The sequence below is a fragment of the Lepidochelys kempii genome, chromosome 2 (genome assembly GCF_965140285.1).
Source record: "Lepidochelys kempii isolate rLepKem1 chromosome 2, rLepKem1.hap1, whole genome shotgun sequence".
Lineage (NCBI taxonomy): Eukaryota > Metazoa > Chordata > Testudines > Cheloniidae > Lepidochelys > Lepidochelys kempii.
In genome coordinates, this window is record NC_136381.1 from 240,161,768 (window position 1) to 240,305,946 (window position 144,179).

Below are 144,179 nucleotides of genomic sequence, written 5' to 3' on the forward strand. Positions count from 1 at the left end.
TGGATCCACTCCATTCAGTTCATGTTTTCAAGCTTTTCTTTGTAATCATGAGGTCTAGAAACATTTTTAAAAAGGAAAGCTGAGATGTTTGCTAACTTGTAGCACCCTAAGATGCATCCGGGGAGCCACTTACAAATCCTCTGGGAGGATATGACTTTTCCACCCAACCCCTCTGCTGTGGCGATAAAGAGTCTTGGTGATTTCCTAATGTGCTTGGTTCTTTGCAGGTAGAATGCCAGGGCACACTGGACATGGAGAGAGTGAAGTCTCTTGTCTTCAGAGGAAGTGTGGGGTTTTTGATGTGGAACTAAGAAACAATCCTAAGGGAAACCTAGGGTATAATCAAAGATTAACCTTTCTTTGTGAAACGCTGTATAAGGAGGGTCCATCATGATGGCTCCGAGCTCACTGACCCTGGTGATAGCTATTAAGAATGCCACCTTTGTGGACAGGTGGGCCCTGGTACAAGTCAACATGGGTTCAAAATATGGACTAGTGAGCTTGGAGAGGATGAGGTTAATGTCCCCTTGAGGAGTAGGTTTAAGCGCTGGTGGGAAGGTCCTGATCAGGCCTTTCATGAATTGTACTGGGTAAGTTAAGACAGAGCGTCTTTCCATCGCAGGGAGGAAGATACTAATCACTGCTGTTGTAGTCCTCCTAGTGAACTAATAGAGAGACCTGATGTATTCAGGGACAGGAGATAGTCTAGAACAACCAGGATGCTTATGGTATCTGGAGAATGTTGGTGTAGTTGTGCCCAGGCCAAAAAGTGTCTCCATTTGGCTTGATAGCAAGTTCTAGTAGATTCTTTTCTACTGTGATTAAGATCACCTGAGGGGAGGCTGAATATTTTCTTTGTAACTAATTCTGACTATTATGCCTCATTACTTGTAATCACTTAAAAACTATATTTCTATAGTTAATAAACGTGTTTTATTGTTTTATCTAAACCTGTATTGATTGCATTGAAGTGTTTGGGGAACTTCCTTTGAGATAACAAGGTTTGTGCATATTAATGAAATGACAGACCGTCTATGAGCTTGTATTGTCTTGGACGGTCCTGGGCAGTGCAAGACACACATTTCCGGGGGGAAGTCTGGGACTGGGAGTTTGCTGGTGTTCCCTGTAATGTAATTCATGCCTGGCTGGCTATAGCACTCACACAATATAGCTGGGAGTGATTTACATGCTCGAGGCTGCGCATGAGCAGGCCAGGAGTGGTTGCTCTCACAGCAAAGCAGTGTAAGAGGCACTCCAGGTTGGAGAATTGAGGGACACAGCTGGCCATCTGTCCAGATTGTACTGTGGGGAATGTCGCACACTATAGGATTGCCTCTGTTGTTTCCTCCTGGGGGCCAGAGTATAAATCCTCAGGGAACACAGAGTCGATCTTGAGTCTTAGTGAACGTAGGAACTTGCCCGTTTTCTCTCTGAAAAGATTTGGCTCATGAGAAGAGAGGTCCTGGGTGGCGTTTTGGACCTCCCTAGGAAAACCCGATGAAAGCCATCAGCAATCCCTCCTCTCAGCTAATTTACAACAGCCAAATTTCTGGAAGCCCTGTCGATCAAGTCCACTGCAGCCTGGAGAGCTATTTTTTGCCACTAATTGAAAGAGACTGAAACTGGGCCCTGTCTTCTGTGGAAAGCTTGTCTGTGGAGTCTGCAAGCCTGGAATAGGCATTAAAATCATATTTTGCTAACACCGCTTGTTAGTTAGTGACACAAAATTGCAGGCCTGCAGAGAAGACCTTCCTCCCCAGGAGGTCCAGTCTCTTAGAACCTTTATCTGCTGGGGTGGCCCTTTGATAGTGCGACCAAGCCCTTTCAGCCGCTGTCTGAACCACCAGCGAGTTGGGGGTGGGATGGGAGAACAAGAATTCATCCTCTTTAGCAGAAACAAAATACTGTCTTTCTGCCCTTTTTGGTGTAGGGGCCCAGGTTGCTGGAGTGTGCCATACTGCTCTAGCCAGTTCTAGTATGGCCTCATTGATGGGCAGGGCCACTATTTCTTGGTCTCTGTGGCTGCAAGATGTCCGGAGCTGGTGTTGAGCGTCCTAGATCTCATCTAATGGGATCTATAGATCACTGACAACTCTTTGTAACAGCTTCTGGTATTGGCGGTGGTAATCCGGCAGAGAAAGCAAAGCTGGAGTGACCACCTCATCCAGGGATGATGAAAAGGAACCCATTGGTACTGTCAGTATCTATGGGTCTGGTTCCACCTCTATCTCCTCGTACACTGATGGAACTAGCTAGCGAGAGGGATATAAGCAGTACGACTTCAGAGAGGGGTCTGGATGCCTGCCATAAGGATCCTATGGACCCCAATAAGGTCAGAAAGAAGGATCAATTGGTACTAGCAGAAAGAGCATAATCTCTTGACTGTCTATAAGAGCGGTTCTCAACCAGGAGTCCACAGCCTCCTAGGGGTCCACGAGCCTACTTAGGGGTCCACGGGGCCCTGCGGCTAAAACGCAGTACCCCAAGCCCTGGTGACCCACGTGGGGCTTAAGCCCGGAGTCCCACTGCTCCCCTGTGGGGCTGAAGCTGGGAGTGGCACGGGGCTGAAACTGGCAAACCCCCCTCCCCACTGAAGCAGCCCGGGTGGAAGCTGTGAGCTGTGTGGGACTGAAGCCCCTGAGTCTCAGCTCTCCCAGAAGGTAGAAGTCCTGAGCCCATGGGCAGAGATGGGGGGGGCACAAAGGTGTCCCCCCCACACACACACACTGCAGCACCTTACCCAGAGTGGGGCAGTCCAGGGGAAGCTCCAAACCCCCACCACCCCTAGCCTCCCTCAGGCCCAGCTGCTCCTCTGGCTGGTGGTGCCATGGAGCGGGCAGCCTTGGCATTCCCCCATCTGCTGCTGGTGTCCGGGGTTGCGACTGCTCCTCAGCTTCCAGCCCCCTTTGTCTGCTCACGCAACCAGTAAGAGCCACCCAGGTCGGGGGACCCAGCTCTGGGTCCAGCAGAGCCCTTGGGGAGCAGCCACCATGGGGGGAGCCCTCCTGGCACACATCCCCTAGCTACCCACTCCCTGCACCCTGAACTACCCCCCTTCCCAAACACATCCCAAGCTACCACCTCTCTGAAACCTGAGCTATCCCCCTACCTGTGCACAGCCCCTAGCTATCCTCTGCCTACACCCTGAGCTACCCTCCTGCCCACACACAGCCCCTAGCTATCCCCTGCCTACACCCTGAACTACCCCCCCCCCACCTGCACACAGCCCCTAGCTTCCCCCTGCCTGCACCCTGAGTGGTTTTCAAACTTTTTGAGCTGCGTCCCCACTGTGAGTTATATTTTTTTGGTTGGGGCCCCCCACAGCCCAGAGGCTGGGTGGCCTGCTGAGGTGAATCAGGGTGAAGGTGGCGCTCCCTCCCTGGACCTCGCTGTGTGGAGTTGGCATGAGCCCTGCCAGCCCTTGCCCCCGCAAAATAGAAGTCAAACTATGCCTATGCCCAAGGGTTCCCCCCCCTCCTGCTGCCTGGACCACTGAGTCTGCCCCCCACACCTGCTGGGCCCTGGAGTTTTTATAGAATGTTGAGGGGGGACTCAGCAAGAACAAGGTTGAGAACCTCTGGTCTATCGGATCTCACCTGTTTCTGCAGAGATACAAGCGTGGCCATCTCTGTTTCATCCAAGTCCAGAAACTGTCCCACTGGTAGCAGCAGTGCTGTCAGCACTGGGACACTCCTGCCAGATGCTTCGAGGTGAGATGGCTTCTGGGACAGTGACGTAGACTCCTCCTCTGGAGTAGGGACATCCCTCAGAAAGGCCAGGCTGGTCAGCTCAGGTGCTTCTGCAGGCAAAGCTCCTGGGCTTCTCAAGTTCTAAGTAGGAAGGAGCCACAGACACTGCACTTTGCAGAGATATGTGCCTCATCCAGACAGTACAGGCAGTGTTGATTTTCATCACTGGTGGAGAAGGATCGAGGACAGACTTCTGTGAGGCATTTGACATGGTACTGCATGACATTTTGATTAAAAAATGAGAATGATATAAAATTAACATAAGACAAGGTGGGTGAGGTATTATCTTTTATTGGACCAACTTCTGTTAGTGAAAAAGACATGCTTTCAAGCTACACAGAGCTCTTCTTCAGGTCTGGGAAAGGTACTCAGAATGTCACAGCTAAATACTAGGTGGAACAGATTGTTCCATAAATTCCATAAATAGTTAACACATATTGTAAGAGGCCATTCAAGCTGGAGTGGCCAGTTAACGTCTCTGCAGTCACAGGGCAAAAAAGGGGGGTTAGTGGGTTACAGATTTTTGTAAAAATAAAGATACTGGATTTGTGGTTTAAGGCCATGATTTTCAGTATCTAGCAAAGTTATGACTTTAAACTCCCAGGCTTGTCTTTTGAAGGTGTTGTGCAGGTTTCCTTTGAGGACAAGGACTGAGAGATTAGATATAGAGTGATTGTTTGTGAAAAGTGTTTGCCCACGGGTGATATGATGTTCTTGTCTTGTATCTTTTTTCTGTGTGAGTTCATTAGAGACCACACAGATAGTCTGGTTCTACCCATATAGTTGTTATTGGGGCATTTAGTGCATTGGGTAACATGGCACACATTAAATGGATTAAAAAGTGGCTAACTGATAGGTCTCAAAATATAATTGTAAATGGAGAATCATCATTGTACATTTCCAGTGCGGTCCCACAGGGATCTGTTCTTGGCCCAAAGCAGTTTAACATTTTTATCAATGAACTGAAAGAAAACATAAAATCATAACTGATAAAAGTATGCAGATGACACAAAAATTGGGGAAATGGTAAGTAATGAAAAGGACAGGTCACTGGTATACAGCATTTGGTAAGGGCACAAACAAACAATATGCATTTTAATATGGTTAAACATAAACATATATCTAGAACAAAGAACGTAGGCCTTACTTACAGGATGGGGGACTCTATTCTGGGAAGCAGTGACTGTGAAAAAGATGCGGGAATGAGGGTGGATAATCAGCTGTACATGAGTTTCTAGCAAAACGCTATGGCCAAAAAAGTCTAATGAAATCCTGGGATGCATGAACAGGAGTATCTTGAATAGGAGTGAAACCATTACGGTAACTGTGGTTCTTCGAGATGTGATGCAGATGTATATTCCAAGTGGGTAGTGGAATACACATCTGCAGCTACTCAAAGAAGAAACAGAGATTATATTACCTCTATATTTGGCACTGATGTGACTGCTGCTGGAATACTGTTCCAGTTCTGGTGTCCATAATTCAAGAACGATGTTGAAAAATTGGACAGGATTCAGAGATGAGCCACAACAATGATTAAAGGATTAGAAAACATGACATAGCGATAGACTCAAAGTGCTCAATCTAGTTAGTTTAACAAGGAGAAGGTTAAGGAATGACTTGATTACAGTCTAGACATAGCTACATGGGGAGCAAATACTTGATAATGGGCTATTCAGTCTAGTGGAGAAAGGTATAAAATGATCCAATGCCTGGAAGTTGAAGCTAGCCAAATTCAGACTGGAAATAAGGTGTAAGTTTTTAAAAGGGTAATTAATCATTGGAACAATTTACCAAGTGTCATGGTCGATTCCCCTTCACTGCAGTTTTAAAACCATGATTAGATTTTTTCTACAAGATATGCTCTAGGAATTATTTTGGGTAAATAATTGGCCCGTATCACACAGGAGGTCAGACTAGACTATCACAATGGTCCCTTCTGGCCTTGAAATCTATCTATCTACAAGAGTGTCACCGGTAGCCAAAAGCTCCTCAGATCCTGAAGGAATTGCCCTTGGCTAACCCAGCAATAGCTCAGCCCCAGTGTACAAGACACTTAACTGGCGCCATTTTCTGCCCAACAGCGGAACTGCTAGTTCCCTTTGAACTCCCAGTGGCAGACTTCCTGTAGCACTCGCACAGCTGGAGCCAGCTGCTCCCTGGCAGGTAAGCACTCCTCTCAGCACTTCCACTTCCAGAAGAGGCGACTGCTTCACAAGTACTGAGGCAGCACCACCTGGACTCCTCTACACATGGAACAGACTGACTCAGGTCCTCCCCTTCAGCAGTGGGTACGTACATTACTCAAGGAAAACAAGAAGCATCTCTGTAACCTCTTGAATTCTAATTCCTGCCACTGACTCATGTACTCCTTCTGATATAATTACCTTACAGGCATCATTAGTGAATTCCATCTGCTATCATGTTGTCCAAAGTCTTTGCTAAACTTTGTAATTTTGTGCCATCTGCAATTGTCGCTATTTCACTGTTCAACCCTTCCTCCAGATTATAAATATATTAAATGCCAGTTCTAACACAGGTCTTTATGGCAGCCAACTATTAACCTCTTTTCCTATTGAAAATTAAGTATTTATTCTTACTCTTTTTTCCTCTCTTAATAAGTTAATGGTTCATAATAGAACCTCACCTCTCTTCACACAACTACTTAGTTTCCTGTAAAGTTCACTGGTTTCTCAGAAATTCCCCTTGTTCATTTGGTGTTGTAAACTCTTGCGCGGCACAGCTGTGTTCTGTAAATAGCTGATATGTTCCAGAGGTAGACTAATTCAGGAGTGAGTGAGAGATTCCATTATATTCCATTGACTTACACAGAACTACTCACAGTGCACAAAATGAATCAGGGCTATAGTGTGTAAAGTGCTCCAGGTTTCCAGTTCAGGAATGCAGCCCTAACTAGGACAGCACTTATATGTGCTTAACTTTCAATAAATAGGACTGAAAAAGAGTACACTAGTCACATGGTAATGTCTCCATCAGTACCCTACTGCATGAGTTGTGGTTTTGAGGCGTATCAGCCCTCTGCAGTCTATTAAAACTATATGTTTTTGAAACAATGTTAAATGCTCTACTAATAGAATTGTGTGCTCTAGTTGGATATTCTACCATCCAGTTAGTATTTTGGTACTTAGTATAGTGAGATATTAAAATTGGTAAGTTAAAAAATGGAAAGTGTTGCTTTTACTTTGTTTCTTAAAGCTTGGTACTTAGAAATAAATTTGGACAACTAATCACTTCAATTTGAAAGTCAACTAAGTACTGCTATTTGCTATCGTTTCTGAAAGTCTTTGGAAGGATTTGGATACATTTAAAGATTTATTAAAACATTGACTACTTTGCCTATTACAGAGATAGAGGATGATTGGTAGAAGGCTGTGAAGAACTGATACCAGAGAGTATTAAATCTAACCTTGATATCCTGAATGGCAGGTAACCTGAAAGGTGAATGACAAGCTACTTAAGACTTCATTATAACTGCAACATTCATATTTTTGACTTGATACCTCTGTCACTGTAAACTGCAGATTCAACTGCTTTGTAGACTTAACAGTGATTAAAATTCTAGCATCTATTTTCCACATCAAAGCTGTACTATCATATTAGGTCAGGAAAATATGCAAAAAACTCTGCATATAGAATAAATGACAATTCCAGATGACAAATTCATACTTGCTCTCTTTTCCTTCTCTTTCTAACAATGAGAACAGATCTTTTTAAATTTTCAAAAGCAAAACAATATTCCTCCAATTATAATAAAGACCATTTTGATTGTTCTTAATTGTATTGTAGACACTTTGTTAGAGCTGCAGAATTATGAAACTCTAAATCAGGCACAATCACAGAGCATTACTTTTATCTGGAGGAAGTGGTCTACACTCACATAGTTTGTAGGTATTAGAGAGGTTTTTTTTTTTTAGAGACTTCTTTATGCAGTACTCACAGTTCACTAACTTTTTATTTGGAATTGTACTCACTCCAGGATTCCTCAAAACATTGATTAGCTATTTTAGGCAGTAGCAGAAGATTTTGACCAAAGAAAAAACAACTATATTTTCTTTCTTTATATATTTATATTTTGAGTGAAGTAAACCTGAATTCTCATAACTTTATGAGCTAGAAAGCCTTAAACATTAGAAGATCTTTCCCATAACTTGTAACAGATCATCTTCAAAAGGACAAAACCCCATCCAATGCTGAGTAAACTAAACAGTAATACGCTTTAAAAAAACCCTTTAAATCTAGCTTGTGGATTTACCATCTTACTTTCCTTGTATGCAACTGCAAAAAGGGAATTATCTTTCACAGCTGACAGTGAGTATGCTGAGCCCAGGAGGCATATAGCTCAAGAGATGTGACAGCATGCTTGCACTGTGCCTGAAAAATGTGACTCATCTAAATGTTGCACAGAAAGAGAGAGAGAGAGAGAGAGAGAGAGAGGATGAGTTTAATTGCTTCTGACTATAGAAGTCAGATCTCAGTTTTCTCTAGAGATGTGCATTGCAGGAAACACTTCCTGAACCTGGATCTTTTTAAAAAGGCCTAATTTAATCATGCCTCAAGATCATTTTATAATGCAAAAATGTAGGACACTATTAGGAGATTTAATTATAATATTTTGTAATTAGTAAAAATTATGAAATGTTCATTATTAGAGGCCACAGAGAAAATTATTTGGGAGAACAACATTATGCAATGGCAAAACACGAAAGCAAAGTGCGTCCCTTTCTTCTTTTTAAAAATGTTCAAAACAGACAATTTATGAATAAATTATAGCTATTATGCTCAAAATGAAAACATGGGAGAAAAGTGCATTGAATAAAGTAAGTCTATTTACAATGAAGACTTAGAAACAAATTCTTCTTAGGCGACAGGTGACAAGAGTTCAGTGATCAAAATATTTTCTTGCTCAGTGGATAATGTTAAACATTTCAAAATGCAGACAATTAGATACAATTAGCATTTATTGCTCAAAAGAGCCCATAGAACTGCAAGCTAAGGAGCTTATATTATCCTCCCATTCTAGAGTTAGACAGGAAGCATAGTTCATTGTTGATATGAATTGGTATAGAAACACTATGAAATTTGTCCTGTACTCTTCTATCCAGCTACACATTGCAGATAGATACACTAAGGGCTTCAGGCTTCTAATGTTTTCAATCTCTCAAATTACATAAGCACCTAATTTATCAAAAAGAAATAAAGGGGCAAAAATCCATTCAGTGTTCAAATAGACAGACTGCCACCTGGACTGCTTCCTAACGTAAGCAATTCCCAGTGGTAAAGTTTAATACCAGATTTTTGTGCTGTACTAATATATTACTATCAGAAATTTTGTTTTGAGTCCTATATGTATTGTTAACCAGCCACCTTAATATGCTTTATAAGAAACTCAAACAATTCAATAATTAATCCAGTTTCCTGGAGGAACTCAGATGGCCATTGTTTGTTTCAGGTTTTGGAGCAGCCATAAATATATGGGTACTACAGTAAGCACAGCTTTACATCATTTAATGAGAAGTAAAGAAAAATAACTGTCCTGGAATACACTGTGTATAGTTTGGTATATACATTATTTTTACTAACACTGGGAGGTTTGAAAAATGCCACACATTTAATCCTTTTACAGTGGATATTTTTTCTTGATATAAACACCTGGGAAATTCTGCCCATGACAGTCATTAGAATACTAACCTGTGTAGAAATGGTAGTTTGTCTCCTGGTGTGCTGGCACCCCAACCGTTTGTCAGACTAACTGTCTCACAAGGTAAAAATAAAATGGTGCTTGAATTTAACAGAATGCAATCAATTTACAAAGCATGGGCTCTGGTTTGGTCTAGTCAGAAGAGATAAGAAGAGTGGACTGGAAGAGCATTATATAAAATAACACAGGAAATAAAGACTTTTCTTCCCTAGAATTCTGTTTCGTTCTCTCCAACTACACATATTGAAAAATCAAAATACAGATTAAAAGGAAGGCACCTCTGGGAAAAAAAAATCTTTTCTCCACTTCATAGTTTACTGCAGTGATGCAATTCATCTTATTTAATATGCCTAACTGAAATGGTCTTCTGGAGACTGCTACATTTAAAATATCTTCTCACAAACTTTGATTAACTTGACAGAAAAGATGGCAGATGACTTTTAATGGCAGGAAGGTGGATTTACTGGCAACAATGTCAGGGCTGCACTTAGCAAGAAATTGGCAGATAGTAGAAAATGATTTGGATGGGATTCAGACTCCAACAGATGCAAGAGCTAAGAATTTTGTAAAAGGATTTATTTTAATAGATAAATAGGGTAGAAAATATTTACTTTGGTTAAAAGTATAAGTGCTTTACATTAAAACATGTAGAAACTAACTTACAGTGAAAACAGATTGCACTGCTCCTGACATGGTCAGAAATGCTCCCAAGGAGAAACGTGTTACCTTTAGCCCTAATCAGGTCATTTATTGCTTCTTGCTTTCCTTGATCGGTTATATATTGAAGAGTCATATTAAAGGTGAAGCAGACCAACATTATTTAACATACAGTAACAACGTACTTCATTTTTATCCTAATTGGCTTAAATGACATTCAGGGCATTCATTATTCATGAAATGTGACAGGATGGGCAGCTCAGAGTTAGAAATTGCAGAAGAAGTACAGGTCAGTGGCAGCACAAGCTTCCTCACACAGGCATGCAACTATACACCAACTGTGCCTTGGAAAGACCACTGTTCAGGCCTTATTTTTACCCACTAGGGTAGGTTTTTTGCCAAAAATTTCTCACTGTTGCAGCTCCATCAGTTGTAGCCAGGGCAGTTTTGCCAACTCTTGTGGTTTTATTGCCAAATCTTGTGATGCTTAATATTTTTAATCACCCCAGGTCATAAAACATCAGACTATCTGCTTTCATTTTAAAAAAAGATTCTAGCTCTCATGGTTGCGAAGAAAACCTGAATGCTTAAAAACCAGAAAGCAAATAAAAGAGAACCCAAACTTTTATTAAAAAACTGTATATTTTAAGCCAATCTCGTGTTTTTGAGGGGCCTGACATGATTTTTGAGCAATTGGGGCTGGCACTACTGCAAAAGTGGGAGTGCTAATGTAGACAACGTTCCAGCGAATGCCAGCATTTAAATCACCATATCATATAGATCTGGTGGTAATCGCAGAACTAGACGATTCGGTGCTTAAAACCTCAGATGCTGCAATGGAGCCCTGACTACACTAGAACTGCCATGACTGGAGCTAAATTGGTGGTAATAACTTTGGATATGTTCACCAAGAAGTCGAGCATGGCCCACTCCCTCGTGCAAGTGGCTTACATACCTATTAAGGCCTAGACTAAAACTGCAAACAAGGGAGCCATTCATGATGTTCACTTTGGTGAGGCAGACATTTGATACTTAATAACTAAATATTTCCTGTAGGCCACAGAACAGGCAATGGGCCCTGTTTTAAAATTCTGTCAGGGTGGATCTGAACTACTTCATTGTACCCTCACATCTAGCTTCCGGAGACAGCTCTAGACAAATTTATGATTGTACAGTCCAGCCTGCTTTAAAGGTACACAAAAATTACAGGATACCAGTTAATTACCTCCTTCTGTCACAGCTACAGTTCATTTGTGACTCCTCAACTCGTGTTTCCAACTATTTCTCACTATTCTACCTCCCGGAGCCTTTCAAGGAGCTGTTTTCCCAATAATCTGATACACATAAAAGTAACATTTTACCTTGACAGCAAGAACTAAAAGGCATTTTCCTCAATAATAAGGGTAAAAATTACAGTTCTCAAAAACCTGTACCAATATTAAAGGCTAGATTGAATGAAGTGGGAGGGTTTAGTTGGAAGGTGCAGGGAACCTCCACAATCTCAGACCTGTGTACAATAGAACTAGTACAATTTATGCCAATCTTCACTCTGACTACTTTATTTCCATGTTCTTCCTCCTCTTATCAGCAATTTTTCACCTTTGATTCAGCACTTTGGAGCAATGACCATCTCTCTCTACATGTTTTTCTAGCACTAGCACGAGTCCCTAATCTGGATTGGCTGCTACCACAATACAAATATTAATCAGCACTCCCCTAAGAGAAAAACTGAGGGGGACCTGTCTTCTGCTACCAGAAGACTTAAGACTTAAATCTAGCACCAGATATGGAACTATTAGCTGAACACTGATCATGTGACTCTGGAGTGTGTATCTGGAAACCCTATCCACAGCCAAAGCGGCAGAGTGAAATGTCAGCCAGCAGTATTTGGTCTGATTTTCACTGCCCTGTTCATGCAGGGTAGATCACTCACACACCCCACACAGGAGAATTTTGTCCAAAGTAGTGTGGACCTGGAAATATTTACTAGAATTAATGTGTTATTTTCGCTATTTGTTTTTAAAACAGTGACAAGTAATTTATAGCAATTGAAGCAACTTGTAAGCTCTGTCATCCCAGTATAAACCTGGAGTATCTCCAAGGTAACTTCATGATAATTTCTCTGGATTTACCTCAGGTAAGAGAAATCACAATCGCAACCCATTATTTGTAGGAAAAGCCAAGTGACAACACCCACCTGGAGAAGTTGGCCAGAAAAGTAAATGTGTATAGTCAGCCTCTTTCATGCTAAAGTAAACAGCGCTACACCGTATCAATTTTCAGAGACAAAAGTCTAAACTAATAAAATTGCCACACAGGTAAAAAACGTGTATTATCGGTTCTTACTGCAAATTTGAAAACTAGTATCAGCAAACTATTAGCAGCTCACTTACGTTTCTGAAACGTCTCTTAGTTTAACCCCCAAAACCTTGCAATTTATACTTTGGAATCTAGCAGAAGAGTCAGCCATACCAGGCAGTCACATACGAAGGCCCCAGTCCTGCATGTTGCTCCACGCAGGCAGATGCTTGTGCAGAGTCTAATACTACGTGTCTCTATGCAGATGTGTGTGTGTAGGATGGTGAGGTCTGCCCATGAAGACCAGCTGGCAGGATCAGGCCCCATTCATTATTACTAACCAAGAAAAAATGAGAACATTTTAAGAAACAGAGGGGAAACCCCCCATAATGTGATGAATCAGCGGTAAAACTGCATTAAAACGGGAACAATCAACCGTTGCCACTCTTTTTAAGTCATCAGATATAATTTTCTCCTAGAGGTCATAATTTTTCTTGTGTCATATTCTGTGCACAGACATTTTCACGCTTCAGAGCTATGAGGAATTTGACAAGTAAGCCTATTAAAGTTATAGCATTTTAATCTTTATGCTTGATAAACACAAACCAAAGTTGTACAGGTTTGATAATGGTAAAATGCTGAATTTATAGTTATAAATAAAAAGAAAAGGAGTACTTGTGGCACCTTAGAGACTAACAAATTTATCTGAGCATAAGCTTTCGTGAGCTACAGCTCACTTCATCGGTTCATGAAGTTGATAGATTTCCACTCCATACGGCTAAATTCAGTGCCTTGCATGACAGGTTTCAGAGTAGCAGCCGTGTTAGTCTGTATTTGCAAAAAGAAAAGGAGTAAAGCTTATGCTCAAATAAATTTGTTAGTCTCTAAGGTGCCACAAGTCCTCTTTTTCTTTTTGAAAATACAGACTAACATGGCTGCTACTCTGAAAATAATTATAAATGTCCTTCCAAAACAAATGGATATATAGTGGATGTATTTTAGAAATATAATAAACTACATGGCTGGGCCTAGATAAGATGATGATTCTCAAACACCAGCACCATTTGCCTAAAGTTAAAACTTAAATCTACTCTCCTAAATTCCTATTCATCCTTCTTATGACACTTTTTCCAAAAAGCACAGTGAATGGTAGATAAAAAAAGTATCTACCAAGGCACCACAGTAGCTCCGATGGAGCCAAACAGCAGAGATCTAAATTCTAATAAATAAATGAAGTTTAGCAATTATTGCCAGCAATCATGTCAAGCAGGCCATAGGAAACTGTAGCAATGCAGCTGGAGAAGGGCAAGATTCTGCAAGCCAGAGAAGTCAATGGAACTCATCCAGCTCATCCAGATTATTTATGGCATGCTGACGAAGGAACAACCTTCCATACAAGGAACAGCTTCTAAGTTGAACAGTGAAGCTGAAACAGTTTTAGAAAGGAAGAAAAACAAACAAACAAACAAAAAAAACCAAAACCCAGAATACCAAAAAGTACAGCTACAAAAACAATGACATTCATTTCAATAATTTTAAAAATCATTTATGTGCAAAAACAGATGTTAGCTTGTCAAACTTGAGGTAAACAGCAAACTGTACTCATGACAACCACTTTGTTTAGCAGTAAATTTGCTCTATTTAATGGTGCTGTAAACAGGCTTCCACATGTTGCTTCCAAATATTATCATATTGAGTACAAATTCAAGCAGAAGCACATGGAAAGTAAAGTATATATCTGTAATTAATACTGAACTATTTTCAAATACCCAAAACTTTGTATTTCCTTGCACAGGCTATCATAATCATAAAACCCTGAAATGTATAAAATATGTATCAACCTTTTTGTTTTAGTGTCTGATTATAAGCACTCCAGAGGACACTGAGAAGTAGCTTAGAACCATGGTCTCATCTGCCTTTAAACCTATGAAATATGAGGACCTTTTATGCCTCTCTGGCTCTTTTACCCAGTGTCAAGGGGCTGAAGAGGGAGTGAGGATCTCATGGTTCGTGAAAGAATTCTAATTCTTACTTTAAAAGAAAAATCACCACAGATGCATATTATATACAAAGAAAATAAAAATCAGTGTTTGTTCTTGTTTGAACAAAATAAAAGGGTAAATGTGTGTGCCTGCCCTCCCATTTTGCTGGCTCTGTTGCAGCAGCATTTTGTCAAATATTTTCTTAGGGTTTTTCCAAGAACTGCTCTGACATCACTGATGCTACTCCTCAACACAAGAAAGAACAATAAAGCTGAGTCTATGTAAGCTCCTTTAAAAATACATTGGAAGGAAAGGGGAATTCTTTGTGGGGAAGGGGGGAATTAATATTTGCAAAAAAAACATGAGCAGAACAGAAATGAAGATTTTTTTATTTGCAAGGTTTTGGCTAGATCTTAAAACAAAGGGGGGACAAAAAAATTAAAACAAATGTCCTTTTAAATATGACATGGTTGTAACAACTTTAAAATATTATTTAATGAAAACAAAATGTGAGTTTTACACAATTTCCTTTGATGTGTTTTAACTACAAAACTAGAGGGATTATTCTTATATTCTAGAATTTAGTCTCAAAGACACCACTCTAAGCAGTTTGAATTTGACAATTAGCAAATGCTAATTCAGAAGTGTGCTTCTCAATGAAAACATGCTAATTCAAGAGAGACTACTTCTTAGGCCACGTCCACGCTACCCACCAGATCGGCGGGTAGTGATCAATCCCCGATCACTCTGCTGTCGACTCCGGAACTCCACCAGGGCGAGAGGCGGAAGCGGAGTCGACGGGGGAGCGGCGACCGTCGATCTCACGCCACGAGGACACGAAGTAAGTGATTATAAGTCGATCTAAGATACGTCGACTTCAGCTACGCTATTCTCATAGCTGAAGTTGCATATCTCAGATCGACACCCCCCCCCCAGTGTAGACCAGACTTCCTTAGTGTAAATACACTGTACTTAATGAAATATACTCCTTGTTTGAAAAGAAACATTCAACTTTAAAAAGTATTCCATTCTAAATGTTCTTCACATGCTTACTTCACCTATTCAGTAAGAGTACATGTGAAAGGTACAATATGAATACACATGTTAGCATCAGAGTATGAACAGTTTTTATATCTCCAGGCAGTAGAGATTTACGGGTCATCAAAAGAACCCACCAGAACATAAAATAAAGTATTTCAGAACTAGTTTGGCATATGAAAATAGTATCTTTCTGATAAAAGTTAAAGTAATGAAACAACCAAGCATTTGAATCAATGGGAATTTGGAGGGAAATTGTCAAATTCTACAGAGATTTTTTCCCCCTCCTCAAACAACTGCAGTTTCTGAGATTTTTCCTTTTTTTTTTTCTATTTTATTTGGCTCCAGTCTCATACTTAAACACCGAACAGCATTATAGGATAAGGAATGTCATTCAAACGTTATCGTCTTATCAAACTTTTACTGATGTTACAGAAAAATCATGTAATATCTTCCAGGATCCCACTATGAGAAACCAACATTTTTTAGGTCCTATCTTCCTATGTTCCCATAACCAGGCTAAAGTCTTGGACTTTTCAGAGTTTTAGCAAAGTCGTATGTGCCTACCGCAGACTTTCTATGGATAATTCTTCCATCACTGCACTACCACAGGTACAACTCGACAGATGGTAGAAATGGAGGAAGCAATAGGGTAAAAGGAGCACCAGCATTTTGATCATTGTGTCATCTTACGTCCTTCGAGCACTGTTAGACAACATAGCAGTGAGTACCTAAGCCATCTACATTAGTGTCCCCAAAAGAGTCTAGGTGTAGACAAAGTTTTAGCTCATAGTAGCATAAACACAACTTTTAGGCTGTGTGTACATTGGCTGGCCAAACAATTTGGGAACCCTATTTGGTCACAACAAACTTTAAACAAGGCTTAGAACCTTGATTGTTAGTGCAGAAGGAATCAAAGAGCCAGCAGTGTGAAGGTTATCTTTATAATCAGAATATCATTTTTTTTTTTAAGAAAACTTAAGTTCTGAAGACTTCTAAATAAATCCATAGGAGCTCCTTGGAGTTCATTAATATTTTTTCTTGTGGCTTTCTATTGTCCCAGTGTACAACTGTGCTCCATATTTATAAGCATAAAAAAGCATGTACATTAAATCTTAACATGCACCCAGAGAACTGTATGCATATATACATTTCCCATAAAATCTGGAGGCACTGTTAAGATTGAAAATTATATTTTCAGTCTGGTTTGTCATTCTGTACAAGAAGAGCATTTGTGTGCCATTACTTTACAAAGGGCACACATTAATGTATCTGAGTACAGCATAATATAATATCAGTTCCTCCCTTTTTCCTCTTAATTTCAACCTATTACATTCTGCATACTTGTTTCTGTGAAGGTCCTTGTGCATCAACCTTAGTATGGCATTATATAACAGGCTTGTGTGAGTCTCTGTGTATATATATATATATCTGAAAAGGCCTATGGTGAGAATTAACAGTTTTGTATTCAGCAAACAAACCTAAACTACACGTAAAACCACTGCAACTGATCACCAAAGAGAATGAGTGAATTAATTGTAAATTTTTGTGACATTGCAAATCAGACACAAATAAATCAGTAACCTTGGAAATGGAATACTTCTCGAGCTGAATTTTGCCAATGCTTCATTTTTCAGCATTATTAGAAAGTTCAGTAACTCCCTGTTTGGAGAATGAATTAAAAATAGTCCAAAGAAGAGAGGGGTCTTCACAGTTATGATGATTCTGCCAATGACTGAAAAGCTCCTCTTTTCTTCTAAATACCTGCTTGCATAAAATACAGTTATAATCAGCTTTACACCAAATTTGAATTTTTTTATTTTGTGTGACACAGCCAAAATTTTGCAACTCTTTTCCTGGTTCACTGTTACCTGACGGAATAAGCTCACTTTTGGTTAATATATCAAAATTATTTTGGTGAAGATATATTTTCCTTTTCAGTTTTGGAAAAGCATAAAACTCTTCCTCACAAGTGGCATGTTTGACTGGATTTCGTCTCTCTTTGTGCTGCTTCCAGAAATGAGCTGCATGTTTGATTAGTTCTTCCTGAGCGCCCTTGCCTCCCTGTAGAATTCCTTCTTTTATTCTTCCTTGGAGCTCCTCTCCATGAAAACACAACAAATGAAACTTCATCTCAGCAAAAGACTGTGCAGTAAACTGGCATCTGCCACAATTGATCTGCATTTTGACTTCTCCTTGACTCTGAAATAAATCTTCAAAATTGCATTTATTTCCCCTAAAATAGGAAGAAAAAAAAGGAATATGTACGCTACTTCAATACTAGCCGTGTTTGGAATTAGAATGGAAATTTCTAATCTTCTAAATTTTAAGAAGTAGAAAAGGAGGAGGAATTTATGAAACGTTATATTTACTTTATTAAAACCATGCATTTTTACTGCAATTAATAAAATATCTGAGTTATAAGGACTGAGAAGAAAAATAACGTGATAAAATAGTAGGCAGTATGGGGTGAACAAAACAAATTATATGAAATTATACACAAATTGAAGCTGTCAGGAAAATTATTGTCTCCAAAATCAGGTTTTGTTAAACTTTTACCAACCCCTAGATGAATTTCAATGAAATGTTAAAACACAACGATAACCATATGTGGGCAACCCAAATATTGCAGCACTGTGCTAGTAAGATGGAAGTGAAAATTACTAGACATTGACTTTCAAAAGAGAAATTCATTAGTCTATTTTCATTTATTGACATGAGAAAAATCTGAGTTCTTTTTTTAAAAGGCAGAAATAGGAAAAATAAAATGGAATATTAAAGTTTTTTCGATTTTAACAGTCTATTACTCCTGAAGGCATTCTGCACCAAAAAATTTAAAATTCTGCACCAAAAAAATTAAAATTCTGCACACAATATTTGTCAAATAAATGTGGAGGCTCCAGCATGGCATTGGGGAGAACAGGCCACTGGCTGCACAGAGGTGGGAGATCACTGTGCAGCTCCCCCCGCCCCGGGACACGAACTCAGCAGTGAGGCTGCACCCAACTCTAACACAGTGCAAGGTCCTGGCCTGCCCCAGAAACACCCCAGGGCTCTGCCTCTCTGTGTGGGCCAGCAGGCTCAGCAAGGCAGGATCCAAGTGTGGAGGAGCTTAATGTGGGGGGATCCAGGTGTGGGTTGAGAGGGTTCTTTGTGGGGCAATTTGGGTTCGGGTGACTCAGTGGGGATCCGAGTGCAATCTGGATGCACATGGGCTTGTTGGGGGTTCTGGGTGCAACAGTAATGGGACTCTGCAGGGGGTCCAGATATAGGTGGTTGAGGCTCAGTGGGGGGAGGGTCAGGTCGGTGTGTGGGGGGGTAGAGCTAGACAGGAGGGTCTGGGTGCTGGAGGCTCAGTAGGGGGTCCAGATGCTAGGGGAGTAGGGCTCAGTGGGCTGGGCATCCAGGTGTAGCTGGTTGGAGCTCCGTGGGGTGGGGATCCGGGTGCGGGTGGTTCGCCAGGGGTGGTCCACGTGCAGGGGAAATGGGGCTCATCGGGCGGAAGGGGGTTCTGAGTCTGCGAGGACAAGGCTTGGCAGGAGGGTCTGGGTATGAGGGGGTCTGGATGCCTGGGGCTTGGACACATGGGGGAGCAGCTCCCTGTACAGGGATCCCTCCCCCTGCAGCTGAGGAGCAATGGGTGCAGGAAACAGGGGAGTTTGCAGAGCTTCCTGCAGCCACAGGACAAATCTGTGGGTGGCTCTGACCCGGCCCCGGATGCCATGCAAGGGAAGTCCCGTCCCCCACAGCTCAGCTGTGACTAGCAGCCGAGCCTGGTGCAGGGTAGGAGCCACCAGCCAGGTCTTCATCAGTTCCGCCTCCTGGCCCACAGTGATTTTCCTCTCTCCAGCTGCTCTGGGCACCTGAAACATACTGCTGGGGAGGCTTGCATGACCGCACTTGCAGCTTCCCTTTGCTTCCCTGTCAGAAAGTCATTTTTATGCAGGGAAACAAGAAATCTGCAGGGTACATAAATTCTGTGCATGCGCAGTGGCGCAGAATTGCCCCAGGTGTAGTCTATGATACTGTTGATGATATAGGTAAAGATTTTAAAAATATATATAATTTATAACCAGACAGTAAATGCCCTTTTAATTTCTTTCTGTAACAGGATATCAAACATGAAAGATAAAGAAAACAGACGTACAGACAAACAACATCTCTTTGATTTGAATTAGGTTTCTGACAGGGCTCCACAGAATACTTTCCCATAGTAGCTAGAGAAATATGGGTTAGATGGAATTACTATATAGTGATACAAAACTGACAAAAAATTCAAACTAACAGGGTAATTATAAATGATTCATCATAAACTGAACAGTGAAAATTAATGAGGTATTGCAGTGTCCACTTGGGTCCAATACTATTAAAATTTTAATTAACATTTCAGAGGATAGAGAATTCACTGATCAAACTCACAATGGTATAAAGCAGAGAGGGGGTCAAATTAAAACACAGTATAGTATTGACACTGTAGAGAAACAAAATGAACTTAATAAACTACATTTTAATAAATACAAATTCATAGTAATACAAACTAGAAAGATAGCATTTATCCAACCATGGAAAGATTAGTTCACCACAAGATCATAAGGTAGGAGCAGGAGCATTTTCTATCTTCTATAATAGAGAGTAGAAAGCAGTAATCAAATGCATGAATATGGACTAGGTAGCAGTACTTTTGAGAAAGAACAGGGTAACAATACATAAGATGGTAAACAGAGTACAAGTAAACAATGCAACACCATTAGATGTCTTGAAATGTTGTGTTCAGTTTTGAATACCATTCTTTTTAAAAATACAAATGGGAAAGAATACAGATGAGAACAAGGCTAAAAAGTAAGACTAAATATTAGGAAATACTTTTTAACTGTAAGAAGTCAGGGAATGAAAAAAAAACCCAGCTCCACTATTGGTTGCGGTATTACTTTAACAGGAAATATTCAAGACTAGACTAGGCACAATCTGTCAATGATAATTTAGGATTAATAAATCCTGATCGACTATAGGAGGAAAGGGATGGACTAGATGACTGACTAGAGAGGTCTAACAAAATTTGCAAGCTGCTCTGAATCTCAACTTGGAAGAAAAAGTTAATAAAAATAAAAAACTTTTATAGTAATATAAATCCATAAATAGCACTAAAACAATGAAATCATTTTCTTATTGACATTTCACTTGTATATACACTCACCTTTCTATTATTTCTTCCGCTCCTTTTATATTTATGTCTCTATTCTTTAAAGCATCTTGCAGCTGCTGTTCACTTGTGGAGGGCTCGGTGCTGATAACAACCCTGTGTACTTCCTTCAGATGGCCAAAGTATACTCTTGCATGGCCAAATACTTTGGCACAAAACTCACAACACACAAGTTTCTTGAGTCTACCTTCATTGTGATGAAGCTTCATGTGAGTGCTTAGGCTTCCTGAATGAACATATGCTTTATGGCAAATTCGACAACTATAAGGCCGTCTATTTGTGTGTGAGTTCATGTGGTCCTGAAGATGGTGTTTAAATTGAAAGTTGTGGTTACAGACATGGCACTTATGCCATGGCTTAGGTACAGTAGAAAATACATTTCTACACAGATCACTTTGCTTAGCAGAAGTGCCATCACTCTGCTTATAACTTAAATATTTATTTGGAAGTGGATCATTTAAGAAAATGTCTTGTTCTATGCAGTCAGGAGTGTGAGTTTCTATTATAGCCACAGGAGAAGTCAGTGGAGCTAAAGCCTGCATAACAACTACAGGTTTTGGTCTGATACTACGGTATTTTGTCACTGACTCAGCCCTACAATCTTTTGATTCACGGGGATCAACTTTTATTCTCTCTTTACCCTCTCTAAATTTATTAATGATGCACTTTCTTCTTTTGGTCTGAAATGCCAATATATCATCTGGGGTTCTTCGTTTTCTGCCTCTTCTCTTAGAGGCTACACCATTCAATTTCTTTAGATTATCAACATCCAGTTTAGTGGCTGGACTGAAGGTATTTTCATAGGGGGCTTGTTTGGAGATTTGTGCAAAAGATATCGCTAGTAGTTTATCATAAACTCTGGTAGAAACATTAAAGGTTTTCACCAAAGGTGGTATTTTTTCACATTCAAGTCTTCGCCCAGGAGTAGATGCAGCCACAGTGTTAGAATTTTGTTTAGGTTTACAGAACATTGCATTTTTCATTCTTGAATATGGCAAGATAGGAATTTTTCCTTTTGGTGCGGAGTGATTCAATTGAACTTCATTGCCAAATATTGCCGGTGACTGGACAGTGACAGAATTTGCAGAATTCACCAGTTTTTCTTTAAGTTTCTCAGACAGTATGACTGAGCCTTTTGTGGCTTCAGTAGTTGGTTTCATGGAATGTAGATTTATTTTCACAGGATTTCTTGCATTCATTGGCTTGGACAAAGATTCCTTAATGACAGATGGTCCCGAAATACTATCTTCAGCAGTTTCTGTTTTGTTTAGTAAAGGAGATACAGATTCTATACAGTTGTTTTCACTGAGTAAAGTAGCAACTGTAATTTCATTAGAACCATGATCAATTAAAATAACTTGTTCAGATGAATCTGTAGTAGAATGAGCTTCAGGAAGGTCTCCAGTTGAAGTAGTCATTGCTGGTGTCTGTGATGAAATTTGTGCCTTGGTAGGAATCTTGTTATGTGCACTTGAAGAAGAGGTTTGAATTGTTTTTTTGTCAATCAACAATTTATTTTTTACAGATTGATACCTAGGAATAGGTAGTTTGAGGTTTTCAGGAGGGGACACATTTGATCGTTGGATTCGTTGTGCTGCCAGTGAAGGGGTAATATGTGGCAAAGCTACAAGAGAAAAAGTTCCCTCACGACCAGCAACTTGCATTAGAGTATAGTTTTGTGTTGGCATTATAAGTGATTTAGAGCTTGCAGATGAAATAGGATTTGTTTGTTCAGGAAGAACAGGTGGAAGACAAGACACCCCTGATGTTATAACTTTGGGTACCATCTTTGGTGCAATTGTCCTAAACTGACTTTTATTCTGAAAACCATTTCCACTTCTTATTATCCCAGAAGAGGATTTCCGTTTATCTGAAATAATGAAATAAAACACACAAACATGTAATATAATGTATAACAACTTTTTTGTTTAAATTACTTTATCAAAAAGGAACTTGTTTAGGAGCGATTCCATTGCACAAAAACTTACTATGTTGAGCATGCCTTTCTACCTGTCATGCTATCTTGCAATTCCTTTTTAACGCTTGTGGGTTTTTTAGATCTAGACAGAAGCTCATCTGATATTTCAAAAATTAATGCTACAAAATATGTAAACGTACCTTGGGATAAAATGTACTGCCAGCAAAACCTTATAATCACTCTTATTTCTGCCTGTGGAAATGATATGCACTTTGGCTGCATAGCACCAGAGATCCATTTAAAGCTATGGTTGTAGTTCTATTCCCTTGTAGGACTCTTTTTTTAAAAGCTTTCCTCAGACTTTTATAATGTTTTTACATGTTTTTACAATTAAATCACAGACATTTTAAAAGTGAGTCAACTCCTTTTTTAAAGTATTAACGGGGGAACAAAGAAAAACATGTTGATAAAGAATAAAGCTAATGAACAACAGAAGAAAGTTAAAATATACAAAAGGCAATGGACATGGATCAGCAGAGGCATAAGCCTACCTTTCAGGTAGAATGTGGAAAGACATTAAACATGTGTTACACTGCACCATTGCCATTTTCACATTACAGCCTCATTGCCTATCAATAAACAAACCCATTCTCTGACACCTCAAATTAGCACAGCCTGAGGTTATTGCAGAAAAACTCGTCTCACTTTCTAGGAAGGAGATGAACCAATGTTGCTCTAGATTTCCTGCTTGCTGATTTCAATCACTTTGGTTTAAATCAATCCATCCTGTAACTTGAGATACCTCTCATCCAGAACACTAGATGCTCAGGTTCCAGAAATACAATCTGGTCAGGTCCATCACCTGTACGGTCCTAGGCCTTCAAGTAATATTGGGAAAAGAGCAAGGTGTGGTATTAGGAAAATTCAGTCTTAAACAGAGGGCTGTCAAACAGACAATGTAAAAAATAAAGGAATATTGAAGGCTACAAGACACACCAAAAATTTTCACAGTGAATTACCATGAAGTTGTTTAGTAGAGAAGTTTCTGTAATACGTACAGCATTACAACTGTACAAAGACTGAGTGTACCATTCTTCTAATACTGCCAACTCTAACACTTTTATCCTTATATAGCATATACCAATTCATATTACAAGTTACATATATTATTTTTAAAAATACATTTTAATCTCACCCTAAAGGCCGTAATACAGAGGGGTTTTCACTAGAACCCACTGCTCTGCCAGAGTCCCTGGGCACAGAATCAAAGTAAAAAAACCTATTCTTAGCTCTTAATACACAAGCTCTCAACTGTTAATATTATTGGTAGTATTCAGGCTTTTTGCTTCTTACACACAATTGTTGTTTTTAAGGTAAGATTTTATGTGGGTTTTGAGAAGTACAACATGACTATGTGGATTAATGTAATCATTAGCCCAGGCACATAATTCTGAGCTGTAGGCTAGATTCTGAATTTGAAAGTTCAAAATGCCTATATTATTTAATGACAGGAGATTAAAGGACGACTATATTTTTCTTTTAGGGGACAGAATCTGCTCTTATTTACTATGTTACTTTCACCATGTATGGATGTCAAAGAGTTTCTACACAACAGGCAGGTTTTTAGTTTATTACAGTATTCCACAGGAGGTGGTTTCCATTCTCCTTTCAATTTTGGCTTTCTCTGTGGTCTCCGTCTTATTATCCCAAAGTCCCATTCAACAAAGTGAACATTCTGAGATGGATGACAATAGCTTTTTGTTTGAAGTGATGCTATAGCCTTTTTGATCCCAGGTTATTAGAGAGACAAGGTGGGCAAGGTGATATCTTTTATTGGACCAACTTCTGTTGGTGAAAGAGACAAGTTTTGAGCTTACACAGAACCCTACCAAATAAGTACTTTCTCTCTGACTAAAGAAGATGACATATCAGGGTCAATAATCCCAGTAACTCCTTGTGACAGACTGACAATATCCTGAACAAACCTTATTGAATTAAGTTAAACTTTACTAAATTAAGTTTAGCATCTTTGGAGCTCACTGTATTACAAATGCAAATATTTATGAACTATTGTGGGATTGCATGGAAGCTCTTTAGATTAAGGGGGTTTCTCTAGGAGGAGGGGATATATGCTAATATAATTCCTCTTTTTATCAACCCTTTGAAGACTCCCCCTGGGGAGAGAGAGAGACCCAGTGCACACTAATTATCTGCTTCCGGGAACTCCAGGTCAGAGATCTTTGATGTTTATAGTAGGGTGGACTAAACTTGTCATTTGAGTGTGCCTGTTCTGAGCTGAAGCTCTGATGAACTTATAACCACAAGGAAGCCCCTAAGGTGGGGTGCTGAAAGAATGTTCTGGCCAGAGCCCACGTGATAGCTGGGAATACTCTGGTAAGCTTATTAGGATGTGTGTACGTTTTTTAATATGTTTTCTCTGTAATGCTTTTTACCTTAAGAATAAAGTAGGCTTGCTTAGAAAACTCCAAGAGGTAACTTACAACTGTAGGAATCACTCTATTATCAGTCTCTGAAGGGAAAGCAAGCAGGTCCGTTTAGGCAGACTGCCTTTGTTGGGAAATACACAGTGAAGGCAGGGAATTGTGCAGCCTGGACACACCCTGGTCCGAAAGGAGTGAGATGTGGGTCTCCACCCAGAAAGGCAACGGCTGGAGATCTGGAAGCTGAGTTGGGTGCCCTTGCTGGATCACGGAGGGGAAATACAGGTGCAGTGGCCCTGAATACTCTATGACCCAGGAGCCCAGAAATGTCAGGCACCACAAGAACTATTAATTTTGGGGTCTGAGGCACCTTTTTTGGAAACTGCTGCATTAGTGGGTATTTTTACATATTGTCCTTTTGTGAAACTCATGAATTTTCTTTATTGCAAACTTAGAAGACAGCAAAATGGTATTTATTGAAAGGAATTCTCTATACAATTCATCACTCTGAAGTGACAGTCTCATGAAGTTCTTAGCCAATCGAATAATAATTCATGAAATGGCCTTTAAAATAATGGATTTTTTAAATCCATTTTTCATATTATGCAGTATATTGTAACGTTAAGCAATGATTTAGCTGAGTTTGAGACAGAGTTTCTATACAAACACTTTTTTCAACTGGTCATAATTTTATCATAAATATTCCTTCCAAGCTGAACCATCCCATGTTTGGTCTCAGTATTGAGTGCTGACTTTTTTGCCAAGCTTACAATAGTCTAGTGAAGAAGTGTGGGTTGTAATTTCTTTGGTATTGTAATGGATCACACACTTCTATCGCCTCCCAGTGGGAATGCCTTTCAGTCCAGTTCCCCACCCAAGGATGGGTTTAGCTTCAGCTCAGATTTGCAATGTCTTTGCCCCTTTTGTTATCAGAGTGGGAGTGGGATTGGAACTGGAACGACGCTTATGCCCCTCCTGCAGCAGGGCCAGTTGGTATGGGAGCCTGGGCCCTCTGATGCCAACAGACACTGATCGAAGACACTGCACCCTGGAGTTCCCTTGCAACCTTCCCTGGGTCACTTCCTATTATCTGTCCCTTCCCAGGGCTCCAAGTCCAAATCCCTTACCCAGGAGCCCTCAGGATGTGTCTGTCTTCCTCCCCAGCTTCCCCTTCAGAGCAGAGTTGCCCCCGTTTAAGCTTCCTCTCCAGGTCTGGAGGAGTAAGACTACCTGGGCCCAGTACTGTACCCCTTTGGGCCCAGTGTGGGATGTGCACAGATATGCAGAGGAGACTCAGCTTTATATTTCCCTCTCATCCAACAGCTAGTGTAATTAAGATTCTTATCTAATAATAGAGAGACTGGGGCATCAAATCCTGTCTCAGGTAGACACAGCAGCACATGGGACAGCAGGGGGAGCTAAGGGTAGCCTGTTAGAGAAGAGATGTGACCCACTGCCAGTGGAGCTGCTGCTTCTCTATGGCTTCCTGCCCCCCTTCCTCCCCAATCATGGGCCATTCTACCTCTTCCAGGTAAAAGGGGGAACGCTGGATGCTCGGTCTCCTCCCTTGGCTGCCTCCCCTTCTTCCTCCTTTTCCTTTAGTGCTGGTGGTGGCAGCGGTGGCGGCAACAGGAAGATGGAATGGCAAGGGGCTGGCCAGGAAGATATACAGGTGACACCAGTGGGAACTGTTCATAGGCAGTACTGTGGGTGGAGTTTGTGTGAATACCACCACTGATTATTTTTTGTAATTTAACCAAGGAGTACCTGAAACTTGCTATGTTACGTATGGCAGAAAGCTGCAAGAGGTCAAACACTGTTTAGTGATAAATGTTAATTTTTAATGGCAATAACTGTATTATGGGAGTATTATATAAGAGGTAGTATTATATAAGAGTAGGTATATGTAGATTGACAGGTAATGCAAAGAGTATAGCTCTCAATGTGCCAGGTGTGACAGTTTTTTTTAATTGCATTTAGTGATAAAGAAAGCATAGCAAGCACTGTGGCCACACAGAGAGGTTCCGAATGAGGGAGAAGTTCTGTGGAGAAAATAATACGTGATTGTGTAAAGGCTGTATCATAATGGATATGCAGTAGGGAGCTGAATTAAATTGTATAAGCAGCCTTAATTCTAGCAATTTCTAACTTTCATGTGCTTGACTTTGCAATCTAAATAACATTTTTAACTTTTAAATATATTTGTATTAATAGTTGTGCCTGAAGGTCCTAATCAGGATTGGGGCCTCATTGTACTAAGCACTATAGAAACACAAGAAAATACAGTCCTTGCATTGAATTGCTTATAGCTTTAAAAAAATGCCACATAACACACATAGATTCAATACATAACAGAAAATGGATTCAAAACTGTGTGACAGTATGCATGTTGGAGGAAACTATATCAGGTAAAAAGAAAAGGAGGACTCGTGGCACCTTAGAGACTAACAAATTTATTTGAGCATAAGCTTTTGTGAGCTACAGCTCGCTTCATCGGATGCATGTAGCTCACGAAAGCTTATGCTCAAATAAAGTTGTTAGTCTCTAAGGTGCCACAAGTCCTCCTTTTCTTTTTGCGGACACAGCCTAACACGGCTGCTACTCTGAAACCTGTCATTATATCAGGTAAGGTGCTACAGGGAGTCAGTATTGGAAACCATCATGTTGACTATTCTCATGAAGGAATTAGAGGTAGGATTAAAATCAATACAGAATACACTTGATCCACACCAAAAGCAGAGGCACAGCAAACACACAGGAGGACAGAGTAAAGTGCTAAAGTGATCTGGAGAGATTAGCACAATGGATACATGAGATTAAATAAGATTTAATGCTTATAAACATAATATCCATCTACTTGGAAAAAAGATGCAAACCGATACTAATTGGAAGCGAAGTCGTATAGATAGCAGGAAAAACAGAAGTAAGAAATTGCAAGGAATTGTCCTTGAAAAAATAAATCAACATTATATTTTATTCATATGAACTAAACAGACATATCTTGTATAAAATTAGGGAGGTGATAATGCTTCTATGGGTAGCTCTGTTACAAATTACCAATATCTAAAATACTGGGTGCTATTCTGGTCCTCAGAGTTTAAGGAGGATATTGAAAAGCTACAGAAAATACAGAGGAAAAACAAATATATAAGAGCTAGATATTATTATTATGTACATGTACAAAGATTAGAAGATAACATACAAGGAAAGAAATCAATTTATACAATATTTAAAAACCCAATGGGGACATGATTGCTGTATATAGACACACTAAAGGAAATAAGATGTGAAAAAAGAGATTATTCACAAAAAGGTAGTACAAGGAGGAAAGGTCTAAAATTAAAAAATAAACTTTTAGACTATCAATTGGCATGTTTTTTGTGAAGTTGGAGAAACTAGGCATTGGGACAGTTTTCTCAGGGTTCAATCATAAGCTCTCTTCCATATCCACACAGAAGAGGAAGGGGATTTAGGACTGCCCTTGCTCTTCTGTATGGGCTATACAGGAGGAGGAGAAAAGAGATCACCACTGTCACTGGGCTGCTTAGGTTCCAGCTCATGCAAATGGCATTTCCCCCATGAAACAAGGAGGAAGCACCAGACTGTAATTCTCAGAGTAAATCTGATCCATGACGTGTTACCTCTTACTACATTCGTAATAGAACAATCCTGTCCTGTACCTACCTAGCTACTAGGTAGGACATGAACGATAATAATGTAGGTCAACAGCCAGGATCTGCATGACTCAAGGTGGTCTTTTCTGGCCCTACTATCTATGAATTTTACAGAAGAATATGAGTTTTTGATGTCTGCATGAAATCAAGAAGGCAAAAATACCTCTAAACCACCATAGTCTTAGAAGACATTACAGACTGAGAATAATCAACCCTTATTTCCTTGGTAACTGTTGTCCACTTCAATTAATTCTTTGGAAAATAGTGAACAACAAAAAAAATCCCATCTCACAGTAACTACCTAACTGAGTGTATGAGTGGACCAATAACAGACAAACATGAAACAAGAGAACGATATTCTTGCTTCACATGAAAATTCAGACTTTAGATCAATAGGGCTTCATATAATTATTCTATTAAATGTGTCATGATATTCCCAGTTTTTTGTTGACTTCAAAAGAACTAATCATTTCTAAAGGGGAATACAAATGGTTGAAATATAGAAGAAAACTGTTATAACTGAGAGTCAATATTACATGTGTGTCAACACTAGCCAACTATTACATTTTACCAAATCTCCATACCCACTGTGAATACTGTCTTTCCAGCATAAGTTTCTTGTGTTTGATGACACAGCATAGTTTGTTGGACACAATGTTTCTCTTCAGGATTAGCATGCAAAAAACCACCAACTGCAAAAGTTCTTCAGTCACTTATAAACAGGTCCCACGACAAGAAATTCACCAAGGGAAGGTCATCCCTGACTAATCTAATCGCCTTTTATGATGAGATTACTGGTTCTGTGGATGAAGGGAAAGCAGTGGATGTATTGTTTCTTGACTTTAGCAAAGCTTTTGACACGGTCTCCCATAGTATTCTTGTCAGCAAGTTAAGGAAGTATGGGCTGGATGAATGCACTATAAGGTGGGTAGAAAGCTGGCTAAATTGTCGGGCTCAACGGGTAGTGATCAATGGCTCCATGTCTAGTTGGCAGCTGGTATCAAGTGGAGTGCCCCAAGGGTCGGTCCTGGGGCCGGTTTTATTCAATATCTTCATAAATGATCTGGAGGATGGTGTGGATTGCACTCTCAGCAAATTTGCGGATGATACTAAACTGGGAGGAGTGGTAGATACGCTGGAGGGGAGGGATAGGATACAGAAGGACCTAGACCAATTGGAAGATTGGGCCAAAAGGAATCTGATGGGGTTCAATAAGGATAAGTGCAGGGTCCTGCACTTAGGACGGAAGAACCCAATGCACAGCTACAGACTAGGGACCGAATGGCTAGGCAGCAGTTCTGCGGAAAAGGACCTAGGGGTGACAGTGGACGAGAAGCTGGATATGAGTCAGCAGTGTGCCCTTGTTGCCAAGAAGGCCAATGGCATTTTGGGATGTATAAGTAGGGGCATAGCGAGCAGATCGAGGGACGTGATCGTTCCCCTCTATTCGACATTGGTGAGGCCTCATCTGGAGTACTGTGTCCAGTTTTGGGCCCCACACTTCAAGAAGGATGTGGATAAATTGGAGAGAGTCCAGCGAAGGGCAACAAAAATGATTAGGGGACTGGAACACATGAGTTATGAGGAGAGGCTGAGGGAGCTGGGATTGTTTAGCCTGCAGAAGAGAAGAATGAGGGGGGATTTGATAGCTGCTTTCAACTACCTGAAAGGGGGTTCCAAAGAGGATGGCTCTAGACTGTTCTCAATGGTAGCAGATGACAGAACGAGGAGTAATGGTCTCAAGTTGCAGTGGGGGAGGTTTAGATTGGATATTAGGAAAAACTTTTTCACTAAGAGGGTGGTGAAACACTGGAATGCGTTACCTAGGGAGGTGGTAGAATCTCCTTCCTTAGAGGTTTTTAAGGTCAGGCTTGACAAAGCCCTGGCTGGGATGATTTAACTGGGAATTGGTCCTGCTTTGAGCAGGGGGTTGGACTAGATGACCTTCTGGGGTCCCTTCCAACCCTGATATTCTATGATTCTATGATTCTATGAAATACATTAAAGAGACAATATACAGCTTTATCTTCCAGTTAATGCATTAAAAAAGATACAGCTTCCTCCTCTTTGTCATTCTACCTCCACTCAAATAGCACTTTAAAAATTTATATATTAAATGCTAAAGACAAGGTGATAGTTTAATAAGTGACTAACGCTGGTTAATGTGATAGACAGGATGATTTAGTTTCAGTGTTATGGCATGCAGTCAACAATACCAAAACAAAAAAAAGCTCAAAGAAAATTGAAGTTCCAACAGCTCTTAAATACAGAGGGCTTGAAGGCAGTGCTGATTTACACTTCACACAAGCCCACTGACATCAGTGGGACTGCACAAGCTAAGTAAATTTAGCACAGAACATCTTGAAAACTGATTCTGATGCACACTATTATAGGTGAGGCTGATAGCAGTACCTATTAAGGTTGCCCAACAATGACCATTATAAAACCCTGTTTCCATACTTTAATTGTTTGGACGGAAGTTTTTCATGCTAGCTGTTTGACTCATACCGAATTTTTTTGGACATTTTCAGTTGAAATGGTTCAACTTTTTTCAAGAATGAGACTACAGGGAAAATATGTTGTTTTGTCCATGTAAAAACTCCTGGCAACCTTGTCTTTTAAAAAGCTGTATAAGACCCCATGTTCTGCAGCAGAGACTTGAAATTTGCAGTGAGGATGAGAGGCTGTTTGTACATGCTCAGTAGACTTCTTAGATTTTCAGTAGCTAAATTTCCTGGAGAATCCATCTGCACTGGGCATTCTTCAGCAAATGGCTAAGCATGACTTACCCTGCAATTGCACCTGCATGCTGTGAACCATGCCAGGTCCAGGCAACTGACCAGACAGCAAGGAGACTCTCTCTCTCCTGTGCAGAGATCCAAATGCAGATGGGACAAGAGCCAGACCTGCAGGAAGAGTCCACTGGGACAGGGAGCTAGGGGAGGGGAGGGTTGGGCAGAAATCATGACTGGAAGCTGGTTAGGATGGTGAGAGGGAAAATGAAACAAGTAGTTTGGGTGGACAAAGACTGCTATGGGAAGCCATTGTGGGGACTGGGACTGGCTGAGCAAAGAGATTACGAGCCAGGTATGGGGCTGGGATTGAAAAAAAGTTGGGTGGACAGAAAAAAAGAAGGGAGACCGATCTGATCGGGACTCAGGGTGAATAACTGGAATTAGCTAGGCAAAAAGGGTCGAGGAGCCAGGGGTGGAGACACTAAGATTTGACAAAGAGACTAAGACATAGATTGGGATTAGGAGCCAGTGGGGCAACTGGATGCCAGTGAGTGGGCGAGAGACAGATCGGGTGATGAGTCATGATGTGGGAGAGGCAACTGGGATTGACTGGGCAAGGAGACTGGGGACAAAGATCTGGGGAAAAACTAGGAATGCCTTAGCTAGGAGACTAAGACTGGACGTAAAGAGAGGTGAGACTAAGACTGATATGAAACACCTAAAGAGTGGAGATTGGGACTGGGTAGGCAAGGAGATGGACTAGGACAAGGTGTGGGAAAGAAACATGACTGGGACAAGGAGAGGTTACAGGGGACGAGGCAGAAGAATTTGTGCCCACCAGAGCAAACTCCCTTCTAAATCTTGAGTCTCACCATTCTTCTTCTGACAACAAACATCTGTGAAACCCAGTGGCTGATGACCCATGTTGATGACAACAGGATGCCATATAATCGAATTTCTGGTTGCTTTTTAAAAAACTTAGGAAATTACACACACAAAAAACTATGTTAAAACAACATTATTAAGGTTGCATTTCAAGCATTTAAAAGCTGGGAAATGCCAGAATTAAGGTGGCCTGTCCAAACTTAATTCAATCCCCTTGTGCATTATGATAGTCTATAATTACATGATCTTATTCTATTTATTTCATAGACCCCTAACTGTAGGATCCTTGCTTCATTTGATGGTAAATCTGTTGTGAATGAGCCAGGGAATTGCACAAGAAAAGGTAGTCTCAACCCGTGGTTCTGCCAGAATTCCTATGTGATTCTGGACAAAGTCACTTAAACCAGACTTTTCACAGGTTGTCATTAATTGTGCATTCTTCATTTTCTGGGTGCCTGACTTGAGAACCTGGGGTCTGATTTGAAGTGCTGAGCACTCTCAACTGCAACTGAGCTCAATGGGAGCTGTGCTTTGCATATATGAAGTGTTATACAGTGCTAAGTACTCTGAAAAATCAGATTCTAGGTATCTCAAATTGGGCACCCAAAATTAGTGGATATTTTTGACAGTAAAAAGATTTGAAAGTTGGAGAAAATGTCTTACAGGAGACTTAAAGAGCTTAATCTGTTTAGTTTATCAGAAAGAAGACTGAGAGAATACTTGATTACAATGCAGAAGTATCTTCAAGGGGAGAAAATACCAGGTACTAAAGGACCCTTCATTCTAGCACAAGAACCAACAGCTGGAAGATGAAGGAAGTCAAATTCAAATGAGAAATCAGTGGTAGATTCTGCTTCTCTTGATGTGTTTAAATCAAGACTGGATGCCTTTTTTGGATGATATGCTTTATACATATAAATTATGTTTTAGCAAAACACAGATGTTACTGGGTTTTATACAGAGATAACTAGATAAAATGAAATGGCATGTGATATACGGGCTAGAGTAGGGTACAAAATATGTAGGAATGACAGAGTAGGTCCTGGTGATGGGGGAGTGGCACTGTATGTGAAAGAAAGCATAGAGTCAAACATAGTAAAAATCTTAAATGAATCAAATTGTACCATAGAATCTCTATGGAGAGAAATTCCATGATTGAATAATAAGACTAGAGCAGTAGGAATATACAACTGACAACTAGACCAGGATAGTGATGGTGATTTTAAAATGCTCAGAGAGATCAGAGAGGCTAGAAAACTCAATAATAACGGAGGATTTAAACTATGCCCATATTGACTGAGTACATGTCACATCAGTATGGGATGCAGAGATAAACTTTCTAGACACCATTTGTGATAAATTAAGGGGGAGGAGAGGTAGCTCCCTTTTATGGACACCCAGCCAGACAGTTAACTATAAAATCCCTGTTAGTAGCTGTTCTCTACTTGCTTTACCTGTAAAGGGTTAAAAAGTCCATAGGTAAAAGGAAGGGAGTGGGTACCTGACCAAAAAATCCAATGGGAAGGCTAGAACTTTTTAACTTGGGAAAAAACTTTCCCTTTGTCTGTGTTGTTCTCCTGGAGAGCAGGGACAGGGCTGGAGCTATGCTGTAAAAGCTTGTGCCAGGTATGAAAATCATCAGATCATATCTAGAACTACTCATTTAAAATCCCAGATATGTAAGTAGATCAGGAAATGTCTAGGAAGATGCAATTAGGTTTATCTCTTTTATTTCTTTATGCCTTGGGGACTTCTCTGTGCTAATCCCAGGCGTTTTTGTTTTGGTTGTAACCTTTAAGATGAACCTCAAGAAGCTATCTTGATGCTTAATCCCTGTAATTGTTTTAAAAACCTAGCAAAAAGCCTAAATTCCAAATGTATTTCCTTTCTTTTTGTATTAAATAAAATTTACCTTTTTTTTCAGAATAGGGTTGGATTTTTATGTCCTAAGAGGTCTGTGCACATGTTCTTTAAGTAGCTGGTGGCAACAGCTGATTTCCTTTGTTCTCTCTGTGTGTGTGTGTGTGTGTGTGAGAGTGTGTGTGTGTGAGAGAGAGTGTGTGTGAGAGAGAGAGAGAGAGAGAGAGAGTGCGAGTGCGCGCGCGCTTGAGGGTACCCCACAGGAAGAAATTCCCAAGTGCGCCTTCCTTGGTTCTAAAAGAGTTTTTTTAAAATTGGGTGGTGGCGGCAACTATCCATCCAAGGTTAGAGAAAAGCTGTAACCTTGGGAGTTTAATACAAGCCTGGAGTGGCCAGTATTAATTTTTAGAATCCTGTGGGCCTCCACCTTCTGCACTCAAAGTGCCAGAGTGGGGAATCAGCCTTGACACCATTAATGACTGCTTTTTGGAGCAGATAGTCCTGGGAACCCACAAGGAGAGGGGCAATTTTTGATTTAGTCCTAAATCAGCATTTCAGCTGGAGCACAGGATCTGGTCCAAGAGGTGAATATACCTGAACTGCTTGGCAATACTAACCATAATACAATTAAATTTAACATCCTTGTGGGGGTGCAGGGGAAATACCAAAGAAGCTCACCACAATAGCATTTAAATTCAGAAAGGAAGACTACACAGAAATGAGAAAGTTGTTGCCAAAGGATATTGTGAAAGTCAAAGCCATAACAACGTTCTGAAATAAATTTGTTAGTCTCTAAGGTGCCACAAGGACACCTTGTTGTTTTTGTTGGAAGACAAGATACTAGTCTAGATGGACAATTAGTCTGACCCTGAATGGCTGTTCTTATGTTCTTAGATAATCTAATGGTCCCTTCTCACCTTGAACTCTAGAAAACCTTAATCTCTGGGCCTCAGCTCCCCTTCTCTAAATCGCTGCTAACACCACCTTCTCATCTTGTAGGTGTCAAGAATCAGGGCTTGCAGCAGCGCCAGTCCCTGGGGAAACCAAATGAGTGTAGCTAGTCTGTAATAGGCTGCCTGGTTGGCTATACCACCTAACTGGTGGAAAGAATCAGCAGTCCAGCTCTATTAAAATTTATCACATTGCCAGCAGCAATTCAGTGGCTGTGCAAAGCATTTGCTCACAGATGCATTTGCTCCTGTGCCTGCTTGTTCCCAGCCCTGCTCTTTGGCCCCAGCCTTGGCCTCGTCTTACCTCATTCCAGGTAACTCAGCTCTGCACCTTGGCTCTGACTTCTGGCCTCTGACCCCGACTCAGACTTCTGACTGTGACTCTGCATATGGCCTCTGTCCCTGGGCTCCTATTCCTGGCTACCAACTCCTGTCTAACCACTAGACACGACTGTCTACGTCCCAGTCTCTGACAATAGGAATGTTGTGTAAACAAATTCATTAATATTTGTGAAGCACTCATACTAAAGTGATGGAGGCCATAAAAAAGCCCATTTGGAAATTAGTCTGAAGTATGAATAGTCTTCAGTAAATAAGGCATGAGACCACACAAAGAACAATGAGGAAAGCTGCTCATTAAGTGAGCACCACCTATTCTGAGCACTGAATGAGGCAGCACTCCTGTGAGGAAAAAAAAATAGTAAAGCATACATCCTGCATATGTATGGAGTGAATTAAGATTGCTCAGGTAACCTTAGTTCTGGTATTTCCTAACTTATGAGTTCTTAACTTTGCAACCTTAATAATGTTCTTTTAACATAGGGGTTCTTTTTGTTTGTGTGTATGTAATTCAACAAAGGTTTGAAAAATAAACTGAGCACAACATTTAAACTATTGTTATAATACAGGGATAAAGAACAAAGATGTGTCATTAGCACAGAATCTCCAGGGTGCAGAAGTACACATATGTACAGAAAACAGCACACACTCAGGGTCATAGAGGGAACAAGCTTTAAATAATTTGTTAGAATTCTACAAGTCAAAATGAAAGTCCTTTTAGAGTTACACATTATCTCTGATTTAAGCATCAAGGTGCTCTCCAGGCTGAGGTATTTTTAAGCTGCTCAATATTTTTACCACTGAGAATAGCAAGGGCTGCCCCCAGTTTAAATCTTAATGAGGTAGCTTTTTTTCCCCCCCCATAAAGGAGTGGAGTGATAGTGACTTACAAGGAATGAGGTGACAGTGGCAAACTTCCTGGATCCCCTAAGTATTCATTTCCATACCTTTCTTCTTAATGGGTAGAACGTTGCAAAGAAAATGTATTTTTTATGTAGTAACTGGACTCCATTGAAACACACTTTCAACCTTAACTATTTTTATGGAAATGTTTAGGTTGGGAATAAATTAAATCTATTTTTGGCATAATCGATTTATGGAAGTCACTTTGGAGGGGTAACTCATAGTATCGTCCAGCACCACTTGAGTACTTTGGGCAAGTTTCTCCTATTTCCTGTCCAACCCAGTTCCTTTTCCATGACATATAGCCTCCTTGCATGCCAAGCAGATCTCAGCATATTACATGAGCCACAAAATTCATGCCCAAGTTAATTTACACATGAAAAGTATAAAAAAGGTGAATTCTCAATTAAGGCCAACCCTGCCTTTCTTGTTACCTTCCTCTTCTATTGGAGAGTGCCCAATGGATTCTGTTCCCTATTTGCAGTTTCTTTCTCCAGGCAAAGACTCCTTCTGACAATCCCAAGTTATCCAGCCCCCACAATCTCCAGAGCTTTGCTATCAGAGAAAGACTGGCCAAGGACAGAATCTTTTGCCAAAAGTTAACACATCAAGTGTGGATAAACATTCATAAGATCTTTCTGTCATATTGTTATAATCAAAAATAATGAACCCAAGCCATCATTCTGACTGTGTCCCTCGGAGAAACAAAGCCTCGCACTAGATTTTAAATGTCTAAATGCTTTGTATTTGATCTGAAAATTCATATCTGTGTATTGTTCAAACTCAAATCTTTTAAAAATACATTAAGTGCTACATCTTGGGGGACTTATTAATTGCCAACAGTTTGGATGAACATTTTGGGGGTCTGGCATAAAAAAATGAACATTAAAATATTGCACCACATATTAGCAAATCAAAATTTTAAAACACATTTTATACATATATAAAATAGGCAAATGAATTAGAGTAAAATTTGGTCATCTTAAAAAAAAGCTATCTTTGAGCTACTGTATAGAGAAGTCTGGAGTCCCTGACAAGAAAAATTAGTTCCTTCTCTAAAATACCTTTGCTTCTAAGAATGGAGGGATCCATTGCCTGGACTTCATTGCTGGGAGAGTGCTACTCATGTCACAGCAACAGAAAGAACGTGGAATGTACTTTTGGAGTGAGGGGACAGCAGAGTGGATTTCTTCCCCATCCCTACCGGATTACAACAACAGTCCTAAGCCCCACTGAAGATTTCCAAAGCTGAAAATTACATAAACTTAGTAGAAATGCTGATAACATTATAGATAACACGAGTAATAAAAAAGAAAGCTGTAACTTGTACAAACTTAATTTTACCAAAACCATTCTTATGTACAGGGAAAGCGTTCGGACAGCGATGTTACGTTATGATAAACTATAGAAAAATTAACTTATTTTTCTAATAGAAGTTCAAAAAGTAGAGGGCCTATAGAACCAGGTAAAAGTATCACTGGGAGTTTTAGTAGAGGTTTCTCTTGCCTGGTATCTTGATTATTTACCCAGAAGCCCAAATCTAGAAATTTGAGGTTGGGTTTTTAAACAACCATTTGCAGTGGATTAAAGAAAAGGTATAAGGCCCCAAATCCTCTTGTATCATTTGGTCATAGACAATTTTGAGATATAAAAAGAAAGAGTTCCCTTTTGTTGAAGGCTCCGCCTCTCACACTCTAAACTATTAATTTCAATCTCTAATGGTTAAAATAATTGAGAAGTTTTAGACGAAATTTAAATGCCTTCAAATCAACTGCTGAAAACCATGCGAGAGTGCAAGATACAAAATGCCTAATTATTAATATCATTGTCATCTGTATCAGCTTGGGAAATCAGTCTGTATGACCAATAAGATATCAACATACAGCAGTGGTTGCCAAACTTTAACAGCCCCAAAACCCCTTTCACAAAATTGTGAAATCTTGTGAACCCCCTCCTAAAAATGAATATTTCCAGGGACTGAAGTTTAAATTTCTTCCGCACTCCGCAGGGCTCCTGCTACTGGACCCTGTTGACCATCCTGGTCAATTGAGCTTGGGCTGCAGGTCCCGCTGACCGCCGGGGCTCGGGCTGCCAGCTCCAACTGCCCAGCCCCGATCTCCCTGGGGCTCGGGCTACCAGCCCCGCACAGTGCACTGGGATTCAGGCTGCTGGCTCCTCCACTCAAGGGAGGGGGGAGGGCTCGGGCTGCCAGCCCAAACTGCCCGGCCCCGCTCTCCCTGGGGCTCGGGCTACCAGCCCTGCACGGCGCACTGGGATTCAGGCTGCTGGCTCCTCCACTCATGGGAGGGCTCGGGCTGCCAGCCCAAACTGCCCGGCCCCGCTTTCCCTGGGACTTGGGCTGTCTACCCTGCAACTGGGTCCCACCTGCTGCCTCCAATGCCCGGGTTCCTCTGGCCGCCATTAGTGAAATTTTTCTGATGAACCCCCTGTAACATTCTGCGAACCCCAGTTTGGGTACCACTGACATACAGCTATTCTGCCCTTATTTTTCATACCACTCTGACGATAAGAGAGCCAGGAGAAAACTAGAAATGTTCAATTCAAATCATGAACTGGAGCTGGTGTCTATCTTCCACATCCAGAAATACTGATATCATAGGAAAAATATTGGCATTTTCCTGTTTAAAAACGAACAGTGTACCTGAGGGAGAAACTGTTTGGTGGACACATTATCAAAGATATATAGCTCAGCTTCCACATCCCTCTGCCAACCTTAAAGTTAGTCTTACCCTGAGAATATGCTGTTTCAATACATGGGCCCCAACTGTGCAGGAAGGGAATGATTGTGATAGCATTACAATTCAATTTTTTTTATCTTGAGTCCTCTTGCTTCTGTTCAGTTGTCACACGACGCAGAAGGTGATCCCTGGGGACTCGTGAAGTAAAGCTTCAATAGCAAAACTGCTTTGGAGGGACTATCAAAAGTTCTAATTGTTCAGAAGAACTAACTTAATGAATGGAGGTGCAGCACTGGCCATGGAATTCATACAAGCATGGCACCAACATGAATGTGAACGAGACACACTGGAAGATGGCTATTGAGCAGAACATTTGAAAGAAAAGGTTGAAACTGAATGTTAAAATTTTCTCTTCTGGAAGAGCTGCCAGTTGAGATTTCTTAAAATGAGTTCCAAGAGGGATAAGACCCCAACTAGCAGTTCATTCCTTGTGAAGCAGATGTAAAAAAAAAAAAAAAAAAAAAAAAAGGACGATCAAGGTAACATCAACTTGGACAACATTCTGGAAGTAGAAGATATACTGAATAATGTGGTAATTAATAGACAATGCTCCCCCTGAACTGCAGGAAATGATAGTGACCAGGTCTGAGGGATAAATTAAGGTAGAATTCTTGAAAACTGTGGAGCAAGAAAAGGTCAAGTGGCACCGTTTCATGAATAAGTCATGGAATGTTTTCTGTGCTGAATCTTGCTTCCCTTTAAAATAAGCTGAGGATAAAATTTTTTGTCTTTGTATTGACTAAAAAGACCCCCCAAAATACACACAGATGATACTTCAAGTGTAGTAGGGGGATAAGGTCTCTTAACTCCAAAATATATTTTTATCACAGAAGCACTGGAATAGACAATAGAATGAAGACAATTGGGAAAATATCTTGACATTTTATGAAGTACATCCTTTTATATGACATTTAAAACCCTTCTGTCTAAATTGGAACCAGTTCAGAGGAGAACAGAAAATGTTTAATTTACCAGTTAGGCTTAAAGCCTCCTGCAGCAGCAAATATACATTGTATGGTGTTATCTGAGTTGCTGAAAAAGTGTGTGTTGACTTCCATATTGCAAACCTGGAAAAATGCTTTCTGGTTCCAGATAAACAAGAGAGCTGTAAGACTGACTGTTGAGACTTGGCCTGAAAAATTTTGGTAATTTTCCTGTTGTTCTTGTACAGTGGTTCATCATCCCTGATGGAAGGACTAGACTCCAAAACAGACTGCTAAATCTGGATGATTTGGGGGAGAACCTTTTCTTAGGATTTTTGTAAATAAACTCATTTCCACTGAACATGGCCTAGGTGATTTAACTTCTGAATGTGGTAACTGCATCTAGGATTTTTATACTTCTCTTTGATCTATTCCCTTCCCCTTTCTTCTTTTATGATAAGCAATTTATTTACAGTAAAAACATATAGTTCTGGCTGAGATTATACAAGACACTGACACCTATAGCCAATTTGGCTGTGACACAAACAAACAAAGTTCAAAGAAGCTTCACTGTATTCTATATAGGCATGTCATTTTCCTTTCCAAAGACCTTCAGAGCATCTGCGCCATATATTAGAATTAAAATCTCTCTGGAATGATTGTGGTTCTGGTTAAGAGAAATCTGAAGTTTTCAGAACATATGAAAGTTCCCACTTTCTGTTGAATGTGAACTTGGCTGGGTCTCTCTGGCACATGTACTGAAGGACCCAGTAGAAAAGAAATCAGACTACAGCATCTCCATGTTTACCTCTTCCTACATGATTCCACCTATTTGGAAGGTTTGCTGACATTGGTAGACCAGTGGAAGTTGCCAGACCAACAGGCTGTGGCTGCTCTAGGATACACTTTGAGGAAGATGCATACATACTGTGGCGATAAGTGCTAATTTACCATACAACATATAAGATCTAGCTAAATCTACAGGAACCAGTAGGAATGCAGAGTCAGCCGGCAGCCTTGTCAAGCTGCCCTAAGCAGAGAGGTCAAACATTTATTTATTTTGAGTACCCAACAGTTTGTGACAGGATATTCTCTCACTCCCAGCACATTGTTTTGGACAGCAGTGAGTTTGAAGCTGATCTCTCTCAGACAAAGCAACTGAACTGTGGTCAGAATACTATGCTGCAGCAGTCCAGCAGGGGGAGTCTGAACTAAAATAAAGCTCCTATTTAAGCTCCCTTTGTTGGTGTGAAATGGGCAGTCCTAGCTCAGCAATGAAGTCCAGACCAATGCTCATTAATGAAAAGAATGGGTTTATAATCAATGTGCCATCTCAACTAAGTACAGCAGTGCAAGCGGACGATCCTACAATATGCCAGAAACAAGTGAAATTCTAAACTACAAGTCTAGTAACTTTGTAATGCTGTGTTTTTAGTGAGAAATATGATCTACCTTGAACAATTTATGACAAATCATACATTACTTTCAAACATTATTTTAATTAATTTATCTCTTTCAAAATGTTTGTTAATATTCGATCTTTGCATATTTGAAACTTTTCCAAAATCAATATATTTTGCATAACTTTGAGTGCATATATGAATATTTTAAAGCATGACAGTCAAACTTGCCTATTAAAAGTAAAAGTAATCTATTTTGCATCATTTTTAAATAAACTGGAATTATAGTGCTGAAGTGGGACATTTTTGTAGTGTTTATGGTTTTTGTGCCAATACACTTAATGTGAAAAACAATGTGCTTTGTTTTATGAAAAGCATTAGTATGTTTATATGGATTTCTATTCTTATTTGTGGTAGATATTTGAAAACAAAATAGAGCTGTCTGACCAACACTCAAGAAATCTTTGTCAAACTTTCCTGCTTTCATCATTGCTCAGCTCATCACACAAGCCATCTGCATAAATAAAGATGTAAGCATCTGTTATATGGCAAGTTGGTCTCAAGGGCAGATGTTTTTATCCTTGCATTCATGTCACTGGGCTTGGATACATTATTTGAACAGATGTACACAATCTGCAAGTGATGTGTCCCACAGTGAAACATCTCCAACTGCTTTCTCTCAAAGTACATAAATGCTATTTGCACCTGCATTTATACTAATGATATAAAGGCAGTGGGGGTTCTGAGAAAGTGCTATGAAATACATGTACATGGTTAATTGAAATTTGAGAGCTTCAAGCGCCAAATGACTGTACTGTCATTGATATACACGGAACTAAATTGTATAAATTATTTTTTTAACATGAATGAATTGATAAGGCCATGCCCAGCAGGAAACCTGTGATTCCAGTTTACCATTAGAAAGATTTTATTCATGGTATATTATAAAAATAATAGAAAAACATATGTTTTTCTGACCTGTTTCATGTTGTAAGACCAGTTCATATTAGCCTTGTTTGAGGACAAGATTTATAAATCACATATTTCCCATCTGAAGATTTGTTAGCCCTCCAACAGGCTGATAATCCACAATGGTAATTTGCATGGCTATTAAGCATTAGAAAAATCTCAGTTTCCAAAGTTAAGGGGACAAATAATACGCTTGCAAGTGAAATTCTGTGCATAATGTAAGATCAAAATATATTATGGTTTAACAATTTACTAGCCTATGATGTTTCAGTATGCTAGATTTATATTTTTTCCTCGAAAGTTTAAATATTTACCACAAAGACAATTCCTTTGTCACATGAGCAAACTCTCTTTGAAAAGTTCTGTTCATAAAAGAGTGTTTTCCTGACTAGTATATATGTGCCCGGCAGGAATACGTATCAAATGACAGTAGTAATACTGGTATTATATAACAAACGTAGGAGTGAGGGGTTTCAGTAGTCAGTCAAGGAACTTGTGCTAACAGTTACGGCTGTGACTTTCTACAGTTGAAAAATAATGGGCACTTTCAATGAGTAGATTTATAGGCTGATAAAACAATAGTATATTGTGTGTGTAATTGAGTGAGAGGTTCCACTTCCAATATCATTTGTTTTCTCACCACTTATTCAAAATAAATGTATCTGCTTATCATTGCACATAAATCATTATGAACTGTTAATGTAATCATAGAATTCTCACAGTGCAACAGCGTGTTTAAGAAACAAATCTGATATTTGACTAAAAAGGACAAAATGCTTTTGATGGCAAAATACAATATGTCACACCAAGACTAATAAATTTTTAGAATATTACAGTTTCACACTGATGTAACTTTAGTCAGAGTCCTGTCAGCATTTCCACCATAATCCTTCATTTCCGAGTTTTATACCTAGGCTGTTATAATTCACTCTGGGCTGAAACATGGCACACACCATAAGCCTGGGATGAATTTTTCTTTTAAAAACAATTTTAAAAAATGGTTCTGCAGTTTCCATGTATTAAAAAAATAGCAGCTTCACCAGTTTACCTTTTTTTCCTATTACTCAAAAATGTATTTAATATAAAACACTATATGGATTTGAGCATATTGGAAATCACTTTTTATTATTTTAAAAAAATATAGCAAAGACAGTTTAAGGACCAAGAGCACATGCAAAAGAGATGGATTTATTCAACAATAAAATATATCTCCAAAGGAATAATAGTTCCATCAGGCCTAGGATGTGCCAACGAAGAGGAATTTACAGGACAAATCATAATGGCTTCTTCACAACTTTTACAGCATTGCATAAAATATTCACTCTTTTAAAAATGTCAAAATACAAACATGACAGTAAGAGCTCTAGACTTCCAGTTAAGTAAGAAAAATATTTTTTTAAAAATTAGCATGAACAGTACAACGAATATTTAACAAGTCCCATCTAAATCATTGCAGATTTTTACGGCCTATGACACTTCTCTCAGGTTTTAATACTACTGTTAACAAGAATGAAATTCACAAGTTAAAAACAATCTTTAAATGTTAGTTTTATGACCATATTTACATAGAAAAGGAACTGACGTTTAAGATGAAAATGCATTCAAAATTCTCAGTATAGTGAAGATGCATTACAGCACATATAATATACCTACCAATATTGGGGGAGACAAAATGGACACATTTTTTAGCCCTACTAAAATACAAATTGACAAGAAAAGACTTTTGAAGGGACAAAGTAGAAATACAACAAAATAAATACAGGGACTGTTCCTCCTAAGTGCAACAATAGGCACACACAGTAACACCAAGCATTGATCTCAACATACTTGAATACAAGTTTACATTTTCTTGTTTGTACTAGTTATGTCTAGTAACTTTAAAATTACTATACTAGTTAATAGTGTGGAGAAGATTTTGTAAATTTTTTCTTTCCAAATTCCACTATAAAAGTTCAAAAAAAATATTGTAATAAGTGTAATAATCTTCAAATAATGTAGAACAAAAGATCAGAATTATTTTCATAGTACAGGAAAGTACAGTATTCAGCCTTGTGAACAAGCAGTTATTAGCTTCCATTTTCCATCATGGATAGTGAATGTATATAAAGTACATCTACCATTTCTCTTCAATAACAAAAAAATCTGAACTATTCCAGTTGTAATCATGATTCTAGTACATATGCACAAAATAAAGGTAGAAATAATCTAAATCTGAGCTCATTTTAGTGTAGTTCTACTAATTTTCCACCACATTCCAAATCACAAAACTATAGTTTCTCATAAACTTGTTTAGAACGTATACTGTACCTTCAGAAAGATTTAAAGGGTTCTGCATTGTGCCCTCTGACAGTCACAGTAACTTTCCTTAAGAGGAGAAACAAATACAGGTATTTAAAATTCTTGATGCCATTTCTCAGATTCTTTAAAAAAAAAAAAAAAAAAGCATCAGTACAACCCACTCAAATATAAGATTACGAACAGATTTACAAAAAGTTATTTGTTTTTAGGGGGACCACTTGTCTATCTTTCTTAAATTCTTGTTTATAAATGCAAGGATCAACAGAATTACCCAAAATGCAGGCTATTTAGTTCTGAATGTAAAAGTCAAGTTATTTTTTCTCCATACCCTTCATCTTACCAAACCTAACTACTTGTACAGGTAAGTAGATACATGAATGAGCTTTCACAGGATACCTTGCATCTTGAGAGCTATGAAAGCATTTTGTAAACACTGTAAAAACCAGCTGCCACTTTAAGCACAACTATCTTTAATGCCAATGAAGCTGACACTGTGTTCCAGAATGTAACAAAAAAGCCTCACTGTGATTTTTCTTGCTAGTAATTTTCCAAAAATTTCAAGGCTTAAGGAATCAAAGCACTACGCATCTACATAAAGAAGTAGCTATACAAAGCAAAATAAATCATCAGTAAATCATACCACAGTATACATTAAGGGCGTGACCCAAAGCCCATCGAAGCAAATTGAAAGCATTCCATTTTTTCAGAAGACTTTGGACCAGGCTCTAAAGAACTAATATAATATGATTTATACATTACTTTTACTGCTTATTTTTCTGTTAATATTTTAAATGGAGAGATTGCTATTTTAACTTAATTTGGTGCTTGCAAGAAGTGCCAGAGTAACAACTCTGGAAGCTGATGTCCTCTGTATAACAGTAACAACAGTGAGAGCTTCCTTACATTTCCCAGTCATTATGCCCCAATCTTGACCTGCAGGAGCTACCTCTAGAAATGATAGTTCAGTTGTTATGGCCCATTTAGTCACTTACTTCTCTAGTGAGACTTTCAACAAGGGTGCCAAGTGTAGTATTATACTTAATACTTATATAGCATGTAAACACCCGTGTATTAGGCAGAGATACCGTTAAAAATTTGCATAAGGCCACTGAACAGTACTCAAGAGTGTTGACCCCAGTCCTGATTTGTGTGTGACTGTCCAAGTTTCTGATGGGACTCTACTGAAAAGTTTTCATAGAATCATAGAATATCAGGGTTGGAAGGGACCTCAGCAGGTCATCTAGTCCAACCCACTGCTCAAAGCAGGACCAACACCCAACTAAATCATCCCAGCGAGGGCTTTGTCAAGCCTGACCTTAAAAACTTCTAAGGAAGGAGATTCCACCAACTCCCTAGGTAACGCATTCCAGTGTTTCACCACCCTCCTAATGAAAAAGTTTTTCCTAATATCCAACCTAAACCTCCCCCACTGCAACTTGAGACCATTACTCCTTGTTCTGTCATCTGCTACCACTGAGAATAGTCTAGATCCAACCTCTTTGGAACCCCCTTTCAGGTAGTTGAAAGCAGCTATCAAATCCCCCCTCATTCTTCTCTTCCGTAGACTAAACATCCCCAGTTCCCTCAGCCTCTCCTCATAAGTCATGTGTTCCAGTCCCCTAATCATTTTTGTTGCCCTTCGCTGGACGTTTTCCAGTTTTTCCACATCCTTCGTGAAGTGTGGGGCCCAAAACTGGACACAGTACTCCAGATGAGGCCTCACCAATGTCGAATAGAGGGGAAGGATCACGTCCCTCGATCTGCTGGCAATGCCCCTACTTATACAGCCCAAAATGCTGTGAGCCTTCTTGGCAACAAGGGCACATATCCAGCTCATATCCAGCTTCTCGTCCACTGTAACCCCTAGGTCCTTTACTGCAGAACTGCTGCCTAGCCATTCGGTCCCTAGTCTGTAGCGGTGCATTGGATTCTTCTGTCCTAAGTGCACTTGTCCTGGTTGAACCTCATCAGATTTCTTTTGGCCCAATCCTCCAATTTGTCTAGGTCCCTCTGTATCCTATCCCTACCCTCCAGCGTATCTACCTCTCCTCCCAGTTTAGTGTCATCTGCAAATTTGCTCAGGATGCAATCCACACCATCCTCCGGATCATTTATGAAGATATTGAACAAAACCGGCCCAAGGACCAACCCTCGGGACCCTCCACTTGATACAGGCTGCCAACTAGACATGGAACCATTGATCACTACCCGTTGAGCCCGACAATCTAGCCAGCTTTCTATCCACCTTATAGTTCATTCATCCAGCCCATACTTCTTTACTTGCTGGCAAGAATACTGTGGGAGACAGTGTCAAAAGCTTTGCTAAAGTCAAGGAACAACACGTTCACTGCTTTCCCTTCAACCACAGAACCAGTTATCTCATCATACAAGAAAATTAGATTAGTCAGGCATAACTTGCCCTTGGTGAATCCATGCTGACTGTTCCTGATCACTTTCCTCCCCTCTAAGTGCTTCAGAATTGATTCCTTGAGGACCTGCTCCAAGATTTTTCCAGGGACTGAGGTGAGGCTGACTGGCCTGTAGTTCCCAGGATCCTCCTCCTTCCCTTTTTTAAAGATGGGCACTACATTAGCCTTTTTCCAGACCTCCGGGACTTCCCGCGATCGCCATGAGTTTTCAAAGATAATGGCCAATGGCTCTGCGATCACATCCGCCAACTCCAACCAACTCACTGTCATACAATGGTGATATTGCATTACAATGCAAATGTAACTGCATCACAAAAATGCCAACAAGTTATGATGCCATATGTTTATCCTGAAGGATAAACACTTAACAGTATGCGAATCCTGCTTAGATGCTGGTCACTTTTGGTTATTAACTTCCTGTGGCCTACAGTAAGTGTAAAAAGCTTTGAATCTTGTTACCCTACTCATCCTCTGAGCTATCCAACTCCCCCAGCGACAACAAACTCTGTGGTTATGCATATATTCAGTCTTCAATTTTATTTTCAAAGTGCATTTGTATTGGTTAAGTCTTCATACATAGAACCAAGTTCGCATTCATGCTCTTAAGGTTTTTAATTTAGTAAAATACAAAGTGGCTCTTAGTCAAATTGTCAGGAGCACTCCTAGCGTGGGTAGTCAACGTTGTTGACCTCCTTCTCCTCTGCAACAGATGTTTCCAAGTGCACTTGGGAGACCGTTAGCACACAAAAGAGAGAAAACAATGATGTGCCCCCAAGGCTCTCTGCTGGCACTGACACTTTTCAATCTATACACTAACAAATTCCCACTTACCCAGTACTGTAAGTTCACGTACGCAGATGACATTTGCCTAAGCATTCAAGCACGGTCAACCCCAGAACTTGAAGACACCCTAAATGCTGACTTGACTAAAATGTCTGAATACTGTAATTGATAGCATTTACAACTAAGTGTAACCAAGACAGTTTTGAGTGTGTTCCATCTTAACACCAGAGCAGTCCAAGAACTGAGTATCTTTCTCAATGGACATCACTTGAAACACAAATCACACCCAGTCTATCTCACATATCTTAACCACCAGAGAAAAACTGAGGCTCAGGTGAGATTGTGTAACAACCTCCCAAGCAAATTTGCCAGCATTTAATGGGCAGCAAATGCTCAAATTCTCTGATCAGTCTCTCCTCTGATGTCGTCTATTATTCTGCAGGAGAATACTGTGCTCCATTTATCACGCATCAAGTTGGCTGACACACAACTACACTCACCCAACCTCATTGTAAATGGGACAGATCAGCCCACACCAGTACCATCACTTTCTATGTTAAGCAACATCATTCCTTCACACACTTGTTGTGAGGTTGCTACAGCCAGAATATTGAGAAGATCAGCGCAAACCCGAGCCTACCACTAAACACAGATCACTTTGACCACCCAAAAGTGTACCTATTGTGGCTGTGACAGTCTATACCTGGGGGAGCATCCTGGAAACCCCATATTTCTCATTTGTATATAGTCATGATCTTACCCATAAAGCATGCCTTGTAAGGTATCAGGGGAAAGGTTATGATCTGCTGAAAGTCATTTCTCTATCTATATATGTATATCATTACTGCATATGAAGTTATGAGAATTGTGTTATATGGTTGTCACTAAAACATGCTGTAAATTGAGGAATCAACCAGATATTAGCTCCAGAGGGGCAACAGCAAGGAAAGTAACCAACACCCAGGTGGGGTTTCAAACAACCCACCAACAACCATTGTCCAGCAAGGGACCTACAATTCAATGACTCACCTGCATGAGGCCACACCACAGGAATTGCTCAACCTTGCCTTGAGACTCAGCAATGCCCCCAGACATGCCTGGACTTGTGTTTTCCAAGCACATGGACTGAGGGTATAAAACAGACAGAGTGGACACATACGGGGCCCTTTTCCTGCTCCCACCTATGCTGCAAGCAACGAAGACACTGAGAAGACGACAAGATTCCAACAGAGGAGATTGGCCCAGGTTTAAGGAACAAACCTGTATACGTAGGACTACAATATCCAGTGGGGTGAGAAAACCACTTAATCTAGATGTTGCCCAGTCTAATAGGGTTGAGTGTTTAGACTGCGTGCTTATATTTCATTTCTTTTGGTACCTAACTCTGACTTTTTGCCTATCACTTAATATCACTTAAAATCTACTTTTATAGTCAATAAATTTGTTTAACTGTTTATCTTTACCAGTGAGTTTGTGTGAAGTATGGGGCAAATCTGCTCAGGTTTTGCAAAGACTGGTGTATGTCTTCTTTCCATTGTTGAAGCGGTGAACCAATTAATAAATTTGCACTGCCCATCTTGATCAGTGCAAGACAGTATATTCCTGAGGTACAGTGCTGGGAGGGATTTGGCTCTGGTGCCTTTCTCTGTGAGATTCATCAGTGGCTCTGGAAGCATGCATGCAATATAGCTGGGTGTGGGGCTCCACATGCTGTTGTGCTGAGCGATCACAGCTCCTAGAGGGGTTTGCTGCTGGTCACTAGCAGGGAATTGTGAGACACAGCCCAGGCTGGAGATAGTTAAGGGGGCACAGTGGTCCCACTGTTCCAGGCTGCACTCCGGGGGGATCCCATCACAGTGGCCCACTTGCCCAGCCCAGATTTCTCTGCAACGTTGAAGTGGTGTGAAGAATGGTCTGCAGCTGACATCAGAAACCAGTCTCTTATAACTGATCCAACCATGCATGCACCCAGCTTTGATTTGCCACACATCTCATGGACCCTTCTGAACTGATTTTTAAGCTGCTAGGGGTCAATGTGCAACTAGCCTTCACACCTGAGGCCAAAGAGAGGATTGCACATGCAGCTCTGGCCAAAAACAGACAATGTCACACGTTACTGACAACTGCGCTCTGACCACATTTGATGGTGGTCTGAAGGATCAGCACTTTGCTGATGAGGCTTGCAAATGGGCTTGGCAAACTCTGCATCTGACAAGAATGGCTTTGCCTAAGAGCCATAGAGGAGATACCTCAGAAGTACAAGGGAAGAGGTTTCTCCTCCCAATATTTCTGTATCCTGAAGAAGAAGGGTGGTTTTTGTCTTATCCTAAAGATGAGGAGACTGAGCAAATACTGTCTCATGTTCAGGATGGTAATGCTTGCCTCTATCATTCCATGTCTGCAGGCTCAAGACTTGTTCATGATTCTCAACTTCCAGGACACATACTTCCATATCACCATCCAGCTGGTCCACAGGAGGTACCTGAGATTCACCGTGGGACCAATCACTATCAGTATTGCCTGATGGTAACCTGTTAGTTACATTATAGTTAAGGATATGATTCTGTTATGGAGGCCACAAATTCCATAACTTTCTGGGACCTCTGGGATTTCTTCTGGGGCAGGGCTGGAGCAGCTGTCAGCCCCAGGGCCACTAGAGCAACGGCTGGGTTTGGCTCAGAATCCCTGGGCTTGGAGCAGCTGGTGGTGGTCAACGTAGGTGCTGCCGGAGCAGCGGCTAGTGGCCAGTCTCAGGGCTGCTGGAGCAGTGGTCAATGGCCCGTTGAGCAGCGGCTGCGGTTGGGTCAGCCTCCCTGGGGCTACCAGAGCAGCAGCGGCCAGCCCGTGCCACAGGAGCAGCAGCGGGACTGGAGCAGCTCCAAGCCCCTGGCAGCGCTCTGACTATTTGCCCTCTCCCTCCCTCTGGGTATTTTTAGTAAAAGCCAGAGACAGATCAGGGGTGTTCATGAATTTTTGTTTATTGCTCGCGACTTGTCCCTGACTTTTACTAAAAATACCCATGACAGAATCTTAACCTTAGTTATAGTAAAGGCATGTATTCAATATGTACATTGGGTAAGTGTAGAAAAAGTATTTGGTTTGCAAGAGTTTTCTAGCCTCTAAACGGTTAGAACTCTGCCACATAATATTCTTTTCAGTGCTAATCGATAATCTACAGTTAAATTCCAATTAAGCTTAGTTTCATTAGGATCACTTTTTAATTATTCCTAGAAGACTGACAGTGAATGTTTATTGGGTCAAACCACAACCTTCTACCACTGAAAAAGCTATCGTGTTTCAGAGATTCAAGTGCAGAGGGGACCATTGTGATCATCAAGTCTGACCTCCTGTGTAACACAGGCCATAGAACAAGGGTGGGCAAACTTTTTGGGTATGGAAATTGTATGGCGGGCCATGACTGTTCATGGGGTGTGGGGGTGAGGGCTCCAGCTGGGGGTACAGGCTCTAGGGATGAGGGGGTGGTGGTGCAGGAGGGTGCTCCAGGCTGGGGTGCAGGCTCTGGGCAGAGCTTACCTCAAGCAGCTCCCAGAAGCAGCAGCATGTCACCCCTCTGGCTCCTATGTGGACGTGCAGCCAGGCGGCTCTGTGCACTGCCTTGTCCGCAGGTGCCGCCCCTGCAGCTCCCACTGGCTGCAGTTCCCGGACAATAGGAGCTGCAGGGGCGGCACTTGGGGTGGGGACAACATGCGGAGCCCCTTGGCTGCCCCTACGTGTAGGAGCCGGAGGGGGGTGTGTGATGGGATACACATGCCACTACTTTTGGGAGCCGCGCAGAGCGGGGCAAGCCCCTGACCCTGCTCCCCGGTGGGAGCTCAAGGGCTGGATGCAGTCCACGGGCCATAATTTGCCCACCCCTTCCACAGAACTTCCCCAAAATAACTCCTAGCATAACTTTTAGAAAAATATCCAATCTTGACTTAAAAATGGTCAGTGATGGTCAATGCACTGTGACTCTTTGTAAATTGTTCCAATGGTTAATTACCCTTACTGTCAAAAAATTATACCTTATTTTCTATCTGAATTTATCTAGCTTCAACTTCCAGACAGACATTCGATCAGGTTATACCTTTCTCTGTTAAACTGAAGAGTCCATTATTAAATATTATTCTGCATGTAGGTACATATAGAATGTAATTAAGTCACCCCTTAACCTTCTTTTTCTTAGACTAAAAGAGTTCAATCTATTTAGCTTATCACTATAGATAGTGTTATTCTACTCTTATAATCATTCTTGTGGCTCTTCTCTGAACCCACTCTCCAATTTATCAACATCTTTATTGAAGCAGAGTTCTGTCCATTTAGCGGTTAAAGAGCTCTTGCAAACCAAGTATTGCCCTACAATGAGAGAAAGAGATCTGAGAATTTTTAATCTACACCATTGAAAGCACCACCAGGGTGCAAAGAGCTGTTCAGTATCAAAATGTTTCACAGACATACTTGGATTGATTTGAAATATTTAGGGACAGATACTGAGACACTTACTCAATGTAAGTCTTGAATACATGCCTTTACTATAATGTAACCAATAGGTAATTTTTTAGAGGCTTTGGCACAAAAAGCTGTAAGTACTTTATAAGATTAAAACAACAAAACTTTTCATTCTTGATATATTCTAAGGGTTATTGTAATGCTTAGTCTTTTTTATTCTGGGTTTTGCTTTACCATTATTATTCACTGATAATGCACTTTGTATTTTACTAAATTAAAAACCTTAAGAGCATGAATGTTAACTCAGTTGTATGTATGAAGAGACTTAACCAATACAAATTACACTTTAAGTCTCTCACACTAATGGATTTTCTCTAGTCCTGAAAACATTTTTGTGGCTCTTTTCTGCATCTCCAATTTTTCAACATCTTTTCTTAACATGTGGAAACTAGCACTGGACTCACTACTCCAATATCAGTCTCACCAATGCCATATACACAGGTAAAATCACTTCCCTACTCCTACTGACTACTCTCCTGTTTATATATCCAAGGCTCACATTAGACGTTTTGCCACAGTATTGCACTGTGAGCTCATGTTGTTTGCCCACTATAACCCCTAAATCCTTTTCAGAGTTGCTGCTTTCCAGGATGTAGGTATAACCTGCATTGCTTGTCCCTAGATGTATAATTTTGCATCTGGCCAAATTAAAACACATTTTCTTTGAATGGGCTCACTTCACCAAACATTCCATGGTTCCTTGTATGGCTGCCATGTCCTCTTCATTTAATTGCATCATACATAAATTTTATCAGCAGTGATTTTACATTTACTTCCAGCTCATGGATGAAAAAGTTGAATAGCATCAGGCCTGGTACCAGTTCCTGTGGAGCCACACTAGAAACTCACTACTAGATGATGATTTCCCACTGACTACTTTTTGAAATCTTTTAGTTAGCCAATTCCTAGTGCATTTAACATGTACTCTCATTAATATTGTATATTGTGCTAACTTCTTAATAAAACTATCATGTGGTAGTAAGTCAAATGCCCTACAAAAGTCTAAGTATATCACCTACATACAGTTACCTTTATCAACCAAACTTGTAGTCTCAAAGAATTAAAATAGGTTTGTTTCACAAGGCCTATTTTCCATTAAGCCATCTTGACTGGCATTGATTATGCTCGTATCCTCTAATTCTTTGTCAACTGATTCTTGTATCAGCTTTTTCCATTATCTTGTCCAGAACTGATGTCAAGCCAGGTCATCCCACTTGCCCTTTCTGAATATTGGCACATTAGCACTCTTCCAGTCTACTACACTTTCTCCAGTATTCCAAGATTTATTAAAAATGTACATCAGCAGGCCAGAGATCTCGCCAGCCAACTCTTTGAGGACTCTTGGGAGCAAGTTATCTGGGCTTGCTGACATAAAAATGTTTATCCCTAGTAGATTTTGTCCGACATCCTCCTCGGTTACTTATGGACTAGAAAGTATTTCTTCATCCTCATATTAGTCCACCATTCTGCTTCTCTTCAAACACAGAACAGAACATTTTTCTGCATCATTAAGTTTTATCACCACCATGTAATAAAGGGCAATACCATTGCTGAAGCTTTTAAAATTTGATACAGTCTTGACTCTATTTTCCTCATCTTTAAAAAAATAACATTAAATAAAAAGAATCAAGATCTGGGCCTCAAGCACTAAGGATGGCTCCACTGTAAGCTTATTATTGACTGGTTACAGAAAGAAAGAAGAAATCTATCATTAATAGTTCTACCAAACTGGAGTCAGCAATCTCTGAAAAGACTCTACTAGAAGAAAAATGTACATCAGTGTCACAGAACATGTTCCATCAATGGGTGTTGCTTTGTAGTTTCCACAAAAATGAAAACACAAATTGATTTCATAACTGAAAAAGAAACTAGATTAAACAAACTGAAAAAATCCTAAACTACCATAAATTAGTCTTTAAGAGGAAGTAGTCCCAAGGAGTAGAGTGTATTTCAAAGATAATTTAATGAAAAAAATACCAGCAACTCCTTTTCCAAGTATGAAATGGGTGTCTTGACAGACTCCCTAACATCTGAATATCAGGTGAACCCAATTAACCTAATTTTTTCTTGTCCATACTAAGTGGTTACTTTAGTAGTTACACTATTCCAAAAAATCCTTTAGGGTACTACACAGAAAACCATAAACAGGCTGTAAAGGTTATGACATTAATTTTGCTGTCATTCTCATGCCTTAAGTAGGCATCAAAACTCAAAACCTTGTCCTTTGGGAAGGAAGAAGAATCTGAAACTAATTATGGTACTTATTACCATAATATTATTAAATTAAGCCACTATGACCCTAACTGAATTTATTCTTGGCGCCTTTTGTTAAAAGAACAAAGCTTCTCAAATAAGATGGCTGTACCTTCTAACACAGAGAACATCAGTTCAGACTCCTGAAAGGAAGTAGTTAATCAAACCTTGCAATTTCATTCAGATTAAGCTTAATTATCAAACCATTTAAAGCCAGGCATATAAAGAAATATTACGAACTAATGTATTTATTACATAATTTCACTTCAGAAGTACAAAATTCAAATGAAAAGGGAAATTTAAGACTGAGTGCAGTTTAGAAAATGGTTCATATTAACTACAGTCAATGAGGTGTTCATTAATACTTTAAGAAGTAATTTCATTTTATTTTTCTTAATTGTTTTCTTTCAAGTATTGTGTCATCCCATAGGTTAGGATTTTATGTAATAGTTGGAACTATTATCGCAAATCCGTTTGCACTGATTATTGGCTTGGGGAAAAAAAGGTAGCCTTATTTGTGCCAAGCTTACACCTCTCTGTGGACCCAATTATTTTAACATTTTGCAAAGATTGAGACTGAAGTCAAGAGACAACAATGCGTGGAGCAAATACTATATCTGGCATTAATTTATTAAAATACAATAGTGAAGATTAAACTATTGTTGCTGCTCAAAGGATGATCAAGTCTGCAGTAAATTTACGGATTAATAATTCTGCAAGCTCCTGTCTTTTCAATCTTTCATTACTGGTGTGTTGAGACTTCAAAATAATATTAACTCTCCCTCAGATGTTCCATAGGAGAAGCAGATCAATTCTATGTATCAGCAAGTGAGCAGGGACTAATCCAATCAACAGTTACTGTAATAATTATCACTAGCTAATAATGAAATTAAGTTTGTCTTAGCTTAATAGCATCACTTCACCATTACACATAATTTTGCAATGATGCTTTTAAAAAAAATTGCCCTTTATTACTGTTATGAAAAAACAGAGGCTTTTGCCTAAGTATCCCCAAACTATAGTTTCAATTTCAGACTCTATAATAGGGTGTATTAGCCACTTCAATCTATATTATGTAAAGATATTGAGCAAACTTCTGATATCAGTTAACAACTATGAGCTGCACCTGAAATCAATGACTGGAACTGCTGCTTGTACCTTATTCTTCTTGTGTCCACTCATTCTTGGTAACTGTCCCATATTATGATGCATATCTGGACATAGATGAATTGATAATTATGGATCTTATCCTGAAAGCTTTTTAAAAATATTTGATTAAATATGTTTCTCAAAACTGATTTTTGTAACATCTAGAAGTGAGTAAGAGCGAGCATTTTTGGGGGGAGGAAGAGAGAGGCTTACACAAGTGAAAAAAGATACAGCAGGCAACACTTTCATAATCTCCTTTTCTGTATTTTGTTCATAAAGAAGCTGAAAAAACCTTTCAGCTGAAAAAGTGACTTGTGCATATGTGCATGAAGAAAGGGATCCATAATAAAATTCCCTATCAGGCAAGGCCCATAGTTTTTAATACCCACTTAAAGCACACCAAAGCAACTGCATTCTCATCAAATATGCAGATCTTGAAACAATAGACTATAACAAAACTGAAGGTTGATTTTTTTTAATTTCTCATATCAAATTACAGTATTTTAATCAGCAACAACAGAAGACACTTCATCTAGTTTCCCTATTGCAGTAACCTAACAATGCAGAAAACTTCAGGTTAGATTGAACAGATTTTTTAAATGTAATTTTGCCGTTTGCTGGAAAGTTATCAGAAAAGTATTTCACAAGAAGTTACTCCTTTTGTGCAGTAACGACGGTTCTTCAAAATGTGTTCCCCTGTGGGTGCTCCACTGTAGGTGTGTCTGCATCCCTGCACTGCTGATTGGGGAACTTTGGTAGCAGTGTGTGTTAGGCCTGCACATGCGCTGTCTCTCCTTGTGCTGTGCCACGAGGCTAGGCAGCGCGCACGAGCTAGCCCTGCACTGTTCCTTTTCTACCACAGAGTCATAGACAAGAACTCTGAAGTAGAGGGGAGAAAGAAGGGTTGTGAAGCACCCACAGGGACGCACATCTCGAAGAACCATCTTTACTGCACAAGATGAATAACTTCTTCGAGTAGTGTCCCTATCGATGCTCCACTGTAGGTGACTTCTGAGCAGTATCCCTTCTGCAGGGCTGGGACTTCGGAGTCTGGTCAGTCACAGATGACAGCACTATGGAGCCTAAGACAGCATCAGAGGCAGAGTCCCCAGTGATCGTATACTGTTCTGTGAAAAGGAGGACTGACACCCATGTCACCACTTTACAGATCTCTGAGATAGGGACATTCTTGAAGAAGGTAGTGGAAGAAGAGATTGACCTTGTGGAGCATGTACGAAGAGAGTCTGGAGGGTTATGTTGTGAACTTGATAATTCTGTCTGATAGAATTCGAGATCCACTTAGAAAGCCTTTGAGCTGATATTGCTGAGCCCTTGGATCTTTCCATAATGGAGAGAAAAGGCCTAGGGAGCTTTCTGAAGGCCTCTGTCTTGTCCAGGTAGAAGGCAAGGGTTCTTTTGACATCTAGGGTATGTAATATAGCCTCCCTGTTGTCTTGGTGAGACTTGGGTAGAAGATTGGAAGGTGAATCAATTGATTCATGTGAAATGAAGAGGTTATCTTAGGGATTAATTTTGTATGTGGCCTGAGAGTAACCTTGTCTAGAAAAAATACCGTGTGTGTGTGGGGAGGAAAGGGGGAGATGCGCCATCAGAGCTGCTCTCTCTCCAATTCTCCTGGTTGAAGTAATTGCTATCAGGATGTGCATCAACAATCAGGTGGTCATGGGCTGAAAGGGAGGTCTAATCAATCCTTTCAGTACCAGATTTAGGTCCCATGTGGGGGTAGGAATTCGAGGTTGAGGGAAGAGATTTACTGTACCCTTGGGGAACCTTTTCATAGTTGCGTGTGACCGCACTGAGTATCTTTCTACAGGTTGATGTAAAGCTGTTATAGCTGCTAGGTGAATCCAAAGAGAGCTTAGAGATTGTCCCAACTGTTTTAGGGTCAAAGCATAGTCTAGGATATGCGGAAGAGACATGGAGGTTGGGGAGATTCATTGGGACATGCACCAAATCTGAAATCTGGACCATTTCTGCAGGTAAGTACACAGTGTCGAGGACTTCCTACTGTGTAATATTACCTCTTATGCCTCCCTTGAACAGGAGCTTTCTAGGTGTTGGAACCAAGCAGGAGCCATGCCTTGAGGCACAGACTCCGCAAGTTTGGATGTAGTGTACGTCCTCTGTTCTGTGAGAGGAGGTGCAGGATGGCTGGGAGAGGGAACAGCAAGCATGTTGGGAGCTGTGCCACATAAGGGTACCAGGTCAGTCTCCGCTAAGTAGGAGCAATCAAAATTATGTGAGCTCTGTCCCTTTTTATTTTCAGTAGGACCTTGAACAGTAGGGGAAAAGGATGAAAGGTATAGTGAAGGTCCTTTTCCCAGAGGAGGAGGAAAACATCACCCAAAGAACGTTGTCCGATCCCCACTTTGGAGCAGTAATGTGGACATTTCTTATTTAGGTGAGTTGCAAAAACGTCTGTGGACTGTTGGGTGTACTTTCCACTCATGGTTGTGTGGGAATTTGTGACTGAGACTGTCCACTATCGAGTTTTGTGTGCCCAGAAGGTAAACTGCAAACAGCGTAACATTGTGGGAGATCCACCAATTCCATGGCCTCATCTCTTCTGCACATAAGAAGGGCAACCTGGCTCACCCCTACCGATTGATGTAGTACATATAGGCTATATTGTCTGTTTGGATAGTTGTGTGTGATCCTGTGATCAGCGGGAGTAAATGGGCACAGGCGTTCCTGACCACTCTTAACTTGAGAAGATTGATGTGAAGGGATATCTCCACGGGTAAGCATTTGCCTTGTGTCGTGAGGCCATTTACATGCATGCCCCATCTTATGAGCAATGAACTGGTGGTGAAGATCAATAACAGTGTTGCTTGTGAGAAGAGGACTCCTTTGCAAACGTTCCAGCCAACAGACTAAGGAGTTTTTGATCCTGGTGGGTGCTGACTGGGATTTGTCTAGCCTGTCCTTGTTTCATCTGTAAACCGAGCTGAACCACAGTTGGAGGTACTGCATGTGAAGCCTGACATGTGGTATTACTGCTCTGCCCTCTGTCATATGCCACAAGAGTTGGAGGAAAAGCCTGGCTGATATTTGTGGGCTATTTTGAATGGCGTCTATGAGAGTGATTTAGGATAGGAACCTGTATTGAGATAAGGCAGCTTTGGCCTGTAATGAATCAAAGTCGGCCCCTATGAATTCCAGGCATTGCACTGGAGTGAGTTGACTTCTAGGAGTCGATCTGTAGATCCAGTTCCTTAAACAAGTATATGGTAGCGTCAGTGACTTGGTGAGCCTCTTGGAGAGATCAGGCTTTGAGGAGGCAATCATCCAGGTAAGGGTAGATCATTATCCCTTGAGAATATAAATGAGTGGCCACCACTGAGAGAACCTTGAAAAATACTTTTTGGGCTGATGATAACCCAAAGAGGAGCACTCCATATTGGTAGTGGTTGTGTCCTAGAGTGAATCTGAGAAATTGTCTGTGAGCCAGTAAGACTGAGATATGAAAACGGGTGTCCTGGAGATCAAGAGCCAAAAATCAGTCTCCCTGTTCTAATGTTGGAATGATCGTTGATAAGGTGACTATCTTGAATTTTTGAGGCTTGAGAAACTTGTTGAGAGATCTGAGATCTAGGATGGGTCCCCCCAACTTCCCTTCTGGTTAGGTATTAGGAAATAACTAATGTAGAACTCTTTGCCTGGTAGATGTTTAGGTACTGGTTCTATGGCTCCTAACTGCAGTAGGCGATCTATTTCTAGTCATAGTAAACTCTTGCGAGAAGGATCCCTGAAGAGGGATGGGGAAGGGTGTTGTGGAGGGGGTAGTGAAGTAAAATGGATGGAGTACCCGGTTCAAATGATCTTTAGGAACCATCAGTCCAATGTTGTGTGTTCCCAGGCACTGCAGACCACCACCAATCAGTAGTCAAATGGGTGTGGAACAACGGTCAGTTGTGTAAATCGCGAAGAGTGACCTAATAATGAAGACTGAAGGCCAGATGGTTTGTGTTTAGGGAAGAGAGGCAGTAGTCTTCTTGGTGAAAGGCTTCATGCCCTCAAATGGAGGTCCTTGACTGTGGACTGTACCTCTTTCGGGAAGCCCAACAAACAGAGCTCTGATGCTAGTCACATCACCACAGCCATGGAGATGGACCTAGACACTGTGTTGCCTGCTTCGAGGGAAGACTGCAGTGATGTCTTTGCCATTAGTTGACCCTTCTAGATAATGGCATTAAATGAGTCATGATGTGCTTCTGGCATTTTTTTTCCAATAAAAGTCATTCAGTTTTGAGTAATTTATAAAATCATATTTTGCCATGAGGCCCTGATAATTGTCAATATGGAATTGTAGAGCAGCTAAAGAGTATGCTTTTGTACCCAAAAGATCAAGGCGCTTCCAATCCCTATCATAGGGAGTAGCCCTTGACTAGTGTTGGCCATGTAAGTTGATGGCATCGGGTGGCAGGTGGGATAACAGGAATTCAAATACTTTGGTGGGGATATAGTATTTTTTGTCTGCCCACTTGCAGGTTGGTTCCACTGATGTTGGGGTTTGCCACACTGTCTTTGCTGGATCTAAAATGGCTACATTAATTGGTAAGGTGATTTTCAAAGAGAACAAAGAGTGGAGGATGTCATGAAGTTGATGGAGGAAGTGAAGGATACCCATCAATGGTATTTGGAGGGTGTCTCCTACCCTCTTCACCCTCCCCGCTCCCGGAAGAGATGGAAGTCATCTGCCAAAGACCGTGGAGGAGGCATGACAGCTTCGTCTGGAGTGGGGGAGGATATGGTCCTTGGTGTCACTGCCTCCTCAGTACCAGCTTCTTTTTCCTCTATGTTTCGAGGCGGTTCTGAAGCTTTGGATGCTGCGGTCAAGGGGATGTGCCTTGAGGTGAGCTCAAAGCCCGAGGCTTGCTGGCAGTGCGCCAATATGGCCATGGGAGTGGTGGTGGCTTAGAGCCTGGGGATGGTGCCCAGGGGTGGCAGTACCAAAGTAGTGGTGGTGGGGTCATCTGCAGGTGTATCCTTGGGCTCTGTTGGTAATAACCACCATATGGAGCTTAGGAGGAGTAACACTACATCATCTGACTCACTGTATGAACCCTCACTAGAGAGCAGAGGGGCATGGCATGGCAGCAGGGATACTTCCCATGCTTGGTAAAGGCTCATTGCAGAGGTTTTGGTACTGAGAGGTGGGGTCTCTGGAGTGGCAGGATTCCACCAGTACACATTGTCCTGGTGTCGGGGGGTGGGGACCTTGTCTGCACAGGTCGCTCCAGTGCTGGGTGAGGCGTCAAGGGTGGTATTGACATGGGATCACATATTGGTGCCTTCTTAGAGAAGTGTTTAGTCCTGTCTTTGTCCGTTGGTACCATTGACTTGGTGCCCATGCCTATTGGGTCCGTAGGTCTTTTCAATGGTATCTGCTGCTGAGGATTTCTTCAAGCCCTGGGTACCGGACTGGGGGGGGGGGGTCTCAGTATGTGTGCTGGAGAATGCCTACGGCTATCTTGGGACTCACCGTGGGGACTTCCCGCTCTCTTTTTCTATGATTTGTGAGAGGCATCAGTGGCTTGTTTCTTCAACTTACTGCTTTTAGATGTTGACGGCTGTGGGGAAGACTCACGTCTGCCAGGTGACCAGTGACACAGGTTCAGAGAGGGTCAGAGCGCGGTCTCTGTGAAGATGATCTTCTGCCTCATCTCCCTATCCTTACAAGACTGGGGCCTGAACTGCTGGCAAAGACCACACTTTTGTTGAATGTGGCCTTCCCCAAGGCAGCAAATGCACTTGGGAGCGCTAGTCTCTGACAGCGATTGCCTTTTTCGAGGAGACACAGCGCATGTGCGGGCCTAGCAGATACTGCTACCGAAGTTCTCCGATCAGGAACACAGGGATGGAAGCACACCATGGGAGCAGCCATGGAAATACTACTCGAAGAAGAACAATTATTAATTGATGTTAACTCTAGGTTAACCTTAATTTAATTAATTGATGTTAATATCTGAACTCCATTTGTTACATTTTTCAGTTCAATCAAATATTTACTGATGAAAACCTGCTGAAATTCAGATTGTAATCCTTTCTGAAGATCAGTCACAGAATAAGTTTACAGAGTACACTGTAGTAACTCCTGCAATATTAATCAATGTTTACCCCCTATTAGCCCAATCTGGCATCCTATTTTGTGTTCTCTTCACTGTCATTTGTTAGCCTTCTTAAGTTTACAGAATAGATGAGCACAAACTTTACACAACAGCTCTGAAGTTACTAGTAAAAAAAGGTCTAGTTTAATACCAGTTAGAAAAGGATAAATGCTCTTTAGACTGAATAAAACTACAGGTGAAGTTCTTCAGATTTCCCTCATTATTACATTTTCAGCAGCTCATATGATGCACACTTATGGCTTGTTGAAGACAGAGGAGCAGTGTGCCTGGAGAGCTGTCTAGTGGAGCTGAGACGGTCTCAACTTCCAAGCTTTCAGTAAAGTTGTCAGAGAGATCAAACCACGCAGTCTGCAACTGCAGGTTCTTCCTCTTCCCTGTTGAGGAAATCCACAAGGCAGGTGGAACTCAGGGTATTAAGAGGTAGCATAGTTGGCAAATGAGAAGACTCTGACAGGTGGTCATTGAAAGATGGTGTCAGACAAAACACTAAGGGCATAAGGCAAATAAATCCCTACCTAGAGGGAATTTCGATGACTCTCTTTTGGGAATGAAATTTAGTTCTGATCATTTAACGAGCAAGGTGATATGAAAAATAAAGTAGTTTTATCCCCAACTTACAAACACATTAGTAAAAAATTGTTTATTTAAAAATAAAGTACTATTGTCAACATACATGCAGAACCAAACAGATAAAGTTAGATGGAGACAGACACGTTCTTGGAGTTGTATGGATTTTTATGTTTTAATTTCTTTAATGCTTTGTTAATTTGTATTTTTTGCACAAAACACAACCAACTTCGGAATAAATTCATCTTAGTGACCAATTTGATATAAGATTTGAGAATGGTGGGGGTAAGGCGGTCTAACTTTTGCCTCTGACTCCATGAAATTCAGAAACATTTAGGCTATGTCTAAACTACGGACCTTACAGCAGTACAGCCATACCGCTGCAGCTGCACCACTGTAACGTCTCCTGTGTAGTTGCTATATGCCGGTAGGAGAGAGCTCTCCCGCTGGCATAATTAAATCACCCCCAACAAGTGGTGGTAGCTGTGTTGGCAGGAGATGGTCTCTCGCCAACATAGCATTGTCCACGCCAGCGCTTTTGTCATTGAAACTTATGTCGGTTAGGGGTGTGTTTTTCTGGGTTTAGGGGGAAAAACCCAGTGTGCCCCCCATTTTGTGATGGTCTATGTCACTCCAAAACATTTACATGAACTAGAATGTTTTTTGCAACTAGAAACATTAGATTCTAATTTCAATCTGTGAAAGAAAACAAACTCTTCTAAAAAGTTAAAAGGGAAGGTTTGAGAACACCAAGGTTGTTGGTATGCCTATAATGGCAACAATATGAACGTCAATAAACTACATTGTTTTCTTCATGTTTCCATAGACTAGCATTTCATTTGTTTCCTTTGCAAAAGCTACCTCAGTAGTGTTGTTTTTAACATCATTGGCTGTAGCCCTGTGTTTGTTGCAATTCTGCTGCAGTGAAATCCACCCTTACCACTAAATAGTGTTACAAAATCTAATCTTACATTTAAAAAATATGTCTAGCTTTTACAGTTGTGAAGATAACCTTGAAACCATGAATCAAGTGTAAACCAATCCATTATTTTCTTCCTGAGTCTGCAGACAGCCTGAAATAATAGCTCTGAAAAATGTAAACTACTCATTATATCTCAGTAGGTTCCCGGAATCTACAATCATGACAATACTTAACCGATTCAATTATGATCAACTTAACAGAAACATCAAGCTAATGTTCTTGACCCACAATCTCACATTGCCTCCCATCAATTTTCCTTCTAATTTTTTCATCTCTGCAAAATGAATGACTACATAAGGTCTAGTTTAAAATCATCTGAACAAATTACCATTTCCCCCCTTTTCCTCATACTAGTTTACACTTTCATTCATTCATTCCATATCCAAATTATTTGCTGGGCCTTCTCAGTCACTCACAATCTACCCCACTCTACCTCTTCTCTCTACCTCACACAACTTCTCCTGTTACTTTCAAAAATAAATGCTACCACCAAAACAGAATTTGAAAAGTAGTATTCAAAGCAGTATTTATATTTTGTCCAATACATATTTAAAATATAATATGCCTATACTGGAAAAAAGTATAGGAAATTTTCTAATGATATCTTTTTATTATTCTTGTATGTATTTCCTATTTGTTAAAATTAGTACAAACTACAGAATTTGTTGACCTTTCTGCCACATCTGTAAAAAAAAGTAATAAATTAGTTTTTCAAAGGATAAAAACATTTTCAGATATCAAAATATGGTTAATTCATTATGTATAAGACTAATTTATATTGTTAAATATGACACACTTATATGTTAAAGCAATTTTTGTAAAAAGTTTAGCTTTGAAAAATATTACCTCCACCTTTCATGTATTTTCATTCCCTAATTTTTCTATTTTCTCCTTATCCTGATGAACAGCAGTCATCAACTCATATTGCATATACATGCAAGATAATCTAAGTATATTCCTTCATAACTAATACCAATGCCATTTTCTGGATCCATCAGTACGTGAACTTGCACAAAGTAATATAAATAATAAATTATGTTTCCCATAAACCAACCATTCACATTGAATAATAAAGCAAGGAAAAGTTGAGTTACATCATGGGAATAACTTTGGGCATGATCCTACAAGATTCTGAACACCCTCGGCACCCACTGACAGGATATTTTCACCACTTTACAGGATCAGGCCCAAAGTTATTGCCAGAAGTACAGCATATTGAAAAATATCTACAACTGTTTCAACAAAATAAATTTGGATTAGATTATAAATAGTAGTTGACTGAAACATAATAAGACTGCCCAAGTTTTAAGCTGGTAGGGGAAAAAATACACCATCCAGAGGGCAAAAGAACATATCAAGTTTTTTGGGGGGGTTGTTTTCGGTTAAAAAATGTATTTACCATAGCTTGGAAACTTGGAAAGTTCTTAACTTCAGTCATGTCAGAAGATTTCAAGACTCTCTCTAAATTTTGTTCTCCTAATTCACATCACTCCTGCAGGAAAGCCATCTTTACAACATGCAAAAAATAAAACTGAGTTAACGCAACATTTAAAAGGAAACTTTCTACACTGTATACATTATGGAGTGAAATATTTCAAAAACTGCTTACATAAAGTTAGCTTTCAATACTGATTTTGATAATATAACATTCAATTTGTTACTCAGTTACTATTCCAAAAATATTTTAAACTTGCTTTATACTGTAGAGTCTTTTACGCTGTAAACACACTGGGCTAGATCCTCATTTGGCGCAAACTGTCATAGCACTGAAGTCAAACAGGCAAAAGAAATAACCAGGTCAATGTAGCATGAATTCATTCTCACATGTCCTCAGCCCCAAAACTACTCAGAATAAAACTATATTTCAGGTGCTCTCTTGTGGGAGAGGAGTTAAATGTCAAGGAAGGTTGACATGAAGAGAAGTTGCAAGTTTACGCATGCATTTTTCACTTGTATCTTTATTATAGATATAACAGAGGAACTAAAGACTAGAAGGATAGCAGTACCTCAGAGAGCAAAAGGCAAAATTGCTAAGGAGAAGAATGAATTAAACAAAGACTAGCTATCTGTTGGTAAAAGACCAAGAAGTAGCCTTGCATTTATCTGCTGTTGGTATCTTCTCCATCTTTACTAGCTGAGTGAGCTATTAAGAGAGAGAAAGACATATTTCTGGTGGAAATATGCTTTAAGGATACTGCTGACTTATCCATCTGGGTGTTGTGTGTGATGAGACAGACCGACCCAGACCATACAACTGAAAGGACACTAACACCCAGATTTTTAAAGCTATTTAGGTGTTGCTATGCTCAATATTGCCTTGTCTAACTGATTTAGGAGCCTAAATCATTTTCAAAAGGGATTTAGGCATTTAGGAGCCAAAAATTCCATGGACAGTTGACAGGATTTAAACATTTAGGAATTCTGAAAATGAGATGGTCTCCTAAATCAGTTAGATTTTGCAATGCTTAGCACAGGAATGCCTAAATACCTTTAAAAATCTGGGCCTAAAAGCTTATCTATTTTCCTAATTAACAGGTTCCTCTGAACATAACATTTTAAAGGTCTTTGACTTATGACAGGTCTATTTACATCACATTTGTGAATTTGAGTGTAAAGACTTAAAGATATATTTGAGATTTGAGCTCATGCCAGCATAAAAGATCAATAATAGTCGAAGAAAAAACAAACTCCTTTGCCATTGCAAAAAAAGGGTCGGACGCCACAATTAAAGCACGAACTTCACTTATTCCTCTGGTTGATGCAATTGACAATGATCCAGATAAGCAGTGTAATGCTAAACTTTTAACAGCTTCAAAGATGACACCAAAATTCTCTGAAAAGCAGATGAAACATGAACTAGTTCTTCTGCTTGGACTTAATCATTCTGGGCCATTCATAAAAGGAACTCAAAGGCCATTTTATCAGGACACTAACTTCAATTCTTACAAACAAAATGATAAAATATTGTAGGTCAGTTGTGTGAAATTATGCACAGGGCTTAATGATCTTTTTTGACAAACTGAGCAATGAGTTTGGAAGTTTTTAAGGCCCTTCTACAAGTAGGCAAATCATCATGTGCTGGCTATCTAGCAATCCACAAAGATGTTTGAAAACTTGGAAAGGTTAATTTCCTTGTGCAAGACCTTTGATTCAAAACATGGAATTCTTGCCCACTTGAGAGCTACAAAGTTGAATATACTAACAGATTTTGCCAATTTATTAACTTTCAGCTTTCTGACTGAAATTTTCTAGGTATGACCTGTGCCTAAAACGTATAGTATTTAGAAAGTTTGAGCAACAGTGGTCCAGCTGTTTTCAAATGAGATAGATAGGATAGATAAGGATACCACATATGAAACTCAATAGCGCATATTATAACTTCAAAGTATATATTAGTTATTCATGAATAAATAAAACAATAATTCAGGTACTGATAATTTAGGTAGAAAGAGCTCTCTGCTACACTACGTAGAAGATCCAGGTTGGAAGGCAAATTCATGACTGCCAAACAAGACTCCAAAACGGGAGTTGTGTTGCTTCCATGGCTACAAACCCAAAGAGTGGTATTGATGGTAGACTTTTACGAAGTTTATTGAATCCTGAATAGATCAAGTACAAGTTCAACAAGTACCTGGCTATGACATTAATGGATAGCATGAAGGGGAAGAGAGGTATGAAAGAAAGAGAAGGTAATCGTTTCAAAAATGGCCATATCTAAGAAACAAGTAATATTTTCCAATGCTTAACCCAATCTAAGTGCAGCTACATTCCAATACCTTTGATTTCCCTCTTTCTCAACATTAATTTGCATTGTGTTACTGACAATTTTAATATATTAAAATGAAGATTCACACCAATTTTCTTCAACTAACCCCCCCCCAACTTCTATTTGCTGTCATTCTAAGGAGTGGATGGGACTCACCTGTGAACTGCTCACCAACAACTCTCCTAATTCAGCCAATGGCAATCATGTTTACATATGACATGGCTCTTCTTTACACTGTAATGTACAGGTGGGGAAAAAAGCACAGAACTATAAGTCGTGCTAAAAATCACTTTTATTATTTTGGTTCATGTTGAGTCCCTTTTCTCCATCTTGTGTCTATATTTTGCCCTCTTAGGTTGTAAGCTCTTCAGGGCAAGAGATCTTTTTTTCTGGATAGTTATATGCTTAGCGCAGTTTGTGCATGAAAACACATTAAAATAATTCATTTCCTGTAATAGAACCAGTGATGTAAATATAATAGGTTAATTCCCTTTTCTGATGTTGGGTACCAAAAAACCCAACAAGATTCAAATTATGAATTATAAACCTTTTGTTTTTTTACGCACTTACGACTAAGACTTCATAGACCTCATTAGACTAATTCACACAATGACTTGCTAAGAAAATTTATTGCCCTTGCTACATCCCCACCCCCACCAGTCTCATCAGATAACAAACTGCACTTTGAAAGAACTGGAAACCTCAAATACTAGGGTTACACATTATGCTGTTAGAGGACTATATAACTAGAATGTCATCTTAAAATTCAGAATAGCAAATTCATACTATACCCTCACTATAATGCCCTTCACAATAGCAAACCTAGTCCCTCGATCCCACCTCCAGCCCTGCCATTGAGGAGGAGGCGGCTGACAGCTCCTCTGGCTCCAGAGCTGCAAGCGGCAAGGTGGGGTGGGGACAGGGGAAGTGGGGAGGAGAACAGAACTCTGACACACCCTCCGGCCCCCGGGGTGTGGGGCGGGGGGGGGGGTGAGACAGAGCAACAGCTCCTCCAATCCCAAGGCCTCAACCAGGGCAGACTTCTCCTCTGGCCCCAGTGCCAGAGGAGTCCTCTGTTCTGCTGCAGGGCTTGAGGTGTCAGCCACCCAACCTCCCCACAGCGGAGATCTTTCCCTATAATGAACCACTGGCTATAACAACCAAATGGCTTAGATCTCATGTCTTATCTGACACTGCTTGAATGGTTTGTATACATGAAACCACTTTAACTCATTATTAAAGCTGGTAAGTCATTTGCCATATGGCACAGATGACAACTAATGAGAGACAGAATGGATATACTGCTAAGATTTATTTAAATAAAAATATGTAATATTTGATAAATATTTGTGACCTAGTGCTGGGCAACAGCACCTGATCCAACACTCTGATTGCTGCAACTCCAGGTAATTGCCCCAGAGCACATCTGACCATGGGAACTGATCCCAATTGATAGATTGGGATAGGCTGGATGGAGTTAAAAAGCTAATTAACTCATTTGCATAGATGGTGCAAAAGTCACAGGAAGTGCGACCAGGAAGAGGAAAGTGAGAGTTGAGTGATAGAGAAGGAGAGCTAGGCTTGCAGACAGAGCCATGAGAGATTTCTCCCCTCCTTGGCTCAAGAGCTGAGGGCTCCATGTTATTGTTGGTATGAGGTGACAGTCTGAAAAGTTGGTGGAAAAGAACAGTGTAAATATATTGTTTTACCCAAAGGTCTCTGAACTGTTTGTGGGGCTACATATATGTAGGACTGAGTCTGCCCTGCCACACCCTTCTTTAGAAATGAATCCCTGACAGCACAGCATTACTGACAAAATGCATTTTTATTACAAAGAATATTCTTTCAGATAAACATGCAAAGAATAAATCAAATTATAACCTTATCTTTGTTCACTGCATTTCTTCTTTGTATTACTGTGTTATTTTTATTGCACAAATAATCCCTGCCAACATAACTTCCACATCTGAATCCTCACCCATTGGCTTGTTTTAAATATGTTAAACAAGAACACTGAGTTTCAAAGAATAACAGACATACTTAATATAAGTATCCTCAAATCATTTTCACTGCAAAAAAATATGAAATAAATAATAAAAAATTATCTCTGGCTATTCTCCAGGACCAGCTGTGACGCTCAGACAAAGTTATGCCAGGGAACATTTTTTCTTGCTCTGCAGGCCTCCAACTTTTCTTTCGATTCGTTAAAGAATATGTATCTTGCTAATTCATTCAGTAAGATCTCAAGCTGAACACAACTGGACCAAATTAGTACTTTGATAAAAAATAACGAAGGATATCCAAGGTGCTGAAAATGCTAGGTGTTCATGATTTCATAAACAGGACCTTTACCTCCAAGTCCTGAGAGCTGTGTTAGGAGACAACTTGCCAATTACAAATTCCATCTTTCAGACAGATAATGTCTGGAATCAGGGCCTGCAGCACAGCTAATCTCCAAGCAGCCTCATCAGTACAGCTGGTCTGCTGCAGGCTACCCGACTGGCCAAGCTACATGGTTCGCTGGAGGGACCAGCAGCTCGCAGGCTGCTCAATGCTCATGCCGACTGTTTTTCCTGCTTCTGTGTTACTTTACTCCAGCTAACTCCTGCCTTTCACCCAGACTTGCCTCTTTCTTGTCTGCTACTCTGCTCATTCCAGTTCCTGACCTCCAATTTAAACACTGGCTCCAGCTTCTGACTACTGACTCTGGCTTGACCGCTGGCTCTGGTATCTAGCTTCTGACCTCCAGCTTGATCTTTGGCTCCAGCTTCCAACTACTGACACTAGCCCTTGGCTCATGACGCCAGCTCCAACCACTAAGTCTGACGCCTGTTCTGACCACTATACTAGACCACCCTCACCACGATCAGCTGATAGATAAAACCAAAGTGCCACTTCCAGTGATTAAGTCTCCTAAGTAACTCTACTTCCCATTACTGCTACTAATGGTATTAGACCCTCCATTTTGGCCAAATTAAAACTTTAGCAATTATGTTCACACTTCATAAATTCCCCCTGTAGTTTCAATTAGATATAATATGCTTCACTGTCATAAATTGTTACCACATTTCACATGAGATAGTAAATAGCTCATATATCCAGTTTAATTTGTAAAATTATATCGTGATCCTTCAAGATTTAAAGATTTGCAGAAATGTATGAGATTATTATGGTGTCTATTTGCTTTCAGAGAAGACCCAGTTTTAAAAGCACTATTAATGTGGACAAATGTCCAATATAGTCTTCATAATCTCAGTTCATCCTAAAAGTAACTAATGGCATCAAATATTAGGAAATGAAGATTCAGAAAGGAAAAAAAGCACCTTTGAGTTTTATTTGGATTTGATTCAATTCTCAAAGCAGTAATTTCCTCCAAAAACAATACAGCAGCTGTCAAATAATTCATAGATAACAGTCCCTCTTAGAATCCCTGATATGGTCCTGTTCTTTACACTATACTTCTATGGAATATGGCATTTAGATGAATCAATACTCCTCTAGATTGGTTTCTTCTCCCACCACGTGTTTCAACTCTCTCACAGGGCACTCACACGAAGCATCTAATTATTGCAGAACAGTCTCAGATTGATCATTTTATAAAAGTTGGCTATTCTCTTCTTACAAGATCCTATCACCACCCAGTTAGTTTGGTCTTCAAAACATCAGACTAAATAGAAACTCGTTGATGTCAACAGAAGAGGCTGTTCCTGGTTTATTTATTTTATTTTCATTCTGTTAGATTTTTAGAATATGCTCACAAAGCCTGAGGTGCTTCACCACATTTTTTAAGCATATACACACATTTTTCAGCTTCTTAGTAAGATTCCATGCTCTCTACGAGCTATAAAGAAAAGAAGACAGAACAAAGAAGTCAGTGGAACATTTAAAAATCTAGAGAAGATACCATCTACCACCACAGATCAAACATATATGTCCACATTGCTGGAAAAGAATTCGTTAATTTATTAAACCTTCCAGAAAACATGATCTTTTTTTTTCCCCTGTGAAGGGAATAAAAAATTCAAGATTGCAACATGGCAAATCAGAACTTAGACAGTCCTTGGATGTGAAACCGCCTCCTAAAGGACATCCATAGGATTGTACCTTCTTGGCTGCTTTTAGAGCATGTTGTAAAGTGCATGTTAAGTTTCACTGCCACCATTTTTAAGCACTCTTTTGTTTTTGCTTTTTATTTTAATATTTGTAAACACCTATTTCTTTTTATTCTTTTGATTAATTGGGACTTGGTTCTCTTTGTTCAGTGGGGTGCTTTGCCTGATGGCTTTTGGGCTCATCGTTTATATAATCTTTTATATCATATATCATCAAATATATAATCTTCCATTTCAGTTTTGGAGTCAGATTTTAAGGCCAGAAGGGGCCATCATGATCATTTTAATCTAACTTCCTGCATAACATATGTCAAAGAACCTCATCCAATAATTTCTGCATCAAGCCCATAACTTGTTTAACCTTTAGAATAACCTTTAGAAAAGAGATCCAGTCTTGATGTAAAAACTTCAAATAATGGAAAATCCACCACATTCTTTGCTAAATTATTCCAATGGGTAATTAACCTCACTGTTAAAAAATTCTGCCTAAAATTATCCACCTATTAGATCCCATGCTTTTTTTCTGCTACATTAAAGTACCATCTAGCATCAGAAATCTCTTCCCCATGTAGGTATTTACAGACTGAAAAAAAATTCACACCTTAATTTTGTCATGGATAAATTAAATAGATGGAGTTTCTTAAATCTCTCACTATATGGCATGTTTTCCAGATTACAGATAATTTTTGTAGCTCTTCTCTGAACACCTTCCAAAATCCTGTCACCATTCTTTTTGAAGTGCAAACTCTGGACTTGTACACAGTATTTTCGTAATGGTGATGCTGTACACAGAGGCAATATCACCTCCCTCTGGGTAATCTCATCCACAAACAAATTTAACTACCCTCTCTATTCTGAGGACTCACAGATCCATCTCTCTATTCCAGACTCATGGATGTCTAGCCATCAGCGCAAGCTCAACGTGGCTAAACAGAGCTCAGTCTTTCCCTCCATGCCGTTCCTGCCACCTCCTTTCTTGATCACTGTTGATACAACCATCCTGCCTGTCATTCAGCCTGGTGTCATCTTCAACTCGGACCTTCTCGAGGTTCTCACATCCAGGTATATTTAAATCTTGCTAATTCTTTCAGTACAACATCTGTAAGACCCAGCCTTTCCCATCATTCACACAGCTAAAACTTGTATCCAGGCTCTCACCATCTCACCTTTCAATTATAGCAACATCCTTTTCTCTGCCCTTGACAAATGCAATCTTGCTCCACTTATATCCATTCAAAATCCTGCAAAGATAATTTTCCTAGCCCATCACTTTGACCGTATCAGCCCTCTCTTTGCAAACCCTCTACTGGCTTCCCCTTCTATATCACATCAAATATAAGCAACTTGCCTTCACTTGCAAAGCCATTTATGGCCAATCCCCACCCTACCCACCATCTCTCATTTACTATCAAGATATCAACTCCTACCTCACCACCCACTTAATAGTTTTTCAAACGAGCACCTTCACACTTCCTCCCATGCTGCCCCTCATTCTTGGGAGGAGTTTCCCATAAACCTCTGCAAAGATATTTCATTCTACTTCAAAACACTCCTTAAAACACTTCTTTTCCACAATGTCAAAAAAAAAAAACTTGACAACAGTTAGACCGTGGTATGTGGAGGCCATTGCTAACCATGCTGACCAATATTCTCATTGTTTCCTTATACTCTTTACCTAGACTGTCTGTACCTATCTACTGTCTCATTTTATACTTAGATGATAAGCCCTTGAGGCAGAAATAATCTTTTTATTCTGTTTGTATAACACCTAACATAACAGAATCATAGAATATTAGGGTTGGAAGAAACCTCAGGAGATCCTCAAAGCAGGACCAACACCAACGAAATCATCCCAGCCAGGGCTTTGTCAAGCCGGGCCTTAAAAACCTCTAAGGATGGAAATTCCACCACCTCCCTAGGTAACCCATTCCAGTGCTTCCCCACCCTCTAGTCAAATAGTGTTTCCTAATACCCAACCTACATCTCCCCCACTGCAACTTGAGACCATTGCTTCTTGTTCTGTCATCTGCCAGCACTGAGAACAGCCTAGCTCCATCCTCTTTAGAACCCCCCTTCAGGTAGCTGAAGGCTGCTATCAAATCCCCCCTCACTCTTCTCTTCTGCAGACTAAATAACCCCAGTTCCCTCAGCCTCTCCTCGTAAGTCACATGCCCCAGCCCCCTAATCACTTCCATTGTCTTCCGCTGGACTCTCTCCAATTTGTCCACATCCCTTCTGTAATGGGTGGACCAAAACTGGACAGGGTCCAGGGATATGACTAGGATTCCTACACAATACAGTAATTTAAATAAATAATAATACTTTATATTTCCCTGCTTATATATCCAAGGATTGCATACATTATCTTAGCTAGAGCATGAGCTGATGTTCAATTGGTTATCTACCATGGCCCTTAAATCCTTTTCAGAGTCACCAACTTCCAGGATACAATTTTCCATCTTATAAATGATATCTACATTCTTTGTTCCTAGATTAATTATCTTGCATTTGGGTGTATTAAAATGCATGTTGTTCAAATAAGACACCTTACCAAGCAATTCATGTCAATCTGTATAACTGACTTGTTCCCATCATTTTTTAGTCACTCCACAATTTTTTTGTCATCTACAAGTTTTACCAACAAGAAGTTCATATTTCCTTCCGGTCCTTGATGAAAATATTGACTAACACTGGGACAAGAACAGATGCCTACGGGACCCCACTAGATATATCTCCATTGGATGACAATTTCCCATCTACAATTGCTTCTTATGACCAGTTTTTAATATATTTGATATGGGCTGCACTGATTTTGTATAGTGCTATTTTTTAATCATAAGTGTGCATAAGTAAAAATGCCTTACAGAAGTTTATTATGTCAACCGAGTTACCTTTATTAACCAAACTTCATTGCAACAAAAAAGATACGTTCTTTGATAAAACCTATTTTCCATAAAACCACGTTGATTGGCATCAATTATGCTGCCACTCTTTATGTCTTTACTGATTGCATCTCATATCAACCTTTCCATGATTTTCCTGCAGATCAATGACAGACTAATTGGCCTATAGTTACCTGAGTCACCCCTTTTAGACTTTTTGAATATTGGCACATTCACTTTTTTACAGTCCTCTGGACCTTTCCCAGTGTTCCATGATCTGTTTAAAATCAACATTAATGATTCAGAGAACTCCCTGGCCAATTGTCTTACTACCCATGGTTGCCATTATTGCAGATTTAAAAATGTTTAATAGCTGCTGTTTAACATCCTTCCTCATTACTGATGGGATTGAAATTATTTCATCAACACTGTAAAATATAATACACCATCCTACCTCTTTCTGAATCAAAACAGAAATATTTATTGACTACTTATGCCTTTTCTGTATCATGATTGATAATTATACCATCCTTGTCTAATATCGGACCTATAACAGACAGGATTTTGTTTGATACACACACACAGTCCTTGTTGTCCTTAATTCTAAGGATCATAGATTTTTATCGACACCTTTAGCTTCCCTTACCAATTATTTTCTAACTGCTTGGTATGCATGGCTATCAGCTTCTCCAGTTTTTCTATTTTTCAAAATTATTTTATTTTGTATTGGTACCTTTCACCACACCTTTTCACCAGAATGTTTTTTTAACCAAAGAAGCCTTCTTTCATAACTCAAAGAGCATATTTTGTTGGGTATCTAATCTCTCTTGCGCATTTGAAGAGTAACATTCTATACATACAGTTGTAGGCCCATAAGACATTTCCAAGGCCTCCCTTGTGACACTGGACATTTTCCAATTCACCTTTGAATCTAAATCTGGGGCACAGCATTATGTGTTCAATGATCTGACTGCTCTCACAGAAGTCACACGAAGGGGAGTTCTTTGATTTTCCACTTTTGGCTCAAGTAGCCACATTGTTCATGGTTTGTTCAGATGTGATTCAATGCAGTCCAAAGTCTGTGTGGCAGGTTGAAACCAGGAGGGTAGCTTCTTGGGTTAGTAATAATGTGCTTGTTTCGAAGGGTAGATGAAGTCCAGACACTTTGCCATTCCCTGGCCAGATCCAGAGACATGAGGTGGTCACTTGTGGTACATAGTGGTTTTCATGATTTCAGGCATTGTTGGGAATGTAGCCAGGAGGGAAGTTCTGCGTAATCTTCAGAGTGTTTAAGTTCTCATGCTCTGGCTATATTTAAGCTGATAGCAAACGCTGAACATGCAGCTAATACAATGATCACTTGCACAAATGGAACCATCAGTTTTTAGTTCAGTGATCAATTAATCTTTATCCATCAGAATAAAGTCTAATGCAGAATTACCCCAAGTTGAGTGCAATGTTTTTGTATTAGAAAGTTATGTGTGATTTTTAGAAATTCTAAGGACATTTCACCAGTGGCAGCATGAGACCTCTAGCATGTGTTTCCCATACTGAAATCCCACATAACATGTTTTTTCATCCTATACATTACAAATAGATGTTTAAGTAGCTGCTCATCCTCTTCCATTATGTCATGTGGACATTTATCTGTCTTGTGATTTATCAGTTAGCACATTGATCCATACACATTCTAGGTCCCGTTCTTCTGAATTTTCAGTACCTGCTAAGGATATGTCTACAATTCAAGCAGGAAGTACACTTTCCAGTTTGAGAAGATGATTGCACTAGCACGCTACAAACAGTTTAGATCTAGAAAAAAGTCCTGAAATGAAATGGAATACTATTGAAAGTCTTCATTAAAAAAAGACAAATGTTTCCTTTGACGCACATTTTCTTGTATGAAAGCTTCATTGCACCTTTCAATAATATATTAAAAAAACAATTCAAGATATATTTTGTAAAGTTGATCCCAGTTTTTGGGATCTACATGGATACTGATGGCTGGCTTGCTACCAATCTTTGCTATCATCTTGTGCAAGGAAAAATAAGATTTAGTCCTGTTTTATGTGCCAAAGTTTATCTCCCATCCCTTCTTGGGGTTTTTTGAGGGGGGAGGAGGAATGGGGCCACAGTGGCTCATAAGTGCCGAAGACATTTATCACCTCTCTCTTGTGGATATTTTTTACCTGTATAAATTTGCTTACTTTATGGAAGCCTCTTGATACATACCATGTAAATGTCGGCAATCATACTAGAATCTTGCATATTTCTATTTAAGGTTAACCTGCTTCAGTGCTGATGACAAACATCCACTCTCAATTCCACTGTCCTTAAGTTAATGTTGGTTTTCCTCTTGGTGAATGCTTAGTTGCGTGAATGACAATTGTCTTTATAGAGGCTGAATAGGTAAAACCTCCCAAAAATAGGTTTCTATATTTTGAAAGCTTTGTGTCAAATAAATGTATTGTTTATAAGGATTTCAAAATGAACTGCTTTCTTCAACAAATATTACACTAAGCCAAACGTATCTGAAAACCTACAGAAGAAAGACCAAATTCATTTATAAGGTTAAATGGTTGAACTTCTTTATAATCGCTTCTGTAATTCAAACTTTTGTACAGATCAATTTTATAAGTAGTTGAGGAACAACATTTACAAATTTAATCCTTTTATTTTAAATTTAAAATATTCTATAGAAAGCACAAGACTTATTCAATACCACACTAGACATCAAAAATGAAACTCTCCCTCCAGAAAGCAGCCATAAATATGTACCATATGGATTTCATAGCATATAAATCATGAAACAATAAACTCTTTAAAAGTATTTTAGAGGAGGCTCTCTAAAAAGACAAACTAGTACTAAAGCTCAAGAACTATACAATATGGAAAAAGAAAAGTAATAAGTGATTGAGGAGAAATTAGGAAGAGATATTAATAAAAGCCAAGAAAAAATTCAGGGGTAGGACAAACTAAATATATTTTAATGAGAAAAAGTGAGTTTCATTCTAAGGATTTCTCAGAAGACAGTTTATAAAGGATCTGAGTTTTTTCTAGATAGCCCTTTCAGTTTACCATTACTTCCTGCACTCCTTTCACCTAGCAAAATACTTTTATAAGTAAAACACTCCAGGCAGCAAGTATTTGTAGAGATTTGTACTTTGTAAACACAGACAATTAAAAAAACCATACAAATTAAACAGGCAAAATAAAAAACCAGGTAACTGTAAAATTTCTGAAAGTATTTTGTCTTCTCAAATGTCAAAAAGAGCACAAGATTTATTTTTCTTTGGCACAGAAGAATGCCTGGACACTCGAAACTAACACTGTGCTTACGTTTCTATTTAGCTTCTAACTTTTTCTTTTTTTTAAAAGGCAAATCCTCTAATTATTGCTGGCAGCAATAATTTAGCAACAGCTAAGTCCGTCTGAAATCGTTGATTCCCAATAACATGCCAAGTCTCAGTACACAGAAATTTCCCAACTGGACAATAGAAAACTAAGACTGTGAAGGAGCTATTCTAATCACTATACTGGCATTTTTTCTGCAGTTTCTGAAACTGAACTAATAATATACATTATTAACCTTACCATTACTGAAGTTGGCATGCCCTCTTCTTCAATCAGAGAATCTGAATTCTAGTAGCAAAAACTCAATAGTGATCACTGAGTAATTCCCTTGAGAAATGAGTATGAAGGAAACGAGTATGAAATTCCTAATTCTGCATGAGATGTTACAGATATATTAGAATCATTTTGTTATTTGCTTGCTGTCTGTGTTTGGAGTCTAGTTAGAAATAAGAGTTACCTGCGTTCTTTACAGTTAAACTGCTGTGAACGTTAATAAACAAAATTGGATATATGGATGAGGTAATGGAGATCAAGGGTGTTTACAGACTAGTTTTTAAAAAAAGAGATAAGACACTGCCCACCCAGTACCTTGTTCAACATTTTTGCTTCATTAAAATCCAGCGAAGCAGTAAGCAGAATTCGTGAGGTTGGAAACGTCTGCTAGAGTGTGCAAACTTCACATAAACTGTTCAGAAAAAACGGAGCTGTCAACATCTTGAGGATCAATGGCAGACCTATGACACTGATGGCACAGCCTCTCTTTTAGCTTCATGTTGTAAAATAAAACACTGCGGTCTGAAATGTGAAAGAAAAAGTAACTCATGCACAAGATTAAATTATTTACGGACAAAGGGCAAAGACCTGTCTCCCTCCACTGGTACGGAGTGTCTTAAGTACAGCAGAAAGGTTACATTTTCACTGCATGGGGTGAAAGTGGAAGAAGAAGGGCAACCTTCTTTACACCTTTTAATACTAATGGAAAAAAATGTACCTCCGTAGTTCTGAGACAATATGAGGAAACCACTATCTTCTTTTTTTACAGTCAAGGGGATGCTACTCAACACTGCCCACTAACCTAAAATGCAGCACTACAGAAATGAGTGCAATGGTATCTCAAATATGAAGGTCCCAGGCCATAGAAGGTTTTGATTTATAAAGCCAACACAATAAACTCCACCCAGAAGCCAAAAGACAGCCATTCGTGTACACGTCAATCATCATGGTCAAGTCTGAGTCTGATAGAAGAAAATGTCTGGGCTCCTGTGATGGAACTGGGCATTTTTGCCACCATTATTTGGCTTTCCATCATTTGCCATCATCGACTAGGACAGTGGTCACCAACCTGTCTATTGTAATTGACTGATCAATCCTGGAGCCTCAGCCAGTCGATCTTGATCTCTGGACTGCTAAAGTCCAGCAGTACAGCAGGACTCAGAGGCTGCCTGCCTGCCGTGGCCCCATGCCGCTCCATTGGCCAATGGGAGCTGCGGGGGCAGCACTTTCAGGCACCGGCAGTGCACGGCAACCCACTGTCTCCCCCACCCCAGGGGCTGCACACAGAGACATGCCAGCAGCCAGCCGCTTCCAGGAGCGGAGTGGGGCTACGGCAGGCAGCCTGCCTGAGCCCCGCTGACCGGGAACCGCCTGAGGTAAGCACCTCCTGGCTGGAGCCTGCACCTCACACCCCCTCCTGCACCCCAACCCAAAGCTCCCTCTCAGACCCTGCACCCTGTCCCACATCCCAAACCCCTACCCAGAACCCCCCTGCACCCAAACTCCCACCCAGAGCCCACACCCTTCACCCCCTCCTGCATCCCAATCCCCTGCACCAGCCCAGAGCCCCCTCCTGCACCAAACTCCCTTCCAGAGTGTGCACCTCTCACCCTCTCCTGCACCTCGACACTCTGCATCAGCCTGAATCCCCCTCCTGCACCCATACTCCCTCTCAGAGCTTGTACCCCACACTCCTGCACCCCAACCCCCTGCCCCAGGCTCAGCCAATGCACACCCCACCATTGAGAATGTTACAGTGATTTGTGACAATCCCTGAAGGATTTAGGATCTATAAACCACAAATGACACTAATAAAAAGTAAAACTCATGAAATATCCAGTGGATTCTATGAGATTAGATGCAGTGTGACCACATGACACCTGCACCCAAACTCCCTCCCAGTGCAGGACACCTCACTACTGCACCAGGCTCAGCCCGGAGCCCCCTCCCACACTCCGAACCCCTTGGTCCCAGCCCAGAGCCTGCACCCCAAACCCCTGCCCCAGCCCGATGGAAGTGGGTGGGGGAGAGTGAGCGACAGAGGGAGGGGTGAATGGAGTAAGCAGGGTGGGGCCTCGGGGAAGGGGCGAGGTAGATCCTGGGTTGACCTTAAGTTCAAAAAGTGATCATGTGCATAAAAAGGTTGGAGACCCCTGATCTAGGAGTCAAAAGTATTCCAAGGCTATAAACAGACTCTCAGTTTTGTGTGCATCAGTTTGCAATTCCATCAGTGATACTTGAGTATTTTTTCTTCCTATCTGTTTTGTCACAGGTAAGAACAACTCTCTAGATTTAGTCAAAGTTCAGGCACTTTCTTAAAAGTGAGTGAACGGAACAAATTAAAATTGTATGTTAAAACTGATATGGGTATGGATGTGAAGTGTTACAATGAAATGCGAAAGAAATCACTTGCATATCCTGAAAGGTGCCATGTTGAAATATTTTTCATGTTGGTTAGAACTGTAGCCACACGTCTAATATCAAATGCTGTTGTGAAGAATTTGTTTAGTATTATAACTCAAAAAAGCATGACAAGATGTCTCTTGTAACAGTTGGGGTGTCCATCAGCAATGATTCCCAACACAAGTTCCATAATTTTGACAGCACCAGACCATTGACAGTATAGTTTCCCCCCAAACCAGAGAAAATGGAGTAAGTATGATGCAAAACTGTTATATCCTTTCCTTTTTTGAGTCCTGACAATAAAAAGAGCAGTAATAATCAATATTAGGACAGTAACTAATTTCCATGGTAAAAATGATTAAGTCTCTCAGAAAAATAAAGGAACATAAAAACGGCCTTCTAAAAATCTAATCAGATGCTACCTGAATGTAATTAAATTTTTGTGGGTTCACTGAACATGAAAGTACCTACAAGCAAAAAGTGCTATTACACCTGATGTATATATGTAAAACTGTTTAAATGTTAGTTTCAAAAGAGCAATAAAAATGTAAGTGAGACACCTTTGCCTTAGATAAGTGAAATGACTTAATCACTGTTGCTGTTTTATTTTAGGTATATTTATGCACATTGTCATAACAGTAATTTACATGTCTGCTTAAGTGGAGGGCTTGTACCCTTTATGCATGAAACTCAATTAATTATATTTGTGTAAAAGCTTGAAAAAACACAACACAAATTATTTTTTTAACTGGAGAATAGTTGTTAAATGATTTCAAATAAATTAAACTTGCTTCCTGCAATGAATACTGAAGATGATGGGCTCAATTCTTCCCTGGAACTCCCTGGATCTGCATGAGTTAGAGAAGCCTAGGGCCGTTAGAGGCTGCTTTAACTTAAACCAACAAAAGGATCAGCAGAGCAGACCATCACCTCAACCCTTTCCTACCCAACACATCTACTCAAAGAAGCTACTTTTAGTCACAATACAAAGGTAGCTGCTTTGAGTTTACTTCTACTTTTTGTGCAACTGTTTTTCCAGAAAACACCACCAGGTTCTCCACTGTGTGTTTGCTTTTTTGCACTGGAGACAATTTTTAAATCAAGATTGGATGTTTCTCTAAAAGATATGTTCTATAGCCTGTGTTATACAAGAGGTCAGACCAGATGATCACAATGGTCCCCTCTGGTCTTCAAATCTATTAATATGAATTACGTAAAAACAAAAACAGCAGCAGTCAATTAAATGGATAACAAGCTATAGATGTACAAAACATGAACAGATGAACATGAGACTAAAAAGTTGTGATGACAGTTGTGTCCATAATTGGGCAGCAGTTGGATTACTCATATGAATAAGGAACGAGAATTTGGCACAACTCATTCAATCCAAAGTGCACTGAAGCATCTAGTATATAACTTTATTGATATTTAAACCAGTGAACATCTATCTGTAACTCAGGATATAAAAAGGGGAAGTAAACAACTAACTGTGAAAAAATGCTACTAATAAAGTGGGCTTCTTTATTTCTTAGTTTACTGATTCACACATGACCCCTAAAGACAAAGTTGCTACTGTCTGACAGCTATTAAGTGACATAAAAATAATAAAGCTGGTCGTCTGAATTCACAGTTCTCAGTGAACAAGTGTTCACATCACAAAAAAACACCACCACTCATCATGCCCTTATTGGCAGTCTCCCAAACTGAATGAAGGGTATGGAGAGCAAACTCCATTCTCACCCCTACAGGCAAGTCCCTCTAAATCAGGGTTGCCGAGCAATTGTGAGATAGTCTAGGGAAGCTTGTAATACCACTGACCTTTCTGCACCAGTTCTGTGGACAAACAGAAGACTTCAGTCTTCAAGGCTCTGAATCTAGCATTCTTCACCAGGACTACACCCATTTAAAAAAAATTAAAAAGAAAAAATGATTGAATGCTTACAGCTCATAATGTATAACATGAAAACTTAGGGGTACTATAGACTAGCTGAACTATGTGAAGAAAGGTAGAAGTAATATCCCCCCTTTTTCTGAAAACTATGCAGTTTCTGCAAAGAATACAAAAGAAATGAAAATCCCAGTTTCAACTAAACACTTTTATATTCTAGGCAGCTTAAAATGAGTAGACAAATTATATGGGCAAAAATGAAATGCCACAGTTAAAATCTGCCTTCTTTTGGTATCACAACCTATTTTCCAAACTTGTTTAAGAAGAAAAGATAATCTCTAATGTGAACCAGAAATCAAACAGGATTCAAAAAATTCGAAACCCCCCCCCCCCCCATTGATTTGTCAACTACTTGGCTGCAAAATCTGACTTTAAAAGACTAATGTGCTACCTTATTATTACTTTTAAAAGGGTTTTCTTCTGGGATTGCACAGCAAAGGAATGAGCATTTAGCCTATCTTACACAGGAAGGAGGAGAGATTTTTATCCTTAAAAACAGGAGGTTCGCCCACATGATCACCTGGGACAAACTTGGCCAGTGCAAGCAGGCTAGAAGGTTATAGGAGCCTGGGAATGTTTATCATCAAGAAAGTAATTACAGCCCAGCAAGATCAGAAGGAATTACACAGGAAATGTGAACAGTAACCCTTTCATGCCAAAAAAATCATGAAAAACTGAATTCTTCTGCTGCCAACCTATGACACTATACAAACCAACTGCAAAATGCAGGAATGGAAAAAACATTATATATTACTAGACTATAAATTCATAATGATGTGATAAAAGTGTACTTCCAAGAACAGAACAGAATCTTTGATCCTTCTTGTTACCATATATACGTTGTACCATTAAGAGTCCAGAAGAAACATGACAACCTTTCAAACACCATCTTAGAAGGGACTGAGAGGTCAGTAGTATTTTTAGAAGTTTTTCATTTTATGCTGACCAAACAGTCTCTGCCCTAGAAGGTGGTTAAACATCTTGCTCTTATTCAATCAGGGACATTTTCCTTCCAAAATAAATAGTAATTTACCCAAACAAAAATGCTAACTCTCATTTATCTATTCTATAAAAATGTATCTCCCAAACTCCAAAACAAATCATGTAGCTCATAAGAATGGGTTCAAGCTGCCTTATGTATTGACTTCAGATGAGAAAAGCTTCAATTTCCTGGAATCACAAGGAAATCTGAATAGTCTAACTATGGCTGAATGAAGTCCTCCAGTGCCAATGTTTTGGGGGTAGAGGGTGTTAGACCATAGATACTCTTCATTATGCCCTGAGAACAATCAGTGGTAGTGGGCAGAGACTCCATTCCTGTACTTTGTTGAAGGACTTAGCAAGAGCCGCCCTACCAGCCAAGGAAGGTACTGCAGTTCTGGCCATTCAGCAGCAGCTGAGTGGAGGCGTGGCTGGGACAAGCAATATTGTATTCTTTATACAGACATTCATAACACTATCTGAATACATATCTTATGACCATCAAGTTCAGAACATTACAAGCTTTCATAAAAGATCTTACCTGACATATTTTTATACAGAATAACATCATATACAACCAGTTATTTCAATTGCTTACTCTTTGTGGTTCATACCACCCTCTGTTCTCCCCCTGGGGTGTCAGGACCCTGACTGTCAGATCCCCTTTATGAATTTGATGCTGGATTTTCTGTACTTTCAGAGTTAGACGTACACAACTGAGAACAATTCTAATCAAGCAAGTTGCTACTAAGTGATTTTTTTAAAAGATTTCTACTGCAGAAAAAAATGCATTTCTCTGTATCCACCAGCAGGTGACATTGTGAGAGATTAACAAAAAACCCTAAGGGATAAAACATGAGAGATACGAGAGTCAAGTATTAAAAGATTTTTTTATGGATTTGCTGTTAGAATTATCTATTGAGAGTCTCTTCTAGGTGTCATATTAAACAAAGACTGTGCCCCTTGAAATAAATAATTTTTTTAAAAGTACACTAATTAGCTTACAACCTTGATTCTCCCAATAACTGAAGCACACAGGGTTGTGGTTTTTTCCCCCAATAAAAGGGCACCGAATCTAACACTGAAGGATAAGCAAGCACAGGAAAGAAAGGACTGCAGGGAAGTACAAAGTGTTGCCAAAATTCTCATTTGAAGTATACATTTATATTCAAAGAAAATTATTTTTTATTTCTTCAAATTGTTATTAATTGTTGTCTCTTTGAAATGAATATTCTTTTCTATTTGTCTACAATTACAGGCCAGAACAGCATCACCCTCGTGTCATGTATTTATAATGAACTCATCATGGTAGCATCTAGGTGCCAGCATTGTAACATTTCTTGCCCTTTTCTATCCCTATCTTGCGGCCTACACTTTTCCTTCACTACCTGCGTTTCCCATGTATTCCTCTGTCAAAACCTCCTTCCTCTGCTCTCTCCTCCTCCTCACCCCTCCCGTGTCTCTTGGAATTTTCCCACTTCCCAGCCTCATATCCAGTGACAGAAGAGATGACTTTGAAGTCTACCCGATTCCATGTTCAGTGGACCTGCCAAGTAAAACAAACTGAACAAAAAACATACCATAGAAGCACAAGATACAAGGGTAGAGTACAAAGGATAGGCATACAAACAAGGCAAATGAGGTACAGGCAAGGTCCACCACCCCAGATAGCCAGAAAGATCACTGCTGACATTATGACCTGCATAAATAACTATGTAAGTCATTTTGGGAGAAAATGGAAAGTTGAAACAATTTACTGTTACATTTTCCACTACTTTACTGAAACACAGGCAGAAGAGAACCAATTATCTTGACCATAAATTTGTTTTTTGAATGGAGGGCTTGTATGTTTAAGCATCCATTTCCCCAAGGTTATAACCTAACCCCACTCTTAGGGCTTGTCTATATGGGAAAACTGACCAGAATAATACCTCATGAGGACACTCTATTCCAGAATAAAAGTAACTTTATTCCAGAATAATTCACACACTTCCAAAGTGGAGTAATCATTCTGGAATAAAATTACTTTTATTCTGGAACGGTGTCCACCTGAGGAGCTATTCCAAAGTAGCTTATTCTGCAACTGTTATTACAGTCAATTTCCCCATATAGATAAACCCTTACTCTGCAACAAGTTTTCACTAGTCAAGGACTAGATGTGACCTCATTCACAACACATAAACACTGTTCCTAGATCCATCAAAGCTATGTATGTGCCCTTCTCTTCTCAGGCCTTTGTCTATATTAAGGATCTTTAGAAAAAAATTCCCTCTGAGTTGTGCCAGTGGCTGCCCTACTGTGCATAAGGCTCCAACCTTTTCAATGGCTCAACAGGTTTAATTGACATGATTGAAAAAACACTGGAAGCTAGGAGCCACTAGGGTTGTTGTCAGTGCAAATAAATTAGTGGCACACTATTGGCAATTCTTCCTAAATTTCCCTAATGTAGACACAAACTCAGAGGTTGAGTACTCCCTCCTGTCCGTCATTCTCTACTCTGCTAGCTCAGGACCATAGACTCATAGGACAGATGAAACCAGGTCTCTCATCTGGTAGTGCAGAGCATTAACCATAAGATCCCTAAGGTAGTCAACAGTACTTTTTTAAAAAAAAAGTATATTCACTGCTTATGGTAACTCCTTAGAAGCTTTGAAATGAAAGCTTCATTTACTATTTTATTCCCTCTACCATGACTCTCATACACTGATTTGTTATTGAAGGTTTGTTGATGAGTTTTGGAGTTCTGATATTGATTTTTTTAATATTTAGGAAAAGAACTGGGGAGGGTTTTGTTTTATATAAAGAAAGATATGGTCTTTCTCGATGGTCTTTGAAAACAGAAAAGAAAGTAAAGGAAGGTCATATTTGGGGCCCGCATACCTTAAGATATCATTTTAAAAGAGGATTTAAATTATACCTCTTAACTTAAAAGCTGCTAAATTTCCACACATATATCATTATAGATCATTTCAGTGGCAAACAATTGTTTTTAATGTATAAATCCATGAAGCAACCCTTTCTGGAATGGCAACTTTTCAGCATTCTGATCAGTACTGCAAGAGGGGAGTACCTTTAAGTTAAGTTGCCTTTAAGTTAAAAGCTTTTCCCCACAAAACAATATTCAACAGCTCTGTAAAATATAACCACCACCAAAGACTGAATAAAAACAGATATCTTGACATGTAAATTGAGATGCCTGACCAGAGTAAGAGAAATTGCCAAAGAAAGCCTAAAAACTTTTTCCCCCTGAAATTCTCTCCAAGGATGTGCGTTTGGGCATCCAGCATCAAACAATACTGACCTTTTTAAAAAAAAGAAAAAGAAAAGAAACACCTATTAATCTTTACCATAATTATCTTTCTGACAGCTTTAACATCTTGGGGGGTGGTCTTTCTACTGTTTAATGTCAAATTATTATCTAATAATTGTATATTTAGAGTGAAAGATCTTTAACAATGAGTGATAAATACAAGAATACACATTTTTTAAATATAATTCCCATTAGATGAAAAAGCTTTGTATTGTCTAAACTTATTACTCTTCATATAACAGAAATCAGAGATGGAAAGACCTTCTAGGTTATCTGGTCCATTCCATTTCATTACTCTGATACGACAGGACAGTTGCCAACAATAACATTCCCTAGCAGTCTATACAGTCTAGTTTGAAATGCAATGAAATGCAATGACTGTCTACTCCACAGTCTAAGATTACGTTAGGAAGCTCTTCTTGTTAATTAGCTAAATTTTCTCTAGTTTGATTTCAACCCATTATTTCTAATTAAAGCCCCTTGTACAGTTCTACACACAGTTAAACAGTGTTTGAGGTTTTTTGATAATTTTATTTCTGTTTTCTGAAATGAAGAGTTTCCTGAAACAGGATAAAAATATGCAGTTAAGCAATTCCATAGTAAATAGTTTGTGTGATGTGAGTTTGCAGCAGACTTCTAGACTATGGCATTTTTCCACTTCTCAAAAGTTGGTCAATAAAATTTATCTCTTCAGTGAGATTATTTCCAAACCTAGAAGTACTAAAGACATACCCTTTCCTGGAGCAATATTGCATGCTCGCTCTCTCTCTCTCCCTCCCTCCACCCCATCAACCACTCAATGACGAATACTACATAATCAGAGGCAAACTCTCTACAGTTGACTGAATATTGCAAAGTGGGACAAACTGCCCATTTTCACTACTCTTGTGCAGAAAGATTACTTTTAGATAAGAATTTTACCATTCCTGTTTTCAGAGGACAAACCAGGATTTTCATCCTCTGCCCATACATCCCAGAGCACTGAAAACATACAACAAAGAATGTCTGTAGGTTAAATCAAAGCCACTGCCATGGTACAATGCCAGAAGACGGCAATAAAGATTTAGATTTACTAACAATTTCTTCTAATGATTGCAGTTTTTTTCAGTCTTCATTAGATACCCTTATATTAGACAACAGATTTACTTCTTCTCATACAATCAATAAGATTGCAAATGCCTCGGGGTAGGGAATGTATCCATGTGCTTAGTAAGTGTAAAGCACATGGTCAATGCCTAATAAAGAGCCACAAGAGCATCACATGAAGCACTCAGAATAAAACTGGTCTACACAGCTTTTAAAAATGCCTACTTGGGGAAGATGAGATTGCGTAGCATTACATACCAATGAAAGGAGATTTAATGCTCTAAAATATCTTAGTCATAACTAGAACACGCTTTATTTTGACTTCATCCCAGACTTTAGCCTGGCTATAAAACAAGAAATATTTCCAGGATAATTTAACTGTATCAGAGATAATTACATGTGAATGTCACCATTTCTTACGGTTGGATTCACGCATGCTGTGCATAAAATCTTTCTGTCTTCCAAATTCTGGAGGCCATACAAAGCTTTACCAGAAAGCTTCATTTTCCAGCACATTTGTGGCCTTGTAAGGACTTAGGTGGCAAAGATGATGATTTTTTAAAAATTGAATCCACTCCTTAATGAAGGACGTGCAATCTTCAACCCGCTAATCTCAGTCTAATACGGTTAGATATGCCATCTTTTCCAATGAAGTACCCCTATTTCCAAATTTAATAGATTTATAAGGTTCTTGTAAAAATTTGCTTCATACTCAAAATTGGAATCGTACTTCTTGAATTTGAAGCAAATCTCTTTCTTTCCTCCAAAAAAATCTGCTGAACTGTTTTAAGTTAGAAACATATTAATGTTTCGAGCCCTTTTGCATTTCTGTAACTCAAGCATGGCTTCATTTAAAAAAAAAAAAAACACAAAGATTTTGTTCTGCATTAGTCCATAAAATGGAATTAAGCTTTTGGGTACCCAAAAAAAAAATTTTAACGAATTTTATTAATAAACAGTTCACTACACATGAACATCAATATTTTTGACCAATAACTGCCAAAGGATTTTTAAAAACATAAGATTTGATGCACGAAGGTGGAGCACCAAACAGCCTTGAAAACCATCATACTCAATCATACATGTGAAACAATTCTTGGCATAATAAGCCGTAACAACCACAATAAATAATAATTCTAAACAAGCAAGCGCAGGCTATGTGGAAAATAAAATATATTTAAAACATATGCAATTACATATTACACAAAAGACTAATGCTGCTGACATAGCATGCTGCCTGAAGATGTGGCCTTACTCTTTGCTTGATTCTTATCCTAAACTTTACTCCATTCATATGCAAAACACTCAATGCTGAGCTCTTTTCCTTCTTCTCCCCTATTAACTTTGAACAAAAATAGAAGCAGATGATTATACACTCAAATGCTGCACAGCATGAAAGAATCACAGATACAAGAAAATACAAAAAATAAAAATGAGATGACTACTATAATACTTTGTTCCATTTCTTTGAATGGAATGAGCTTTAATGCTTCATTGAAGCATGGCTGACAACTTTCAGCTATATCTCGTATGCTACAAATCTTAACATTTATAAAAGTTTTACCCAGTGCTTATTTATAGGGATCAAGATCAGCCTTCGAATTATGTATGAGTATCTGTGCCTTCACGTTATTAAGTGGAAAATTAGGTAAATTTAGAATATTTTACAGGAACACAGCCAATTACAATTGACAACAGTTCAAACAGGGTCTCAGAAAAGTGATTTTTAGCATCTTAATACACAGATGAGTAGAAACTATCACTGTATTTGTACTACATTTTAGATTATTATACAGTGTCTATATAAATGGAACATCATTACAAGTTATTAATGAGATATATGCAAAGAAATAACATTTTTACAGTTATTATGTTACCACACAATGTATTCCGAGAGGATAGACAAGGGAAATGATCACTTAGGAATGTGAGAATTTCAAAGTTTCCCCACAAGATCTCTGACTTTTAAATTGATTTAAAAAATCCCCAGCTTTCTGGCATTAACTTTTCCCCAGTCAACAAAGGAAAATGCAAGTGCTCTTCTCCCCGAACAAACAATAGGCAATCTTGTTTTTCACAACCACACCAAGGAACTGTGACTAAAATAATTAACATAGTTGATTTGCTTTATGACCATCACTAGCTTTGCCAATAATTTGCCATTTACAATGTGATGATAAAGTAGATATTGCAGAGCATGCAGAAACCTTTATCTGCTACCTGCAGACCATAGGGAAAAATGTATAAATTGTTGGCTCAAGCCTGTCTGCTGTAGTGATAGATTGCCCTGGTGATTAATCCCAAACATAAAATCCATCTTGCCCCTGAAAGAGTTAAAATTACAGTTTAGTGACTGTTTTGCTGTTTCAAGTGATTTTACTAATGTTCTGTACAATCAGTGACAGACTGGGATATGCACATCAAATTATGCCCCCATTTTGTATATATGTTGAACTCACATCTAAACTTGCCTAATATGTGGTTATTGAACAGCATTCCAAACTGATGCCCTGTGCAGGAAGATGCTTTACACCTGATTGAAGGACCAGGTTGGATAAAATTGAAGATTTTTGTGCAAGAGACTGGCAAAGTCACCGCAGGCATTGGGACCTGGCCTCTAACTCCAGGAAACACCATCATGTCTCTCAGTAGGATCAGCCACTGAGCACACCTGGGCAGTCTCACATTCCTGTTTTATAGCTTCTCCCCCACGGAAATACTCTCCAGCTCATGGAGACACACTGATCTGCCCAGTAACTACCAGCCCTTGATTCTGGATGGTTGTGGGCACTTCAAGGAAATGGCCTTCCTCTGCCTCCTTACATGTGTACACAAAGATATAAACAAACAGAAATCTGTTGATTTCTCAAATGTTTCCCTCTGTCTCTAAACAAATAAAATTCTGCAGCGCAAAAGGCACGTAAGTCACATGAGCAGAAGTCTTGGATTGTTATTTGTTCTTTTGTTTTCCTGGGGGTAGGGTGGAGTTGTTATGTAACAAGAGAGAAGGAGCACGATGTTCAACTGGGAAGGAGCAACATTGGTCTCAAAGCAGGACACTGTGGGAAGAAAGGACATTTGTCTGAGTGCAGACTCTGGTGTTGATTTCAACATCTGGGAACTAGAGGAAAAAACTGCCATGCCCTCAGGTCGTAAAAAAGACCCTATTTGAGAATATTTTCAAAAAATTCCTGTACCTCTGGGTAATAAAGGAACACATGTCCAAGGTAAACCATACAGCACAGAGCTGCAAGGCCTGGTTGTCAAAATGAAACATCAGGACAAATAAGAAGACAATGAGGAGGAAGAGGATGTGGCCATGTCTGAACAATCTGAATCAACTGGGTAGTAAACTTATTTTCTGTAAAGAAATGCTTACCATGTCTTACTGTGTCAGTAAATGGTTATTTAGATTATTGTTTGCAGTGTTATTGTAACCATGCTGGTCCCAGGATATGAGACAAGGTGGGTGAGGTAGTATCTTTTATTGGACCAGCCTTTGTTGGTGAAAGAGACACGCTTTCAAGCTACCCAGAGCTCTTCTTCAGATACTCTTCAATATTTATAGAAAATACTCCCAGACTTGAAAAAGAGCTCTGTGTAGCTCAAAAGCATCTCTCTTTCACCAACAGAAGTGGTCCAATAAAAGATATTACCTCATCCACCTAGTCTCAAACTTAGATTATTGTCATACATTTGTGTTTTGGGTGGATTACTTATTAATTTCAAAATGTTTGTGTTAAAAATAACTGGTATGTTAGTTTGCTATGGGAGTATTTATGAATTTTACTTTTACTGTTACTGCTGGACTTCTGAATGATTTTTTATTGCTCAATATAATCAAACATCCTTGGTAAAAATTTCCTGTTCAAAAGAAAATTTTATTAGGTATTTATGAATTTTAACATTGAAAAATATGGGTTTTTTCAAGCTGTTTGGTATGTTGCTAGAGATAAGGGTTTAAGGATTATCTATGTCTGTTTATGATTTATTATATTCCCTATAAAACTGGGTTTAGAACAAATTAAATCTTTTAAATAGTGGCACAAACAGCTGCAGCAGGAGGAATCTTTCCTTCACAATCTCATTTTTTAAATCAGTGCACTAAGATATACTCCAAATGAGAGTGACTTTTTATTTTTTTTACATACAACTTTGTTTCAGGGTCTGAGACATGAAGGGTTATGAACATCCATGATCTGCAATGTCCACAGCTTCAGAGTCATCTCCCGGTATCACCAGCAGTGCTGCAACTAAACATGTCTCAGACAGTAAAATACCTGTACCCAAAAAAAAAAAAAAAAAAGACTTTCTTCATCATCCAGTAAGGTCATGGATGAGTTCAAAATCAGGACCAGCAAATTCCAGCAAGACTCCACAGATGAAAAAATGGCTGAGTTCATTTATAAAACAAATTCTCCCTTTCACCTTGTTCAGAACAAGCTTTTCATTGACATGGTTGGATCATTATGATCAGGCTACACACTATCCTGGCAGAGCAGACATTGCTGGATAAACATATGAGAAGGAAATTGAACATGCAAAAAAACCTTGACAGGAAAGTCGTTAATCTGAATCTTGATAGGTGGAGCCATCCAGTAATATATGCTTGTGACACAACAGAAAATGGGCTTGTCTATCTTACAAAAACAACTGATATAACAGGAAATGCCCATACAGCAGAATACCAAAAAGAAATAGCAGTAAAAGATATAAGAAACTGAACAAAAATTCACATACCAAGAGCATAGCTTTGTCACACAATACTGCAAATGTAACAAAGATGGGAAGAAATCTAGAAGATGATAATGAAGAGAACCTGAAACTTACAACATATGAATGCAGTGTTCATTCAATGTATCTTTTAACCAAAGACTTAAATACAATTTCAGGAATAAAGGAAAATGTTGTTGAAATTGTAAAAGTACTTCCATAACAACCATTTTGCTTCAGCTTCACTGAAAAGAACAGGAGGATCCAAACAAATTGTCCTCCAAGAAGTAAAATGGAATTCAGTGGTTGCCTGTTCTGAGCAATTTATCAAGAACTGGCCTATTCTGATGACTATTTGTGAAGAAAATTGTGTCAAAACACGTGGAATTGTCACAGCCAAAGTCATCAACAACACTGGACTAAAGAGAAATTGAGAAGATCTGCTGAATATACTGAAACCTATTTCCGTAGCCTTGGACAAGCTGCTGTATTTCTGGTGCTGCTGAAATTTGGAAAGAACTTTAAGAGAAATTGAAAAAAGAAATATCCAACTAACAAACAAAGTTCAACTGCAAGCAGTAAAGAAGCAGATGAATCAGGCACTTACTCCACCTCATTTTCTTGCCAATATGTTCAATCCAAAGTGCCAGGCTAGATGCCTAACTGCTGAAGAAGATGCTGCTGCTATGACTTGGGCATCTAATAATCATGCCAGCCATAATAAACTTCCTGGTTGGAGGCAAAGCATTCAAGCAGGATATGTTTGTTGATGATGATTTAAAGAAAGTCACACCACTGAAATGGTGGAAGTCACAAGCTAAGACCCTGGAACTACAGTTTGAGAGTTTGTTGAAGTACTAGCCCAGCTTTTTGACAGCTCTTGCCTCTTCTGAAGACAGAGAAAGAATATTTTTTTCATTAGGTCTGATTAATTCAAAGTTGAGAAATCAATTGGTAGTTAAAGCAAGGAAACATATTCTCTTCCAGTCTATGAATAAAAATGAGGCAGGAAGGGATGAGACCTACTAGTTTCAACAGTTTAAAGGACAGCTTAAGTAACTTAGGAGACGGTTGTCTCCTTTTCAAGAGAATTAGGTGAGTAAGAATTTAAGCTCCAATCACTTTCACTTAGGCATATTTGAAAATTTTCCCAGACTGATTTGAAATAATCAATTTAATTCACTGACTACAGTTAATCCCCGTTCCTTTAATGAATTTTTTTTTTAAGTACATCAGAAGCAGGAAGCCTTCTAAACAACCAGTGGGACCACTGGACAATCAAGATGATAAAGGAGCACTCAAGGATAAGACAAGACCACTGTGGAAAAAATAAATTAATACTTTGCATCGGTCTTTACGGCTGACGATATGAGGGAGATGCCCAAACTTGAACCATTCTTTTTAGGTGACAAATCAGAGGAATTGTCTCAGATTGAGGTGTCATTAGAGCAGGCTTAGAACAAATTGATAAATTAAACAGTAATAAGTCACCAGAACCAGATGGGATTCACCCAAGAGTTCTGAAGGAACTCAAATGTGAAACTGAAGTACTAACAACTGTGGTTTATAAACTAACATTTAAATCAGCTTCTGACCAAATGATAGCTAATGTGACATCAATTTTTAAAAAGGGCTCCAGAGGTGATCCTGGAAATTACTGGCGGGTAAGCCTGACTTCAGTACCAGGCAAACTGGTTGAAACTATAATAAAGAACAAAACTATCAGACACATATATGAACATAATTTGTTGGGGAAGAGTCAACATGGTTTTTCTAAAAGGGAAATCATGCCTCACCAATCTACTACAATTCTTTGAGGGAGTCAACAAACATGTGGACAAAGGGGATCCAGTGGATATAGTGTACTTAAGATTTTCAGAAAGCCTTTGACAAGGTCCCTCACCAAAGGCTCTTAAGCAAAGCAAGCTGTCATGGGAAAAGAGAGAAGGTCTTCTCATGGATCGGTAACTGGTTAAAAGATAGGAAATAAAGGGTAGGAATGGTCAGTTTTCAGAATGGAGAGAGCTAAATAGGGGTGTGTGTCCCCCAGAGGTCTGTACTGGGACCACTACTATTCAATTTATTCATAAATGATCTGGAAAAAGGGGTAATCAGTGAGATGGCAAAATCCGCAGATGATGCAAAACTACTCAAGATAGTGAAGTCCAAAGCAGACTGTGAAGAGCTACAAAGGGATCTCACAAAACTGGGTGACTGGGCAACAAAATGGCAGATGAAATTCAGAGTTGATAAATGCAAAGTAATGCACATTGGCAAACATAATCCCAGCTATACATATAAAATGATGGGGTCTAAATTAATTGCTATCACTCAAGAAAGAGATCTTGGAGTCATTGTGGATAGTTCTCTGAAAACATCCACTCAATGTGCAGCAGTAGTCAAGAAAGCTAACAGAATGTTGGGAATCATGAAGAAAGGGATAGATAATAAGATATAAAATATCATATTGCCTCTATATAAATCCATGGTATGCCCACATCTTGAATACTGCATGCAGATGTGGTCGCCCCATCTTATAAAATATATATCGGAACTCGAAAAAGTTCAGAAAAGGGCAAAAAAATTATTACGGGTATGGAACAGTTTCCACATGAAGAGAGGTTAATAAGATTGGGACTTTTCAGCTTGGAAAAGAGATGACAAAGGGAGGATATGATAGAGGTCTATAGAATGATGATTGGTGTGGAGAAAGGAAGCATTATTTACTCCTTCTCATAACACAAGAGCTACGGATCACCAAATGAAATAGGCAGCAGGTTTAAAACAAAAAAGGAAGTATTTCATCACACAACATCCAGTCAACCTGTGGAAGTCTTTACCAGAGGATGTTGTGAAGGCCAAGACTATACCAGGCTTCAAAAAAAACTAGATAAATTCATGGAGGATAGATCCATCAATGGCTATTACCAGGATGGGCAGGGACGGTGTCCCTACCCTCTGTTTGCCAGGAGCTGGGAATAGGTGACAGAGGGTGGATCACTTTATGATTACCTGTTCTGTTCACTCCCTCTGGGGCACCTGGCAATGGCCACTGTCGGAAGACAGGATACTGGGCTAGATGGACCTTTGGTCTGACCCAGTATGGCCGTTCTTATGTTATCATTTAGTTGTAAATGTAAAACATTTTGATAAGAGAAGTTTATGTACCTAAAATATTTAAGGTTGTTTGGCCTAACAAAAAATATTTTATATACTGTTTTGTGTGTTTAATTAAATTCCAATTACCATCCTAATACAGCTTGACACAAATCATAAGCAAAAAGTTAAAGATGTACCAAATCTATTGTAAAGGCTCTATTTTGTTGTAAATCAACATGTTTTAATAGCAATATCAGCTAACGAGAATACACTTTTCTTTAGAAAAATAACTGAAGTACAAATGGAAAAGTTAATTAAAATAATTATATAAATGTAGGTTTCTACTTGGTGACTGAAATAATTATTTAAATCTGAATTTAAATCAATCCACCCTGTGAAGCCATCATGACTAATCTAGGGCCATCGGCCTTAATTATCTCTCAGTGACTGGCTCACTACCATGGAATAGTTTTTCTGCATGGAAGATGGGTGCTTCTCACAGCACATGTCAGGGAGACAGTGTCTCTATTTAACAACAGGGTTCTGCTCTGGATGACAGGGAGGGGACAGATCACTGCCAGACAACAAGGGCTTACAAGAACAAGACAGCAGGAGAGACCAGCTCAGCTTGAAATACTAATAGACTTTGGACTCACAATAAGGGGGCAAGTTCAGACATGGGGAGGGTGCATCTCAGGACTTTTATTCTTTTCAAAGATCTATAACTCTGGAATGCCTTTAAGGAGTGAAGTCGCTGATTAAGAAATTCCTTTGCTAAGCCTGTATTCCTTGCTTTCCTGCAATGATGTCATCATAGGGGTTAAACTAGAAGTCAAGAGCGCTCAGAACTCAGAAAGAAGGGGGTCAGAGAGAGAGAGAGAGAGCGCCTGAAAATGAAGTTCATTACAGCATGGTTGGTAGACTACTCTGGAATGACCAGAATGGACTATGCTTTAACTTTCATTTCTCTATGGTAACCTAAGGACTTTTTATGCTGTGTTCCAGTTGACTACTAACCCATACGGTTTTTAAAATGCTGCTTGAGTGTCCCTGTAAATACCTGATGAGGTGCATTAATCCCCGAGGACCATACAAGTGTCTACCAAGAGTCTATTTCAATTGGACTTGCTGAACAGCGCTCACGGTGTGAAGCGGGAGTGCTGAAGCCCCAGAGGTTCGATCTCAGCAGGCGGTAGCCTACCCTGAAGGAACAGTGAGACCACTTGGCAGTCTGGCACATGTCAGGGGTTCCTACAAGAGACTGTTCCAAGTGGGGGGCATAGCACCTATCCTGTGGATCCATAAGAGCATGTCAGTTAAAAAGACATTATTAGGAGAGGGAGTGGAATTCTTAAGGACTGATTAGAGTTAGAGTGGCTCTCTGCTGCAATTTGTTTTTAGTACTTTTGTCTACCACTTGGATCTTTATTCTAATTTCATTTGCTTTCAGTCTGTATTAGCATAGGATTTTGACGACGCCAAAAAAGCAGACTGGCAGGCAGACAAATTTCATCATAAATATTCAGTTCATTAAGATACCCAGTGCCAACTTCTTCCATCCTTGATGGAAGCTTGGCTAGCTGATACACAAGCCAAAGATCTCAGAAAACAACAAAAGTCCTGAGATGAATCTTTAGCATGTCTTACCTCACCCTTTCTTGTGAGTTCAAGACCTGTTTGGGTTTCAAGCTCCTCCCAACTTGTTCCTGCAAGCCCTTTTTGTCTGGCAATGGTTGCCTCCTACCCAGAACAGCAAGTCACTTTTAAGCAGAGTCTCGGTCTCTTTTTTTCCCCCCCATATGCTTTATTGGTACACTCCAACCCACTCGTCACATCTGGCCCACCGTATAGAAAACAATCATTCCAAGGTTGCAGAGACAGAAATAAAGGTGATGGCCTGAGACTGAAGTCTTGATGGCTTCTCAGTGTTAGTCCGTCAATAAGATATCAAGCACCTTCCTCTTCATGGCATCTCTGTGTAATGCAGTTTAATGCACATGTCTTGTGCACATTTGAACATGAGTTCATCACATAATACAAGATGGAGGTCATAATCTGATACCTATGTATTCCATGCTGACAGAGTGCCTTTATCTCAGGCTTTCAAGTCTCTACAGAAAATATTCAGTGTAATTGAGAAGAAAAATATGAGTGAAGTTAAGTGTGAGGAGTTCTTGAAAAATAAAGTAGTAATTGCTTCTCACAGGAAATATGAATGCTTTAAATTGAAACAGAGAGAGAGGTGCAACCTTCAATGAAATGACAGACAAACACAAAATATCACTGAGTAAGTTAAAGAAAAATATCCTCAAGAGCTGTATGGATGTGATTGACCTGTAAATGGATTTCCGGGTGGGAACTACAAGTGAACACCTTACCCAGGAAGTGACTCCTGGAAAGTCCCCGTTTTTTTTGCTGGAAGCAGGAAATGGGAGGATCAAAGGCTTTCAAGGTCATTTTCTTCTCTGGCCATTAGGAACAATATTGTCAAAGGCAGTTTGTTGGGGTTTTTGGAAGGATATCATGTATATAATATAAAGATGTGCCCAATAGTTCTTCCCCTCCACTTTGCTGGACAGAATCAACCATTTTTGAATATTACAAAAGGCAGCTGAAGCATTTAGGTGCAGGGAAGAGTACTTCTTTCCAAAGGTAAGACCAATTTGTTTTCCTCTTTCAACAAAGCAGAAAAATGTGCTTAATACAGCAACTATAAAGTCCACTGAATACCCAAACATATTATTAATTGTAGGTACTTTTCCAGTAGACTGGTAGTGTGAGATTGCTCGATTAATCACACATAGTGTCTTACACCCACAATGTTATCTGTGTGATTTTTATAGAATATAAGCCTTTGTATTTTCATAACAATATTTTTCTGCTTTATGTACTTTCACCATTTAAGGAATAATAAACATTTGAGAGAGACTGACACTCGGTTGAAAATGTATATAATTTAAGCCCCATTCCCTTAATTCTGAATACATGCTGTCTCCAGACCACCCACTTTGTTCTGATTGGGCTGAGAAACACGGAGAGATCACAAAGCTCAAGAATGATAGAAGTTTATCCCTTGTGGCATCCAGTTCTATTTCATGGAAATAGCAGGCTGATAAGACGTCTGAGCCAAAAAGCAGTCGTACAACAATACCAGTTCGTAAACTGGTGGGTTGACAGGTTAACCAACTGGAGCAGTCCAAAAAAGCCCAGTGCTCAAATTCAATTATACTTATACTACATACTTATACTACTCAGAGAGGTGATTAATAAATACATGATGCAAAAATGCTCCAAACAACACAACACACTAACACACCTTTCCCGCCTTCTGCAGCTGGGAAATGAAAGGACACAGCTTTCCTTATTAGCTAGTCCTTTCCTGTCTACTAGGGAAAGACTCCCCACTAGAGCTTCCTTAACTCTGGATCTCTCTAGCCTACTGCCCCTGTCTAGGAGGTGAGTTAATCACTACAAGCCACATGGTTGTTCCTATCATGTGAACTGAGACTACCACTTCCTGTTTTAAAGGGCCCAATAGCCAACCCAGGTGCACTGGGATACACACCCCAAAGCCCAAGGCCTTGTTAGAGAGTTACGTTATGAAACGGATATTATGCAGAGAAATCCCATAAATGAACATGCATTTTTATCCAATATCCTGTCAAAATTGCAGGACACAAAATAATTACATATAGCAACTCAAGCAAATGGAGAGCAAAATGTATATTATGTATATACCGTGAGAGAGGAATGTGAACAAAGAAAGCAAGTCCTTTTTCAGTCTTTAACATTGTTCATTACTTGCCATATAAAGATTCAGAGGGATCCCTTGCTACCCTACTCAAAAGTATATAGAAAGCATCAATGTATGTTGAAATAGAAGCTTTCGATGAAAAACTCTGGGGTTTAACAATGTATAAATATGTATTAAAAATAAAATAGTTAAAATTTTAGAACACAATATATTAAATATTTGTGGAAATTTAATATTTTTTGTTGTTTTTTATGTCTGACTTTATATTGTGGAAGTACACATATTCTGAGACAGACAACAGACTGCAGTATCACTTCTCTCCTTCTTCCCACACCTTTCTAGCCTCTCTCCTGTCAACACAAATATTCCAAAAGCACTCTTTCCCATACCTCTTGTGTGTATCTCGTTTTTGAGGGATATCACACATTTTCATCCAAGTTATCTACATTGTGCACAAATTTTATATATTCCCCTCACTTTCAGTGGTGTAATGTATTTACCTCAAATGAAGTATCATGACATTGAGATATAGAAAGAGTTCTTTCGACTAAGGAAAGGAGCCCACAGGATTTTCACTTTGCTGAATGGGTAGTTTTTGTTTCCCTCATTTTGGATCTTTGTCACATACTGAGTCCCATTACTTGGGCTACGGCAACTTGACAGGTCTGATTCTTCCGCACTCAAACGTCACCGGGAGAACAAAGATTCTCTCCAAAGGCTGAACTCAGATTCCACTGATCATTCCAGGGCCTGGTATATGCTACAAAATTACGTTGACATAAGTTACCTTGCAACATATCTACACCAAAATTTGCACGTCTACACCAAAATTTGTCTCTGGCTGACATAAACGCCTCCTTACAGCAATGCAGTAAAACCACCTCCCCAAATGGTGTGGAATCATTGCCAACCTATTGACGTCAACACCATGCCAGTGTAGACACTGCTTGACCTACGTTGACCCTATTAGTCCTCCAGCACCTTTCCCACATGCCCCACTCCCTGTGACAGTGACCTCTCTGGTCACAATTTTAAACTCCACTGCTCAGGGGTCATGGAGACTGAAAGCCTCCTTCCCTTTAAAACTAAGGATATAAATATTGTTTTAAAAGTTAACTATTTAAAGGATTAAAATTTGATCATTTAAACAGTTAACTGTTTAAATGAAGAGGGGTAGGGGTTGCTCTTGGGGCCAGTTGCCTGGCTGTGGGGCTGCGGTTGGCTGGTCGGCCAGCGGGGTGGGGCCAGGTCTGGGGTCCGGCCAGCATCCATCATGGCGTGGCCAGAGTGGTGTGGCCGGGGTACGGCCGGAACTGCACAGCCAGGGCAGGGCTGCACAGCCAGGGCTGGGGTGGACAGCGCCACACTGTGCAGCCAGGGGTTAATGGTTAATGTCGGTTAACATTTTACATCCCTATTTAAAACTTCATGAGTAATTTTGAAAAGGCCTTTTCCTGATGGCCCACCTTGATGAGCACACGTAACAGTTATCCCTTGTTGAGTCCAACTGCCCAAAGGACCATACTAGCTCCATGCACTAGACAAACTCCTGCCTAGAGTAGACAGGAGTATTGGATCTCCTGGGCCTGTGGGGAGAAGAGGCTGTGCAAGCACATCTACAGAGCAGCCACCAAAAAGTGGACATTTATAAGCAGACTGCATGTGGAATACAGGCAAAGGGGTACAACAGAGAGCAGCAGCAACGCCACATGAAAGCAAAGGAACTGTGCCTGGCACACCACAAGGCCAGGAAGTGCGATAACCCATCTGTTGCTGAGCCGCAGACTTGACACTTTTATAATGAGCTGCATGCCATACTTGACAGAGACCCCCATCATCATCCCACAGAACACCATGGATGCTTCAGAGGAACTTGAAACAAAGACCCCTACCATGAACAATGAAGAAGAGGAGGGAAAATTCAGCATGGGGCCACAACCTAGGACCTGCTCGAGACTCAACCGCTGTTTAGCCAGTCTGCCAGCCAAGCATGGATGAGCCCAAAGAAGGGGGAAGAAACCTCTAGTAAATGTGTGCATGCATTTTTCCTTACGACTTTTAAATTTAAATATGGTGCCCAGCCCAACTCACAGTCACAGGTATCAACAAGTCACAGGTATCAACTTTTCACTGTTTTACTAGTACCATTCCCTCTTCTTGTATAACAAAGAGAGGCAGAGCTGCCATCTGCTTTTCATTCTCCTGTTGAGTTTGGCAAGGAGACGCCATGCAGTGCAGTTTACGTTCAAAGGGATGTCCCTTGTATCCTCCTGAGAGATCTCTATGAAACTTACATGGATGTACCCTAAAATCCTCTCCTGGAGGTTTCTAGGGATAGCTACCTTATTTCTTCCTCCTCAGTAGGCTACTTTCCCATGCCACTGTGATGACTTTTGGCTGGCACCATAACAGTGGAACAGGCTAGCGGCAGATGGGCCCCGACAGCTTTGGGATGTCAATAGCAGCTGTGCTCTTTGTGCTTTAGTTACCCTCAAGAGTGAGATATCACCTAAAACCATCACCACCTACGGAAAATGGTGCCAATATTCACTGGCACTGCCCTATACTCGTACCCATGGAATAGGGATCAAAATGTTATCGTTTCATGCAACTGAAATTCTTTCCTCACTGCTTCTTGCACTAGATGAGTCATACTCAGTGTGGCTAGGGCTGGAGTGTGGTGCTGTGCACAGAAGCTCCACAGCAGAAATGTTAATAAGCATGTCTTATTATCAACCAGGGCACATTAAGGAAAACCACAACTTCACATACACTGACAGCGGCAGTTCTCACAGATATGTGTAGCCATGATGAAGTACATTTGTGCACTGAAATGGACAGAAATGTTTTCTGCCTTTCCAATTTAGAAGTCCCATTCTGTTAATTTTTCTTTTTTGCACATTGCATGGCAAAAGCGGTGCAGAAAAACAACTTTCTATTTGGGGGAAATATAATTATCTTCATTAGTTCACAACACTTATTGCAGAATACACAGTAGTACTCGAAGCACATACGACTTGTAAATATACAGCAAGCACCATAAAATTCAGACCTTCAGGAAAATACCTACTCATATTTTTAAATGTATAGAAAGCACTACACTATTCCTAGCAGCACCCAAAGCTCCAGGCCCAGAGAACAGTCTAGCACAGAACACTACTGTGGCTGACCATTAAAGTCCTCTTTCAAATGCTCCCTCAACTGCATAGCTCCATGTTAAGCTCTTGTAATGTCCCTTATGTCTGGCTGCTCAAAATTAGCCACTCCACCACCCTGGCGACAGATTATTCCCCAAGCATCAAGCACCTTCCCTGACCAGCCCACATTGATATCAGTAAAGCATCCCCAACGCTTGCATAACCATAGAAAAGTAGTCCTTTCTGTTGATACTCTATGGCTAGTGCCAAAACAGGGATGTGTGTGCCTTACCCCAGGAACCCAGTGCTACAAATCCTTGCATTATGTACAGCGCCAAAGCAAGTGTTATGTGACCAGGACATGGTTGTCATGCTTAGTGACTGAAGCAGAAGTCATGCCCAATGGTCAAAACAGGAGTCAGACCAAGAGATCAGAAAAGAAGCTGGTAGCCAAGAATCGGAGCCTAGTGTCAAAACCAGAGTCAGAGACCAGAGCCAGGGATCAGATCCAGGGTCAGAAGCCAGGAGTAGGAGCCCAGAATCTGAGACAGAGGCCAGATGCTAGAGCCAATGGTCAGAGTCAGAAGCCAGGAATCAGAACCAGAACAAGGCAAGGCAGCGGCATGGCTGTGGCCAAGACAAGTGCGGGGCTGGAACAAGGCAGAAAAAAGCAGGCACAGAAGCCATCATAGCCACGGGCAAATGCTTTGAGCAGCCGCCAAACTGTTGCTGCTGGCTTTAAGCCAATCATGCAGCCTCCTACAGGCCAGTTGCACACATTAGGTTACTTTGCTGCAGGCCCTGATTCCAACAACGAGCAGCCAAGCATGCACACGAACGAGCTACATACAAACTTCGGCAGCAGTACGTTGATACAACTTTCATTGACCAAAGGTGGTAGTGAAGACATGCCCAGCATAACTTCACTCATGGATCCTGCTAAGTCAGACTTGGTTAACTTCCCCTGCAACTCTTAAATCTCCTTGAACCAAACATATCTTGCTAGCTGCCTTCCTACCTCATTTATGTCTGCTACTCCTTGTCAGGTACCAAGTCAGCCACAAGAATACCTTGGTCTCCTCCACCTCCCTTTCACCTCTGAGGTTTGTGGTTGTAGGGGACTGCAACTTCAATGAGTGCCCCTGGCAATTATCACCCCTACATAGACACAAATGACTTAGATGGAGAAGGGAGTGCTGTTGAAGGTGCTGCCAGAAAATGAAGGATAAAGGATAGATTCCAAGACCAGAAGGAATCACTGTGATCATTTAGTCTGACCTCCTGTATAACACAGACCACAGAATTTCCCCAGCATAATTTGTAGAGCACATATTTTTTAAAACAACATCCAGTGTTGATTTAAAAACTGCCAGTATGTTTCAGCACATATATGCTTCCAGGCAATAAGTTGTTACATTGTTAATTTTTTTCAAAAGCCAACATTGTTCTGAACTTTTTAAACAGTCCTTAATTATAAAATGAAATTGTAGATTTGTTGCAGAATAAAAATACTGTTAATGGACTAGACAATATACCAAATCAAGGTGAAGCTGCTATGCAATGAAATAATAAAAATATGTACTATAATACATGCTGAACAATTCAATTGAAGAATCATTGCATTTCTCGCAATTGCAGTGTCCTGCTTTGTATAATGGTTTAAAATTAAATTAGTGACAACTCAAAATATTGCAGAAACTATTCTGTTTGTTTTTTACATAATTCTACAGATCAGTAATTCAACTCTTTCAAGATGCTAGTGCAAAAAATGTTTCCCAGGAAAATTACAGGTGTTTCACATCATGAGACACAACCAGAAATGAAGAAACCACAACAGGGTGCAGACCTGAATCATGTATCAACCTACTTATTACTATTTTCCTTTACATTACTGTAGTGATTAAAAGTACACTGACAGTTGAATACAAAAGTTGTCATTTTCATAGATTAGCTAGCATCCCTCCAAAAAAGCATCTTGGTATAGTGTCCTCATTATAAGTGATTTCAGATGGTAACCAATGATCCAACGGTACTTTACAATTTAAGTGATGAAATAAAGTTCTCTCATAAAGTGTTTAAAAGACAGGGTAAGCAAACATGAGATGATCGCCCCTTAATTAAATATTTGCGTAGTTTTGTATCCTTGCTTAATAAGAACATAAGTTGATTGCACCACAGGTTAATTGTTCTACAGATAGTGTTATAGTGTAATTTGATTATACTTTTAATATTTATTAGCAAGATTTTCATCATGCTTCTTCACAATATGTGATAACATCCTCCTACAAGGTTTAACTATGCTAAAAGCATCCATGACATCAGTTTTAAAAAAACATTTTTTTTATAATGTTGACTCAGTTGAAGCCACTTATAGGAGAGGACTCAGAACATCCAAAATACTGCTGTGACACCTTCCACCTCCATATTCACCAGTTATATATGGTTATGATATATTTTATACAAAGTATACCGTGTGAGATATTGGAAAAGTCATCATCTGTTGAACATTACTGTTCTGTTTAAATGTATGTATAATCGCTGTATATGAAGTTATGAGATTTTAATATATGTTTGTTACTGAAACATGTTGAGAGTCTCGGAAGAGGCCACAGACCAGGTCCTTAAAAATAACAAAGGAACTGTAAACACAAGCCTTACATGTCAAGTCTCATGTATACAGAAAGTGCAAGCAAGAATTTGCCATTCATATGAAGGACTGAGTGCTGAGCACCTAGTCAGTGGGGTTGCCTAACCTCATGACACAAAAAGGATAATTCCAGCACCTGGAGGACAGTATAAAATAAGGGACAGTGACATCATCAGACCACATCTCCTCCCCCTATACTGAAGGTAACATGATCATCTGAAAGTTAGAAACAACACTGAACTGGGGGAGTGGTCCTGAGTGGAAAAAAACTTTCCCATCAGCACAGACTGCTGTAGGCTTTTGGGTAAGAGAAACCTTATTGTTTTAGATTTGACTTAGCTTGGTAAAGTTTAGGAATTAGACGGTGATTCTTACCTTTTATTTCTTTTTGCAACCAATTCTGACCTTTTATGCTTATACCATTTATAATCATTTAAAATCTAGCTTTTCTTTCATTAATAAATGTATTTTGATGTTTTATGTAAACTTGTGCGGTTTTCACTGAAGGGCTTGGGGAATCTTTTCTCAGGTTAACAAAGGCTAGTGCATATTAATTTTCTTTGATAAAATGATGGACTTATGAGCTTGTATTGCTTAGCAAGAAACTGAACAGTACAAAACTTTACATTTCTGGGGTGGAAAGGCTGAGACTAATGATATGCAGGTGTCACCCTATATGTAATTCAAGAGTGGCTGGGCATAGCACCCTGATAGTTGTCTGGGTGTGACCTGCATGCTAGAGGCTGGGGTGAGTGGACAGAGTGGCAGCGCACACAGCAAAGCAGGTCATAGTACAGACCAGACTGGAGAGTTAAGGGGGCACAACAGTCCAAACTGTACCCCGGGGCATGTCACAATTGCATTAACATAAACAACAGATGCACTTAAAGTTGCCATCATATCATATATTTACAATATGGCTAAACGTAAAGGTGTACATCTGGGAACAAGGAACGTAAGCCACACTTGCAGGATGGTGGACCCTATATTGGGAAGCAGTAACTCTAAAAACAATTTGGGGATCTTGGTGGATAATGAACTGAACATGAGCTTCCAGTGTGACACTGTGGTCGAAAGAGCGAATGCAACCATGGGATGCATAAACAAGGAATCTTGAGTAGGTGTAGTTATTTTACCTCTGTTATCTGGTACTGGTACAACCACTGCTAGAATACTCTGTCCAGTTCTGGTGTCCACAATTCAAATAGGGTGTTGATAAATTGGAGAGGGTTCAGAGAAGAGCCACGAGAATGATTTAAAGAATTAGAAAACATGCCTTATTGTGATAGATTGAACTCCTTGAGTCTCTTTAGCTTAAAAATAGAAGTTCGGGGTGATTTGATTAGTCTGTAAGTACCTACCTGGGGAACAAATATTTAATAATGGGCACTTCAATCTAACAGAGAAAGGTTTAACACAATCCCTTGGCTGGAAGCTGAATCTAGACAAATCCAGACTAGAAATAAAGCATACATTTTTAATGGTGACATTCATTAACCATTGGAATGATTTACCAGGGGTCATGGAGGATTTTGCATGACTGACCATTTGTAAGTCAAGATTGGATGTTTTTCTAGAAGATACTGATCTAGGTATTGTTCTAGAGTATTTCTATGGCCTGTGCTAGGACATCAGACTAGATTATCATAATGGTTCCTTCTGGCCTTAGAATCTGTGAGAGCAAACAAAACAGCAGAGGCTAAACTATCTTGCTTTTCAGAAAGACTTGACCAGACTACAATAGCAGAACTCCAAAGAACCAGATAGAATTCTCCAACACGATATATTAAAAAAGCACTAAAGACCTCATGTGATACTGACCACACAGAGAAGGAAGGCAGAGAGAAAAACATGAAATAATGACATTTGTATTTAATTTCAAAATGTAAAAGGAACCATTACAAAATAAAAATTATTTTTAAGTGTGATTTGTATCTTTTATTGTTGGGAAAGGTTTGCATTTCACTCAGTCTAGGTAATGAAAGTATACTAATATGTTTCATGCTGTGGTTCTCACGTATTAGCACAATACATTTGTGTTTGGTTTTCCATTATAGGGGAATATTTTAATTATGTCTCAGGAAAATGTTAAAAAAGAAAAAAAAAGGAACAAAGAACACCCAAAACAAAACACATGATGGTCCCTTATTCAGCATTTTTAAAAAATCAGTAACGCAGCATTTAGTTCTGGCATGCAACAGCACAAGCCCAGCATGAGTGCAGGTAAGAATAAATACCAGTGCTAATCTTTTCACTGCTGCTGAACCATAAACATTTTTGAATGGACTTTTTGTGAAGGGGCACCACCTTACTCTGGTGGCAAGGGGACTAACAAACTCTTCTGGGCTCATCCAACACCAACCAGGCACACCTGTAAGGCCTGCTTTGGGTGAATGCAGGGATGGGAGCAGGGAGTTTAAAAAGGGAAAACCTGTTACAGGGAAAGGACTGCTAATCTCAGATGGAGATCAGCCAAGACGGAAACAGTCTCTAGCTTTACTGCCCCTGGAGCTGCATGGACCAGTTGCAAGAATGTCTCAAGAGTAGAGGCTGGAGGTAGCCCTTAATTAAAGGCAACAGACCCACTGAAACACCTCCTGAAAGACTGGCTAAGAGACAGACCACCTTTGCCTTTCTTTTCTGTCACTTGAATTACCCTCTCTCAGAAGAGAAAGAGAGAAGTGCCTTTCTTTTGTTTGTTTTGCTTAGAGAACCCCTCATATCCTACGAATTGAAGGAGGACATTATAAGAAACCTGAAGCAGGGTCTGGTGGGGATTTTGGGAGGATAGGGGCTACCCTCACTCCTGAATACAAGGACCTCACAGTGTCGACTGGAGGAAAGCTTTTCTTAATATTACCTACTATATCCAACAACACTAAAAAGCTAAATGCCAAAAAAAAAAAAAACCACCACCACCCACCTGTATATTTCAATAAAAAAATGAATGGGGCAAATATATGCACAGTGACTCTTTCAAAGTCATGATTCAAGGAAACTCTGTGATATGTTTTCTAAGTCTCTCTTTTTAAAAACTAAAAAAAAAAAAAAAAGTCTATGAATCCTGCAGTCTTTCACAAGAAGGCCATATGTACGCTATGGGGACAATAATGGCACTGATACCATGCCATAGCTCTGTTGGTATAACCCTGTAGTGTAGATACGACTTACAGTGACAGAATGGGTTTTTCCATCATTGTAGGAACATCAACTCCCTGAGCAACAGAAGCTAGGTCAGTGGAAGCATTGTTCTGTTGACATAGCCACGTCTACACCAGGGGTTAGGTGAACATAGCTACAGTGCTCAGAAGTATGGATTTTTCATACCCCTTAACGCTGTAGCTACACTGTCCTAGATTTTAATTGTACACCAGCCTATGAATCCGACCATGTCTAAGAATTAACAAGTTAAAATGTTTTATAAGGATATTGATTTTCTTACTTTGAGGTACTTACCTTTATTCATCCTGCTGTGTTACAGCCAATAAAACATTCCATCCATGTCAATTCTTATTTGTGAAAAAGCATTCCAGCAATTACCTTTAGTAAAATATACCATATTGAAATATTCTGGTCTACTGTTTATTCACAAAGGCACAAAATAATTCCTGGACATTGTACAAAGGTACTGTAACATGAATTTTAGAAAGTACTAAATACTGCTAAAGTAGAATCCCATTCCAATTTGTTTTCCTGAATGGTACTAAGAGATATAATTAATTTTGCTAGAAGGCTTAAAGTACATTACAAGTAGTTTTAGACTAGAAATCACAGTAATAAGTACTTTGAATTAATATGTCTAAAAAGTTAATAAAATCTAAAGCATCACAAGCTTTATTACTCATTTTAAAATACATAATAATTTCTAACACTATAGCTTCAATGTTTCCAGCTAAAATCTTTTCAAATCAACATGACATTCACGCAAGTTAGTCACACATACACATGATCTGACGTTGCACCCACCTGCCAGCGAACACCACACAAAACTAAGAGTTTTGACCTACATGTTTAAAACATTAAAATATTTCCATAAATGACACATTACCTCTTTAACAGCACATAAAAATCCGTGAAACAGCTCAGGTTGCATATAAAGAATGTTCAAGTTTAATGTAGCATAATCATAATACCTGTATGTTAAAAAAAAAAAAAACACACACACATAACAGTCACATAACTGTATTTCTAAAACTCTACTTAAAAATAAAGTCAGAAGTATGCTGTATTTGCTTAAATTGGCCAGCATTAATGTTCTTAACAAACTTTAATAAATATAAAGGCTGCTCAAGACACCAACATTTTTCTTCATACAGGTTTGGAAAAAAATATTTTTACATATATCAAGTACCTCGAATTCCATTATTCTGACAAGCACTGAGAAGCGTTAACATCTGAATTGCAGCCATACAGCAATAACATTTTTTCCAACCTCATAAGTCATCCCCACCCAAGAAAAGTCTTAATAATTAAATATAATGCTATGCAAAAATATTACAAATGCACATTTTAGTTCATCAGCATACATATTATCTTGCAAACTTAATTATAACAGTTGTATAACAGTCATCATAACTTGTTTCCTCTCAGTCATAACTTTCAGAAAAATTCTTTCCTGGCCAAAAACGTCCATGTTTGATGTCATCCAAAAGGCTTTTGGAATTTTTTTAAGTCAGAAGAAAATAAGTTACCATAGTAGGAAAAAAATACATTTCTGCTTTGAGAAGAAATGTAAAATTTCATTCTGAATACAAATAAAGGGCTGAACTCTCAACTTCACACAGGACTAGCACTCAATGAGGTATAGCTGTCTTTGAGTTTGAAAAAGAAATACTGAGACAAGCTACTTTACCTACTGAATGGTCCAATTTAAAACCTATGATATTGCACACAAATACTGTATAACTCCATAGTGCCAGATCTACTTCTATCTTTCAAATCCAATTTTTTTGTAAGAAAAATAAATACAAATTCCTGTTTTCATACCATATTGCAGCTACAAGTTTAAATAAAGCAATCAGAGAAAATCCAATGATATCAGCTTAAAGTTAGGTGACCAAAGTTACATAGTATTTAAAAGCTAGGTGGTTAATGTAAATCTTGATGTATTGTATGGAAAATATTCAGTTAACATTAACAATGAGAGCAAGATAGTCGTTGGCGGAAAAGCAAAATGACATAAGGGATAAACGTCTTCCAAGAAAAGATTTTGTATAGAACTTTTCTTCAGGCCTGGTATTGATGTAGTTTTTCCACCAAAGCAAAATATTAAGACAATAAAGCCAAACTGTTTGTTTTTCAAAAGTGTTTAATTCCAACTCCCCTCCCACTGAATACACTACTGCAATCACCCCAAAACTGCCTCTTCAACACTCCCTTTTTATTCTTCCATTTTCATCTTCAGACCTTCCTCCATGGCAACTATTATGCTTGGAATTCCTTCTCATTTATTTTTTAGTGAGGTAAAGACTATATACCTTCCTTTATGTGAATTCAAAAACTGGTGGGTCTCAAGCTTTGCAACATACATGAATGCTATGTCCCTTCTGATACCATGGCACCACTGAAAATCCTGATGTTTTAGAGCAGTGGTTCCTAAACTTTAACAGCCCGTGAACCCCTTTCACTAAATTGTGAAATCTCATGAACCCCCTCCTAAAAATGAATATTTCCAGGGATTTAAGTTTAAATTTCCTCTGCACTCCATGGGGCTCCTACTGCCGGACCCCACTGACCACCCCAGTCAACTGAGCTCAGGCTGCAGGTCCCACTGACTGCCGGGGCTCGGGCTGCCAGCCCCAACCGCCCGACCCCGCTCTCCCTGGGGCTCGAGCTCTCTACCCTGCAACCGGGTCCCACCTGCTGCCTCCAATGCCTGGGTTCCTCTGGCCGCCATTAGTGAAATTTTGCTGGCGAACCCCCTGTAACGTTCTACAAACCCCCAGGGGGTTGCGAACCCCAGTTTGGGAACCACTGTTTTAGAGGAAACCTTATAAAGCTGTAAAAGCCTCACATCCATCTGGTGGCTTACAAATAATATTTATACTTTATGGGAGAACTGTCAGTGTCTAGTAAAGTGGTCCCTAAACTTTTCATGTTGGCATGCCCCCCCCCGGGAACCAGGGCCACGGCTGGAGGGGGGAGGCATGCGGACAGGAGTAAGTGGGCTGAGGCTGGGGCCACAGCCGCAGTTGGGGGTGGGAACATGGCCACAGTTGGGAGCCGGTGCCATGACAGATCTGAGGCCGAGCACAGCCAGGTGGAACACCCTTCCCATCCCCAGGCCCTGCCAAACACCCCCTAATGTTTCTTTGCACCTACCTGGGGCATGCATCCCAGACTAGCGCACTGGTCTAGTAGATAATGCACAGATCTGGGTCTTGCCACAGACTAGCTTTGAAACCGCATATAGGGCACATTCCCTCTCTGTGCCTCAGTTTCACCAAATATAATGCTTCCTTGCTTCTTATAGGAGACTTAATTCCATACCATTTGTAAAACACTTTAAGATCCATGAATGAAAGCCACTGTACAAATCCCAATTACTATAACTTTTAAATACTGAATGCTAATAGTGCACCCTTTTTTGCATGTCTTGAGTATAAACTTATATCTGATGGCACTATAAGTATATTGGGGTGCAGCCTGTTCTTTTTACATTTGCACATTATACACAACTCAAAATCTGACTTATACCAAGGTTTTTGTATAGCTGTATTACAAGTTTGGCATCAGCACTTTGATGTGCATAGCAAGAATTCAGCAACTCTTAGCATTAGAAACTCAAATCTATGAAGGCCTATTCTACACCTAAAAGTTCAGCAGAGCGAGCTATATCATTCAGGACATGAAAAAGTCACATCCCCGGGGAAATGTGTTAAGCAGACGGAAGCCCCAGTGCAGACTGCACTACTGACAAATTGCTCTGCAGACCTATCACCTCTTGGAGAGACGGATTTACTACGGTGACCAGAAAAACCCCTTCTGTAACACCAGTATCTCCACTACAGCTCTGCTGCAGCTGTAGCGTTACAAGTGTAGACATCCCAAACTCAAGCATGTTGTAGATGTGATGCATTTCAGTGTCATTGCGAGGCAGTGTCACCATGAACATAGGAAACACATGCATCGCCTGGAACCACTTCTAAAGTCACGCTGCTGTCTCCATGGGAGAACCCTGTTTATCCACCCAGCGCCCAACCACCCCACCCATTAAAGGAGAACATTTTGAGAAGTGGAGTACTAGTGGCACCTTAGAGACTAACCAATTTATTTGACCATAAGCTTTTGTGAGCTACAGCTCACTTCATCGGATGCATTCAGTGGAAAATACAGCGATGGCATGTATCACATTGGTAGATGTGCAGTTGGCAACTGTGTCCATATATCTATTCAGGGGACACCATGATAGGGCCTAATCACATCAGCCACACTATCAGAGGCTCTTCACCTGCACATCCATCAATGTGATATATGCCATCATGTGCCAGCAATGCCCCTCTGCCATGTACATTGGTCAAACTGGACAGTCTCTATGTAAAAGAATAAATGGACACAAATCAGATGTCAAGAATTATAACATTCATAAACCACTTCACACTGGAGAACACTTCAATCTCTCTGGTCACTCGATTTCAGACCTAAAGGTCGCAATATTACAACAAAAAGACTTCAAAAACAGACTCCAACGAGAGACTGCTGAATTGGAATTAATTTGCAAACTGGATACAATTAACTTAGGCTTGAATAGAGACTGGGAGTGGATGGGTCATTACACAAAGTAAAACTATTTCCCCATGTTTCCCTCACCCCCGCGCCTCCGAAGTTCCTGTTAACTGCTGGAAATGGCCCACCTTGATTATCACTACAAAAGGTCTTCTCCCCCCCCCCCGCCCTGCTGGTTATAGCTCATCTTAAGGGATCACTCTCCTTACAGTTTCAGAGTAACAGCCGTGTTAGTCTGTATTCGCAAAAAGAAAAGGAGTACTTGTAGCACCTTAGAGACTAACCAATTTATTTGAGCATAAGCTTTCGTGAGCTACAGCTCACTTCATCGGATGCATACCGTGGAAACTGCAGCAGACTTTATATATACACAGAGAATATGAAACAACACCTCCTCCCACCCCACTGTCCTGCTGGTAATAGCTTATCTAAAGTGATCAAGTTGGGCCATTTCCAGCACAAATCCAGGTTTTCTCACCCTCCACCCCCCCACACAAATTCACTCTCCTGCTGGTAATAGCCCATCCAAAGTGACAACTCTTTGGATCACTCCGTCACTTTGGATGAGCCTATGCTCAAATAAATGGGTTAGTCTCTAAGGCGCCACAAGTCCTCCTTTTCTTTTTGCGAATACAGACTAACACGGCTGCTCCTCAAAACCACAGGTTTCAGAGACCTGCTTTCTCAGACTTAGAAGTCCGATGCCTTGGCACCGCCACCCCGGCCGAAGCTAGGCCTCAGGCGGCACCCGACCCGGGGTGGGGAATCGGGGAAGTACCGCCACGACCACCACGGGCAGCACGTGGCTCAGGCAGGCCCCCTCTGCCGTCCGGCCGCGGGACGGAGCGGCCGGGGGGCGCAGGAGCGGCCGGAGACCGCTCAGCCCTGGCCCCGGCCGCGCGGACTCCCTCTCCGCAAGTTACAGCCACGCTTCAGAATTAAATAACCGGGCCACGCAGGGAGACGGCTGGCCCCGGGGCGAGGCGGGGCCGGGCCCTGCTCGGCCCGGGGGCTGCGTGTGGCGGGGCTGCGGCTCAGTGACGGGTCGCGCCAGGGCGCCCTCCCCACCTCCGCTTCCCCCGGCACCGCCCCCCGCAGCCGGGCTCAGGACCGGCGGGGCGGTGTCCGAGCGCGCACGGCCCGGAGCCGCCCCGCCAGCCCGTGCGGGGGAGGAAGGCGGGAAGCGCGAGGCCTGCGGCGAGAGGCTGCCCGCACCAGGGAGAAGCCGCCACGTCCCACCCCCCCAAGGCAGGGCCCGTAACGTCGGGGGGAAGGGAACTTACAGCTCGCCCTCTGCGTGCCTGCGTCACGCCGCCAGAGCTACGGTGCGCCATGACGTCACCCCGCCCCGCCCCGCCCCGCGGCGGCCGCCGCCTCTTGTCTTTCCCCCTCCTCCAGCGGCCACCCGCTCCTCCGGCACCTTTGTGCGCAGGCGCGGCCTATCCTGTCTCGCCCGTCCCGGAGTCGCGGGAAGGCGGGGCGGGTGTCGCGGTGCTCTCGCTGAGGGAGGAGCGGCGGGAAAAGGGCTACTGGGAATGGGGCAACTACGCTCCCTTACCCCTGGACAAGCAGCCTGCTGCCACAGGGAGCCGATCCCGCTACACCCCCGTATCCGGGGCAGCCCCTGGGTCCTAGCTGCACCCGCCGCCTGGCGCTCCCCCGCCCCAGTCACTGGGTTGAAATCCAGGGTGTGTCACTCGCCTGCCCTGTGTTGACGCCCTGCACGCCCGTGCTGGCCTGTGCCCGGCCTGATGCTGCACAGCCCCGCGGGTCTGGGGCTGTGTCACCGGGGCTGCGCCGGCGGGGCTGCGCTGTGTGGTGTCACCAGTCCAGGGCTTTGTCACTGGGGCTGGGCAGGGCTGGGTGGTGGTACCAGCCCAGGGCTTTGGTGCTGGCCTGGGGCAGCAGGGTGTTACAGGTAACAAAAAGCAAGGGCACTGGTGCCAAACATGTAACCCAGAGCTTACTGCGAGCGCTGCTCCTGGTGGGTTTCTTTAGGGTTCCTTTGAACTCACTATTGCTGTCATTTCATTTGCAAAATTTGCCATCATCATTTCCTAACGAGACTGAAGCAAACCTTCCTGCAAGCTAGATTGCGATCATGGCTCTGGTCTTTGTGTGAGGACCTCCGACCATGCCCCACAAGCGAAGGTAGCCACCAGCTTCCCTTGTTTTTAGTGAGCTTGAAGACAAGCTGCACTCAGCAAAGGTGGCTACTGGTCTGTTATGGTGGATGGGAGAAGGGAAGGCGAACAGCAGAAGAGAGGTCATAAAGGTGCAAGGGATAGGGAGAGACAAGAGCTAGTGGAGGTGAAGGCAAGGAACAGAAAGAATGAGGGAAGTGTAAGAAGGAGATAAATTGGAGTTTACACAGGAGGACCTAGGGAATGTGGGATTTAGGAGGAGGCTGAAGAGAGGAATATAAGAAGCTGGGGAAAAACTGAGGAAGTGCTGGGAAACGTAAGAGAGAGACAAGCAGAAGAACGCAGAGTGCCCGGAGGGAGTCAGGGGAAGTGGAGAGTAAGAAGGAGATGGAAAAAGTGTAGGGGGGAGGGGAAAGGGGTAGGACAGTAAAGGGAAAGAAAAATGTGAGGATAGATAACTGGAAGCATGTGCATAAGACAAAGGCAGAAGGAGAGCGAGGACAAGGTAGAGCCCCTTCTGTACAACCAGTAGAGAGGTGCATAATTTTTCATTAAGGCTGAATTTTTGCAAGTTCCCCTACAAGCTCAATAACTAAAAGGCAAATACATTTTTATTTATTTTGTACCTGTCCCAGACCTAAAGAAGAGTTACGTATAACCTGAAAGCTTATCTCTCTCACCAACAGAAGCTGGTCCCATTAAAGATACTACCTTGCCTCTCTATTTTAATCTCAGAATTTTTAAACCAGTTTTATGATATTTTTGTGTCTGACTCATGCTTTTTGAAGGCTTAGGAGCTTGGCAGTACTGAGAAATACACTTATTTCCAACCATCAAAAGGAAGAGAAGGGTGGTATATTAGAATATTCCCTACTGGAAAAATATAAAATTGCGTGTTCAGCTTTCCACTGGCAGCGATGTGAACCAGAATTCATTATTTTGAGTGCTGATAAACAGGTACCTCTATGTTGGCAGAACAAACATGGGATGACCAAAACATCAGTAGACTGGCATCAAGAAAGGCATTTTTACTCATCTCTGAAACCAAAGTTATGACGAGATATGGAGTCATATTTGTGTTGTCATATAGCCCTTTCATTAGTCTCTATTCTGCCTGAGTATTCTTTGCCATAACTGAAATTATTATTTTATGCTTCAAAATTCTTAACCTTAGCTATCTTAGTCAAGGTCACCTAGGATTAGTGTTTAATAAATGTATTTATTTTGCACCTTTCCCCCCCAATAATTCGAAAATGCTTTGCAACTACAGAACCATTGAAATACAACTAATTTTGTAGTGAAGAGTGGCAATCAACTAACACACTACACTGCAGGGAGAGAAAATTTTGGAGAACAAGAGCAGAGCAAATCCTTACCTTTATGAATAATGTTAAGTAATCTTCAATATCCATGCCAAATAGATAGGACTTTGGATATTAAGATCTCATCAGAATGATCATAAGGTTCCAGAAAAATTCTACATTTTTTAAAGTTCTTTTTATAAAAATATACAAATCCAGTTGGAGTTGTGTAATCAAGACCATTACTGCAATCAATACAGGTAATATCACCAGACTGAACAATCAATTAGTGTAAGACAGTTATTAGATGCCATCCAGAAAAAAATATTATGTCATACAAGCTCAGTCCTGCATTTAACAGTTCTTTGTTTTTTTTTAAAAAAACTAAGATCATGATTGATTTATCTGCTCTTGCCTAAATTAAAGAGACAAGGGGCCTGATTGTCATAATGCAATGATGTAAACTTAAGTTGTAAAATATTATTCTTCAGCCACAGAAAAGGTTAATATAATATTTATAGGAAGTATTATCGGTTATCTTTTTGCACTGGTAAGAATAAATGCAGAAATTTGGAACAGTAAAATATTTAAATATGGATTAGTTGTCTTAAAGTGGAAGAAGGAATAATTATACAAAGTTGTAGATAGCAGTCCTTAGATTTCTCTAAATTTCTGTGAAGCAGTATTTAACTGTGACTTCTCTCTCTCTCTTTTTTTTTTTTTTTTTTTTTTTTTAAGTAAAGGTGTATTTTTTCTTCTAACACACTTTTTTTGATGGTATGTGAGAAGTCCTTTACTGAGCATTTCTTGGTTCTCTGGGAGTTTGTGGTTCTGAGTTTGGAAGAGTTCAAGAAGTCATGAAAGTGAAGCAGTAACTTTAATTATACTTTAAAATGTTTTGTAAGTGAATGTGTCTTAAAAACAAAGTGGTAGAAGGGATGATTATAACTGGAATGGAAGATAGACAAATATTAGTAACCAATTAATGATTTATTGCTTCTTTTGATGAATCAATAATGAATGCCAGGGCACTTGATGCAAACATTACTTTCTATTATTGCCTGTTCTACAAACCAAAGGGATCTTAATTATTTTAAAGACTTAACTGGTTACAATTTAGAATGCAGGGTTATCATAAAGTAAAATTACAGGGAGCACATCATTCAAGGGTCACTTGTAAATTAATAAAGGTAAATCCTTGTCACACTGTGTGGACTTATTTAAAATGAAGTTTCAATTATGATTTTTGTGAATGTTTGAAAAAGCAATATATACTATTTACATGAAATTGAAAAAAATCAAAGATACTTCGGGGACTAAAATGAAATTCAGGGACTAAAATTCAGGACTCTTACAATACTAAAGCCCACTTTTTTGTGGGGAGAGGGGTTAGCAATGGAAGGACATTTGGAGAATTAAATCAATGCAATGAAGCCAGCACAGTAGTGCTTTCCTCATTACACCAATACCAGCAGCAATTTCAAATACCTGGTAACAAAGGAATGCTCTGATGTGTTGTGGAGTACCTTAGAAAAGACATTTTGGAGAAAGTAACTTGGAGAAGTATATGAGCCAGTAGTCAGAGAACAGGTGTACAAAGCAGGAATTCCCTAAATACGAATCAGGACAGGATTTCTGAGTGGATTCTACACTGATTACAGTGGAGACAAATGAATATCACAACCTGTCCTCCAGCGTGTCTGCCCCTACCCCACATGTAGCTCTCTATCCCCACCAAAGGGCCTCCAATAGGTACTTTGCAGAGGATGTGGCCAACTGGTTTTAGAAACCCAGAGAAGGGGAATTTTAAAAACAGAACATGCCAGGTGGTTTTATTTTGAACATCAGTTCTTGGAACTGGGCATAAGGGGAAATGTGCACTCAGCCAGCTCTCCACCTGCATGCTATGTGTGCTTCTATCTGTGCCAACCCAATCTCCTCTTCAATAGCCTGTTCTATTTCTAACTCTCCCCTGCTTTCCCTATCCAGATCCTAACAAGGCTTAGAAAATTAATTTGCTCTGTGGGTGGCAGGATAGACAATCGGGGGGGGGGGGGGGTAATAAATTGTGTTCAGAGAGTGCACATGTTGCAGGGTATTAAAAAGGGGATGCTTGACCACCTTAACCTGCATATCCTGGCTTAGTTGTGGAGGAGACAACTAAGTCTGGAGCACTGTAAATGCTTTTGAAAATACTGCTTGAGCCCTCTCCACTAAAACCATGCCCTAAATTCATCTCCTTGGAGCCCAGAATGCTCAGGGAACGTGGGCAAAATAAAACACCAGCTTTGAAAAGCCCCAGGGTGCCCAACTCCCCCTGGATCCAATCACTCGGCCTAAATTGCCACTTGTACATGTGAAAGATTTAAGAAAATTAGATTTTGATCTCTTTACCTCACTTTCTCCATCTTTAAAATAGGGAAACTAATTCTTACCTACATATTATGAAGACAGATTAATAAATTGAAAAATGTAATGACTGCTAAGAATTATTAAATGTTGAAAATAGTGGGTCAGGAAAAGGGAGATGCCAACCAAAACAATGAGGATGGGGAGGTCCAGATAGAAGAGAATGAGTGTAGAGAACCAAAGAACAGGATGGATGTAAAAAGACAGACAGAGCTAAAAAAAGAGAAAGAGAAATGCTGCCAATAAATTGTGAAGTTAAAATTTAAAAGCCATCTAATCTACACCCCAATTTCAGTATCGCCTAGCACTTTCATGGATAGATCTCAAAGCACTTTAAAAAGGGTAAGTATCCCTATTCCCAGTTTACAATTTAAAAGAGATTTTACTCCTCACCATCCCAAAATGAAACTGCATACTCATCACCAGATTCATACCCAAGAAAAAGATAATTGGGGAGCTCTGAAAGATAATCATCTTTGTACATTTGTAACAGTAGTATAGCTCATACTGATGGCAAGGTTAATGGTGATAAGAAAGGAACTGCAAACATTTTAAATATGACTTTTACTATCGTGGGTTTGGAATTAGATTTCTCTCAACCACTGGTGACTTCTATTATAAAAAGTAATGATAATACTCCTTGGGCTTTTGCAGTATAAGTCTACATTTAGATGTAGGTACATAAAGTTAATGAATTCCTTGTCAAATACAATGTTAGTAAGAAAGTGGTATTAGTTACAATAGCCTGCAGACATTTGAAAGTTTCTAAAGATCCTAAGGCATGTTTTTGCTCTTTCCATTTTGTGCTGTAAGTTTACATATCTGAAACCTGTCTGAATTATTCCGGTTCTAATTTATATATCACATCTTCTAATAAGTCCATTTCAGTTTTATGCATGCTAGTTTAAATAGAACTTCTCATTATATGGAAATTTGTTTGGTCTGATTTTTTTTAATTCAATAACTAGAGCAAAATTAAAAGTGACAAAAATATTCTTGTAATGCTATAGGCAAAATTCATGTTATGGGAGCCTGGCTTATTAATATTAAAAAAACACCTTTATTAAACTGAATTTAAGGTTGAGAGTACATATCAGTAACTAAAAACTTCACAAGAATGTTGTAGTTATCAAATTAGCAAGCCATAGAAAACAAGGGAATACACAGTTAAGATTGCATTTAACTGTTTGGGTTTCTTTTAAAAAGTATAGAAATGCATAAAAGACACACAAGTAACCTTATCCTTTCCCTCTGTTCCTATCTTCAACCCCTGCAATCACTGATTTCCCTTATTCATTCCTTAGATTCTAACCACTCTTTCACCCAAGGTTCTCTCAGTCCAAATCCTTTACTAGCTCCTGGAGGACTCCTAGAATCCTTCAAGATCATTCTAAATAGTAACAATGAGATATGACGCTTCCCAGGACAGTGAAATTGGTTTGTCTAACTTGATCCCTTTCTATTTTCTCAGATGCTAGTCCATAGGATTAAAATTCTTGGTAGGTCTTCCTTGGACAATGCCCCATGATTTAGAACTGTCCCTTTCCAAATTATATATAAAGAGCTCTGAGAGCTGCATCTGTGTGTGAAGTCTGAGTTCTGAAAACCTACCACTACCATCAAGAACATAGGGGCTAAAATGGAACAACGGGAATAAAATTAACACAGGCAATTTTTGATTAAGCTATCTATAATTGGAAATGCTAACTGACACAGAATCCTAGTTAAAAAGTCAGCTGTCACACCTACAGGATCTGCATTGGCTGCTTGTTTGTCTCCAAAGACAGCTTAGGGTACTGGTTTTGACCTATAAAGAGGCTGGTTCAGCTACTGCTCTCTGGCAGATATAGAGAAACTGGTTAGAAGAGATGATTCATAGAGTCAGAGGTCAGAAAAGATCATTTTGATCATCGAGTCTAACCGCCTGTTTAACATAGGCCACAGAACTTCCCCAAAATAATTTCTATGGCATATATTTTAGGAAAACATCCAATCTTGATTTACAAATGGTCAGTGATAGAGAATCCACCACAACCCTTGGTAAACTGTTCAAATGATTAATTAGTCTCACTATTATTTCCAGTCTGGATTTTTCTAGCTTCAACTTCCAGCCCTTGGATCGTATTATAGCTGTGTCTGATAAAGTGAAGAGCCAGTTATTAAATATTTGTTCCCCATGTAGATACAGAGACTGTAATCAAGTCACCCTTTAACGTTCTCTTTAACTTAATAGATTGACTTCTTTGAATCTATCACTAAGGCATGTTTTCTAATCCTTTAATCATTCTTGTGATGCTTTGCTAAACCTCTCCAATTTATCAATTGTGAGCAGTAGAACTGGATACAGTATTCCATCAGCAGTTGTAATGACAAATAGAGAAGTAAAATAACCTCTCTGCACCTATAAGATTCCCCTGTTTATTCATCCCAGGATAACATAAGCTCTTTTGGCTACAGCATCACAATGTTCAGATGATTATCTACCATGACCCCCAAATCTTTTTTACAGTCACTGCTTCTGAAGAAGTGACATGTGGCATAATACCTTTGATCTGTTGAGCATGCCCCCTTCAGTGCCAACTAGTGCTCCAAAAGTTTGTGGCTGCATAGCTAGGCACATGGATGTTGTGATGGCCAAAGTGTAAGTTCATGGAGGATTGGTCTGTTAATGACTATTAGCCAAGTTGGTCAGGGACACAACCCCATACTCTGAGTGTCCCTAAACCTCTGACAGCTAGAAGCTGGGGCTGGATAACACGGGGATGGATCAATCGATAAATTGCCCTGTTCTGTTCACTCCCTCTGGAGCATCTGACACTGGCCACTCTTGGAAGATAGGATACTGGGCTAGACAGATCATTGGTCCAACCCAATGTGGCCATTCTTATGGACTCCTATGGTGTATTTCTTTGTAGGCAATATCACAAAAGAAAACTAATGTGATATTAATGTTGTGAGATCCAGCTTAATTTCCATAAGGAAATTCTAAAAGTTAAAGTTGCTCCAGCAGTATTACCAGCTACATTCAACATGTATATTATATTATATACATAAAACTAAGTTAAAATAATGTTTAGTTTGTAAAGTTAAGCACTTGGAAATTAGGAAAGGTTAACTTTATGGTTGCTTGTGCAATCTTAATTTCCTGCCCTGGTTTTTCCGTATGTACACTAAATGAGACAGGATTCCTGGGGAAAAACAGTATGATCATGTAATTAAAGACTATCGTAATGCATACACAAAGGAGGTTGAATTAAGGTTGCACAGGCAGAAGAATTTTTAATTCTGTCTTTAGAATATTTAAAAAGGGGGTTGGATTACTAAGTAGTAATGAAGAGCTTGTAAAAATTGCTATTGCTAAAACACAGGTAAGGAAACATTTGGAAAATGTGAAGCATTACAAGTCAGCCAGTCCAGCTGCTGTACGTTCTAGGGCATACAGGGAATTTGTTAAAAACTTCCTGTAATGCTGACCATGAATCTTGGAGAGAATAGGGGGGAGAGCTACCAGAGGGCTGGAAAATGCAAAGATGGAACCAGTTTCCAAAGGAAAAAAATATCTGCAGCTAGCCAGAGATGTCAAGAGTAACAAGAAGGGTTTCTTCAGGTATGTTGGCAACAAGAAGAAAGCCTATGAATGTGTGGGCCCCTTACTGAATGAGGGAGGCAACCTAGTGACAGAGGATGTGGAAAAAGCTAATGTACTCAATGCTTTTTTTGCCTCTGTTTTCACTAACAAGGTCAGCTCCCAGACTGCTGCGCTGGGCATCACAAAATGCGGAAGAGATGGCCAGCCCTCTGTGGAGATAGAGGCGGTTAGGGACTATTTAGAAAAGCTGGACGTGCACAAGTCCATGGGGCCGGACGAGTTGCATCCAAGAGTGCTGAAGGAATTGGCGGCTGTGATTGCAGAGCCACTGGCCATTATCTTTGAAAACTCGTGGCGAACCGGGGAAGTCCCGGATGACTGGAAAAAGGCTAATGTAGTGCCAATCTTTAAAAAAGGGAAGAAGGAAGATCCTGGGAACTACAGGCCAGTCAGCCTCACCTCAGTCCCTGGAAAAATCATGGAGCAGGTCCTCAAAGAATCAATCCTGAAGCACTTGCATGAGAGGAAAGTGATCAGGAACAGCCAGCATGGATTCACCAAGGGAAGGTCATGCCTGACTAATCTAATCGCCTTTTATGATGAGATTACTGGTTCTGTGGATGAAGGGAAAGCAGTGGATGTATTGTTTCTTGACTTTAGCAAAGCTTTTGACACGGTCTCCCATAGTATTCTTGTCAGCAAGTTAAGGAAGTATGGGCTGGATGAATGCACCATAAGGTGGGTAGAAAGCTGGCTAAATTGTCGGGCTCAACGGGTAGTGATCAATGGCTCCATGTCTAGTTGGCAGCCGGTATCAAGTGGAGTGCCCCAGGGGTCGGTCCTGGGGCCGGTTTTATTCAATATCTTCATAAATGATCTGGAGGATGGTGTGGATTGCACTCTCAGCAAATTTGCGGATGATACTAAACTGGGAGGAGTGGTAGATACGCTGGAGGGGAGGGATAGGATACAGAAGGACCTAGACCAATTGGAAGATTGGGCCAAAAGGAATCTGATGAGGTTCAATAAGGATAAGTGCAGGGTCCTGCACTTAGGACGGAAGAACCCAATGCACAGCTACAGACTAGGGACCGAATGGCTAGGCAGCAGTTCTGCAGAAAAGGACCTAGGGGTGACAGTGGACGAGAAGCTGGATATGAGTCAGCAGTGTGCCCTTGTTGCCAAGAAGGCCAATGGCATTTTGGGATGTATAAGTAGGGGCATAGCGAGCAGATCGAGGGACGTGATCGTTCCCCTCTATTCGACATTGGTGAGGCCTCATCTGGAGTACTGTGTCCAGTTTTGGGCCCCACACTTCAAGAAGGATGTGGATAAATTGGAGAGAGTCCAGCGAAGGGCAACAAAAATGATTAGGGGACTGGAACACATGAGTTATGAGGAGAGGCTGAGGGAGCTGGGATTGTTTAGCCTGCAGAAGAGAAGAATGAGGGGGGATTTGATAGCTGCTTTCAACTACCTGAAAGGGGGTTCCAAAGAGGATGGCTCTAGACTGTTCTCAATGGTAGCAGATGACAGAACGAGGAGTAATGGTCTCAAGTTGCAGTGGGGGAGGTTTAGATTGGATATTAGGAAAAACTTTTTCACTAAGAGGGTGGTGAAACACTGGAATGCGTTACCTAGGGAGGTGGTAGAATCTCCTTCCTTAGAGGTTTTTAAGGTCAGGCTTGACAAAGCCCTGGCTGGGATGATTTAACTGGGAATTGGTCCTGCTTTGAGCAGGGGGTTGGACTAGATGACCTTCTGGGGTCCCTTCCAACCCTGATATTCTATGATTCTATGATCCTTTGCAATTACAGTCCAATAAATATTTTGGGGGGCATTAAATAACCAAAAAGGTGTTGGATATCAAATATGAGCATAGATAACACTATATTTCAGACATCCCTTAAAAGGTGAAGATTTTTACTTTAAAACATTTGAATAATTTCATCAAGCAGTCAAGTCTACAGTTAAAACAAACATCATTTATGAAAAACATGCTACGACTAATGGAGAAGACAAATTAAAGAGAGACACTGAGCCAAGTGTTGCATTCACAGCATACAAAGAGAAGTTAGATAAAAAAATCCCCATAAATTACTGTTTCAGTATGCAACACATTACTTTATCGCTTAAAATCCAGAACCATAGCACAGAAGAACCAAAAAAAACAGGGAGAAAATATGCTGCTCCCTAAGGCAGAGAGGCACAACTCAACTCACCTTGCTGTAACCTGGCTCTTAGCAAAATGACTGATCACACTCTTCCTTACAGAGGCCCCTAGCCTGCAAGCAGGGCCAGTAAACCCCTCACAAATTAAAGTGACAGCCTGCAGTACACCACACCAAGTGCTGGTGAAGGCAATCTATATTTATAGGCTTCTCCTAGTATGTGAAGGTCCCGGGAAAAGATGATCATTGATCCCAGTACCAGCTCCTCTCCTATAAAAGTGTTGCAAGTAATAGTATATTATATATATTCACTACAAAGTTAGTAACTAAAATAAGCTCAATGTTACTGGTTAGGTCTGATTGGATCATATAGCTGTGCTGTGATACTGAAGTCTCTCTACTGCTTTAGTATTACAAGATGTTTAAGACCTGATACTTGGCTACTGTAACTTCAGTGGGGGACTGGGCCAGAACACAGCTAGCATATTGTCAGGGGGAGTAGCGCCTAGTCTCAGGGAAGAGACTGAGGCCTCAATTCTGCAATGTGAGTTGTAGGGGCAGACCTCTGCAACTGTGCAGAGCCTCAGTGAAGTCAATGGGGCTCCATTTGGACACAAGGACCTGCCTATGTGTAACACATTGCAAGATTGGGGCCAAATAGCAGAACATGTGTCTAAGTACCTCATTAGCATGATGAGAATCATGCTTAAACCATGTCCCTTCACACTCACCCATTATTTGCCTGCACTCTTTTACCTTGTCTACTTATAAGGAAATAGGTATACTAGAGGTTTGAGACTTACCACCAGAGCACAGATTTCTAGAGCTACCACAGCACTGCACATTTCCTGTGCCCTCATGTAGCCGTTGCTTGCACTTCTTGCAGAGTGCAACAACCCCATTGTACTCCGCACAAAGACTACCAGGATCATGGCCTTAATATGACCAATTTCTTAGATTATTTTAAATTTTTGTCAAAATCTGTGACTTAACTTCGTGATCATGAAAGTAAAGGACTGAAAAAGCACTGGGGCTGAGCAAGCATACTGCAGTATGGTTCCATGCAAGTTTCCTTACAGAGTTCTCGCAAGGAAGAAATGGGGACAGTTTTTAAAGAGCAGTACCATAACACTAATAGCATAGTCTTTGTAGTGATACAAGTCAAGATAATGATAGGGGTAATGAAATCATGTCCTTCGGGTCATATTCTGTGAGTTTTAAGATATTATTCCCACCTATATACAGAACTGCGCAGCTCCAGGTTCTAATATTTAGGACAGGGGCATTGTCTTTAAAACATCACTGTAGCAGGCAGGATACAAAATAGACCAATAGTTTGATTTTCTGTGGTGAATTCTTTGTTTCTTCTCATCTTGACTTGCAACACCCAATGGGCTGCTGAGACCCATGCATAGGGTGCCTATGCACCAAGGGCAAGTCATGCCTGACTAATCTAATTGCCTTCTATGATGAGATAACTGGCTCTGTGGATGAGGGGAAAGAAGTGGATGTGTTATTCCTTCACTTTAGCAAAGCTTTTGACACGGTCTCCCACAGTATTCTTCCCAGCAAGTTAAAGTAGTAGGGGCTGGATGAATGGACTATAAGGTGGACAGAAAGCTGGCTAGATCATCGGGCTCAACAGGTAGTGATCAATGGCTCCATGTCTAGTTGGCAGCCGGTATCAAGGCGTGCCCTAAGGGTCGGTCCTGAGGTCGGTTTTGTTCAATCTCTTAATTAATGATCTGGAGGATGGCGTGGATTGCACCCTCAGCAAGTTTGCAGATGACACTAAACTGGGAGGAGTGGTAGATACGCTGGAGGGTAGGGATAGGATACAGAGGGCCCTAGACAAATTAGAGGATTGGGCCAAAAGAAATCTGATGAGGTTCAACCAGGACAAGTGCAGAGTCCTGCACTTAGGACGGAAGAATCCCATGCACTGCTACAGACTAGGGACCGAATGGGTAGGCAGCAGTTCTGCAGTAAAGGACCTGGGGTTACAGTAGACAAGAAGCTGGATATGAGTCAACAGTGTGCCCTTGTTCCTGTATAAGTTTGGGCTGTATAAGTAGGGGCATTGCCAGCAGATCAAGGGACGTGATCGTTCCCCTCTACTCAACATTGGTGAGGCCTCATCTGGAGTACTGTGTCCAGTTTTGGGCCCCACACTACAAGAAGGATGTGGAAAAATTGGAAAGAGTCCAGCGGAGGGCAACAAAAATGGTTAGAGGACTGGAACACATGACTTATGAGGAGAGGCTGAGGGAACTGGGATTGTTTAGCCTGCAGAAGCGAAGAATGAGGGGGGATTTGATAGCTGCTTTCAACTACCTGAAAGGGGGTTCCAAAGAGGATGGCTCTAGACTGTTCTCAGTGGTAGCAGATGACAGAACGAGGAGTAATGGTCTCAAGTTGCAGTGGGGGAGGTTTAGGTTGGATATTAGGAAAAACTTTTTCACTAAGAGGGTGGTGAAGCACTGGAATGCATTACCTAGGGAGCTGGAGGAATCTCCTTCCTTAGAAGTTTTTAAGGTCAGGCTTGACAAAGCCCTGGCTGGGTTGATTTACTTGGGGATTGGTCCTGCTTTGAGCAGGGGGTTGGATTAGATGACCTCCTGAGGTCCCTTCCAACCCTGATATTCTATGATTTTAAACTACAATAAGACATTTAAAACTATTAATTCCTGGTTGTTATTTTTTCTTCTCTTTCAAACTAAAATTTTAATAATTTTTTTTATGGTACCAAGTGATCATGAAAACCACATTCTCCTTCTCCAGTTAGGAGTTAAGGCTAGGAAGTCTTGGAGGTAAAAGCTGTAGGGATTCTCAGCCAGGAGGGTCACAACCACTCTGCCTTTCTCAGACTGCTAAATAGGAGGAAGTACTCTAATTAGATCCTGTCGATAGGAGGGGCATCCTCGTATGGAAAAAGGTTGTGAATCATTGACCTATTGGTAACCTCTTTGGAAAGTACTTTGGCTTATCTCCAGCATGTATGTAAACTGTGTTTGTGTTTGCCATTACTGGTAATCTGTAATTTCTACTTCCCTGGTTTTCACTGCATGAGAGCACTATAAATAAGTCTAGAGATCTTCAGTTGCCTTCACTGTTTAGACAGCTCCCACTGAAGTTAGGTCACTGAACTAGAGAACAGACTTCCCAACTGGCTCTCAAACCCACATTGTGGCAGCAGTGCCACACTGTCATTCTGGGCCACATGAGATATCACCTCTTCTCCCACAGCGGTCAGGCGTATTACCAAAAGGTTCATCTCAGAGTCACTAACTCCACATTTAATTAGTGATATTTTAAATCACATCAGTGTCATAGCAGGATAGTTTCATATTTCATACCCACGGGTGCATGTATGGTTTGGAGACAGAAACATGAAATCAAAGTTCCTCTTAAGTGTTTTCGTGTCGGGGGGAGGGGGAGAAATCACTTGGAATAAAAGCATGAAAAAGATGTTCAGATTTTGTTTGTTCCCAGATTGGATATAAAATTAAAGGAGCAAACTCTGGTCACAATGAAGTATCATATGCTGAAACCTCATCACATTGCCACATCACCAACTAAATTGAGTAAAGGTCTGGGTGCAGTAAAATGACAGACCCTTTGGCAAAAAAAATCGGTCTTCAAATTTCGTGGGAAGTATATTTGTTATCTGATTCAAGACAAGAGTCTGCAGAGTTGAGCCTTGCAAGCTCTACAGCCAAAACCATAGAAATCCAATTTAAAATTTGAATAGTAAGTATATTTGTTGCAAATGGGTACATACGTAAGAGTTCTTGATGCACATCTCCTGCTAATTTACCCTTAATCTGGGAGGTGGGGGAACCACCATTTTTATACTGAATATTTTATCTGAAGTCTGCTGTATCTCAGTCGTTCTGAAAACACTTTATTTTTCCTCAGACATTGTTAAGAGGAAATTAAATAGAATTTTAACCTTAATCTTTCTTATGAATACGTTCTGAGGGCCTGATTCTCCTTGATACTCTGTCAGTGTGAAGAGCCTTAAAATGGGTGTAAATTACAATTTGAATCAGATCCTGCATCTTTTACGCTTTTGTGATAGGTAAGGTTTCTCAGTCTGACGTCCACAGATTCAGCTCCAGGGAACAGAGAGCACCTGGCACTGGTCCAAAAACACATTTAAGCAAGAGTATGTCTTCAGAAATCAGAATATTATGTTTAAAAAAAAACACATTCAGAATTTACAATTTATTTTTACACTTGTTCTTTTCAGGATTAGTAATGTGCATAAAATCATTTTTCATTATAATTTTAAAACAATGAAATAGGAAAAGATATTCCATAGATTAAATAAATGCCTTGCATAATGACAGGTTTCAGAGTAGCAGCCGTGTTTTTCTTTTTGCGGATAGAGACTAAGGAGTACTTGTGGCACCTTAGAGACTAACAAATTTATTTGACCATAAGCTTTCTTGAGCAAGCTGTAGCTCATGAAAGCTTATGCTCAAATAAATTTGTTAGTCTCTAAGATGCCACAAGTACTCCTTTTTCTTTTTATAGATTAAATAGTTTATTAACAAAGTTATATTATTATACTGTTCATTCATATACACACTGAACAAACAGTAGACTACTTGGTCCATGCAAGGAAAATAGTCTGAAATTGTATTTTAAATACATGGGGCCAGCTATGCCAATTTACACAGTTCCATCATTGGTAAAATGGGGATTGTGCTTACCTCAGAGGATTGTTGTGAAGCTAATGGATTGTTAGTACAGTACATTGTCATCCTCAGATGGAAGTTGCTCCGTAAATACAAATTATTATTTTATCTTTATTGTCATAACCAATATTCTGTCCTTGACAAAAAAAAGAGAATAGGAGGAAAAAGAGGAGGCCAAGGTAGGTCACCAACCCAGCTATTAGATAGGAGTTGTTGAGCACTGAAAGGAAGGAAGACTAGTAATCTTGATTGGTGACTAGTAAACTTTGGCCAAGAAACAAAAAAAGTTTTGTTATAGGGTAAAGTATGTCACAAAAAGGATGTTGGATACCCTAAAGAATTCCTACCATTTACAGTAAAGCTCATTGGAGACTTATCTGTATCTACATATTTGTCCAATGGCATGAAGTAGACTTGGTTCAGATGACTCAATGCATCTGATAGGTTGATTAGACATTGTAGAAATGCATGGCCATCCCTCCTGGTCAATCTCCAAGGGAGGCCACACCTTCTCAGCATCATTCACTTAGAATGAGAACCTGTAAAAAATGTGGGGGGGAGGGTAGTCTCTAAAGCTGAGGCTCTCTGGGCTAGGACGAGCATTAATCTGTCATCAGGGCTCAAGCTCACAAGTTGGGTGATTGCACCCAAACAGTATAAAGGACTCCAGCCCTCAAGTAGAGCAGAGTAGTAGATAATCCAGGAGCCCAGGCCCTTCAGCAGGGCAGGGCACTAAACAGTCTAAGGCTCCAGCCCTCAGGCAGGGCAGAGCAGAGTAGTAAATGGTCTACCATCCTAGCTCCTGGTCTAAGGTGGGGAGGCTTCCACCCCAGGGGTCAGGTAGACCCAGGTCCACCCTACTCCATCAGGTCCCAGCTGGTAGAAAAAAAATGTGTTGGTATTGTTTAAATGTGTTTAATTAGTTGTTTTAATAGTGTATATAAAATAAAGGTTATGAAAATCACTGGCTCTAATGAAATCCAATATGGAGTATGACAGGTTTCAGAGTAACACCCGTGTTAGTCTGTATTCGCAAAAAGAAAAGGAGTACTTGTGGCACCTTAGAGACTAACCAATTTATTTGAGTATGAGCTTTTGTGAGCTACAGCTCACTTCATCGGATGCATGCCCGATGAAGTGAGCTGTAGCTCACAAAAGCTCATACTCAAATAAATTGGTTAGTCTCTAAGGTGCCACAAGTACTCCTTTTCTTTTTGCGAATATGGAGTATATCATCTGTGACCCTTGGACTCAATCTTTGTAAGCAAATTTGTATACAGTTTAGACACTGGAGTCCCCTGGCTCAAACCTGGACAGAACCAGTTTTTCCCCACCCAAAACCAACTCCCAACACTCTATTCCATCAGAACTTTTCCTGCCTTAAAGATTATATAAGATCTTGCTCAGCGCCTGCACGGGGCTGTCCATTCCAGAAGCAGCGCATGCACGGTTGGGTCTTCCCAACGTTCCAGAGCTAGCGAGAAGAACATCATCTATCCCAAAGCGAGACAGAGGAAGGAGAGGCCTGTCATCATCATCGTTCCCGCCACAAGTGAACCCATCTTACCTGTATGGGAATCCTGCAGCTTACCTAGTGTCCATCATCCCAGAGGGTCTCCCTGCCTGTGACAAAGTCCACCAGTTGTCAGGACTCCCCAGTGGTCCTCCTCAAAGGCTCCCAATCAGCCAGAGAGTTGAATGGTCGTGGGCCTTGCATCTGTGCATAGCATCCACTGCGCCTAAATATAGTAGGAGAGGTTTCTGTATTGGGGTTTCATTTATTATTTTTCTGAACACCAAGGGAGGTTTTGTGGGTCTGAGCTTCAAGCGCCTAAAGCCAGTCACTGTTTCATTGTATTGGTTAGGTTTGTGTTTCTTCTTCTCCCCCCTTCCCCCCCTGCCCACCCAATTTCTCCCAGTTTTCTGTACCTTTACCCTGAATACACTTACCTTTGTTTGCACCATATACCTTGTCTTCTCTTTATTTTATTTATGTTACACAAGGAGGGAGGGACACTCTTATTGTAAGCTAAATCCACTAGTGACAGATACAGGGGGGAGTCGAGGCTGCACCTTCTGAGAAAAGGAGCTTTCCTTTTATCTCCTCTTTACCATATCTAAAGTTTTCCTTTCTGAAGTGTTGCCTTATTCCCCTTGAGGTAACACAGCCCAGAGCCCTAACATTGGCAGAGTGTTCTACTACTGGGTCAGCAGGGAATCCAGCCACAACACACCGACCTGGATTCAGGCAGCAAAGCAATCAGCCTAGTGTTAGCTGTCCCTGGGCTACTTCATACCCTTCCCTCAGCATGCACCTGGGTCCAGAGGTCATCCTCCATCTCCTCAGGATGCACAGCCAGTGGCAATCCCAGGAGCTCCTCAGCATCAAGCATGTCTGGCAGCTCTGGTGAGTCCTCAGGACAGCAGACATCTTCTGCAGGCTCCTACACCAGCAGTGAGTTAGAAGCATCTGTCTCTCTCAGCAGCTCCAGCCCCACTGAGCTGCAGGACCCACCTTCTGTACTTCCTTTTCCTATCCCACCCCTCTGTTTCTGGTGGGGCGGCTGTGGACTTCCTGGTTCCACCCACCAAGGTGTGTGTGGCTTTCCCTCCCTTTCAATCTCCTAGGGAAGCCGTGCTCCCCCACTACAATGTATTTCAGCTGCTTTTGGATTTTAGGTATTTGAATTGTTGATGTTTAAGGTGATGGGTATTTGAAAAAAGAGTCAATACATTATTCAGTAAAGCACTGCTGTAATGATTGCAACGTATGCCCTTTTACATAGAGCGTTCCTTTTGTTGCTTTTCTTATTACTCCTCTCTCTTCTAAATCTTCAGCATGTAAATTACATTAACTTCAACTCCATTAGACTAAGGGCTTGTCTACATATATAGCACTGCAGCGGCGCAGCTGCACCATTGCAGCGCATTTGGTGAAGATGCTCTGTACCGAGGGGATATTTATTCAAACCCTTGAGTGACATAAGTTATGCCAACATAAGCTGTAATGTAGACATAGCCTAAGACTCAAAGAGCCTGTGAAGGTATAAGGGATACCATTCCTCTGGGGTTAGAGGCCTGCAGCTAGCTCATTAGCCCCCCTTCAGCCCTCACTTAACCTGGGAAAACAGCTAGAACTTAATTAGCTGATCCTCAAAAAAAAAAGGCAGCAGGAAGTGTGGGAGTAGCAACACCCTCCAGAAAACTGAGGGGCCAGTGGCTGTGTGCTACAAGGACTGCTGCTGGAGCAACTGCAGAGAGGAATGGCTCCAGAAACCAAATGGACAGAAGTGTAGAGTTCTTTTATTACTGAGGCTCTGAAGTAAGAGCCAGGAAATTTTGGTGACAGGTTTCAGAGTGGTAGCCGTGTTAGTCTGTATCAGCAAAAACAATGATGAGTCCTTGTGGCACCATAGAGACTAACAAATTTATTTGGGCATAAGCTTTCATGGGCTAGAACCCACTTCATCAGATGCATGGAGTGGAAAATACAGGAGCAGGTATAAAGAAAAGATGAAAAATGAAAAGATGGGAGTTGCCTTACTAAGTTTGAGGTCAATCTAACGAGACAATTCAATTAACAGTAGGATACCAAGGGAGGAAAAATCATTTTTGTAGTGGTAATGAGAGTGGCCCATTTCAAACAGTTGACAAGAAGGTGTGAGTAACAGTAGGGGGAAATTAGGTTTAGGTTTTGTAATGACCCAACCACTCCCAGTCTTTATTCAGTCCTAATTTGGTGTCCAGTTTGTAAATTAATTACAGTTCTACAGTTTCACATTGGAGTCTGTTTTTTTAAGTTTTTTTGTTGAAGAATTGCAACTTTTAGGTCTGTTATTGAGTGACCAGGGAGATTGAAATGTTCTCCTACTGGTTTTTGAATGTTATAATTCCTGATGTCAGATTTGTGTCCATTTATTCTTTTGCATAGAGACTGTCCAGTTTGGCCAATGTACATGGCAGAGGGGCATTGCTGGCACATATCACATTGGTAGATGTGCAGGTGAACGAGCTTCTGATGGTGTGACTGATGTGGTTAGGTCCTATGATGGTGTCCCCAGAATAGATATGTGAACAGAGTTGTCACTGGGGTTTGTTGCCGGGTTTGGTTCCTGGGTTGGTGTTTTTGTTGTGTGGTGTGTAGTTGCTGGTAAGTATTTGCTTTAGGTTGAGGGGCTGTCTGTAAGCAAGGACTGGCCTATCTCCCAATGTCTGTGAGAGTGAGGGATTGTCCTTCAGGATAGGTTGTAGATCCTTGATGATGCACTGGAGAGGTTTTAGTTGGGGGCTGAAGGTGATGGCTAGTGGTGTTCTGTTACTTTCTTTGTTGGTCCTGTCTTGTAGTAGATGACTTCTAGGTACCCTTTTAGCTCTGTCAATCTGTTTTTTCACTTCACCAGGTGGGTATTGTAGTTTTAAGAATGCTTGATAGAGATACTGTAGGTGTTTGTCTCTGTCTGAGGGATCAGAGCAAATGTGGTTGTATTGTAGAGCTTGGCTGTAGACAATGGATCGTGTGGTGTGGTCTGGATGAAAGCTGGAGGCATGTAGGTAAGTATCGTGATCAGTAGGTTTCCGGAATAGGGTGGTATGTATGTGACCATCGCTTATTAGCACTGTAGTGTCCAGGAAGTGGATCTCTTGTGTGGACTGGTCCAGGCTGAGGTTGATGGTGGGGTGGAAGTTGTTGAAATGCTTTGGTGATCTTCCAGAAAAGACCATCCTAGCCACTATGGATGTAGATGCTCTCTACACAAACATTCCACACAAAGATGGACTACAAGCCATCAGGAATAGCATCCCTGATACTATCATGGCAAACCTGGTAGCTGAACTTTGACTTTGTCCTCACCCACAACTATTTCAGATTTGGGGACAATGTATACCTTCAAATCAGCGGGACTACTATGGGTACCCGCATGTATGCCAACATTTTTATGGCTGACTTAGAGCAACGCTTCCTCAGCTCTCGTCCCCTAACGTCCCTACTTGTGCTACACTGATGACACCTGGACCCATGGGAAGGAGGCCCTTGAGGAATTCCACCATCATGGGCCCCCACACCAGGAACAGGGGCCCCAAAATCCACTGGTCTGTGCTTCAGCAGAGAGGTAAGCTAAAGTGCAGGAAAATGGGAAGTGTGAGAGCAGTCAGTTAGCCTCAGAGAGGGCATCAGACAATTTCTTCTAGAGAACAAACAAACATTTTAAAACAACATTTGGAATGCTTTTGACTGTTCAGCACTAGATCTACTGGTTTCCGTATACACCAACTGTACATAACTACACAACGATAAGGCAGTGCAGAATCTGACCAAAGACCTTGTCATTCCCCCTTCTCTAACAAACAGTGTAAGTAAATTAAAAAAGTGCTTGTGGAGCTATGAATGGAAAGAGATATGGAAGAACTACATATTAATTATGTAATCAGAAAAACGAACAGCAGTCTGATAGTTGGTAGAAAATTATATGTATCTACAGAAAATTGATGTCGACACTCAGATCTAACTGATAAACTTATTAAAAAGTTACTTTTGTGGTTTGTCCTTCTTAAAAATGGTTGTGGTATGTGGTAAATAGTACAGTTGTTGCTATTATATCATTCTGTGTTCGTCAGTGGTAAGAAAAGAAAATCCCACATCCCACAAGTTAGTACTGACTCACAAGCAAGGAAACTTATGCAAGGATTTTTTTTTTAAATTAACGTTTCCCTGTTTTATTCTTTTGAACTGAAATATTTTTCCTTCTCTTGATGCTCCTCCTCTTTTGGAATAGGCCCCTGGTAGCCTCAGTGGAGAACGGGTAGGTGTGCTTACAGCACAAAACCTGTTAAAAGGAACACTGTTGCTGTTCACTGAAAGTTGGTGAGCCTGATTCTGATCACCCTTAAACCAGTTTTACACAAGTCTTGGCCCTATTGAAGCCACTGACAAAACTCTGATTAACTCAGTTGGGCCAGGGTTTCTCTCATTGATTTCAAAGGAGTTACCTCTGTACACAGACCACTTTGACCATCCAAGAGCTCACTTGTCGTGAAGGCAGCCGTTGTGGGCCCACTTAGCCCTACCCAGATTTCTCTGTGACAATGTGATGTGAAGAATAGGCTTCAGCTGACGTCAGAAACCAGTCTCTTACAACTGACGCTACATGCATGTACCCAGCTTTGATTTGCCACACTATTCATATGCCCTTTTGAACCAGTTCTGAACAGGCCAGGGTCAATGTGCAGCCAGCCTTCACATGTTGGGCCAACTAGAGGATCCCATTTGCAGCTGTAGACAAAGACAGACAATGTCACACATCACTGTGTTAGCTACCCTCTGACCAAATTTGATGGTAGTCTGAGGGCTCTGTACTTTGCTGATGAGGCTGCTGCAAATTGGCTTGGAAAGCTCCACATCCATTTAGAAGACTCCTGATTTACACTGGCATAACTGAGATCAGAATGTGGCCCTATGTCTCTATTAAAGCAGAAAATTAGAAACTGAAGATTCTTATTTACAGCTGAGTAAGGATGTGGGGACAAAGAATAGATCTATAATGGCCAAGGGGAGGCTCTCAGCTATTCTGCCTGTGCAGGATCTGGAGCAGTCTTTCTTGTTGCTACTTTAGAATTGGCCACATATTTACCCCATGCCTACTTCCAGAAGTCATGAAGGGGAAGGAATGTAGCACTGGCTCGCTCTCCCCTAAGCGAGATGCCATGCCCACCTGGGATGCCACTAGATATGCTAGCTGCCCCACCCTGGGTCTTGAAGTGCTAGCAGCAGAGGTTTGCTTGGGGCTTGCATGAGTATGCAAGAGGGATGAAGAAAAGTTCTTTTTACCCTCTTTCCCTAGCACCCTTACAAGCCATAACAAATGTTAGGTGCCAGATAATGACCATGCCCAAAACACATCACAGCATATGTACTCTGAACAAATACAATGCTTTGACTTCACCATTATATAGAAAATTCTTCCATAACCACCACTGCTAGTTTTACCTAGTTACCCTTGATATTTTTTTACCTTAGCTAATGCTAACTAACATTCCCAGTGTAGTAAGTACTTCCTTATACTGAGTATACTAGAGAAAACTTTATCTAGTTATCTAAGGCGAGTCTTGAAAATTTTCAAGTCTGACCACAGTACATAGTTGACTCTTGCAATTACAGCTAAGAAAGTGCCAGATCCTATAATCCTAAATTTCCTATCAGGAGTCTCCACATGCTCATCCCATATCCCTCCCTCCATGCTGGTCTCCTGCTGTTCTCACTCTTCTTTCTGAGTGTTTCCAAGGCTTGTCTGCACAGTAAGTTCGTGTGCAGCACTCTAGGATGTGACTTCATGGCACACTAGCTACTCCACAGTAACTCCCCATGTGAAAATTTACTGCACACTAAATGCCTCACATTTAATAGGGCCCAAAAAACAACATGGCAATTAAATCTGCTTTGGGCAATTTTAATGTGCAGTAAGGGTGTCTACATGGGGAGTTAGGGTGGAGTAGCTAGTATACTGTAAATTCGCACCCTAGATTTCAATGTAGATGAGCCCTTAGTTTTAAAAAAAAAAAAAAAAAAGTTCCCTAACCTAGCATTTTCCTCATCAAGCTGTTCACCTACCTTCGGAGTGGCTCTTGTAGTTACTTTGTTTCACCACGTATATCACTGAGGAAAAAGGTTTTATTATAATAAAAATATAATAATTGACGTGTGCAATACAGAACGAGAATGTCTGACATCTGCAACTTTGACTTTCATAAGTTCCAAGACACACAAGCCCTCTTCACATAGGAGGAAATATTATATTTGATTACATGCTGCAGCTGAGCAGGACAATCCACCTAAATTAATGTTCCCATTCCAGTGACAGTTTTTTCTCTTTGCAGCTTTGTTTGGCTCCATGAACCATATGCGCAGAAGCACAAGACTTATAATCATCAATTACAGTTACTAAACTTCAATGTTTGGATCCTGTTAGGAAGCCAAAGCTAGTTTTAAAGTACTTTAAGTTTTAGTACAATCATGCAGACATTTCCAAGTCTAAAACATAACATTGTTCATAAAATCATTACTGTCATCTCCATGCTTCAGAAACATTAGTGAATTCTCAAAGCCTCATATTTAATAGGGCCCGAAAAGCAACATGGCAATTAAATTTGTGCCACTTTCCCCTTTATTGGAAGATGCTACAGCACATTTATTGAAAAAGAGATGCCACGATGTGCTGAATTGTTTTTATTGGTCTGTTCATAAAAATCAGCTTATTTACCAAACTAACACAGTGTAATATAATAAAAATATGCCAGTTTCATTTCCAGTTAAAGACCTGAAATCCCTGCAAAGTGTATCAATATCAAGTAATAGTGATGTTTTACATATATCTTGTGTGACATTCAGAACCAAACTCAGAGAGGATGTTAAGCTAGTGTCTACTGGCCCCCTCAGTGTGTAAATTAGACTCCAATTCCCTTATACTCAGACCCTCTTTTCAATGTGTAGCTTACATCCCTTTACACATACCTGCAGGGCTGCTGGAACAATTTACATTTAACCAAACTGTAAATCCTGTATATGATGGAAACCACTTCAAGCCAGAGGGTGCGGCAGCACCCCTAGTTTCCGCACCTATGCATACCTGTGAATTTGGCCTGGGAAAGGATTGGTGCCTATCTTATAGTGCCCTCCTTCTACCAGACCAGGTTTTGCTCTTGCTGAGCCAGCTCACTCTGTGGGGTAATTCTGTCTGAAGCTCTCTCACAGAATCCAGAGATGCAGTTTCCAGCAGGTTAGTTGTTATTTTAAGCCTTCTTAACAAAACAAATCAAAACCTCGCAGACTCTTTCCTCAAAGTCTGTGCTGACTGAGTAGTCCCTTCCCCAAGTCTGTCCCTCACACGAGTAAGTTCAGCAACCCAACATTTCCTGGCTTTTACCTCAGAGCCGCAGTAATAAAAGGATGCCACACTTCTGTCCATTTGGTTTCTGGAATAATTCCTCTCTGCAGTTGCTCTAGCAGCAATCCATTGGGTGCACAGCCATTAGCCTCTCAGCTTTCTGGAGGGTATTGCAGTCTTCCCCCTTAATTTCCTGCTGCCTTCTTTTATGAGGGTCAGCCAGTTAAGTTCCAGCTCTTTTTCCCAGGTGCAGTGGGCAGGGCTACTCTGGCAGCTGCAGGCCTCTGACCTCAGAGGAATGGCATCCTTTACACCTTCACATATCACCCTAACTTGAGTGAGCCTGTCAGGGCATTCACTGCAGGGTCCCATCTTCTTTGGTTCTTGAAAGAAAGTTTGCATTCCAATGGTCCTTCCTGGGCTAATGTTCTATTTGAAAAAATCCAAAAGGCTGTAAGGCTAAGTACCACGTGGGCACAAGTAATCACGTGGGCATTTGAGACCTTCATGGGGGTCGGGGGCGGGGGGGAGAGGGAGTTTCCCATCAGGAGTAAGGGGAATTTTTCAATAACCCTTAGTTAGATCTAATGTTGTGATAAAGCAGGCTTGACAGAAACAATCCAGAAGATCATTGACTTGGGGCATTGGATATGCATCAAATTCAGAAATGTCATTTATCTGATAGACATCGATACAAAATCAGACAGTCCCATCTGGCTTTGGTACCAAAACTAATGGACTACATCGGGGGCTACTGAACTCCTAGATTACTCCCAATCTTAATGTTTCCTGTACTTCCTGAACTAACACAGGTTTTGATATCACTTCTGGGTGGGCTTGGCCCCTGGCCCTGTGAGGATGTGGTGAGTCACCAAGGAGGTTTGTCCTGGCAGTGGAGAGAACACCTTGTAAATTCTCAGTGGCTGTTTATTCGACTTCTTTGCCTATTAGACTGCCCCTCCTCAAGTGGCATCTTTTCTAACCCAACTTTGGCTGGCTCAGGGAGCTGAGGCCCCAGATCCTCTTCTCTCTCTTCTGGGTGGATGAAGAGGCTTTCCTGTACCTTCCAGGGTTTTAAGCAGATTTACGTGATAAACCTGCTCTTATATTCACTGATCCGGGCACTGAATTTCATAATCTACTGGCCCCACTTGATGGAGCCCTGCCTTTTGGTCAGTTGCTTGCTCTCCGAGCTGGGAAGGAGTAGGAGCAGTTGGAATTCCCTGCCTGTAGCCCCTTTATTATATTGTTGCATCTGGGTCTGTTGGGCCTGAGTGAGGTTATTTCAGGAAAAGTGGCCAAGTGTTCTAACATTTCCCTCATTTGAATGACATATTGAAAGACATTGGTAGAGTGGGTGAGGTGAGCTTCCCAAAATTCCCTAACCAAATCTAACATGCCTCAAAGCTGTCTCCTGTAAAGAAGTACGAAAGGGGAGAAGTCCATAGAGGCCTGAGGGACATCCTGCACTACAAACAAAGATATGAGAGCAGCTGGTCCCAGTCTTTGGCCTCTGTTACCACAAACTTTTTAAACATACTTTTGAGGGTCTTATTGAACTGCTCCACCAGACCATCCATCTGGGGATGGTAGACTGAGGTCTGGAGTAGTTGTACTTTCAGCAGTGCCTACTTTGTTGGAGCATCCGGGACATGAAATTTGTGATGACTGTTGATGGAAGGCCAACCCCATAAAACACTTGGAGTAGCTCTCACACTAGGGTGGAGGCAAAGGTCTTTTGTAAGGGAATTGCTTCTGGATATTAGGTGGCATAGTTGACAAGTACCAAAATAAACTTGTGACCTCAGGTGCTCTTCTACAGAAGGCTAATATGTCAATCCCTACCTGCTCAAAGGGAAACTGGTGAGATGCGAGTTCGGAGATGACCACCACCTTGAAAGGGGCAAGTTAGTTGAAAGGATGCCTACCTAATCAGGCCCCATTCAAAATCTGGCCAGAGGAGGAAGCAGAGGAGGTGATAGTGGTGCCCACATTAAAACTTTCAGCTGTGGTAAGACACGTGGGAGACCCCTCTTCAAATTCTTTCTCCCCCTTCTCATGGGAAAGGGGATTGAACCTGGGTCTCCACATCCCAGTGACTGCCCTAACAACTGGGCTAAAAGTTACAAGGTGGGCACCCTCACTGTTTTGTGCAGGTGAGGCAGGCACCTCACTCCTCCTTACAAAGAAGAACTGAGATGCCTAAGCCACCTGTCTCCAGGAGAGTGGTTCCTGGTTATGAACCACAAGCAGAGATAGGCACCCCTCTCCTTAGCATCTCCCATTGGTTAGTGTAGGCTGCTGTCTGCCTGGCATGCTGGCTTTTGTAGATCACATACTTAGGTGCTTCTCTCTCCCCATGCATTGTACAGGGAGCCTAGTGCCTAAAAGTGAGGTGCTGCAACACTGAGCACTGTAATGCTGAGTTTCCTTGTGGATCCAGGCCTCAGTCCTTATAGTTTGACCTTAAAAACGTACGTGAGTGCCACCTGGATTCTCCAGAGCCTGAAGAGAATGGCAACCTCTTAATTCCCTTCTAAACCCTTCATAATCTCCTCAGGAAAGATACAGTCCAAAGATCCTTATAACCAGTAGCAAATTCTAGTCCCTGAACTAACAGCTGATTGTCTCCTTGGTTTCTAGCAAGATTGAGAATCTGATGCCTGCATTCCAAGTGCTACAGATATTGGGACTCAGCCTTTACACCAGTCACATCTCTTGGTCCTGCATCAACCAACCATTGAGCCCAGAGGGAGGCCTCCAACTCCCATGTGTGTAACTTTTCCCTCCTGATCTCCAGTTGGCACAGGTCTCAGATGGTGAATGTGAGGACTGATTCCCTCCGTGGAAACTTTTTGTATATCTTCAGAAACAGCTACTGAGCACATCTCATCTACCACACCCCTCACCTAGATATCTCTAGGCCAGTGGTGGGCAACCCATAGCCCACATATGGCCTAGCAGGGTAATCTGATTGCAAGCTGGGAGACATTTTGCCGATGTTGACCATCCGCAGGCATGGCCCCCCACAGCTCTCACTGGCCACTGTGGGCTGCAGGTTGCCCACCACTGCTCTAGGCCCTTCCAACTAAGCTGCCCTGCTTTCTGCACAGGTGCGCAGAGGATTCAGCTAAAATTTCTCTTTTTGGGCTTAAATAAAGAAAATACTGCATCTTAAGTACATGGATTACACAATCACTAGGGGTTGGGTTTTTTGTTTTTTTAAATACACAGTATATATCACACACACACACAGGTTTATCCCTTCAAAATCTAACTGTGGCGCCTATTTATTCAGTAAACCCATATGTATGCATACAATACAGTCAGCTTCTAATAAGAGAATTTATCTCATCCAGCCATGTTAAACAGCACCATGTTAAGCAGCTCTGTAGCATGGCCAAGAGTGTAGTTGTTCTAATATGGCTTTTCTGTTTGAAATATGGTCCAGATATAGATTATAAATATTTCCATAACTTGATTCTATAGCTGTGTTGTCCCATCCATGCTAGTAACAAAAACAGAGAGACCTATAATTAAACCAGACACCCATGCACTGATATAGTTAGAGCTGTAGTGTGGCCAGGCCTAAAAGTGGCCTCTTTGGGGACTGAATGTGCTCTAGCGTCTGATCTTCTTTCATGCATCTTGTGCACAGGCCGAGGTCCTCCTCAACATTTGATCTCTGGAAAACAGATGTTAGGAAACATGTTCTTATCTGGTGACTTTATCTTATTTCATGTTATTCATCTGCTACATTTTGGGTTTTAACTACAAAACCATCTTCCCTCTCCCAGCTGAATACTCTACATGGAACCTAAAATTATATTTCCAGCAGCTGTATGTAAAATATGTATTTAAATCATTAAAAACCCACCCTCTTTAGAGAAGCAGAGATCTTACAGCAATGCATATCCTTCCCCCACCCCCAGGCTCTGTTAGAGGTGCTACTACAGAAAAACAATCCATTAGACCCAGGACTCACAGAATCATTTTCTACCACCATCTTCCTTCCTTGTTCTCAGTAGCAGAAACCACTACAAAACATTACTACAATGATAAAAAAAAAATCTGCCTACATCATCCAATATCTACAGCAACCAACTGTTCCTTATTTTCCGATTAGTCGCCTAATTAGCTCCAAATGTTCCTTATTTTCTCCCTTATAGTCCTTACTCTGAAACCTGATGCTGGTAATGAACGCTGTCCTCTTGTGACCTTTTCTCTTCCTGTCTCTGCTGCTGACTAACTGTGCAAACTCGAAAGCTTGTCTCTCTCACCAACAGAAGTTGGTCTAATAAAAGATATTACCTCACTCAACTTGTCTCTCTAACTTTAAATTGTGCGTTATTGTAAAATGGTGACAGTTGCACACTTTATCACTCTCCTCACACACCTTGAGATCTGTTTGCCACATTGCTAAAGGCTGAGCCAGGCAGAAATCTGCTCTCCTGTCTTTCCAAATCACACGATAGTGGAGAGGTAGGACAGAACACATTTCTCACTGCTTGATATAGCAGTGTTGCCACCCTGTTGGGTAACTAGCAATATAAAATGAAAAGGAGTACTAGTGGCACCTTAGAGACTAACCAATTTCTTTGAGCATAAGCTTTCGTGAGCTACAGTTCACTTCATCGGATGCATTTTTGCGAATACAGACTAACACAGCTGCTACTCTGAAACCTAGCAATATAAACTATCAGTACTACAATAAGTCATCACATCATATCACAAAAAACAAACAACCCAAGTTTCTCAAGTGGCCAAAAGTTGTTTTGGGTGCTTTATCTTTCCGAGGGCCTGCCTTGAAAAAAAAAAAAATCAGACCCATAATATCAATGAAATAGTTTCAGCAAATCTTGTGGAGGTCCATTAGAACTAGAAAGGAATCAGAAATGTAGGTACAGTAGAAAAAAAACAGAACAACCAATGTTGTATTAAAATGGACTTTAAAAAATAAAGAACCAGCTCCTCATGACATAAATCAGTATAATTGCACTGAAGTTAACAGAGCAAGGCTGATTTACACCTGCTGAGAATCTGTCGTGAAAACTTGAATTTGTTACAAAAGCCTGGGCTAAATGAAATAATTATGGGCATATAGACTGATGGACCCAATCACCAGCTTGGGACAAACAAACAATCAGCCACACTAAGTTCAGTTTGTAGCCTTTTCCTGGGGGCTCTGGTTATTCATTATCACAAAAAATGGAAAGGGAAACTAGACTAATAACCAAAAAAAGCATCAGTCCTATTCTCAACTGAGATTGTTGGGGTCCTCTAGCCTCCAATAGAGGAATGGACAGGACCTTCACCAGCTTGTCTTCCCCCTTACAGCCTACTGCTGTGGCCAGGAGGGTACACCCCCAATCTTTTCCTGGTTCTAGCCAGCTACATGCTGTTGGGCCCTCATTTATATCCCCAACCTGGGACTCATCAGTCCCAGTCACTAAATGCTATCCAGCTAGGTCAGATGATTCCCAGCACCTGCCTTCTGGGCTCCTCTCCAGAACAGGAACAGCTGCTCCACTGCTCCCCTGGCCTTTAAAGGGGCAGGCCGCCCTGTTATAGGGCTTAACACTCCTCTCAGAGCAGTAAATCATGAGTAACCAATACAGTTACTAGAGCTACACTGATGTAAAACAGGTATGAGAGAAGAATCAAGTCTTATATCAATACAAATTTAATAGTTGATGCCAAACAGACATGTTAAGTTTCTTATCAAATAACTTGACTAAGATGGTCATGGGTCATTTTCAGTACTGACACCTTCATACTATGAAAAAGACAGCATCAGTGTCTTGAGCAATGTTTGCATGAGCGTATAACAAGTAATCTTATAATGTAGATAATAATAGAGAATCAACATGTACCATTACTATGTATATTTTATCCTAATACAGACAAAATTCAATCTGTTTTCTCTCTTAAATATAATTATGTATCATGTAAATGTGCTACTAGCATTTCTAAGTACCAGAAGATTAAAAACTGTGGAAAAAATAAACTTTTTACCATGCATGGTTTATGTGATGTCTCCATCTAACAAGAATATGTGCAGAATATAAACAGTTAATGGAATGAATGCCTTTTTTTGAGGGGTCACTTCTTAATTCATAGAATCATAGAATATCAGGGTTGGAAGGGACCTCAGGAGGTCATCTAGTCCAACCCCCTGTTCAAAGCAGGACCAATCCCCAATTTTTGCCCCAGATCCCAAATGGCCCCCTCAAGGATTGAACTCACAACCCTGGGTTTAGCAGGCCAATGCTCAA

General features: G+C 40.5%; 1 protein-coding gene across 3 annotated transcripts; it reads right to left on the minus strand.

The window, feature by feature from the left end:
* Positions 1-14,075: 14,075 nt before the first annotated feature.
* On the minus strand, positions 14,076-114,073 carry ZNF438 (zinc finger protein 438). Of its 3 annotated transcripts, XM_073334393.2 has the most exons (6): positions 113,992-114,073; positions 109,032-109,116; positions 108,440-108,523; positions 44,707-44,763; positions 20,638-22,513; positions 14,076-17,679 (listed from the first exon to the last, which is right to left on the minus strand). In XM_073334393.2, the coding sequence occupies exons 4-6, from the start codon at positions 44,732-44,734 to the stop codon at positions 17,070-17,072; spliced, it is 2,514 nt and encodes an 837-aa protein (XP_073190494.1). In that variant the 5' UTR covers positions 44,735-44,763; positions 108,440-108,523; positions 109,032-109,116; positions 113,992-114,073; the 3' UTR covers positions 14,076-17,069. The 3 variants fall into 3 exon arrangements, 2 of the variants coding, with proteins under 2 accessions (XP_073190494.1, XP_073190496.1); XM_073334395.2 differs by lacking the exons at positions 108,440-108,523; positions 109,032-109,116; positions 113,992-114,073 and adding an exon at positions 82,127-82,522; XR_013635441.1 differs by lacking the exons at positions 14,076-17,679; positions 20,638-22,513; positions 44,707-44,763 and adding an exon at positions 64,904-65,028.
* Between the last annotated feature and the right edge of the window lie 30,106 nt (positions 114,074-144,179).

Bases quoted from the DNA above. Each gene is read 5' to 3' on its own strand.
- ZNF438 (XM_073334393.2), bottom strand. From the start codon at position 44,734: ATGCAGAACCCTTTAAATCTTTCTGAAG. The intron at 22,514-44,706 runs GTACAGTATACG...TCATTATTTCAG, and splicing joins CCCTTTAAATCTTTCTGAAG to ATAAACGGAAATCCTCTTCT. The intron at 17,680-20,637 runs GTGAGTGTATAT...TTCCTATTTTAG, and splicing joins GCGGAAGAAATAATAGAAAG to GGGAAATAAATGCAATTTTG.